Below are 144,179 nucleotides of genomic sequence, written 5' to 3'. Positions count from 1 at the left end.
TACATTCATTCAACATAATATTTGATGGAATCCCTATATCAGCCAATACTCCCCATAAGCGTTCTCGAGGCACCAGGTCGAAGGCAGTCTTTAGATCAATGAATGTGAGGTAAAGACTGCCTTTCCCCATGTGGACCGCTTTCCAGTAAATGAGTAACAACCTGAAAGCCTATTTTATAGTCTCAGTTCCATATCTGAAACCTGCTTGGTAATCCGAGAGAATTTTGTTTTCCTCTGCCCATTGCAGGATTCTCTCGAGTATCACCTTCCCAACAACCTTCTGGGTGGAATCAATGAGGCTTATTGGGCGATAATTGGCAGGGTCGCCCATATCTTCCTTTTTGAAGATCGGGACGACCTCTGCCCCCTTCCACGACTCAGGAATAGGAGCCCCATTATCGATAGCATTTAATAGAATAGAAGTAAGCTTTGCCCATTTATGAGAGTCAAAGCGAAGGAGGTCACCGGGAATACCATCGGGCCCTGCTGCTTTCTGTGGCACAATGCACTTGATCGCCTTTTCCACTTCTTTATCTATAAATGGGAAGCTATTCATATCCCCCGGAATTGACAAGAGGCTTTAGGGGATAGGCTCAATTTGACCACCCTGTGGTTAATAGAAGTAACTTTTGCAAAATGTTTGCTGGTGAATGGGAGCACACGTCTACTACACAGCCTTTCTTTAACCACATGCGTGCGGGGGTTATTTTTGAGCTACGCTGCTTTTTTCCAAAAGCCGCGTTACATGACGAGTTCAGCTCGTCATCAGCACACGACCACCGTGGCTGATGACAAGCTAAGCTCGTCTTCAGCATCGAAGGGGTTAATGAAGAATGCTACGTCCAACAGAACACATTACTGCTTTCAGTTGATACCAAAGGTAAATGTTACGAAATTAAAAATAGTTGCCCAATTCCAAAAGAACAAATGGTTGTTAGGGATGTTGGAAAAGTAATAGCTGAAGAAGTTCAAGGGATGCATACACAAGGTCCTGTACTTAAGTGGGATTGCAGCAGTATTTGCAGTATTCGACGGGAATCTATTGACATATTGCAAATTTTTTTTACCAGACTATGCAAAAAACAATCTTAAACAGAAGATTAGGTTATTACAAGGACTAGATCCATGTAAAGTAAGAGAATATACTAAGTTGCATGGAAATTTGCTGGCTTGTCTTTCAAGAAAAGTCCGTAAGAGTACTTTTTATCACTTCAGAATGTTAGCAATACACCACTCAGGAATGCGGAATTTAGTAAGGAAAGTGTACTATTTAAAAAGTCCTGCATTATGTTTAAGTGAAATGAACACAGCTCTTTTACACTGTTCTTTCTCAGAGGAACAAAAAGTTTGTGAGGATATACAGTTTCACTTTTTTGGTTCACAGCAGGATTGTGGAGAAAGTGAAAGCTTGGTGAGTGTAGATGTGGAAGAACGCAGGAAAGACATGAGTATTGGTAACTTTCAACAAGAAATAACAAGTTTAGGACAGTTTGCTATGAAAAACCAAACTATTGGGCCGATTAGGATTGCAGTGAATCCGCATCCTGGGGGCCGGCGAAAGCCACCGCCTGCCTGGAGGATGCGGATTCACTGCTGCGGTGATTCTAAAGACCCCCCCGCCAGATTAGGATGGCTGGGGGTTATCGGTGGACGGGTAGACGGTCTGCCGCTTTTCCGCCACAGTCGCCTTCCGAACGCCGCGGAAAAGCTCTAATATGGTGGCGGTGTCTATCAGACACCGCCTGCCATATTAGGATTTGCATTGGGACATGCCTTTCCGCAGCGGCAATGCCGCCACGAAAAGGCATACGGTCTTTTCTTTGGGGGCCGGTTGCGGGCCCCCAGGGTGAAGGGGGATGAGTGGTGCACATTGGGGGTACCTATGGTACCCCCATGCATTTACATGCATAAAGCGGCAGGCACCACGCTGTGCCTGTCGCTTTGTGCATGTAAATGTAAAACATGCTTTTGTAACCTTGCGGCGGGTGCTGCTTCAAGCAGCATCCGCCACAAGGTTAAAGATCCAGGATGTGACCGCCAGGGTGGCGTTCACATCCTAATTACACCGGAGGGACTTCCGCTGCCCCTGCGGACGGTCCCTCCACCTCGGGGCTGGCGGACGGACGCAGGTCCGTCCGCCATCCTAATGAGGCCCTATGTTTGTATTTGTTGTTGAAGTACTCATTATAGAAGTCAAACTAGTAATGTTAGTTTGTATTTAAAAAGTGAAGAGGAAAACAATGAAAAGAGGCAGCAATTTGGTGTTCAATTGTTGGTTTTAGGTAGGTTTGAGTTGGGTACTGATCAACGTATTTGTAGATGTTGTTACTATAAATTAGATGAGAATAAAATGCCAGCTAGAGCTGTACATAATAAGTTAGAGTTAGTAGCTATTTCAGAGGAACTGGGGGATTTGAATACATATGAGTCAATTATTTTTCAATCAGTGCATCCATTTCAAGCCATAATTCGTATGGAGCCTAAAACAGGTAAGCTGCCACCAACAGATTTACAAAGAGGTCTGAAAGAAGGAGTTGTGTATTTACCTGTAGATTTTAAGACAAATATTGAAATTGTCGGTGTAGAGAGACAGGAAAAGGAGCCAATAGTTATTCTAGTAAACGGCAGCCCAACTAAGAGTTGAAAAATATGTCAAGAATTTGTAGTCATTAATAAAGTTCAAAAGGCTACAATGTATCTGTTACAGAACAATATTTATTATAAAAGTATACATGTTGATGAAGAGGCACTTCTTTAGAAGATGAAATAGAAATTTCAAGTGGCCAAATAGAAAAAGTGAACAAGTCTAGGAGTGAAGAGTTTTATGAACATTACACAATACATCAACTACATTCAAAAGAAGTTATAGGGGACAGCATTGAATTATTTCAAATGAAGAAAGCAAAGGAAACTCCATTGAGTGTGTGGGAAAGAAACTTAGAAGCTCGTTGTTTTCCCCAGCTGTTCCCCACTGTAGAAGGTGGACGATTTGATGACTGGCCTGATCGGATTCCAGCTTCAGAATATCTCACAACAAGATTGTACTCTGAAGATCCTAGATTACGACGATGTATTCCATATATATTTCATCTACTGTTTGAAAGTGATTTGTCTTGTCTTTAATATGCAGTAAACCACATTTTAAAAACAGGAGTTTATCAATCAAATGTTTCTGCAAAAGAATGCATGGACGAAGTTCAAGAAAGAAATTAACATTTAGAATTCCAGTTAATAAATTTGATGGCATGTCAATGTGGTACCAATGAATATTGGTTTCATCGTCACGGTGAACTAAAATGTATGTTAAGAAACTTAGGTACACCAACATGGTTTGGAACACTAAGCTGTGCTGAATATGCCTGGGACGATGTACTTGAATTTCTACGAGAAGCAAATTCAAATATAAAAAATATTGAAATGAAGACACCTGGAGAACTGTGTTCTTTGGATCCTGTGAATGTATGCAGGCATTTTAACCATAGGTTTTAAACTAATATGTCATTTATCTGCAATAAGAGACTGATTTATTTTGGGTGAAAAGAATACCAAGCCAGAGGTGCTCCTCATATACACATGCTGTTATGGATAAAGAATGCTCCAAAATTTGGTACTGATTCTGATGAAACTGTATTGTCTTTCATCAAACAGTATGTTACCTGTGAGATTCCAGGAGAAGGAGAAGAAAAAGGCTTGAGACAAGAAGCTTTACGTTTTCAAAGTCAGGCTGTGGAAAGTACTGTCGACGACAATACAAGTCTAAAGAAAACTTTTATGCAAAGTGTCATTTTGGATTCCCACATCCAATAATTTCAAAAGGAAGAGTAAATCGTTTTTTGTCAGCAGTAAGGCATACAATCACTCGAAAATCTCCCAGAAGTACAACTTGAAAAGAACAGAAACAGTCAAAGTATATTAATGACTACAATCCTGTTATTTTGAAAATGTGGAATGCAAACATGGATATTCAATATGTTGCAGATAATTCAATTGCTGTTCCACAGTATGTTTCGTGATATATAACTAAATTGGAAAAGACTGAATGAAAGAAATGTGGGAAGAAATTGCGTGTATGAGCGACTGTATGGGTTAGTGAGTGGATGTGTGTGTAGACGTATGAATCACTGAGCGGGTATGTACTAACTGCTATTGGTCTGTCTATGGAATAGATATTGGTAGTCTATATTTTAGAGTGGGCGTATCAAAGGTTATATTACGGTGTGAATAGGTGCATCATATATTTTGTGGATGATATCATCAGTGATGTCTTCAGTGACTTCATTTAAGATGTCATCAGTGATGTAATATGAGCCGTCATCAGCAGTGCATTGCGGTTGCGCGAGTTATAATTACCTCAACTAACTATAACAGCCGAATTTCTCTGGTTTTGTACGAGTGAAATTTCCAACTAACTATAATGGCCCTGAAACCAGTGTTTTTTTCAGTGAATTTCTAAGGTTTGATAAATGCTAATTTCTAACTATAACGTCCCTGATACCTATGTTTTTTCAGTGAATTTCAAAGGTTATTTAAATGCTAATTTCTAACTATAATGTCCCTGAAACTTGTATTTTTTTCAATGAGAATATATATATATATATTTGGGGAGTTGCTCAGATTAAAGAGAATCTGTAGTACAGACACTGATTTGACTATTTGCACTAACGAAGCCTTGGATAGATTTAGGCGCAGGGGCTATAGAGAATCCATCTTAAAATCAGCAGTTCAAAAAACCAATGTTAGAACTTGTGAGTCATTGCTATCTTCTACTCACAGTAGTTACTCTGAAGCTGAACCTAATATAGATGACCAAGCGCCCAGGCTGATTACCAGCTACAGCAAACAGTCCAGGCAGATTAGATCGATCATAAATAAAAGATGGCCTGTATTAAAGACTGATCTAGTTCTGGCGCCCAGTCTTCCTGATAGTCCTACCATCACCTATCGGAGGGGACCCTCCCTTAGATCCCAAATCAGTCATGAATTTCCTGAGCTTGCGAAAAAGGAAGAATGGTTGAAATCCCTGCCGGGATTCAAGAGATGCTCTTCTTGTAGGGCTTGTAAATTTGGGAAAAACACCACCCAGTATTTAACACCATTCAGTCCAGTTATGACAAACATCAAGGGCTCATTTAACTGTAAGACTGACTTAGCTGTCTATGTCCTGACATGCATCTGTGGCCTCAGATATGTGGGCAGCACGAAGCTACAGGTGCATGCCAGGATTCTCCAGCATTTGCGTGCCATCGTTAACAACGATGGCACATACCCAGTGGCCAGGCGGTTCAAAGCCATCCATAACAACAACTTGCAGTGCCTTGAATATTATGTCATCGCCTCAGTTCCAAAACCACGCAGAGGCGGTGATAGGGATAAAATGCTGAGATGATTGGAATCACAGATGATCTTAGAATTAGACAGCAGGTTCCCTAATGGGTTGAATACTACTGAAGATTTACATGTATTTTTATAACCATTAGATCCTTTGCTTCCTTCGTGATTTACACCTTAGCGAGTATGCTCCGCCTTTCCTGCCTCTCTAACTCTTAATATTTTATGAATTTCCCCTTCATATCACACCTTTTATTTTACAGTTTTCCTATACACATGTTTTTTTTTATATTTCCTGGTATTAGGTTTCACTTTATTTGATCACATTGTTATAGGACATAGACACTCTGATTTGCATATTGGATTCTGTTTTCCAAGTTTGAGTATTACCCATTGTTTGGACCTTTAAGAGTTTATTTTCCACCATTGTTGAGTTTTGTATAATTGAAGAATCTCATTTTTGCTGCTAATATGTTTACGGCCGTTAATGCACTTATGCAGAAAAAACAGTTTTTACTGTCATGAGTCCTGTCATTGCTTTTATATTGCTTGATTTTATTTTGGTCAAGTTTTTATATATGGCTTTTATTATGACTCATATGAAGTGGATTTTATATTCCTGCAATTTTGCACAAATTCTATTGCGTGATTTGCACAAATATGCACTTGCACTTTTTTGCGTAATTTATATTATTACGCATAATGCGTGTTTTGCACATTCAATACCTGTGTTTACATGTACAGTATTCTGGCTGGCCATCGCATTTATGCTTTTATTGAAACATATTTATTATTTTTTCAGCAGCCTCATCAATGATTTACATTCTATGAATAACAATGTGGATTTATTATTTATTGTCTTGCTCCTTCAGTGAAGGCCTGGACTGCTGTGTGATGAGCCTCCTTGCTGGCCAGGAGCAGCTACGATATTGCACAGGTGAGGTGGGGCTGTTCCCTCCCATCGTATGGTCAGGAGGATGAATGTATATTGCACTCTTCAGGTGATATCTTTTTATTTCTAAAACATAGCAGTAGCACTAATGGTCCTGAGGAAGCAGCAGGAGACCGGGTGGCTCCAGTGACTGCAGACTGTCGACCTAACATTCTTGTTGGTAGTCATTTGTTACACTACTACTTGCACTGTTTATATTGATTTGGGAGTGAAGGGGTGCATATTAAAAGTTGTTTTCCCCCATCACTATCCAATTTTAGAGCAATTCTTCTTTTGTCTTTTCACTTTAACACTTTCACTTTTAGCACTGCTATCCAGTTCCCCACAAGACACACCCTGTCCACATCTGAGTTAGTGTGTCTGGTATACCCTATATTTGGTTAACAACATCTGCCGGTCTGTTGTGGTTTACCAGTTCTCCAAACGAGTAAGAGATCCCAGATGATGAAGGGCGGTCTCGATGGTGGACTGATGGGAACTCGCTCACACTGATTGGCTTCCCTTCACAATTTCCTTTCCTTGTTTGTCAACACTTTGGCTGTTTTTCTGTTAGATACATAATTTAGTTGGCCTTCTGACTCACTGCTATTCTTTGTTGGTTTCATTTGTTATCACCCTGGCGTCAAATGGATGCACACATTCAGAACCCAACCACAGGGGGCGACAGTGTTCCCAGATATATCACTGGGAGCATTTCCCCACCCCAGACGCCAGCATTACAGGTAACCTCATCAGTCAAAAGGCTAACATTTGTAGCATGAGCTACTCTCTCTCTTTGTGCCTGTCATTCCAATTTGTTGTGCATACTAAATGTCAGCAAAACTACCTCAAGAAAGCATTTAAATACTGATTTTTAAAATTAAATCTAGTCACCAATAAACATCTATGAATATATACTTAAAACCAAAGTAATCATTCTCTTTAAGCACATCACATGCTTTAATATTTCATCTTGTAGTGTGTACTGCTCTACCAAGTTTCCCCTTTTGAGTGCTCCTGACTAGTAATTTTCCTGTTTCTACATTCCAATCTTTTTGGACAATCCTACTGTGGGTGCCTGGGTCAACGATTCCCTAAGTCAATTTGAGGCAGCCACCTTTGGGCACCACAGCAAGAGGGCACTGCATTGTAACTACAAGGCTCAAATGTGACCCACTTATTTGTGGGGAAGGGAATGAGTGGGAACACACACTGCAAAATTTAAATTTGCCAAAGTCATCAACTTCTTGCAATATCAATGTTGACGCTCGATTCCATGCTTTTTCTCCTCCCTTCAGTGCACTCATTACCAACCCGGAAACAGCAGAAACCTGATTTTTTGTTAACATGCTGTATTTCCTCGAACTGCTGCCAGTATTCTGTCCTTCTCACCTTTCTTCTTCATCTTAAACATTGCAAGAACGTGCTCTTTTTTTCTACTTATGATGACGGACGGCCCTGATTAGTTGAAAAGAGGGATTATTTTCTGTTTGAGAGATTACGACAATTAATATTTGTTCGTCGGTTGAGCAGTCTTAGTGTGTTTACCTTACCTGAAAGAAACAGATTGAAAGAAAAGAGCAGAGTGAGAAAAGAGGGGACAAGGAAATGCTACTGCGTGCCAAACTGTTAAAAACCTGGAGATCCACAGCTCGCAGTCATTTTTCAAAGACAATCAAGCAAAAAATAGTTTATTTAAAGCACTGAGGGTGTCCAAAGTTTAAATGAAAGAAAACATAGTGCAAATCAGGACATTATATTTGACAACCAGCATTGGTAGGAAATCTGCATTTTCTTTGTGGTTGCCCCAGATTTTCCACCTTTTTCTGGACTCTTTATTTTGCTGGCTGTAGAACTTTGTGTACTTTACCCCTGATAACCAATAGTAAAGTGTCTGTGCTCCCCCTTCAGCAGGGTTGAATTGTCATGCTTGTAATTGGTATTTTTAACTTGCCTGTAAGTCTCTAGTATATGGTACAAAATGTAACCATGATCTGGGAGTTAAATGCCGCTAGTGATCTGCAGCACCTATTGTACCATCCACTACAGTGGCAGTGCAAACATGGCTTCTGGCCTTGTCTATATAGCATGACTGTAGCAATCTAAAAACTGCAACACGACTTGTCAAAATAAACCGTTTTCACAGGTAAAAAACTTACCTTTTATAAATCAACCATAAGTAGACATTGAAGCCCTCAAGGTAGGTTTCATGGTATTTAAAAGTAGGACAAATAGAAATGTAAATTCGTTGCTATGACTAACATCCAAATTCACTGTGGCAGGCCTAGCTGTTCTATGTAGAAAACCAAACCACAGATTAAAATGCTAATTCTGTATCTCATTAATAAGATTAGCTACAATAATATATTCCACAACTATTTTTATCAATTATGAATAATTCAATTCATTGGTGAAATTGGATTTTTATTAAATAGTATGGGAAAGAAACTTTTAGGCAGTCACCTTTTCCTTGCCTGAAGTTCCTGGAGGCTAATTTACATTTGCTATGCATGATTAATATTTAAATAGGTGTGAAGATGGTGGTAAATGCCAGGAGCAAACTATACGTTGACCTGATTGGGCAGAGATGACTCCTCGTAACCTTACAGAATATGTAGGCTGGGGGTTGTGGGCATTCTTTTTAACCCTAAAGTGTCAAATTCTGTTGTAGTGTCAAATCCTGCTTGACAGGTCTTGGGTTATAATATAGCATCTGGGGTGCACTAGATAGGTGGAGAACAAGATGGCCAGACAATTCATGTATATCCACTGGCTGGGTACTGGTGGGCCTTGCTTTTGTCCTGCCAGACATCTGTCTCTGGGCATTATATGTAACACATGGGGTACACTTGAAAGGAAGGGAACCGGATGCCAAGACAATTCTTGTGCATCCACTGTCTGGTTGTTGATGAACCCTTCTTTTGTCCTATCAGAGGTCTATCTCTGTGTTTATTGTGGGTGTAGTGGCTACTGCAAACCAAACTTTAATGTTAGATGTTGAAGGATACTAGGACTTGCATAGTATACTTCTCACACACACCCAGCCTTCAGTGCCCTACTTCAGTGTTGGCAAAGATTTTTGCTATTTTGTAAATGCCCAAAGGGACTAGGGCTGGCCATGGGACGTTTTACCCCATGGGTTAGGGCAATCCATCCATTAGCCTGCGACAAGCATACATTTGGCACCGCCAGACATCCACTTCAGAACACTACTGGACCTGAGAAACATCAGACCTGGACTGGACCTTCAGTCTGTGACCTTAGAGGAGACCTGAAGGACTGGACGTTTTCTCTTTTACCCGGGACAAAGACTTGGACTCAAAGGGACATAAGGCTAATCGCCAGTTCAACCTACAAGGGTATAACACGCTCAAAGTGGCCTTTCCTGTAACGGCCCAACTAAACACTTGCAACTGGACTTGGACTTGACCTTGCTGTTGGCCTCTGCCTGACACACTGTGAGTTTCTACGTGCCTTCTCCAAGGTCCTGAGATACCTTAGAAGTGTACTCCAGTGGTGGATTATGATTTAAAGGACTAGGGGCCTGATTTAAAGTTTTGTGGATGGGTTACTATCTGACGTATTGCAAGTGCCATTGGATGTAATGCACATGTAATATAGTGGACGGCATATCAGTCACATTTGTGATGGAGTAATGACCTCTAAAGCAGGCCCTAAGCCAGAAGGTAAAAATCACTGATGCTACCAGACTCTCTTTAGATGCCAAGACCACAGTGGCCAATGGGAAACAAGCAATCCAGGAGCAAGCTTGGAACAAATCTCCGGGCCTCGGCAGACTGCAAATAGAATATTACAACACCTTTTCAACTAGTCTGGCACTGTGCTTCGTGGAGATGTTCAATGAAGCACACCAAATAGGCAAGCTTCCCCAGGCTCTCTGGGAATCTCTATTAGTCTCAATACACAAGCCAGATAAGAACGCCAACCAATTTGTGTCATACAGGCCTATCACCATTCATCTACTGGATCCTGAGGAAAATACTCTCCTGTAGATATGCACAGGTGCTCCCGGAACTCCTACACCCCGATCAGAACGGCCTCGCCCCAGGGCGTTGCACATCACAGAACATCAGATGCATATTTCACATGCAGGATCAGGTACAACAGGTCCATGCCCTAGGGAGGTCGGGGACTGTTTACAGGCTTACATCAAGCTGCTTTACACCAAGCCCACCTCAGGGTGCAACTGGGCGGTCTTAGCTTTACATCCTTTACAGTAGGTGGAGGTACCAGGCAGGGTTGCTCACTTCACCCCCTGCTCTTCAAGATGGCCATGGAACCCCTGTCTATCCGGCTGGGGTGGGAAGGCCAGAATGGAGGTATGCCATTAGCATATAGGACACACTCGGCATCCCTGTATGCAGAATATTCACTTTTATATCTAGCGGACATAGCACTCGACCCTTCCTAGTTGCACATTTCCCTGATGACTCTGAGTAAACTGGGCAAACTCATCCATTTACCCACTTTGTCCTAGCCAACCATGACAGGAGATATGCCTTGGCAATGCATAACTCTGTTGGTGTGGGGAGGTGACTCTCTCTCTGGAAATCCACCTCTATCACATCCTGCTGGAGCTGTATGAAGGCAACCTTCGGGCCACCATGGCCGGCATCAAATCCCAGGTAAACCTTTCGAAGAATCTTCCCCCGGCCCCCATTTGCAATATAGCGCTAGCAAAAACGGTCATTTCCCCTGTCTCCTATACTATTTTGCGAACCCCTCTATAGTCCCGCCAAAGACCTTCTTTGGCGAGTTGGACTCTGCTTTGTGTCATGATACGAGTGGCAAACGCCACCGAATTTCATTGAAAAAATGCAAATCCTGGTAGGCCTAGGAGGGCTGAGAGCCCCCTCCTTAGACGCATATTTTCTAGTGGCACTACTACAGTAACTGTCACTTTGGACGGCCTGGCGCTACATAGAAGATATGAGCCATGGACCGGGCCCTCTATCTCTGTCCACAATACGAGACATCCTCCTCCCAAGGTCTTACCCCCATCCTCCTGGCCTTTGCAGGTGTTGTTACTCCACACCTGTACGGTCCATTTACATTGTCTCACACAGGCACTCCACCACTCACCCTTGTGGATCTTCCCCACCTTCCAGGGTTTTAGACATCCCTGGAAATATGCAGTTGGAGAGGTCAATCTTTGGTCACCATAAGAGACCTGTCTGCGTCATACGACTCTTCACCTTCGAACAACCGTAGACCTTGGCCTCCCACCAGGGCAATTCCTCACCCACAGACAACTTCCAAACACCTGCCAGATCCTTTGGATCACACTATATTCAGAGGCAGTTATCGTCCCAGTGCTGTAGGCTATCCTTACCCTGGGAGAGAAGCGCCACCTGGTTACATGGATATTCAAGGCCATTTGAGAATTTGCTGGAACTCCATCTAACGGTGTTACAGAACAAGTGGTAGAATGACCTTGGGAGAGAACTCAATGACAAAGATTGGGAACAGGTGTTAGAATTCTCCCAGCTTGTCTCTCAAAAAGGCTGCTTCAAAAACGTACAGTTCTTTATGCTCTACTGAGCCTACCTGACCCTTGTGCAATTAAATATTTTTTTTCCCTGAGGCATAACTCAACTGCCCACATTGCCACGTGCTGGAGGCAGATATCATTAGTGTTGTGGGACTAACTAGCCCCTAGTGAGATGCACAGCTTTGTGCCGCTTTTATTTAAGCGTGCACTTTTAATTCCAAAATGTTTTCCTTTGGTCCTTGGTAATCCAAATTATAAAACATCATTTTTCTCCTTCATTATTCACTTGTTATTCTTCTTCAATAATACCACAATCCAACATTCAGAGTTTTGTGCCAATTTTCAGATTTCTAATATTCAAGCAGGGCCCATTCGGTGCCTTTCAGAAAGAATATGAATGATGCAGCAAGTCCATCGCAAGCAGTGTTTTATTAATTCCATAAAAAAGAACCCAATGCATTTCGGGCCATCGTGTGCCCTTCGTCGGGGGTCACTACAAGTGAATCAAAAAATACATGCATAAGTGCCATTCATTTCATAACATTAACTACATTACAGTTTCAATGCGCAAAAGTTCTCCCTTCATAATTACTTTCATTAAAACCAACATGACTCCGGAGTACGTCATCCCACCCGGTTTTCCACTGAGTTAATTAGGTTGTTGATCACAATGTCATTTCCTCCAAAATGTGAGCCCAGCGTTGCCTGCTGTTAACTAATAGGAATACTCTCCTTTATTCTCCGTTATTTCACCCTTAAGAGATGTTTGCGATTTTGAAAGAGGATCCCTCTAGTTGTCAGGTACATAAATTACGTTAATTGCTCACTTTACATCGCGCTGCGTTTATTTTACAGAGAGACTTAGTGCACGGACATTCTTAAACTCCAAATCACAAATTTTCATATTCTACCAGTGTGTTTGTCTAAACTTTCCCTCCTGTCCACGTACCTGCTTTGCTAATCGAATGACATCTCCCTCTCTCCTCGTCGTAGCTCCAACCACATTAAAGGGAATCCCTTTCCGCCCGTTATTTTACATAACATCTCCCCAGTATTCTCCCTTCCCATTGGCCCTGGATTTACAACTTCCTGTTGCTGTTTGCCTAATCTAGTGAAGAAACTACTGTACCCAGAATGCATGTCTAATATTAATGAAGTGGTCCGTTAAAAATTATTATACACATGTCAGTGTCGTAGTTAAACATCATTGCATGTAATGATATCCATATGGTTTGTTGTGTTAAAACCAGTGCGATGAACTTGAGTTTGTTAGTCCGGATGTTGGTTCTATATTAATTCTTAATTCTTATCTTCTTTTTCGATATCCTTCTTGTTTGTGGGTGCAGACCCTGGGTAGGGCTTTAGTTACAAAGTTTCTTTGAAGTAGAGGGAATGCACACCTTACTTTTTCAACTTCAATTATTCATGTCCACGTGCGTGTTATCCATCCTTAGACTGGTTGCGTGCAGGTCGACTATTTCGGCATGCCCTACTGCCACATAGTTACAAGAACATTAGTGTTGTGGGACTAACTAGCCCCTAGTGAGATGCACAGCTTTGTGCCGCTTTTATTTAAGCGTGCACTTTTAATTCCAAAATTTTTTCCTTTGGTCCTTGGTAATCCAAATTATAAAACATCATTTTTCTCCTTCATTATTCACTTGTTATTCTTCTTCAATAATACCACAATCCAACATTCAGAGTTTTGTGCCAATTTTCAGATTTCTAATATTCAAGCAGGGCCCATTCGGTGCCTTTCAGAAAGAATATGAATGATGCAGCAAGTCCATCGCAAGCAGTGTTTTATTAATTCCATAAAAAAGAACCCAATGCATTTGCCCGAAATGCATTGGGTTCTTTTTTATGGAATTAATAAAACACTGCTTGCGATGGACTTGCTGCATCATTCATATTCTTTCTGAAAGGCACCGAATGGGCCCTGCTTGAATATTAGAAATCTGAAAATTGGCACAAAACTCTGAATGTTGGATTGTGGTATTATTGAAGAAGAATAACAAGTGAATAATGAAGGAGAAAAATGATGTTTTATAATTTGGATTACCAAGGACCAAAGGAAAAAATTTTGGAATTAAAAGTGCACGCTTAAATAAAAGCGGCACAAAGCTGTGCATCTCACTAGGGGCTAGTTAGTCCCACAACACTAATGTTCTTGTAACTATGTGGCAGTAGGGCATGCCGAAATAGTCGACCTGCAAGCAACCAGTCTAAGGATGGATAACACGCACGTGGACATGAATAATTGAAGTTGAAAAAGTAAGGTGTGCATTCCCTCTACTTCAAAGAAACTTTGTAACTAAAGCCCTACCCAGGGTCTGCACCCACAAACAAGAAGGATATCGAAAAAGAAGATAAGAATTAAGAATTAATATAGAACCAACATCCGGACTAACAAACTCAAGTTCATCGCACTGGTTTTAACACAACAAACCATATGGATATCATTACATGCAATGATGTTTAACTACGACACTGACATGTGTATAATAATTTTTAACGGACCACTTCATTAATATTAGACATGCATTCTGGGTACAGTAGTTTCTTCACTGGATTAGGCAAACAGCAACAGGAAGTTGTAAATCCAGGGCCAATGGGAAGGGAGAATACTGGGGAGATGTTATGTAAAATAACGGGCGGAAAGGGATTCCCTTTAATGTGGTTGGAGCTACGACGAGGAGAGAGGGAGATGTCATTCGATTAGCAAAGCAGGTACGTGGACAGGAGGGAAAGTTTAGACAAACACACTGGTAGAATATGAAAATTTGTGATTTGGAGTTTAAGAATGTCCGTGCACTAAGTCTCTCTGTAAAATAAACGCAGCGCGATGTAAAGTGAGCAATTAACGTAATTTATGTACCTGACAACTAGAGGGATCCTCTTTCAAAATCGCAAACATCTCTTAAGGGTGAAATAACGGAGAATAAAGGAGAGTATTCCTATTAGTTAACAGCAGGCAACGCTGGGCTCACATTTTGGAGGAAATGACATTGTGATCAACAACCTAATTAACTCAGTGGAAAACCGGGTGGGATGACGTACTCCGGAGTCATGTTGGTTTTAATGAAAGTAATTATGAAGGGAGAACTTTTGCGCATTGAAACTGTAATGTAGTTAATGTTATGAAATGAATGGCACTTATGCATGTATTTTTTGATTCACTTGTAGTGACCCCCGACGAAGGGCACACGATGGCCCGAAATGCATTGGGTTCTTTTTTATGGAATTAATAAAACACTGCTTGCGATGGACTTGCTGCATCATTCATATTCTTTCTGAAAGGCACCGAATGGGCCCTGCTTGAATATTAGAAATCTGAAAATTGGCACAAAACTCTGAATGTTGGATTGTGGTATTATTGAAGAAGAATAACAAGTGAATAATGAAGGAGAAAAATGATGTTTTATAATTTGGATTACCAAGGACCAAAGGAAAAAATTTTGGAATTAAAAGTGCACGCTTAAATAAAAGCGGCACAAAGCTGTGCATCTCACTAGGGGCTAGTTAGTCCCACAACACTAATGTTCTTGTAACTATGTGGCAGTAGGGCATGCCGAAATAGTCGACCTGCACGCAACCAGTCTAAGGATGGATAACACGCACGTGGACATGAATAATTGAAGTTGAAAAAGTAAGGTGTGCATTCCCTCTACTTCAAAGGAGGCAGATATCAACCATATGCTCTGGGTTTGCCCGGCCCTGCAGGGATACTGGCAATTGATACACACCACTTTACGGGAAGGCACAAAACCACATGACATTCATACATGGGAGGCATGCACTCTAGGCATTTTTAAAGGCAAGCAGCAGCATTGGGTTCGGACGCATTTCACAGCTCTAGCACTTTTCCTTGCCAAGCGAGCACTCACACTCCAGTGAAGATTCACAGTGGTGCCACCAATAGAGGCTTGGCAAGGAGTGATGTGAAATTGGGGGCAAGTGGAGGAGGAGGCTCTCCACTATGAGGAGGTTAACCAACAGTGGAAGCGCCCTATCTCTCCCGAGTGGGGTACCCTTCTCACCCACTTTATGCAGCACATTGGAAATGCGGATCATCCCCCGTGAATTGCACCGGTCAGCACTTCATGTTATGGTCAGTTTGCCCCAACTGCAATACACCATGTCCCGCACCTCAACCTGAACGTCCTAGCCCTCTGTGCACCTCCCTTTAAATTGTAGAGCCCTGGATGATTCTCGGCCTGTGCACGCTTTTGTCCCAGGAACAATACCAAGTACATCAATGTAGCCCCCTCTCAGATAATTTACTCTCCTACACTCAGTGCCCCTCGACAAGGCTCACCCTGCCGCCAACCCCCTAGTTCTGCCCTCTTTCCCGGTTCCACCCGCGCCACAGTTGGATACCTTGCAATTACACACCGGATGCACCTATCTATGTATAGCTGTTTGAGCATCGGACTGAGGAATATTCTCTGATCAGGCACCTTGAGTTAATGTCAAGTTTCTATCTTTCAAAAAGATATTCATGCATGTACTCAACCAATATTGTGTGTCAAATAGCATGACTCGTTGCCTGTATAACCCATGTTGTTAAACTCAACAAACACATTTTTTTTAAGTCAGACTGTAAAATCTTTGACCAGGAAAAACTTGATTGATGTATTTGACCCCTGCTTCATTGCAGTCAGCCTAAAATTGTGCTTCAGTCCTGGTCTACTGGGACCATTGATTTTCAGTGCCACATTGTGCTATTTGGTGCTATTTCTAGTTAAATGTTTTACATGCATTTCTCTGGGTCCACTTATTGGATTTTTGTAATTATGATGTTGTTTTGTTTGTTTTATTTTGTTCCATTTTTCTAATTCAGGTTGGGATTTTTATTGTTTTGCATTTGACTTTGCTATTGTATTGATGCAGGCTAAGTACTTTACATATGGCCCTACGTTAAGCCTGTCTGCTCTGTGCCATAGCTACCAGTGGTTGAGATCAGGTAAATTTAGTGACTTTGAGGGGCGATTATGATGCGGCCTGGAAAGGCTCTGATGCTTTCCGGGCCGTATCTCATTTAATTTCTGACCGCGGCATTACAATGCTGGCAGTCGTAAATTTAACAAGCCTGTCATTCTGGCTGGCTTCCGACAGGCTCAAGGAGCCCATCGGCCAGTTGGAGCCTGTTAGGTTTAAAATTCCTTTTCTTGCTGTGTATTCATACATGCTATGTTAGGTTAGCATTCTGTGGCTACCCACTGAGTTATCCTTACAACTTATAAGTTTTATTAGCCTGTGTGCCTCCATTTTGTATTTCACGACTATTAGAAGACTGTTTGGGCCGCATCCATACAAGGCCTCATTTTGCTTTCCGCTTGCTTCAGCACAAATGTAAAACTGTACACCGTTATTAGTTTCACTCTCCTGTTCAAGGTTGAAGCCTGACTTGCTAATGAATAGATTTTCTCTTCATACATTCCTTTCTTTATGTGTAGTTCTGCTCCCAATGTTAGGAGATTCAGAGACTCAGCACATTGGCCTTGTAGTACTAATAATGCACCACCCACCTGGCAGGTGTTATCTCATCTCTCTGTACCTCCTTTGTTCATGCCCGACTCAAGCCGATACTGAAGTCCCCAGAAGGGTTCATCATGTATTAGCATGTCTTGAAGAGAAAGTCCCGCTCGGCAACCATCTTAGGGTGAAGGCCTTACTGGACTCCTCTACAGAGCATATATTGAATAAAGTAAGTTTACATACTCTACTGTCTGACCGACTCTTCATTTGGGAAGGCATAGAAGGTGGTTGTGGAAATAACCTGCGGGGCCCTAGAGGGCCCCGTCCTTCAGTTGGCCCCAGAACAGGCACTTCATGAAGTGTGGCCCCCTCACCCATAATCGGGGCACAGGGGCCAGGGTGGTGTCTAGTCGGTCGGGCAGATCGGGCCCCACATCTATCAGACTGAGCTTGGTTTTTGCAGCTGCCCTGCCCTTCTAATTGGGGGGATCCTCGCCAAAGGTCACCGGCTAGGGCCCTGAGAAGGCAAACCTTGGAGTTGACCGTTTGGTCCAGAGAGTCGGCAGTGGAGAATAGCTTGACTTAAACCTGAGTGCACCAGGTGAGTGATTTGATTATTTGAAAATGGCGCCTTTCTTGCACGACACAAGCCTGTGGGTCGTGCCGGGTAGAGTCCGCGGACTATCTTGTCTTTGACTTGGTGGGTCTGTGGACCCTAGAGGGACACAGAGTGCTTGGGAACAGTATACTGGGCCAACTGGTAATTGGTCTCTTAGCGAAAAGGTCCGGGACTCTTTGCAGGTAATCAGCCAACACCAATTGGTAATTGGATTTGTTCTTGAAAAGGTCTGGCGCTGAGGCCTGTCCTCTTGTATTCATACAGTATTTGGATTGTCTTGGGTACAGTTTGCGAACTGCCTTGCTTGAACGACAAGAGTGGACGGGCTGTGTCTTGGTGCGGTTTAATACCGACTTGGCGGGTCAGCGACCCTTAAAAAAAAAAGAAGACAGAAGGAGTGTTTGTGAAGAGTCTCCCAGGCCAACTGGAAATTTGGCCCACTCTCGAAAAGGTCTGGGACTATTTTCAAACAACCTGCCAGGCCAATTGGTAATTCGGGCTATGTTTGAAAAGGTCTGGGGTTAAAACCTGTCTTCTTGAACTCTGTGCAGTCTTCGGGCTTCAGTGTGTGGATTGCGGACCATTTTGTTTTGGTTTTGGACTATTGTTCTTTTGTTTATTTTGCTTTCCTTGTTTGTTGGTTTTATATTTGTCCGTTAGGGACAGTGTAGGTGTCTTATATTAAGATGCTTTGTTTAAGAAAGTTTGGGTGTTTCGGATGTTGATGTTGTTCCACTGATGCTCGATTAGAAGAGAGCCAGCCTGCACCTCCAGAGGGTTCCCCAAATTTTTACATATACATGAAGCACGGTATTGGCCCTATTATGTTTAGCATGTTGTGGCATAAATGTACGAGGGACGATACTGAACTGCAATTGCCACTTGCTGGCTCGTTTGATGAACAGAAATTTAATTTCTTGCAGGACAAATGGTTTGCTAGAAAAAGTAGGCAGTCGATGTTTGATTCTTTAAGAGTGTGGCAGAAAGAAGCGAAGCAGGGGTGTATGAGAGCAGAGAAGGAGGCCAGGAAAAGACAGACCCAGACAATAACACAGAAAGCTGTGGCCTATGAGAGGGAAAAGGTAGAGAAATGCATAGAATGTGCAAACAGGAAGTTTCACTTACTGACTGATAATTGTTATGTTACGAGGGAAGAAGGTGAAGGTTATGTTGAAGAGCTATTGGATTCTCGCCCCCACCTCCTTATGCCTCTGAACAGATACCCGACAGTCCGACATCCCAGTCTCCGTCCCCTAGTGACTCTCTCCCGGATGTTTCCACATCCAGTTCTACTGCCTCCACCCGACCCCTCTTGCTTCGTCCACAAGTTGATGCTCGGTTTCAGGAACAGTGCATTTATACTCCTTGGAAGAGGAGTGAGGTCCTGTCCTTAAAGATCCAGTTGCCAGACCCTCAAATGAACCCAACAGCGTATTAAAAGTAATTGACAGAGGCGGCCTCCTCCACCGTCAAGACCTTAGCTGATATAGAATTATTTTTTTGCTTGCTTGTGCCAGTAGCTATATGGAGGCAGGCTCATACGCAGGACCATGCACTGGAGTTGGGGGGGGCACCTGGGATAATATTAAGGCATGGGATAGGGAGTGCAAGCCCGGTGGCAAGCAGAAATCGGATGTGTTAGCTTTAACAGGTCGTATTATAACTTACATGCACTCCCTTATTCCTCAAGGAAAGTGAATTGGGATAAGTTAACTGCGTATCGCCAGAAGAAAGATAAAAGTGTGTCTTATTTCTTTACCAGATTGGAGGGAGTGTTTTTGGATTGCAGTTGTCAGGACTTGTTGCAGGAGGGTGGTGTTCGCTTGTTCGTTAATAGATTTGTTAGTAACTTTCTTCCTGAGATTGCAGCTATATTGCAGGCTTCGGAGAGCACTTGAACTACGTCTTCCCCATCAGTGATTCTGAATATGGCCCAGTATTATGAGCATAGAGAGAATGAGGATCAAGAAAAGTTTGAGAAAAAGGCGAAGGATTTGAAGACAAGGGTATTGGTGAATTGAATTGAATTGAATACACATTTGTATTGCGCATGGCTACTCGGAGGCATCCCAGCGCATTCAGACCAACTTCGCGGTTCATCATTCAAGGGAAAAGAAAGGTCTTCAACAATTTCCTGAAGGTGCGATGATTCGATTCGAGCCGGATAGTATCGGGGAGCTGATTGCAAAATGTTGCTGCATGAAATGAAAAATGACGTCCACCCATACGTGTCCGTTTTACCCTAGGGACTGTCAACAGTTTTTTGAGGTTCAATCTTAAAGGCTGCGTGCTCTTGTACTGATGGAACATAGGACATAGCAGAGCAGGGCCATTATCAGTGATAGAATTGTGGGCCATACACATGGCCTTGAACCAAATCCTTTCCTGCACTGGAAGCCAGTGCAGCTGTCGCAGCGCCACTTTGGCAGCGTTGCGTCTAGGGACCTCCATGAAAAGTCGGGCTGCGCAGTTCTGAACGATTTGTAGGACTTTGATCGTACTCTGTGGTGCACCCAAGTAGACCGCATTCGAAAAGTCCAGACAAGAACAAGAGCCTGGACCAGCAGGCGTCTAGCCTCAAAAGGAAGAAGAGCCAGGACCTTCCTCAGGAGCCTAAACAGACCATAGCATGTTGCTGCAACCTTACGTGCTTGGACAAGAAAACCAAGATTAGGGTCTAGCCATACGCCCAGACTCTTAATCAGTTTTTTTTTTGGGGAGGTGAAGGACCGAGACACCCAGGCCACCAGGGATCTAGATTAATAGGGGCCTTATACCCTAACATCATGATTTCGGGTTTTGCGCCATTGAGTTTGAGGAAGGAGGAGTCCATTCATTCAAGAACCTTGCTGAGACAGGGGGTGAGATTGTTATCCCCTGTGTTGGCTGTATCAGCCTGAGAAAGAGAGACCACCAACTGCGTATCATCGGCGTAGGTGACCAGTTGGACTCCCCAGGGAAGCACCACATCAGCCAAAGGCCTCATGTAGATATTGAACATGGTAGGACTCAGGGATGATCCCTGGGGAACGCCATACAGCAGTGGGAGATGTTTAGATGTTACTTCATCTTCAAACACAGTAAAGGTTCTATCAGCGAGAAAGGACTGCAGCCATTCGAGGGCAGTTCCTGTGACTCCTACCTCCCTCAGGCGATGAATCATGAGCACGTGGTTCACCGTGTCGAAGGCTGCGCTGAGGTCCAGAAGGACAACGGCAGCGCAGCCTCCAGAATCAACAATTGTCCTTGCTTCCTCGACCACAGCAACCAGGGCGGTCTTTGTGCCCTGCTTACTTCTGAAACCTGTCTGGATGGGATGTAGGGCGTCATTGTTCTCTAAAAATGATGATAGTATGGAATTAGCATGCTTCTCGGCAAGTTTGCCTACCCCAGGCAGCAAGAGATGGGGCGATAGTTTGCCCAATCTCCGGGGTCTAGGCTAGGTTTTTTTAGGAGTGCCTTCACTCTGGCCTGTTTCCACAGAGACGGAACCAGCCCCACATTAAAAGACGACTTAATGACGTCCCTGATAACTGGGGACACGGTTGCCGAAACCAGCACAGCGGGCCGTGCGACGTCCGCAGGGGAGCCCGACTTGAGATTCCCGAGAAGTCTTTCTATGGTGGCTGAGTCGAGCGGAGGGAAATTCTCCAGCTCGACAGGCAAGATGGTGGCGAGGGGAGAGGGATGAAGCTCCAGTTGGCGAAACGTTGAGTAAATATTCGCCACCTTCGTAGCGAAATAGTTGGCCAACTCATCACAACGTTTCTGGGGGTCCAATGATTCATTAGTGGGACTAGGAGGTGTGACCAATGATTGAAATTTTTTAAATGTCCCTAGGGGAATTAGAGGCAGAGGCAATTTTATCTTGATAATAGGAAGATTGTACCGTTTTTATTTTATTTTTATAGCACCTTAGTAATGCTCTGTATTCACTCTTACTATCCTCAAAGAAACCCTTCCTCCATTTTCTTTCAGCCTGCTTGCAGACTTGTTTAAGCACTTTTAGTTCTTGAGAGTACCAGGCTTTTTTTTTAGGGCTAATGCGATGGCAAAATTCTGCTTTAGGCAGAGTTAAATCCAACGAGGACTCTAGCCAACTATTAAATGAGGTATTCGCCGTTATGGGGTTAGCACTGAAGGCTGGGAGGGACCTATTCAGGTTAGCTACCCAGTTATCCAAGGAGAGTTTGGACCAGATCCGACTCAATTTTTTCTTAATTCTTACAGGATGCGCTTGGTCGGACGGTGTCCAAATAAAGGATTAAAGAGCATGATCCGACCACGGGACAATAACAGACTCTTCCCAACGGATGTTATCATTATTGGTGAAGAAGTGGTCTAGCATATAGCCTGCTTTATGAGTGGGACCAACCACAATTTGGTTGAGATGCAGCATCTCAAGACTTCCCATGAGGTCTTGTGAGGGGGAGCATCAGGTTCGTCAAGATGAATATTAAAATCACCCAAGATAGAAAAATTGGGAGCAGTATTAATGAAGTTGGTAATGATATCTTGTAGATCTGTGCAAAAATTAGAGTGTGGTCCTGGGGGACGGTACAGAAGGATCCCCGAGAAGGTGCAAGTGGGGGAGATAGAGATAGCGAAGGCAACACTCTCATATTCAACCAGTGGACAGCTAGTAATTCCACAGCTGAACGTGGCTTTGTGAATGATTGCAATCCCTCCCCCCCGCCCACTCGCATGATCGTGCCTACTAATAGCGTAGTTTAGGGGTATGGCCCAGAATACCTCGGGGTCCGAGGCCTCATTCATCCATGTTTCCGTCAAATGTCAGGGTCTCTATCTTCCAAGTGCTTACATATTTCGTTCCCATGTTTGGGAAGGGAGCGACAGTTAAGAAGCGCAAGGAAGTACGACTTTGTTTCTCCGGGTTCTGGAGAGAGCGTTTCTGCTGCCCAGATGTTAAAATGCGGGCAACCGGTCTGTTGTACTCCTGGAGCAAATGAGTGTTCACATATAGACATTGTGTCTCCTCTCAGATTCCTCAACTGCTCCCTACTACTATATCTGATCTTACTAGACATACTGTTTCCCAGAGTACTGGCCCCTGGCCCTGTCCTGGCGCGGACGGGCGCAGAAGGGCTTTCCTTTGGCGCTCCTTCGGCGCATTGGAGGTGCGTCCGCTGCTCGCGTCCGCTGCGCGGAGACATGACAGTCTTGCTTTATACTCCCTTAGAGCGCGTCCCAGAGACTAGTCCGTCACCCTGTGTGCCTCCCCAAGATGGCCGCTCGCTCTCACCGGCAGCCTCCGTAGTATAAACTCTCAGCGCCTACTCTTCTGAATGCAGGCAGTGGTTGCGGCTAAAATAACACAGGTAGCGAGTTGCTGAATAATTTTACTGTTTTAAAAAACGTGCAGAGAATATTTTTAAAAAGCGTGCAGAGAATTACACAGCTCCCGGCTTCCACCTCAGGAGTAATGCAGCAAGTTGCGAGGGGCAGAGGCAGGGGTTCGGGATCGGCCCAGCAGTTACCTCGGTCTAATAGGGGTGGTGCTTCAAGTGGGCCCCTCGGGCTTAACTAATATGCGTATGGTAAAAAGGAGGGGAATTGGTGAAATGAGTGTCCGGAGTTGTTGCAAAAAGGCGAGGCTCCGAGAGGTTGAGGATTTAGAGGACGTTGGAGAGGAGGAGCAGAACGAGAGGGGATGCAGTCGGAGGATGAATCATTCAATAGACAGAGTGGGAATTGTTAGACCTGGCACCATTGGCGTGAGTCCCCCTTCCATTTTTGCTGTTGTCTTCCTGTTTTTTCTGGTATTAGATACTCTGGGCGCTGTGCCACTGCCATTCAGTGCCACAGCGCAAATGCTCCCTTTGTAAATATGCTTGTGAATTTGGTATATTCCTGATTGGCTTATTTGGTTTACCTGTTAGTCCCTAGTAGCGTGGCCTGTGTGCCCAGGGCTGGTAACCCAAATGCTGCTGGTGGGCCTGCAGCGCTGGTTTGCGCCACCCACAGAAGTAGCTTGTAAAGTGTACCTCCGGCCTGCCACTGCAGTGTTTGCGTGCAGTCCAAAACTGCCATCTTGGCTGTGAAGTGCCCCCACTTCCCAGCCCCTGACCCTTCCCTTAGCCTCATGTCAGTCACCCCTATGGTAGGTGCATTGTGTGCATAAGGTAGGACATGGCTTGATGTGTGTAGCATGTCCTGGTAGTGAATCCCCCTCCAATGTTTTCACTGCTGCAAGGTTACCTGTTCTCCAGAGCCTAGAATGGGCAAACTGGCTATTACATCCTATAGTCCTATCTGACTCAGGGAACATGGTGGAAAATCGAATTTAGTATGCCTGAGCTCAGAATAATAAAATGCATCTTTTAGTGAAGTTGGTTTTAATATTCTGTGTTTGAAAATACCACTTTAAGAAAGTAGATATTTTCTTGCCTAACCCTCCAGTGTGATCTGCTGTTATGTGTATTGGCTGTCTGGGCTTAGAGGGGCAAGGCAGGCTGAGTCATACCTGGGTTGAATAGAGAGATCTGCATTGTGCACTGGGGAGGGGTAGCTCCTTGTCCTGAATAGGGCTGTGCCTAGCAAGTTGAATGCTGACTCCATCTCCTACTGTGTGTCTGATGGCAGACCCCCTCTTTCTGAAAGGAAGACTGCAGCCTAGTAAACAAAGTGCTCCAGGCCTGAGCAGAACTGGTTCTGGCTGGGTTCAGTGACTAGAGTCTTCTGAGAACAAAGACTTTTGGGGTATAAATATCTGTGCCCAAACCCCTACAATTGGTATTGCTCCTGGATGTCAAGAGGGACCTCGGTCCGTGTTACTGAAGGAATCCGCAGGAGAGGACTGTCCTTGTGCTTGTGTGATGTTTCTTGGATTGGCCTGCAGTAATTCCCCTTGGATTTGGAAGAAAAGGTAAAAGGACTTTTGAGAGACTTTTATTTTTGCTAAAGCAATCACCCGAGGGCTAGAAGAGAGCTAGCCTCCTGCTGGAGTCACAGGTACATCTGACTCCCCCACCAGCCTCCTGATATCTGCCAGCGAGGATTTCTATCTGCAGGTGAGGCCCCTGTGAGTTCCAGGGCCTCTAGTTCTACTACAGAGAAGAGAGAGCTGAAAATCGTTGCTAACCCAATTTGTGAGCCGCTGCAGCCGAAAAGCATAAGAAAAATCCTCGCACCGCTAACCGCTGAGCGCTCGCAAACACAAGCACGTCTGCGGGCCCCAAAGTGCTCGCTAACCTCAGAGATCATCGCATCGCAACGAGATGGCACACGCAACAGGATCAGTGCATCATCCTCCCTCGCGGCAAGGATTCAATGCATCGCTGGCCTAGTGTGATGAAACCTGTGGCTTTGTCCCGTATGCACCCGCAGCCCGGCGCATCATCTTCAATTGCAGCCAGGATTCAACACATCGCCGGCCTAGCGTTGGGAAAATCATCGCTACAGCTCCTTTGCGACCTTTACTTGTTTTGCTACGAAATTCAGGTACTTTGTGAGTAAAGGGGTCGCAGAGACTCCTGCTTTGAACTGAACCCCTATTTTAACACTTTGAACTATTTTTCCATCCTTTCAAGAGTAAACCCTTTTCCAGTATTCTGGCTTTTTACCGTTATTGGCCTTGTGTTAAGTCTATATATAAAGATACTTATTTTTTTATAACTACTTGTGTGGTGTCCTTTTGTAGTGTCCTTCACTGTTTTACTGTGTACAATTATAAATGCTTTACACACTGCCTCAGAGATAAGCCTAACTGCTCGTGCTACGTTACCACAGGGTTGAGCAGGGGTTATCAAAGAGTGTAGCCCCCTTACTCTGACTTAGGGAGAAGGGTCGCTACGTGGACTGTGGCCAGCCACTGCCAACTAGAGACCCCCATTTCTAACAGGAATTATTTGATGACCACAGGAGTCAGCAATATCATCACGAGGGCTATGATATGGATGAGGTGATTGGGTTGTTCCACAGCTAGCAAAATCAGATACAGGGCGAGGGACCGGTTGGGATCCCTATAGATCAGCGCGGACCTTACGTCACTGCAGATTTACAAGGCTCCACTAAAAAATATCTAGTTGATACAAGGGCTATAAATATCTCTCTTTCCTGTGCACTGGTCCCGGGGGCAACTCTGTCTAGCCAAAACAATGTTTTGGTTGGTTTCTCAGGTATGCCGGTTGTTAACCCCATTTCCAAACTTCTTGAATTGACTTTTGGTCCCATCACGGTTGATTCGCCATTTCTATTGCTGTCCAATTGTGGGGAAAATTTGCTGGGATTCGATTTGTTAAAAAGACTTACTGTTCCTCTGATGGTGTATATATGACAATTGGCCCGAAGGTGGCCCATGCCAAACAATGTTTTGCCAAGGAAGCTCCACTTCCCGCAGACTTTAGAGCAGTACCCAGCACATTGTGGGCTGCAGGGGACACGGATGTGGGTTTGCTTCAGATCTCACCGGTGTCCATTCAGATCAAAGATAACACCAAATTGCCATGTATCCCTCTGTACAAGATTTCACAGGCAGGAGAAAAGGCTCTCCTACAGATAATTCAGGATTTGATTAAGTCTGGTGTGGTTGAAGAGACAGCGGCGAATGTGTGTAACAGCACTATTCTTCCTATCCTTAAAAAGATGCCTTTAGATTCTTCGGACGCTTGGCCAGATGTCTACAGTTTCGTTATTGACCTGCAAGAGCTCATTAAGATTGTGGTTCCCCAGTACCCTGTGGTGCCTGACATTACTACGATTTTGACAATGATTCCCTATCTGCAAAATTATTTTCTGTAATAGATTTGAAAAATGTCTTCTTTCGCATACCGATCCACACAGATAGCCAATATCTGTTCGGTTTTGCAATAGCCAGTCAGAGTTTTAGATTCTGTTGTGCTTCTCAAGGCTATACATAGAGTCCTAGTATATACCTAGTATATACAGCCAAGCATTAAAAACACAATTGGATTCTCTGGAGCTTCCCAATGGTAATGTGCTGTTACAGTATGTTGATGATCTTCTTGTGGCCTCGGATACAGAGGATGGCTGCAAGGAAGCCACAGTTAAATTACTCTTGCATTTGGCACACCATGGCCACAAGGTGTCACTTTATAAATTTCAATATTGTCGACAGGAGGTCACCTGCTTAGGTCACCCACTGTCGAAGGAGGGATACAGACTAACCCCTAAACACATAGCCGCTATTACTAATATGCCTGTTCCCAAGACCCAACGCTAGGTATGCACGTTTATTGGGATAACATCGTATTGTCACCATTTGATCCCTATTTATTCCCTACTAACAAAACCCCTTCTTTACCTGACTACCAAAGATGTGCATGAACCCCTGCCTTGGACACCTGCATGCTAGCAAGCTTTTGAACAGTTAAAGGTTGCACTTTGCTCAGCTCCTGTGCTTGGTACTCTTGATTACCAGAAGCCTTATGTGCTCTATGTGCATGAGGCGGATGGTTGCACACTTTCTGTTCTAACACAGGGTTTCAGTGGTAAGAAGAGACCTTTCACCTACTTCTCTGCCATGCTTGATAATGTCACCAGAGCTCTCCTGAGCTGTCTGAGAGCTGCCGTAGCTGTGGCAGTTTCAATCAGGCAACAGGCAGGGTTCATCCTTGATACTGATCTCACAGTAATGGTACCTCTGCTGTGGACACGCTTTTGAATAACAAAAAGACACAGGACTTTACTATTGTACGTCTGACAGGATATGAACAGACCTTGTTTGCTCCGCACATTACCATCAAACGATGAGCCACTCTGAATACAGCCAAGTTACTACCCCTCCCTTGGGCAGAAAAAGACAATGATGTCCATGATTGTTTATTTCAGTCTGAGGAAGAGACGAAGGGACAAGTAGACATGACTAATGTTCCCTTATCTGACCCCCAGCAGGAAATATATGTCGATGGCTCTTGTTTCAAATTGCCAGATGGCACTACCACTGCAGGCTATGCAATAACCACATTACATACTGTAGCTGAGACGTCTTCCATTCCATACCTACCAGTCGGCCCAAGCAGAGCTAGTCACCCTTTTAAGGGACTGTGAATTGAGTGAGGGACTGATTGTCAATATTTACACTGACAGTCAGTATGCGTTCAGGAAGGCCCATCATTTTGGGCACCTCTGTGTGGAGAGAGGGTTCCTGACATCGCACGGCCAGAGAATACAACATGGCCCACTAATACTTAGACTGCTATCAGCCCTGACCCTTCCTGATAAATTGGCTATAATAAAATGCAGTGCCCGTAAGTTTATTACGGATGATGTTGGGAGATGGGCAATGCGTTTGCAGATAGAACAGCCAAGGAGACGGCCAGATCAAAGATGAACAAGATGTTTCTGGCAGTTTCTGCTACATGGGTCCCAGATAATGGGGGAAATAGATGAACAAAGGTTGAACAAAGGTTATTTTTGGACCCATCCTTGGTGGACATATACACCAGTCACTCGGTACAAGGGCAATTGCTGGACAAATTTAGTGGCAGGAGGAGGGAGCTTGACTCTATTAAATCCACGGTAGTTGCTCACTCGCTAGTCTCGAATCAAAGTGGCATGGAACCTTACCTCTTTTTATTGCATAGTCAGCATGAGAGGTTTTTAATGACTCGTTTTAGGCTCAATTTGTTGCACCATAATTTAGCTCAGCCATCAGGGTTTACTCCAACAATTGAGCAGAAGGGTGCCTGCGGCTGCGACAATAGGTCTCCGCAGGACACCCTTCATTTTGTATTATTGTGTCCTTTTTTTAATACACCTCGTCAAAGATTTTTAGTAGGGGTTTTAAAAGACTCAAAAATCATCCATGCCAAATCTGCCTTACTGTTTCTGCAAAGAGCCACTGAAATGCGAACCCTATGTGCTATTATAACCTTTCTTAAAATTGCTTTTAAATTGAGAAATACTAGGGTCTGTTGAAATTGGTAGACAAGGGAGGTATCTATTATGTGACTCTGGGCTTTTCTATTTCATCTGCACTTTGTTCCTATTACTCACAAAAACTCTTTTTTTTTTTTTAAATGTGATGCCCCTTTTTCTTTCCTTTTAAATAATGATATGTTGTTGAGAAAGTTTGTGATCATGTTTTTTACTGTGATGTATTTTCATGATGGTTTTTAACCTTCGAAATAAATAAACAAACTGAGTGAGGGACTGATTGTCAATATTTACACTGACAGTCAGTATGCGTTCAGGAAGGCCCATCATTTTGGGCACCTCTGTGTGGAGAGAGGGTTCCTGACATCGCACGGCCAGAGAATACAACATGGCCCACTAATACTTAGACTGCTATCAGCCCTGACCCTTCCTGATAAATTGGCTATAATAAAATGCAGTGCCCGTAAGTTTATTACGGATGATGTTGGGAGATGGGCAATGCGTTTGCAGATAGAACAGCCAAGGAGACGGCCAGATCAAAGATGAACAAGATGTTTCTGGCAGTTTCTGCTACATGGGTCCCAGATAATGGGATGTTCAAAAATACAGTGGAAAGTGAGAAAAAAATACAGAGTGAGGCAACTGTAGATGAACTGAACATGTGGGAGGAGAGGACAGGACGTTTGGACAAGGATGGGTGTTGGACTGACTTGTCAGGAAAGCAGAGATTGTTGTAACCTAATGCTTTCGTTCTCCCTGTGGTCAAAATGGCCCACGATCTGGTGCACATTAGTGTGAAGGGCATATGCAGGTTATGAGACCCAGTATGGCAGAATGATAACATCCCTAAGGTTGCTGCACATTTGGTGAAACATTGTATTATCTGTCTGAAGCACAACCCTGGGAGAGGCACCCGTACACCTGCTGGTAACTTTGCACCACCTTCCTTCCCTTTCAAGGTTCTCCAGATGGATTTCATCGAAATGGAACAAGTCAATAATTTAAAATATGTTTTAGTATTGATTTGTACGTTCAGTAAGTGGATAGAGGCCTACGCTGTCAAAGAGAATACAGTAATAGCCACGTCAAAGCACTTTTAAAGGAGTTCTTCCCATGCTACGGATTGACATGCGTGATCTGGAGTGACTGGGAGCCAGTTCAATGCCAAACTCATTGACTTGGTGTGTAAGGGCTTGCAGATTATGCAGAAATTTCATGCAGCAAACCACCCCCAATCGGCAGGCCTTGTCAAGAATTATAACGGCACTCTCAAACTGAAGCTTGCAAAAATACATGAAAGCAAAGGATTAAAATGGCCAATGTCTGGGGCGAACCTAGACCCAAACGCTTCTCTGAGATAGAGTATGCTCTTTTGATTGACTATCTGCTTCAATTGTCTAAAGATCTTTATTTTGTTCATCAACAGATACATACCACTCTACAACCACTATCAGAGGGGCATGGGCACTGACTACAGCCCGGAGATTATGTCTTGGTTTGACATTTTGAACAAAAAACCTGTCTGGAGACGAGTTGGAGAGGCCCCACCCAAGTGCTGTTGGCCACACGCACGCCGTGAAGGTGGAAGACCGAAAGCACAGGGTGCATGCTTCGTATATGAAGAGAGTACCCCTACCACTACCATACGACGCCTAGGTCTGGGACGGGATCGCGGATCAGGAAAGTGAGCTGGTGCCGCGCTTGGTTCCCTTCTCGGATGCCCAACTGAGAGGTGCCCAAATGTACGAGGAGAGTGACAAGGTTCTGTTTGAGGCAATCCCCTCAGAGATAAGAGCTGCTCTGGATGCTTCAGCTCTTAGTGCATCTACACCGAGTCCCCAGGCCACCCTGAATGCAAATCTCTTCCTCTGTTTATTGATGAGGAAGTGCCTGGGCATACCAGGTATAATCTGCGGCCCGGGGGAAGGACAGTGCACCAGCAGGACAAGACAGGAGTTAGGGAAGGACTTGAGCTTAGGGTATAGGTGCTGAGTCCCAGAGTCTCTGGTGCCAATGTTAGACTAGAGTGAAGAACACGGGTGCACTACCCTGAACACTGGACAGGATCGTTGAGGGTATTTGCCCAGGAGGGTGGTTGCCCTATTCTGAAAGTAGACAAACTAGCTTTTAGTAAAGGTCACAGATCACTTTTTAGTAAGGGCTGTGATCGCGCGTATCCTCCGCAGGAGTATTTGATGAACAATAGGAGTCTGCCTGTGAGGCTCAGAACGGTCACAGGAAAGAAGAATACCCCCCTAGTTAGTTGTATTTGTGGTCTCATTTTTTAAAGTACTTTCTATGTACCTGTTTGGTCATGTAACAATGAGATAGGAGCACCCTTTAATGGCTCCCCCTATACAGCAGAATGGGCCTGGATGGTCTAATTGGTCCACTGGAAATAGGGTGGTGGTGGTGGTGTTTATTATCATACTGATGATACCATTATTTGGAATAGTCTGGTATTTGGAGGACCAACACCATGTACATCTTCTGATAGGGACTACCCAGTTCCAGTTGAGCATTCATTTATTATCTTGGCCCCAAATAAAGAAAGACATAGACAAACTTACACTCAGAATGCATTCATTCACATACTTCATCAGCTACATAGCACTACTGATGTCATGAAGTGCTGGGTATGTGGAGTACTCTCCTCAGTTATGCCTAAAAGTGACTTATTGATTTTCATGCCCTTGTCTTACATAGATAGCTGCGAAGCTTTGTTTCAAATATTATCTATGGTTTATATGCAATGAAAATGACACAGGCTGATTATAAATCAGTTCTAGAATATATAGTGGTGCATCAAGGATATACACCTGGGGAAGACGGAAAGGAGGGTACGTTACACCCTGATGCTTGCATGAATGTTTTCACAGTCCACAAAAATGTCACCTGGTTGAAAAATGAAGTACTAGACTTCCAAGGATTCAATGTCACTGAATACTTTAAATATTTCCAAGAAAGCAATATCACTGAAGATAAAGCTTTGCCCGTTCCTGTGATAAATGTTACTGCTAGTTTCTGTGTTCACGGGTCAGGGAATGTTTCTGTGGGACAGGGTCATTGTAACTATACCTACCAACTGAATACGACTTGTTGTCCACCTTTACTGACACCTCCGAATGTGTATTGCATATGTGGGGATTAAGCGTATACATGGCTCCCTAGGGGGATGTCTGGCCAGTGCAATCTCTCCTTCCTTTTGCCTCCTGTTTACATTGTGCCATCCACATACCACAAAGATCAAAGGTTGCATCGAAGGGATACCTCCATGCACTGAGCCAAAAGAGTGGTCAATGTAGATGATATTGATCAAACGGATACTTCCCTACAGCAATTCACTGATATAATGAAGAGAATTGTGCCATTCTGGGGTCCCATGTTTAATAGTCGCAACATACGCCGTCTTGCCAGAGTAGTTGAGGGAGTCATTAAGACGACTGCTGCGGCGCCTCTGACCGGAGGTATTCGCTGTTTGTCCTCCCTTTAAATCTGTGGTCATTTGTTTATGCTTGACATGTAAATAGAATGCATTGTACTTTGGGGTATTTTAATTCACGCTTGCACTGATTTTATTAGCGCCGCATTCTTAACCTTTTACCTGTTCTTCCTGCCATCGACCCTTATGGCAGGAAGTCGGATGTTGGTTGGGTGCGGTGCCGTCCGCACCCAACCAACGCCAGACGCTAGGACCCCTGTTTGTTTTCGGTAATACCTTTCTGTCAGTTGACTGTATTCCATATTTAGGCCTCAGTATTTGTTTTCTGATAGTATGCCTATTTTAAAATATTCCAGTGAAAAAATTAGGGCGTTTAATTCTTCTCCGATCATAATTACTGAGTCACTCGCAGAAGAATTGGCCAGACATCCTGAAATTCTCAGGATAACCCCTCCAGTTGATAAGATAGAAACTTCCAGTCCCAGTTTCTCTAAAATCGACAAACCTGTCGTACAACTTAAGGCTTTATATTTTAACGCCCGTTCAGTTCTGAAGCATGGTTTAGAAGGCTCACGATATTTGTTTCGTCACTGAAACTTGGCTGCATGAAAATGCTATACCAGATGTAAACTCTGCTTTCTCATCAGAGTGTAGAATAATTCAGCTGCATAGGAAGGAAACCAGAGTGGGTGGACTTCTAATAGCAACCACCAAAAATGTAAAAGTTGTCAGCTTGGATAATTTAATTTCCAATCATTTAGAAATGATCGTATTTAAAATTGAGGGATTTGCCAATAACGTCTGGAAAGGAGCTCTGATATATCGTCCTCTTGGTGTTAAAGGAGATTTTGCAAATAAACTTCTGGAGTTTATTGCACCACATGTCTTGGATTCTGACAAATTTCTCTTGATAGGTGACTTCAACCATCATGCAGATATACAATCCAATTCAGACACCGAAAAGTTAATGGCTAATATGAACACCCTGGGACTCGCTCAGAAGGTTATCGGCCCCACTCATCGGGCCGGTCATACGCTAGACCTCCTATTCTCAAATTCCCCATATGTCCTAGTGGATGTTCCAATCCCACTACTCTGGACGGACCACTATCTATTGAAATGTTCTCTTCCTATGACCCCGGCCAAGTTGGCACTGGTTAATGAACAGATATTACGTAGACCATTGAAAAAAATTACAGTACCTGCATTTTAAAAATAATTTCAATTTGATGAATTAACTCCAGCCATAAGTGCAAGTACAGCAGCACTACAATTTGAAAAGGCCATAGAAACAGCACTGGATAAAATTGCCCCAGTAAGTAAAGTCAAACATAAGAATAGAACGGCCCCTTGGTTTACGGATCAATTAAAAACCACGAAATCTCGATGTAGAACCGCTGAGAAAATATGGCGGAAGAGTAAAGAGCAAGCAAACCGGAAAAAAATAATTATTGAATTCTAGCTACATGCATGACATCAAGGTGGCAAAGAGAGCATTCCTTACTGAAAGGATAAACAAAGCGGAAAATTCATCTAAAGAACTCTTTCAAATTCTAAAAGAATTCACTACCTCCAGAAGTATGTCAAAAATTCCCCACCGTTACGAGTGGACCAATGCTCTCTCAAAATTCTTTGAGGACAAGATAATGGTCATCCACCACTCATTTCCTCTTAATCAAAATATAGAGCAGACTGAAGTTTCGGTAAATCTGACACCGGACCCACCTCATGTAATGAATGAATTTTTAAAATTTGATTGTAACGCGGTCATTTCAATTGGTCTGAAAAAAAAGTCTGAATCACCTTCTGATCAGATCTCACCTAAAAAAAATTCTATACTTGCCCCTGTGTTAGCAGAACATCTGACAAACCTCTTTAATAAATCATTTATACACGCAGATTTCCCTGAAATATGGAAAGCAGCAAAAATTAGACCAATTCTAAAAAAGTCCACAGCCGATCATAACATCTTGCTAAATTATCGACCTATTTCACTGCTTCCGTACTTTGAAAAAATGCTGGAATCCTTTGTCAACACACAGCTCGTGAGTCATCTCGAGAAAAATTGACTCCTGGACCCATCACAGTCTGGTTTTAGGGCACTCCATAGTACGGAGACAGCGTTGGTCAAGGTTGTTGATAACATCAGATTGGCGTTGGACGACCATCGATCGGCTATCTTTGCTCTGCTCGACCTGTCAGCGGCCTTTGACACCATCTCCCATCGCATTCTAATACAACGGCTGCGGGAGATTTGTGTCACAGGAAATGCGCTAAAATGGTTTTCCAGCTATTTGTCTGATAGGTCAACTGCCGTTCAGATTGATAAAAACGTGGCAGGAAAAGACCTATTAGAATTTGCCTGCCACAGGGCTCAATCTTGAGCCCTACACTTTTTAACGTCTATATGACACCTTTGGCTAGAGTGATTAGGGCCTACGGATTTGACGTGCAGTCTTATGCCGATGATACCCAGGTCTTAATCACACTGGGCCCGGATGTAAATGAAACAAAACAACGATTTAAAAACTGTCTGAACCATGTTGTGTCATGGATGAATGTCAATTATTTACAGTTAAATGGTGGTAAATCAGAAGTTCTACTTTTTGGCAAGTTAGCTGAATATTGGACTCATGATTGGTGGCCAATCAAATTAGGCAGCTGTCCAACGCTGAAGGAGTCTGTCCAAAACTTGGGCTTTCACATGGATAATAAACTATCCATGGAAAGCCAAGTCAACCGGATCCTGGGCACCTGTTTTGGGTTAATGCGCAGTTTGAGGAGATTTTTAAGTGGATTCCCGCTAAGGCTAGGAAACCCCTAGTACAGGGTCTAATTATTAATAGAATGGACTACAGGAATGCACTTCTTATTTCTATAAACGAGCATTACCTGAACAGACTTCAGGTTCTTCAGAATACAGCGGTGCGGTTGGTATTAGGCCTCCCGCGACGATCCTCAGCTACCGTCTGTCTGAAAATCCTTCATTGGCTCCCGGTAAAGAAGCAAATTCTCTTTTAAATGTTATGCTTGGTGCACAAACATATGCATAAAAGTGGCCCCAGGTATTGGTCCAAGAAACTGAGATGTTATAAGCCCCAAAGAGAACTTAGATCCTGCAATGAGTTCCGGCTGACACCTCTGAGAATACAAACCTCAGAAATGGCGGTCGTGCTTTTTCCTTTCTTGCACCCGCCTCCTGGAATAAAATGCCCCTCCATCTTTGCGTCATTTTTTAACACAGCCTCTTTTGAAAAAGGTTAAAGACCTGGCTTTTTGCTAACTAAGATGCCTACCTTTTTCTATCTTCCATGTCAGAGCCAACTGCTAGCGCCATGAGACTCTTCGGATTTGATTTGTGCGCAATACAAATGTCCCTGAATTGAATTGCTGGTATACTCACTAATATCACAGTCGAGCTCCGAGTTACGAGACTCATTTCACTTCAAAATCGGATGGTTTTAGATGTCATACTAGTCAATAGGGGTAGAGGATGTTGGGTCATCGGCAGTAGCTGCTCTTGTGTACATACCTGACAGTGCTCCGACTGTATATTCTGCATACAAAAGTTACACAGATTGGCCGCAGAGATCCACCAGGACAATGGTTCATGGTCTCTCACAGGGTAGCTCTGGGGCCTGTTGACTTCATAGGGTTTGAAGACATTTCTGGTTCTGATAGTCATTGCAGGGGTTATCTTCACCTGCTGCTTATGCATAAATTGCCTCCAGGCCTGTTGCACGTATTGTGCAAACAAACTCACCCCCAGCATTGTACTGTCCACACAGGAAAATAAATATTCCCCTATGATGGTGCAAGAAATTCAGTCAATTATGTTAATAGATGAGGGAATATTTGATTACTGAAAACCAACAATTCTTATACGTTTCTTTTGTATGCCTTGAATGCGTTTTGCCATATGGACAATTATGCAATAGCCCCCCCCCTTTAGAATTGTAAAAACCCTGCTGGATAGCACTAAAGCTTTTAGCCACGTATGCTAAAAGGAGGGTCTGTTAGCTTTGAAATTCCCTTTCTTGCTGTGCATTTATACATACTATGTTAGGTTAGCATTATGTGGCTAAATAGATGCCATTTGTATTTATATTATGCAACCCACTGAGTTACCCTTGCAATGTATACGTTTCATTAGCCTGTGCGCCTTCATTTTGTATTTCATGACTATTAGAAGACTGTTTGGGCCGCATCTACACTAGGCCTCATTTTGGTTTCCGCTTGTTTCAACAGAATTGTAAAACTGTACACCATTATTATTTTCTCTCTCATGTTCAAGGTTAAAGCCTGACTTGCTAATGACTCGGCACATTGGCCTTGGAGTACTGATAATGCACCCATCTGGCAGGTGTTAGCTCATCTCTCTGTACCTCCTTTGTTCATGCCTGGCTCAAGCCGGTACTTTTCCACAAGAAGCGTGGCTGAAGTCTCCAGAAGGTTTATCAGGTATTAGCATGCCTTGGTGAATCAGTCCCGCTCTGCCACCATTTTAGAGTGAAGGCCTGACTGGGCTCCTCTGCTGAGCATATATTGAATAAAGTTAGTTTGAGTTAGTTTGCATTCTCTACTGTCTGACGACTCTTCATTTGGGAAGGCATAGCAGGTGGTTGTGGAAATAACCTGCGGGCCCTAAAGGGCCCCGTCCTTCAGGCCAGGCCCATAATCCCAAAGGGTGGCCCTTATGCCCTTGAGATTACGATACTCGGTCTGTGGCAGGCTTTCCATGTCGGGCTATCCGACATGGAAAGCCTGTCAGAGAGCAAGTATGGGAGCCACTAGCAGGGCCCCCTTGCTTCTGTGGGCTCTGGTTGGGAGCCTAGAGGGCACCTACGGTGCCCCCCTGTTTATCCCTGTACCGTGTGGCAGGCACCCTGGAGTGCAGAGATGAACACAGACTCCCATTCCTCTATGGCAGATTGTTTTAACACAAGCTTCCATTGAGGAATGAGAGTATCTTAATGAGGAGGTCGGGCTATGATCGAAGGTCAGACGGTCCCGGTTCCGAGACATCCACCCGACATCGTAATAGGCCCCATAGTGTTTACCCTGACTAAGGTTGTTATTTTTCTTTAGGTGAGTGATCACCCATCCCAATTATTAATGCAATTTATTTGCAGTGGGCATTCCCCAACAGGTATTTTGGGAATGGGTACCCCGTATTTAACCTTGTGGTCTATTAGGCTTTAGCAGCACCTGTCCTTGCTTACAAATGGTATGAAAACACACCATTTTTAAACAAATCTCTTTTTTTGGTGGTACTGATGGTAATTCTGAGAAGAACCACACAACTGTATCTCATTGACAAATGGTTTTTTCATTTTTTTCTTTTACTTATAATCAAATGTTGACACCCATGAAGTTAGAAGATATTGTAAGTACCTTTGTAAGATGCTGCACACTGGATAATTGGCCTGTGTTTATTTATTGTAAGGACAGAAATTCTCAGCATACAGTGCAACTGTACCATCCCTCAGCCTGCAGCTCCCTTTGCATTTTAGGCACTTGTTAGTAGGCATTCTAAACCCTAGGGACCCCTAAAACTGCAGATTGAAGCTCCTTGGGGAGCCTCCTTTGATGGATCGTGAAGATAAAGAAACATCTATTGATCTCACCTCCAAGTTATATCAAAGGAGAAGCCCTCCCCCCTATCATTGGCTGTTGGCAGCACAAGGTATAAATCTGTGGTACTAGGTACCACTCAGGCAAAATGACGAATGGCTTCTTTTTGGCTTTAAATTAAATCCATAACATCCAGGCTAATGGACAGCCCTTCTTCTTTTTTTTTTTTTAATGTAATGTTTGCCAATATCATGCACCTTATGCATGGACATAAGAAGGAGTGAGTGGAAGTAATAAAATGCTTGACCAATTTTACCAGTGCACCAACCCCTAAGGTTACCACTAATTGTTTGATAATGGTTTGATACAGTGCCTGTGGGTGTGGTCATCAAACCTGTTAGTATTTTCACCACAATGTATTCACAACATCCTCCAAGTTTGATTGATTTTATGCTCTCTCGCCATTGATGATTTGCTAACTTTAATGGTCTGTTGCCTGCCCAGTAATACCATGCTAAGAAATTTAGACTGCTTACAGCTTGGCTTTGTCAGACCCTTCTTTCACCAAGATACCCTCATGGGTAATGGCGTTTTTTAAAAATACATATCACATAATATAACTACAGTGAGTGGATATTTACAACAACTGAACTGAAGATAATTATTAAAATTGACACAGGATGCATTAAACAGGGTGATACCAGAAAAACCCAGCTTGCTTCTTTGTAAAAAAAGGTCGCAGACATCTAGCGAACACTAAGTTAAGGAAAGAAAGATTTTTCTTCACCAAAGAATCAAAACCGTAGAAGCTTGTGAGTAAAGATCAGAGGACCCAAGTTCTAATAAGAAAAGGAGGCAAACTGAGGTCATGGAATACATTGGACCTGACAGAAATTGTGCAGAAGCGGTCGCTCCCCACGCTCCCTGCTGTCCTGGTATCGTAACGCTTTGCTGCTCATTGCTGGCAATACCTGATTTACTCCACTCTGACTGCTTATAATTATAATAGTGCCGATTAATAGCGTAGCGCTATATTTGCATAGCCCACATAGCGTGTATTTCCATTTGTGCCTGCTTGAACTCGTAGCGCTTTAGTGCAAAGTTCGCATTGCCTGTTAATTGAATTTGTGCTTGATTGGGCCGGTGCCTCTGCCCACATCATAGCGACATTGCTGCTTGTGCCCCAATCTCGTCCTGTTTCGCTTTTGTTTTTCTGCCATTTTGTCGTTTTGCCTCCCAGCCCGTCTCTCCACCCCGCTCCCGCCTCCCAGCTGCCCCTCCCTTCCACTGAAAGATTAGGACTGACCCGTATGTCCCAGCGCTGTGACCGTCCTGACTCGTGCAGAAGCGGTCGCTCCCCACGCTCCCTGCTGTCCTGGTATCGTAGCGCTTTGCTGCTCATTGCTGGCAATACCTGATTTGCTCTGCTCTCACTGCTTATAATTATAATAGTGCCGATTAATAGCGTTGCGCTATATTTGCATAGCCCACATAGCGTGTATTTCCATTTGTGCCTGCTTGAACTCGTAGCGCTTTAGTGCAAAGTTCGCATTGCCAGTTAATTGAATTTTTGCCTGATTGTGCCGGTGCCTCTGCCCACATCATAGCGACATTGCTGCTTGTGCCCCAATCTCGTCCTGTTTCGCTTTTGTTTTGCTGCCATTTTGTTGTTGTGCCTCCCAGCCCAACTCTCCACCCCGCTCCCACCTCCCAGCTGACCCTCCCTCTCTCCGCCCCCCCACTATCCACTTATGTCAGATGCACTTGCGCGCAGCTTTCACGCGCAGCGGACGCGCCCCATGCGTGCCGAAGGTGCGCCAAAGGTAAGCCCGTCTACGCCCGTCCGCGCCTGGACCGCGCCCAGCACCAAACCCCCTGGCCCCCGCAAAATCCACTCCACCCGCATAACGTACGACGCCGCAACCCTCTCAGCACTCAACTCCGGCTGTCTCCCAGAATGCTACCAAGCTGCCCCAGGACACACCCATGGACCCTTCACCTGCCACTCCTGCAAGTTCGACTTCATCAGAACCCACACCAAATCCACAAACGCCAAACAGAGCTCCGTAACTAACCACCTGAAGTGCATCCTGCTCAATACCCGCTCGGTTCACAAACACGCAACTGAACTATGGAACCTACTAGACACCACATCGCCGGATGTCGCCTTTCTTACGGAAACCTGGATGAACACCTCATCTGCGCCCGACATCGCCATAGCCATCCCGGACGGCTACAAGATCATCCGAAAGGACTGCATCAACCAAACAGGAGGAGGCATCGCCATCGTCCATAAGAACACCATCCGCATCACGACCAGTTCCGACGATAACCTCGCAGCCGCCAAACACCTTCACTTCCAGATCCACACCGACCCCAAGACCACACGCAGAGGCACCCTCATCTACAGGCCACCAGGACCCCGCACTCAATTCAGCGAAGACATAACTGACTTCATCAGCCCACACGCCCTCCCCTCCGAGGACTACATTCTACTGGGAGACCTCAACTTCCACCTGGAAAAGAACAACAACAGCAACACCACCACCCTTCTGGACAACCTCGCCAATCTCGGACTCAAACAACTTGTAGACACCCCCACCCACTATGCCGGACACACGCTCGACCCAATATTCTCCTCCAGCAAGCACATCTCCTTCAATCACGCCACAGGACTCCATTGGACGGACCACAGCTGCGTTCACTTCAACTACAAAAAGACCACGACCCACAACCACCCACAACCAATTCCCCGCAGAAACTGGAACAAAATTACCACCGACCAGCTCTTCTCATCCCTTCACCAAAACCCTCCTGCCAAATCATTGGACCCAAACCAAGCAGCCATCAACTCTCTAGCCTCGTTCATCCACAACAAAATCACTGACATACATAACAGCTTTGGCGACCAGCCCACCCCACCCACCTCCGAACCAAAACCCCCCTCCAACAACTTTTGCGCCTGGAACCCAATCACCACTGAAGACACCATCCGCTTGATGAACTCCATTCACTCAGGATCGCCAACCGACCCATGTCCCCACCACATTTTCAACAAAGCAGACTCCATTATCGCACCCCTTCTCCGAGATGTCATCAACTGCTCCCTCAACTCCGCTACCTTCCCGGAAAGCTGGAAACATGCCGAACTCAGCGCCCTCCTGAAGAAACCCACAGCAGACCCCACTGAACTTAAGAACTACCGCCCCATTTCTCTCCTCCCATTCCCTGCCAAAGTCACTGAGAAAACCGTCAACAGTCAGCTCGCCGCCTTCCTCGAATCCAACGGCTCCCTCGACCCATCACAGTCCGGCTTCCGAGCCAAACACAGCACCGAGACCGCCCTCATCGCAGCAACAGACGACATTCGAACTCTCCTGGACAACGGAGAAACAGCAGCCCTCATCCTACTAGACCTCTCCGCAGCCTTCGACACAGTCTGTCATAGCACCCTTATACAACGTCTCAGCAACGTCGGAATACAAAGAAAAGCATTGAACTGGATCATCTCATTCCTCGCCGGAAGAACCCAGAGAGTCCGCCTCCCCCCTTTCAAATTGGAAGCCACTGAAGTCATCTGCGGCATTCCACAAGGATCATCACTCAGTCCCACCCTCTTCAACGTATACATGAGCCCCCTTGCATCCATCGCGCGCCAACACAACCTCAACATCATCTCCTACGCAGACGACACCCAGCTGATCCTATCCCTCACCAAAGACCCAAACACCACCAAAACCAACCTACACGATGGGATGAAAGAAGTGGCCGAGTGGATGAAGAACAGCCATTTAAAACTGAACTCGGACAAAACGGAAGTCCTCATCTTAGGATCATCCCCCTCCGCTTGGGACGACTCATGGTGGACACCGGCCCTGGGAAACGCACCCAATCCAACGGACCACGCACGTAACCTGGGCTTCATCCTGGACTCCTCCCTCTCGATGACCAGACAAGTCAACGCCGTCTCATCATCATGCTTCAACATCTTACGTATGCTCAAAAAAATCTTCAGCTGGATCCCCACCGAAACAAGAAACGCAAACACCCATGCACTGGTCACAAGCCGACTGGACTACGGAAACACCCTTTATGCCGGAACCACAGCCAAACTACAGAAAAAACTCCAACACATCCAGAACGCCTCAGCCAGACTCATCCTAGACATCCCCCGCCAAGCTCACATTTCCGGTCACCTGAAAGACCGCCACTGGCTCCCCGTCAACAAGACAATAACGTTCCGTCTCCTCACCCACGCACACAAAGCCCTTTACGACCTAGGACCCGAATACCTCAACATGCGCCTGACCTTTTACACCCCCACCCGCCAACTACGATCGTCCAATCAAGCCCTCGCCGCGATTCCACGCATCCAAAGATCCACCATGGGGGGAAGATCCTTCTACTACTTAGCGGCCAAGACCTGGAATTCTCTCCCCACCCACCTCCACCTTACACAGAACCACCTCTCCTTCAGAAAACAACTAAAAACTTGGATTTTCGATAAGTAACGTACCCCCCCTCCCTCAAGCGCCTTGAGACCCTCTGGGTGAGTAGTGCGCTATACAAATCTTAACTTGACTTGACTTGATCTCCCAAAGATGAAGATCTAAGATGTGGATACTTACAACCATTAGTAGAACTCATCAACTCTTCACTAAAACACGGAACAATTCCAAAAGCATCGAAAGTGTTATGGTCTGACCCCTCATAAGGGAACACCGAAAACTGGGCAAATTATAAACCAGTATTTCTGTCAATGGGCAACTATGGAGCTTCTTGGAGACACAAGAGGGCATTCATCCATCCTAGTCAGGACTCAGGAGAGAACACACTATGGAGTCAGCCCGTCTAGAAATTACTGACTTTCTGAGCGGGCTCCTAGATAGAGACGAGACTGTTGCGCTATTACTTGATCTCAGCTCTGCTGTCAACAATGAGTCACATATTTTTCTCCTTAAAAGACTTCCAGAACTAGGATTAGAGGATATGGCCCTCGTCTGAATTACTTTTTTCTGCAAAACTGGTTATTTAAGGTGTTCTCAGTAATGGCCTCCTCTGAGTGACACTCCTTGGTCTTAGGAGTTTCTCAAAGGTCATCACTGAGTCCGGTACTGTTCAATATATATCTGCACCCACTAGTGGACCTAGTGGAACATTGGGGTCTGCATTTATTCTCATATTCAGATGATACCCACGTCATCTTCTCATTGTCATCTGCACAGAGACACAACTCGGAGACCTTGAACTCCAGACTGAGGTTGGTCGCGGAATGGGTGGACAATCAATTCCTTCAAACTCATTGGAGAAAAGACAGAGGTTCTTGTATTAGGCAAGAACCCATTTTTGTGGAGTCCCCAACATTGGCCAGAAAGTCTGAGACCTCTCCTGATGCCGGTTTCAAAAGCAAATATTTCTGGTGATTATGGAGGACGATAAGTGGTCCATGAAACCACAGGTAACAAAACTAGCTGCTATGTGCTTTGCCTCTCAAAAATGGCTCTGAAAAATCATCTGGCAGCTAACAACTCATGCTAAGGGAAGTGCTAAGGAATATACGAGGATTGGTTAAAATTTACCAACCATCTCGTACTTTAGGTCCCAGTGATCTCTCTCTATGTGCGGTCCCCTTGATTAACCATACATGCATGGGAGGACAATCCTTTGCATTTCAAGGAGCAGAACTGTTCAATGGATGCCCAGAATTTCACAGAAACTGCCCATCACTAATGACATTTCGCAAACAGCTTAAAACATGGTTGTTCTAAATGTAGCTGAACTGGAAGACTCCCACCAGGTTGGTGGATCACTGCTCTAATAGAGCAGAACTGGAAGACACCCACCTAGTTGATGCATCGTGAGGAAACCCCTGTGGGTTAACCGAGCACTTAACAAATGGCTATATAAAAACAAATGGCTATATAATAACATTAGACGTGCCACCACAGTATGTATTGTAATCACTGTTCCCTCCAGAGTGCTTGCCAGGGCAGGCACACACCTTGTCATTTATTGCTGCCAAAGGGAGTCTACAGAGCATGCATTACAAAGGGTCCTTCTGCTGATCAGCAGGAGAGATGATTTTTTCAGACATCTGAAGATCAAAAGGCCTCTGAAATCCAACAAAGGCACTGGAACCAGCAATAAAAAGAACAACACAGATCAGGGGTAACAGGCTCTCTTTACTTAAAAAACAGCAGAATGGACCATATTTGCCTATGGAGGCAGTTTATTGTGGGTTGGGCCATACTGTTGTGGCATTTGTTGTGCTCAGATAAGACTAGAATCTATTAAGCAGAGCACTGTAAATCGAAAGTATAAACACATTACAAAGAGTGTTTTTTTTTCTTTTTCAGCATAGACTGTATTCTGTGTCTACAGTTTATAGACATTCCTTTAATTTTAGCTGTAGACCCGTGTTGACTTCATTGTCACTTAAATTTCATTGTATCTTATTGGTCAGCTGCGAAAGGGTTCCTACCTCTTCGTGTGTTTGTCCCTCCCCTGGAGTATTGATGAATTACTTATGTCCTTCTTCTGCTCATTTTGGGGCATATTATCAAGGGTCAATTTGCCGCTTTTTTGGCTTTAAAAGCCAAAGAAACGCCGATAATGTAATCTCCCTATTTACAATGCGGCGCTAACATGCATTAACGCATGTTAGCAGCCTTTTTTGTAATGCATCTCATTCTAACGATGAACATCGCTAATGAGATGCAGAGTAGGCGTGCCGTCAAAGTTACAATATGTAAGAGAAAGCTAATACAACAGCGCTGTATTAACAAGATTTGCGAGGCGATATTGAAACTCCAGCTAACCGCAGGTATCGCCGGATCCTTACGTCTCCTCAAAACCTGACGTAAGCATGTAGTGTATGGGAGGTGGATTGACAGGTTAAATCCACACTCCCATATTTACAAGCTCATCATTAGTGCTCACAAGTTATCGCTGTTTTTCACAAGATATTGGCGCTTTTCGCCGCTATCGCAGGATTTCTTTATCAACTTTGGGAAACGCGTTGGTAATACTGCGCTAACTCGGTGAAGAAATCCAGCGATAGCCCACAATAGGAAAAACAACGATTCACGCATTTTCCGATCATTATCACAATTTGTTGCTTTTCTTTAGGTGTAAGCGATCCGCCAGTGTGACTTTTTCATCTGGCTCCCTCCTGTATCTCTCACCCCTCCTGCTGTCTGTGTTGTTTCTTGCCCCCTCTTGGCCATTGTCCGTGGTGTAGCTTGCTCTCTCCCACCTTCCTCCTGATGTGTTGTTGCATGCTCCCTCCCACTCCTCGCCTGGTGTTTGCTCCTCCAACCCTCTTTCTGCTGTCTCTGTTGTTGCTTGCCACCACACGCAGTACGCATTGTTGCTTGCCCCTCTAGCCATCCATGTTGTTGTTTGCCCCCAACTGCTGAACGTGTATTTTCTTGCCCCAACCGTTGTCTGTGTTTTTTCTTGCTCCCTCTCTCTTAAGAGAGACCAAGCTCAGCCTTAATGGCCTTTCCCACAAGCCCACACCTTTGGTCTATAGTCATTGGTTGCTTGTAACTGCTGAGCATCATATCAACACATATTTTTTTATAAACCCCAATTTTCTACTCTTAATAGATTCATGCATGTGTTTACTCTTTATGTGCATTTTTATATGAAAATAAAGCGTCGATTTATTTTGAAGACTTTTTTATTTTTATTTTTCAATAAATACATAATTTCATCTACATTTAACATAAATATATCTTTATAATTTCATAAGGAATTAAGTCAATGAATACACACATTTTTTAAAGAAATACAATATAGAGCTACCTTTTTAAAGTGCATAACGAGTTGCACCGTCCAATATTGGAAGGTTGAAGTGAAGATATTGGACATTGAAATACTCGGTGAATACAGCATTGCAAAGTGAAACATACGCCAGATTTTTAGTTATATCCTTCATCTTTCAAACATTGTACAAGAGGCCCACGAAGTACGAATTTATATATGCAAAACATAATGCATCTTGCATTCATTTCAAATTGCATACAATCATCAGCAAATGAATTTAAAAAGTGTTTTTTATTTTACTTAGTGAAAAACCTGATCACCCTACCCCGATTTTCTCATGTTGGTAGGACTTTCTCCAAACACTACGGGGCAGATTTACAAGAAAGTGACGCATCTGTAGAGATGCGTCACTTTCCCTGCGCCATAATGCAAAACACTTGCGTCACCATGGATGCACCGTATTTACAATACGGTGCACCATGGCGAAAGGATTGACAGATGCATCAGAAATTCGGACGCATCTGTTGACGAAAAATCCAGCAATGCGTGTAGCGGCCTATTTCCAATACACTGAGTCACTCCTTACACCTGCTTCAAGCAGGCGTAAGGTTTTGTCACAGTGGCGTCCTAAAAGTCACGCAGTGAAATCTTGTAGATTTCACTGCGTCACTTTTACAAGGCTTTCCTGCGTGCAAATGCCCACGTTGCATACATTATACCTGCCGCAGGTTTAATGTCACGCAGGGCTTTACAACGTGACGCATCTCCCTAGATGCTTCACATTTTAAATGGGACGCAACTTTTACGCCACTGCTGCATCACAAAAGTGACGCAAGGGGCTTGTAAATCTGCCCCTACATATCTTACGTAAGGCGCATGTTCGTTTTTGGTTTCCCCATTTAAGCTTTACCACCCGCCCCTACAATCCTTGGTCTCTCAATGCGCACAACCTGAGTAAAGAGATTGTGGGTGGGTGGCAGAGCTTCCCCATTGAAGCTGCCTGGCGCTGAAACTTATATGTAGGCAATCAGACATATTGAAATCCAGGAAAACTGTTCAAATGACTTATTAATTCTTAACTCTCCGGGACTGAGGATTGTTATTATTAGAGCCAAGGAGCTCCGAAGCTAAAATGATGCTGTACAAAGCCAATAAAAATACTAAAACAGAAACACATGCATTCCTCTCAAGTCCTAAAGATATACTAGAGAACTTAAGCCATGTACTGAGAAATGTAATATGCTCCTGACACTTCAACGTGATTCCATAAATAATTTTTTGAGTTACTGAGGTATAGTTTAATTTAAAGTGCATTCTAGGCAATATTCAGTCATCAGAAGCAGCACATATATGTGTTCATTTGTTTGCATTTTAATAAAACCAGCTCTGTTAATGAGGTGTTTGCTCACTGCACAGCAAGAGAGAATAGTTTTTTTCAATTAAAGACAGGTATAATGGTTGCAGTCAATAGCCATCATTTAAAGCGATTGTAAACAGGCAGATGATCACCATTTTGACAACGTCGTGCTCCGACATTTTCAAAACGCAGGGATGCACTGTATTTTCAAAAATACAGTGCAGCCCTGCATTTCCCCTACTGCTGGTGCAAAAAACTGCCTAGCGCCAGCGCAGGCACCCAGCCGCCATGTTACAAGGGTTCCTGCATGCAGGGGCGGACACCTTCCTGCACATAAACAATCAATAATGGGGATTTGCTCTTTCTATGTGTGCTGCAGAATGCAATACACATAGAAAGAGCAAAAAACAAGGAGAAATTAATAATTTTGCTTTGTATCGCCATCCTAAGACAAGGCGTTACCTGGTCTTAATCGTTAGTGCTGCCCCACCCTTGTAAATCTGGGGCAATGTTAAAAAGCATTGGGTGTTGCGTTGGTACATACCAAGGGTCTTTTCTGATTGTGTTAGTGATTGGAACCTATTAGTGTCCCAGACCACATATACCAAGAGGTTTATTAAGAAATTTACACAGGAGAAGGGAGGGAAATAAAGTGCAGTTTAGAAAAGGAAAAATGTACCCATCAGCCCACACAACAGTGGAACTTCGTCATCTGGGTTTTTTGTTAACAGCTGGTGTCCAGTGAGCTCTTCCACAGGAGAAATCCTGAGGCTAGCTGAACTTAGACCCACCGGTTGTACCATCAACCGAAACCGATGAGAGTTTGAAGGCTGAAAGGGCAAGTTGCAGTGCTCAAAATAGTGAAGAATGAAAGAAAAGAGAAATCTTAGTGATTAAAAATACCTGTCTTCATGTCTTAAGAAACTTTATTGTGTGCGCCCATCAAGACGGTATGATTAAAAGCAGAGTGAAAATAGTATGGAAGGAATTACTATTCACCATGAATGATAATTGGTCAACATGTGTCTGTCACATAATAAGGATTTGGCATATAAGTCCAAATAACAAGATAAACAATCTGATATCATTTTGAAAATTTCAGCGCGTGGCCTCCTTTGTCCTGAGCGAGCGCCAGGTGAGGTGAGGCAATTCCTCCCTACAAAATTGGGTGAGTTGGAAGGTGAAAACAAAACGGACACACATAATATCAATACATTTAATATGTTTAATTTTGACTAGATTTATGTATTGTGTTTTTTCCGTGTGTCTCTCAATTTACTATGTTCACAGGAGAAGGTTGATAAACATAGACATACAACTTCAATAGTGGATATGTCTACACTATGAAAATTATCTATCACAGCACGTGGTAAGTGTCGCAGTAGTGTACATCATAGGTCCTGTCGAAAGCCCTGAAGGGCTGAAACATGTTGACCAATTATCATTCATGGTGAATAGTAATAGAATAGTAACTTTACTCTGCTTTTAATCATACCGTCTTGATGGGCGCACCCAATAAAGTTTCTTAAGACATGAAGACAGGTATTTTTAATCACTAAGATTTCTCTTTTCTTTCATTCTTCACTATTTTGAGCACTGCAACTTGCCCTTTCAGCCTTCAAACTCTCATCGGTTTCGGTTGATGGTACAACCGGTGGGTCTAAGTTCAGCTAGCCTCAGGATTTCTCCTGTGGAAGAGCTCATTGGACACCAGCTGTTAACAAAAAACCCAGATGACGAAGTTCCACTATTGTGTGGGCTGATGGGTACATTTTTCCTTTTCTAAACTGCACTTTCTTTCCCTCCCTTCTCCTGTGTAAATTTCTTAATAAACCTCTTGGTATATGTGGTCTGGGACACTAATAGGTTCCAATCACTAACACAATCAGAAAAGACCCTTGGTATCTCTCGTGTGGTTTATTGTTTAGTTGGGGGACAAGATACAAGTAGGTCTATAAATACACTTTCCCCTAGGACCCTCCCCCACCCTCTGTTTTCCTGTTGCGTTGGTACGCCAACAGCAACATCCATTTCCTGCCCCTTTTCCTCAGCAGACTGCTGCCAAATGGGGCATATTTACAAGGTGGTGTAAAGCCACATTAAGCGGCTTAGCACCACCTTGTTCATATGAGGAATGGCGCAACCCCACCAGACCTTCAGAAAAAGTGATGCTCCGTGGCGTTAGGGGCTTGTGAATATGCCCCATGGAGTAGTCACCCTGGTAATGCACCTTTTTGACTTATCCAAACAGAAATTTTAACTAATATTAAATTTATCACTTTGCCTCAAGTGAATGAAATATGGTTTCCTGGGAGATAGACCTCTAACTCCTTCAAAAGCTTTCAAATAGTTCTAAAACGCGATTGTTTCTAAAATCCCCACACGCTTTTCTGCAGAATTGATTTGAAGTTGAATTTAATTCTAAGGGAAAGGGGAGAACGTCTCTAAAAGAGGATCAGGGTAAACAAGTACACTAAGACATGAATAAAGAGTGCTCTGACATTCAACAATGCCAGAATACTATTTTTTGTAACCAATCTAAAAAGACTACAAAATACCACTAAATACAGGATTAAAACCCGCTAAAATGTGATATCGTCATACAAGGCTTAATATGAGCAGGCGGCTGCATGTGGGGCCCACTGGCACTTATTTTTCCAGATCAGAATTTGACCGAGAGCATAAGAGAATAACACAAAAGTGGGACAGATAGAAGAAGAGACAAATGGAAAAACAGAGACAAAGTATGATAACAGGGACTAAAAAGAACCTGCAAGACTGAGATAAAGGTTTAGGGGGTGTCTGACGGTGGATTAAAAAAAGGAAGTGGAATTAAGCCTAGCCAGCCTTGTTATTAGGCACCACCGACATTCGACAGGACCAGCCAAGGTTCCTGAGCACAATTTGGGCCCTGGTGTTTTAGTCTTTTACAAATTAAGCACTGGTTGTGGACAAATGTATCCATGCACTGGTGTGAAGTGAACATGTCTTTTCGTAAGTGAAAGGTTTTCAATAGCTTATCTCCCAAGTTACGTACTACCCTCCATTTCCAGCTCCTTACACCAAATAAAAGTGCCAGGCGTAAACAATTATGCAAAACGTGGTTAATACCAACAGAATGTCAAAGTGGAGCCGCTTCAACAGAAAGAGTGATATAATCACAGAAACAAAAAAGGCTCAGATTTGCTAGTTGATACTCTTGACTTGCTCCAATGTCAAGAGAGCTTCCTTCTGGTGAATGGCATATCTTCTGGTAGGATTATGACTCTGGTAGTGCTTTTCAAACGTAGTGATTGCCCAGCTAGCTTCTCCAGGTCTTCTGCCCACTAATATTACTGGGCTGTGTTGAAGAACCTTTCTGATAAAACGTTGTTGAAAAGATAGCAATCATAAACAAGAAACAGATCTTCTCACCTTGTATAGGGCTTTACAAAAAAACACCAATACCAGCGGTGTAGGTTTCAGCCTACTTTGAGGCATATAGATCCGGACCATTTATGTATGCGTCCAGGGAATTGCTTCTCCTTTAGAAAGCGTGTGCAAAAATTTGAGTAACTTGGTGTCGGGGTTCTAGGGTTCTAGCGTTCTTTCACCTTTTCACAACACTTAACTGAAAGTTGAATGAGCGTCCATGTACCCGACTAGACTCATTTGCCCATTTTGCATTCATATGACGCAAGATTGGCATCCAGGAAGTCCTCGCCATCAGGGCAATTAAGCAGAATGTTGCCCTAAATGTGTCCCACACAGTGCACTCGAAATTAAAATAATTTCTCCCCTAATATTCTCCTTTCATGAGTCCATAATGGGGCCAGTTCATAAAGGCATTTATGGGTATGTGATGTATTACTACAGGAGTATTACTTCGAGTGTTCATTATTGCCTTTATGAATTGGCCCGCAAATATCTATCATAGAGGCCCTATAGTGTTATTGATGTGCAGTTCGGGAGATGAAGGTAGTAGGCTTGTGCTGAAGTAAGCTCTTAGAATTCATGAATGGAAGCCCTTAGCTTAAAGTCCTTAGCCACATAGCCTGCTCTCAGGATGCCCTGGAGAATAAAGGTTCATCATTGAGTGCTTTTAACAAATCTTTTAGTTGAAAACACTATAATATTTTTCTATATTGACAGGAATCGTAAATATTTAATAGATTGATGCAGTTATTACAGCCTACTGCAAAATACATGCTCATCCAAGTTTAGCTTAGAGTCCATGAAATGTATTTATTTAACGTTTTGTCAAAAGACAGACAGGAGGATGATGGCCCTGGTTCTGTCCCTTGAAGGCAGATACATTGCAGCTGCTAAGACCACCCGTCTGAACACTGGCTTCACACTAACCCTGGGAGTAGTTTGCGTAGTAGCGCTACGTGTAGCTATGCGAAGTGCACTTCACACTATGCACGCTACATGTAGCTACGCGAACTGTGTAGTGCAGTAGGGAAAATGCTGTTCGCACTGATTGCACAGTGCCAGATGCTTGTCCGCACTGTGCATTCATTGCAAATGATATCTTGCACAGTGCAAGCGGTCGTTTTCTGCTGCTCAAGTAGATTTGTACTCGAGCAGCAGCTTTCTCAAAGCGGACTGGTAGCTTCTCGTGAGTGGTCACGAGCATACGCGACCATTCGCAATGAGAAACCTGACCTCCCCGCATTGAGAATCTCGCCAGGAGGATTATTTTCCACGCTTGTGATCGGCAACTTGATGTTGCTGATTGTGAATGAGGAAAAAGTCTTGCAGGGATGTTGATTTTGCTCGGTCACGGTCGCCAACTTGACGTTGAGGACCGTGAGCAAGCAAAAAATGCCCGCTACAGGTTTTTGCACTCTACGACGGGCAATTTGCGTAGTGCATAGTAGCGCATACTATGCACGCTCCATGTGCGTAGCATAGTACCACGCCCAGGCCTACTTCACACACACCCCCACCATTCACCACCCGCCCAGCATCCACTGAGTTTAACTTGGTGATGTGTGGGTGACCAGTAGAGGCTGGCTGAAAACTCATCTCTGGTTTCTCCTCTACTAGTTGATAGGGCAAACAGCCTCCAAATGTATCGGCTGGGCAGCTATGCATTTGTGCTGACAGCTCTCCAGAAGAGAACACAGACATTTTCCTTCTACGGCTTTTTTGAGGCAATATTTCCCCCTCACCTGGTGTGGATCTCATGTCTTGTGCATGCCTCTTGGACTTTAGCAGAGTTGTTAACACTTGTTTCCTTCTTCACATGTAGTTTTTTTGTTCATTTTGTTTTACAGTACTGTGTTTTTTACTTCTCGTCTGTGCTTTGCAGTTCAAGAACATATATTACCTGTGACTCACTTTCTTCCTTCAAATACCTTAAATAGTAGCTGATAACTGTGCTACATAAATTAACATAAAATTAATTATACTTTACATATTCACAGTTTATCTATTGTATTTTTCCGACCTGCAAGGAAGCAGATATCTCCTATTTAAATTGTTGTCATATTGATCTCACATTAGGAGCACATTCATGCTACTCTATGGATTGTAAGAAAACTTCTGTGCCCAAGTAAGCAAGGGCTACAACAATCTATAGTGACATATTTTCGCACCTTCGTGTTAGCTGCTTCCTGATTGGACAGATAAGAAAAGGATCATCAACAGAGGGGTAAATGTAATGCAACCGTGGGCATTTTGTTTCCTTAACTGTCAAGTGCCAATAGGAAACATATATATGATAGACACACAAGCAGCCCACACAAAACAGTTGACAACATGCATTGGAGAGAAGACAGCCGGTGGATACCCATTCCTAAAAGTAAAAACAAACACTGGTTAGTTACTAGCATTGCAAGAGCATGTTCGCAGTTATTATTTATATTTGTGCATCTTCCAAGTTAGTCTGCAGCACCTTTCACATAACACAACACTTGTATTCCTTTACTTTCTGTGCTGGAATTTGTATGGACAATAGTATTGTTGATTGAAACTGATTAGGGTAAATATTATTCCTCTCTATTAAAAATGTTTAATTCCCAAGGACACATAGTGACTGGTGTTTTCGAATTTCTGATGTCAGTAGAGCTGGAATGGTTTTCAGAGTGGCGGTGCTGCCTTCAATGTTGCATCACTGAAGTCACCAGGATTGTGAGAAATCCAAGTGTCACACAAAGAGTAGTTATAGCAAATGAGAGAATCCCATTCAGCCGGGAGTGTTATGGCTGTAGTATGTAGCTGGTGGTACATTTTGTAACACACAGTCACAAATATATTACTAAAGCAAGGCGTAGAAGCACACTGCCATTTATAGACGGCACATATTCAATTAAAATGGCCACAAAATCTGCACTTACTTGCAGTTTTACTGATAAGACTATGTAGTACAAAAGCGATAATGTGTGGAAATTGGGTTTAAGCCAATATTTATCATTTGCACATCACCAACTAAAATGTTTTGATTTGTTACAATACTATTAAAATCTTTATTTCCATCACATTTCAGAATTATGAAAAAAAATATTGAGCTTTGTGTGTGCTTTCCTAACTTCTGATATACTTTGAAATATCTGCACAGTTTATTTACACGTCTTTAAATCTTGTGTGGCAGACAAAAACCGACATCCTACATACAGCCTTTCCTTTTATACTATCTATATGCCAGCAAGAATGTCAGTTAGTTCACTTGGCAAACTTCTTTAAATCTGCAGTCAGAGAGAGAAACCAATCTCCATGTTCAAAGAATAAGCAGCTCTTTGTCAAAAGGCATAGCCTGACATTTGACATGTGTTTGAAGCATAGATGATGTGACAAGATAAACATACAATTTACAAGCTTCTTTATTGCTCATTCACCTTCTAAACTGTGGCGGCATCCTTATTTTGGGGATGCTGCACCCCCTGCGTCCTTCTTTCCAGTGCCTGTATATGTCTGAGGTAAGTGTTTATTTTGAGGAGCTGGGTTTTATAAATTCTAGTCATAGCTAGCCTGGCGATAGGGTGTAGTGTGTGCAACCCGCAGCTTTTCCTCCTCAATGACAAAACCAGAGAAGAGGATGTATTTTGTGGGCCCTCACCCAAACCAGTCTGTTGACATGCTTGTTGCACATAGCAGGGTCACTTTTTAGACATTCCCTTATGCAAAGCAACACAAAGTTGATGGCTGGGTTTTTAGAAATGTGAGTGATTAATCTCCTACACTTTGATTCTTCTATATAAGAAAAATGGTAGCTAGCTCTCTCATAGACCATTGCACTCCATCCCATTCTGCCTCTCCATGCAAAGGAGATACCCCTCGCCATAAACACGCTGAGCATTTAGTTTCGGTGTCAATGAGTAGGCGATTGAGTTCAATACTCAACTGCTGAAGACATGTTTCAAAAATGAAATTCTTCAGGTCTCTTCATAACTGCCAATTCCAAAACCGAACCTACTCACATTTGGCCTGGCAAAGCCATTGTTAATTTGAGGTGGTCAACCTTCGCCTTGCTAAGCTTGGTTCTAATCTAAGTTCTATCATTTGTTTAATCAATCTCATAGCATTAAATTGAAACATTAAAGGTATAGCTGTCTTATTTTCCAATCCAAACTTGAGTCAGGGGGTTTACATATTGCATAGTAGCATTGGAGGCAAAGGACATAATTGTGGTATCTGTCATATCTCACACTGTGAGTCCTTGTCCGCTCAAGCATAACCAGGATTGGCCGAGCTTACCCACAGTCACTGCAAAGCCTCTAAAGGTATTCACTGTCACAAGAGGAGTAAATACAAAGTATTCCCATCCTTCTTTATATGCCTGCACAGCTTCTCCTGGAGGCAGGGTTGGAATGGCTGTGTCATAGTGTCACTGGATGCACGTAACAATCCAAGTAACGGATAACCAAAGAACATAACGTGACCGTTGTCCAAGTTATATTGTCAAACCTCACTTCATTATTGGCACACAACAGGAAAGAGAAGCCTAGAATCCCTTCGGTTGACATCTCATTACATGCACGTTCTTCAGATCATGCTGGTCTTTACCCGGTATGTTAGCATTTGATAAAGGTTTGTCTCAACTTCTCCTCAAATATACCCAAAGATAGTTTATTGTGGGCTAGAGTATACTACACCTTCTAAATGACAGCAAACTATGTTAAAAGTTTCATGCCTTTTTGGGTGGGAGTACTTTTGGAAAAGTTCTTAACTGAGGGTAGAGTAAGGTAGAGGTTGTTTATGGATCTGCCATGTGATTTTCTTCAGTAGAACCCAGATAAACCAAGTAGAGAGCCATATATAGGGACTCATTACGATGTCGGTCAGGAAGCATTCCGACTGACACCTTTTTGGAATGCTTTTCGACCGCATCAGTTTCGGGGAGTCTGAGCGACCGATTATGATGGTTCCAAACACTTTTCGATCGGTCTCCCATTGACTTCAATGGGAGCCTGTGTTCCGACCGACAACACAGGCTCCCATTGCAAAAAGGGGTTGTTGCGTAAAACCCTGCACCATGTGGCGGACAACCCAAGGTTCCTGCCACACTGTGTATGGTTTGAAAGAGTGGTCCCATGGGGACCCCCACAGGCCGCAACCAGAGACCTCCGGGTGAAGGGGGGCCTGCTATGGGCCCCCAAAGTTGGTTTTCGACAGCCTTTTTGTGTCAGACAGACTGAGTCGGAACTGCTGTCGGAATGGGACAGTGTAATTGGTCCAGGCACTCTATTAGAGTCTCAGCTTTTATCAGGCACACTGGTGCAGTTCAATTTGATATCTGTCAATTGCCATTCCTATGCTTTATCAAAAATCTGCCTCCTGGTAACAATCAAGCACCACAAATTATTGATACAGGTTGTACTGATCTTAATACCACAATATTTTAAAACAAGATTCAGAACTTCCAATTGACTAAAGAGAGAGTCCCACACATACTATTTGGGAGGCTGTAATATGAGATCTATCTGTCATGAGATCTGAACTGAACTGGCTGACCATCGATGAACAGGTCCACCAGCTTGTTTTGGAAAATGATTATTGGGAAATCCCCAATATACTTCTCAGACCTCTTTCATTTCCACCAAACGCCCAAACTCCCGCTCTGTCGGAAAATTATTCATCCATAAATGTGCCTGCTCAAATCAGCAGATAGATCATTAAAAGAAGAAGGGGTGACACTCTGGAACAATTACCTTTCTTGTTTGCTATCATTTTAACTTGAACATCATTCTTCCTACATTAATGTTTTGTGTATTATTGAAACATCTCAGACAGATGTATTGTCTTAGTCGATATATATGTCTTATTGGTTGATGTATGTAGCAGCTGGGCCCTAAGAACTTGCTTGGCCATTAAAAATAATAAACTAATTATTAAAACAACTTGTCGATTCTTGTTTTTAAAAATATTGCTTCATATTATATTTGATCATTTGAAGCCGAACTTTAAAAGATAATGTCCCATATCATTCCATGACATGGTGTCAGACTACTGAAACATGACAGAGCGACACACCTACTGGAAAGTCACTTACTTGAGAGATCTGTTTGTGTCATGCGGTCTCTTGGATTCTGTGGCATGTGGTCCCTTGCTTTCGTTAGTAACTGTGATCACAAGGTCCATTTTATTGTTAAATGAAGGTACATCGTCTGCATTGCGACTAAAACAAAATGCAACTGCTGGTTAGTGCCCCTTGCATATGTTGATGAAGAGAAGAAATTATGCAACTTGAAATTAAAAGTGTGAATCATTGTTTATTAACACATTAACCTGCAATCATATAGATGGAGTGTAGCAGTGTCATAACATTAGCCCCCGCAGCCCCTGCAATGCGGGGGGGACCCTCAGCTACAGGGGGCAACTCCTGAATGGGTCTGGGGGGGGAGGGGCCTCTGTATACTTAGCTGGGGGGCGCTCAAGTTTCTTACACCACTGAAGTGTAGCTATCATGGGCTCAGGTAGTGACTTTACATAACATTACACACCCGTACATATAATGCCAGACATAGTCATTATATCCAACTGGTATCCGTGTACCTGAGTAACTGTGAGCACAGCTATATGTACATCAACAATTTCAAGATGACATTTTACATTTTGTCAAAACAAATCACAAACAAATATTCACCGACTTATTTGTTTTCATTCCTATTGTATTACACATGTATTTTTGTATACCATATCTCATGTAATTCTTCAATTTAAGCACTTATTCAATGTGTACAACAAAACAACCATGAAGCAAAATATTATTGGAAATCAATGCTGCTTTGACGTCACTCCATCTTCATCCATATGTTGCCCTATGCATTTTGGGACGCAATGGTCCCTTCTTCAGGGAAATCTAGAAAAAATGTAAGCTTCTATAACTATCAATATCTTCCTACCTCACCGTCGGGCAACTTCATGCACTCGCCACAGTCTCAAAAATATGGATGATAAATGAATAGTGATAGGTGTCCACATTACATGCCACTATTCAACAGAGCTGATGTGCAAGTATCCCTTAGAACACCAAAAGCCTGAAATCCCATGGTTCACAGAGGCCACAAGCCTATTAGGACTCTTTCATTTTAAAGTATAAACCCCCAGTGGTTGAAGCATGCTTAAACGAAACCGTGTATTAAAATAAGAGGTTACTCACTTTCAAGATGGAGTCTAATGGTTGCTATCATCTAGACAGCAGTCTCATGAGTGCACATCGGTTAAATGTGTGAGCCTTATCAGTACAAATTCGCTCTTTCTATGCTCACACACCTCACCAAACGTGTAATGCAAGATTTTCTGAATGATTGAGATGTGATAAGCCCATGAGCCATAGTTAGGCTAATGCCCGTGTTACATCTTGCTTATTTCTTGCATTTCACTTGCATAGATTTTCCCCTTGTTTAGCCACTGCATCTGGTAGAATGTATGATGATACCTTGGAATGTTTGGTACCTGACTGCTCTGAGTAGAGGCAGTTGATGGCAGGCTGAGCGAGAGAAGATCTGCTCCTGGTGGAGTTTTTATTATTACATCTATGGATCAATTTATTGTCAACTTAACTTGGATTAACCTACAATAAATCATATCTAATTATACTTACTGGATTCAAGAACTTTAATTGCTACAGCCTGGATACAAACATGTTATGAAGGGACAGCAGTAAAATGATTAGTAATAGGTAGTGTACCAAGGCACTGACCAGATACACCCAGAGACATTCATCAAATGGCAAACCCAACACTTCGAAGCCTTCATCTGGCCTTTTTGTAGCTGTGTATAACTATGATATATGCCGAGGATAAGCAACCATAGATCCAGGTGCGCCCCTCAGATGCTTAAATATATCAAACGTGCCATGGAACGAGCTGCCCTTATGTGCCAGGTACAACCATCATATACCGACATACCAGTGACAAAATTAAATGTTGCTAATTAACCTAATTGCAAATAACTGTATTGTGTCTGTAACTCATGCACCTGGTACTCACTCCAAATCAAGGACAATTATTGATCACTTTAGAAGAATAATATCTGTTATTTGCCACTATATTACGATTTACTTTAGTGTAAAGAGGAATAGTACATTCATTATTGATGTGAATGGCCTACTGAATTCATTAACAGTATTATGTGGACACTCCCACTGTAGAAAAGAGAGATCTTTTTTTCTAAGACTGTATTCTTCATTGCTGATGATGAAACTCTTCTAATGACCAGAACTCTTCTATTCATGTTTGTGTAATGCTCATGAGTGTAATAATAGACCGCACACCAAAACATAGCTTAATATATGGGTATGCAATGTGGCTTTGATAGATCATATTCTATTGTTGATGAAGAAAACCAGAAATGCTTTTGATATAAGCCAAAAATGACTAGTTCCTCCTACCTGCAGGCGTGTTAGACTGTGTTATTCTGTATACAGAAGACATAGTTCGCTGGAATGTTAAATCTATCAACTCCTTTTAAGCAAACTTCATAATTTTGCTAACCATAAGTTGTCTTTGTGGGTTTCTGAGTCCCCATATTAGTATCCAAATAATTGGACCGCATTGATGGAATCACAAACCTGACACAATCCATCAGGAACTGTATACTTTCCATTTAGGTGAAGGTGAGAGAAAGGGGTTTATAATAATACCTACAGCCACGACAGCTCAGTCGACTCTGCTATACTCATTCTTGGACAAATCTGATACACAATGTAAGCTGACCCAACATTTTACTCACTTTGTGGAGCAGTCACTGATTGAGGATTGTTGTTCACTCCCTGATTGCTAAACAATTCTTCCTAGCTGTACAAATGTACATCTGAAAACTCTATCTAAATAGTGTATGCATAATGTCCACTATACTTGAACATCCTAACCATTAGAGTATTTACTGTGTTTAACACGTGCGGTCCTTGCAGGTAAGTGCGTCGGACGGGGTGTGGGGGGGATTCGACAGACGACGATGAGGGAAAATTAAATAAATAATTACTTTTTTTCTCGTCTTCGTCGGTTGAAACGCCCCAACCCCGCCCCACTGCCCTCCGCTCTTAACCTACGCTTGTCGCTGCTGGTGTTTAATATGCACTATGCCTGATCTCCTCCTTCTTCAATAATAAGACCATATAAAGATACATATTCACTATACTTGGCACACTATAATGTTTATCATGTATGTGCTTTTGAATTAACACATTCACAATAATGCACAATCATATAAAAAATGACAATACCTAGCTACATTCTGCACTGACTATCCATGATTACAAATTAAACATGTAATCACAATATATTACTTCCAGCATGGTGCGTATGTCTGTACATCTGACTTTCTCCAGTGGTCAGCCCTTCAAATGGGTCTCAACCTCTTATCAAAGACATGTCTTCATCAAAAAATTAACCCAAGATACATTACAAGCGATAACACCTTTACAGACAAATTAATTTATTTTAAGCGCTAGAGCAATAAACTTAGAAACTGCTATTACTACTTTTGCAATATATGACATTCTACACATTATTGTTGTGGTACTCAAATATGAAACCAACACTGACTTTAGAAAAGCTTAAGCCTTGGTCTTATTGTAGACTATTAGAAGTCACATAGAAATAAAGATCCCTGGAGTACCCGCCTTGGCGATCTAGGATTTCATTTCTGCAATACGGGGTAGGGCTGCCTCTACTGGGGTTGTAAATCATGCTTGCCTTTGCAGTTCCATGTGTGTGTACTCCATATACTATCCTTTAGGGAGTGTTTTGTACTAGTACTGGGTTTATTTATACGGACCATTTTCTTTCAGAAACCTGTTGCCTTTGTTTATTCTCCATTGGTCGATTTCTGCTTCCTGACCCACGTTGAGGGAACATCTCTTGGAGGTCAGGAGTCCAGTGACCTCAAGTAAGGGTTGTGCAGTGTAGATATTCCTTGCTTGGAGTTGTATGTGCCACGGATAGCCCCTCTTAGATCCAAGTTGTGAAAAGTAACATAATGGATTTGATCCTTCATTAGATCAGAGCAAGGACAGGGAGTAAAATTTCTTAATTATGATAATTTAAGGGCCTGGTAGTCAATCTAGATACACAACTCACTCTTCTTTTTGATGGAGAAATGCTGTAGGCAAGTAAGCATAATGAATGAATCTTTTACGTTATTTCCCCAAATAGGTATTTGGGCACTGTTTTCTTTTTTGTTTAAAGCTCATATGCACCCTGCATCATGTTCTAAATTAATTCAGACCCAATGGCTTCCCTGTGATGGGCTCTAGTGCTCTGTTTTGGCCAAATCTTGGAAGGTCTTTTCACATCTTTGTGGGAAGTCAACATGCATTTGTCCTACAGTTATCACCCCAAAACAAATGGGCAAAGCAAAAAGGTCAACCAGGATTTGGAAAATATGTCTGCATAGATTTGCTTCAGAGCAGGAAACTGGGTTGAAACCCCTGTAGCTAGCACATTTCTGTTAAGTTAAAAAAAACTCATACATTTATGGGTTATTCACATTTTACTCTTCCTAGGGGTGCCATCAACAATTCCTTCCTAAGCTGGTCCTGAATCAATCGACAAAGGAATGTCTGAACACAATGTTCAATCCACTCTGTTACATTCAAAAGTATCTTATAAATAGTATGCTGATCAAAAAATGTTATCAACTACTGCTATCATCCAAGCGGAAAGGTTTGGCTGTTCATTAGGCAACCACAATTCAGACAACTCAGGTGCATCCGGTAGTCCATGTCTCTCTTCTAGGGCTCATGCTAAGAGGTGCCAGGCTGCACTTGTCAATACCACAAGCAATCCTAAGGTCAGAGGCGATTCAGATGTAAAAGCCATTTTGAATTGCCTATGCCATAGAGGGATCTGACAGCAATAGGTAAGCTGGAAGGGGTAAAGGTTGGAAGTAAGAACCAGAAAGAACATACAAACCCTAGACTGATTCACAGAGTACACCAAGAACACCTAGATATACCAGCCTTAGGACAAAGCTTAGATGGCAGGCCTATCAGGAATACCCCATGAGAATCATAACATATACAGTGAGAGTCTTGTTCCTTTACTCATCTCCCTGCAGTGCACAAACCAGAGGATAACCAAGGTAAGGTAAGGTAAGGACACACCCAGGCACAGCATGTACAATCCACAGTTGAATGACCCAAGGCTTAGATTGCACAGTCCAAGGTCCCTTTCATATGTTGTGACTATATTCCTTGAAAAGTTGTGGTGGGAATCCAGCAACATGCATGATTTTTCATTCGCTGTGGACTAAGAATATGTACAATGATGTAAAATTGAAATAACTAAACTCTCCTATTTCTGCAGTTCTCGAAGACTGGTTTGTATGTACTGCATGTGAGTGTGCACGACACACTAATAAATAAATAGATACCAGTAAACCTAGGGCAATAGACAGATCTTATTTGGTCCTGAAGAAAGCCACATGGGCCATATGGGGCGAAAAGTGCTAGATCTCGTCTGATGCTGGAGTTACGGGGCGTCTCCTTATGATTCACTTCTGCTTTTAATCATACCAGGGAAGCACTGAGTAATGGGAATCAATAGAGGTACTCACTAGGCATTTCTAACCCTGAGAACTTGTCCCTTACAATAAAGAGCTCCCTTGTTGTCAAGGTTGAATCTTGTCCAGATACAGAAAGTATCTAGATGCCGACTCAATGATGAACAATGCCTCCAAAGTATACAGTGGGTGAGAGTCATTAAAAAAACAAAGTCTCCCTGGGCCAGTTCTAGGAAGCATCATTGACAGACAGGAGGTTGTTTCTTCTTCTTTGCTATATCGTGTGATTGGAAGTGGAGACTGTCTTTTTGGAACACTTCTTCCCCCTTTTTTCATTGTAGTATACAACCAAATACATATACAATTATACACACAAATATTTGCAGAGAGAAACATTGGAGAAACTTTAACACACACTTGATTTGAGATAATGTTCACCTATGGCCATTCAATATAGCTCATAAATGTGCAACAGTTCACTTTCCTCTTTTATCAGATTGTATTGTATTTTATATTGGATTTATATAGCGCTTATCACCCAGGGGTCTCTAAGAGCTTGCCTTGGGAACCCGTCCTGGCTTTTCCCTGTGAGATAACCCCTACAGGGCATCCCCAAGGTGAAAGCCAGGCATCCCGCCGCGGGGGGGCGTTGTGGAGATTAAGCAAGCTTAATGCCCAGAGTTGCAGAGTGTGAACCCATGATTAGGTCAGGCACCGAAGCGAGAATTATCGAGTTCATGGACATTTGAGCTCAAGGCCCTGCCGCGTCGGGAATTGAACCCTGGTCCCGGGTCTGACCTCTGCTTCAGGGTCTGCCTGCTCTAACCAGTGAGCCACACTTCTCTTGTGCTGGGTATTTGGGTTGTGCTGTAGTGCATGTAACCATTAAGTTAGGCATTTGAGATACAGAACATCAAAGTATGTAACTGGTTTGTTCATATGTTATGTTGATTTGTATAGCACACTAATCATCTTAGAGGGTATCCGGACACTTGGACAAGGTGCGTAGGTGTGAGGTCCCAAGGTGCTTATATGAAGAGCAAGATCTTCAGCTTCTTGTGGTACTCAAGAAGTGAGCTGACATGAAGTGAGGCTTTTATGTGTTGAGGGATGTTGTTCTATGTCTTGGGTATGATGTAGGAAAATGAGCGAACTCCGGTTGTTATTTTGAGGATGTGAGGAGTGTGTGCGAGCGAGAGTGAGGCAGAGCATAGGAGTTTGGTGGGTTGGTGAAAGTTTATGTGGCTGTTCAGGTATTCTGGTCCTTTATTGTGAAGGACTTTGTATGTGTGTGTGAGAAGTTTGTGTGCTTATGAAGGGGGAGCAGCTGAAGCTTCCTGAGGTGCACTGTGACGTAGGTGTGGCATGACATGTTTAGCTTGTCGTTTAGGATGAGCCCTAGATTGTTTTGTGGTCTATGGGTGTTGGTCCTAGCTCCGATGACCACACTGTGAAATCCTATGTGGAGGTCTTGTTGCTGAAGGCCAGTACTCCGTTTTGTCGGAGTTGCGCTTCAGGCAATTAGTTCACATCCTGTCTGCTACCATGGTCATGCAGTTGGTGAAGTTGGTTCTGGTGGTGTTTGTTTTTTTCATCAGGGAGAGGATGAGTTGGGTGTCATCGGCGTAGGAGATGACGATGATAACTTGGGATTGGATGATGGTGGCGAGTGGTGTCATTTATATGTTGAAAAGGGTGGGGGTGAGAGACGATTCATGTGGGACACCGTATATTGGTTTCTTGATCTCTGATGTGAAGGGTGACAGCCTGACCCTTTGGGTTCTTCATGTGAGGAAGGAAACATATCCATTTGAGAGCGTATCCTTGTATGCCAATCTCGTGGAGCTAGCGCTTTCTGATGAGGGTGTTGTGGGAGATAGTGTTGAAGGCCATGAAGAGGTTGATCAGGATGAGGGTCGCTGCTTCCCCTCGCTCAAGTGAATGTTTGGATTGCTGTCAGTGACCGTGATAAGTGCTGTTTTGATTATGTGATTTTATCAGAATCCTGACTGTGTGTTATCTAGACGATGGTGAAGTTTGACATAGGTTTGGAGTTGGCTGCTGGAGAACTGGCGGTGGATACAGGGGAAAGCTCCTACTGTGTTGTGAGGCTCAGTGAGGCATCAGTTGGGGGAACAGCGTCCGGGGTCCAGTAACCTAAGTAGTGCTGCAGACTATCGCTAAGCAGTGATACGGCAACTGCACACCACATTGCAGCTGTCATTAAGTAGATCCTGGGGGTTGGAGAGAAGTTTAGGGAGCCATGTCATTTCCTTGTCTGAAGGGAGATGGAAAATATAGTCCTCTTGCTTGACTTATTGTTTTAAAGATATTTTTGCAGGAAAATCAGAAATGTCACTTCCGGTCCATATGGATGATGGAAAATCAGTGATGTCACTTCCTGTGCAGGTGAATGATGGGAATGATGGGAGATCCAGTGATGTCACTTCCTGTGTTGATGGCTTTATGGGAAAAGAAGTCATTGTGCTTGGCTGCTTTTCTTAAAGATGTTTTTGGCAGGAAAACTAGTAATGTCACTTCTTGGCCAGATGGATGATGGGGAAAATTCAGTGATGTCACTTTCTGTGCAGTTGGAAGATGGCACATGCAATGATGTAAATTCCTTGCTGATGGGTCCATGCATGATGATAGGTCCATGGCCTTAGATGTACGGAGGCTTTTGCTGTATTGTTAATGTCTTATTTCAGATGGTGCAGATACTCCACTGGAACATATCACAGCGCAGTGGGTTATGAAAGATATAACACTATTTTGTCAGGTGTATATTTGTCAGCTCAAGAGTTTCAAAGTTGTAAGATTAGTTGCTAAACATTTCAGGGTAGGTGTTGTTATACCAGTCCCCTATAATTCTGAGACTTAAAACCATAATATGTGTCGATTCAAATATGGTGTTTACATGTGAATTCCAGCTTGACCTTTAAATGTAGGAGCCACAAAACTCACAAAACTCACAAAACCTTTGCATGTTTCTCCTAGTCGTTGCCAACCATTGAGACAAGATCGCTAACTATAACTCTGCGCACTAAGGGGTAGATGTATCAAGCCTTTTGCAACTCGCAAAGGCCGAAATTGGCAGAATTTCGGCCTTCCGAATCGCAAAAGGTCTTTTTGCATGTTTTGGCATGCATCAAAAATTCACAAAACAAGAAATAGCAAACATTTGCGATTCCTTATTTTGCCATAGCATTTAAGGAATCGCAATTTTGCGATTCCTTAAATGCTATGTATGTAGCATTTTTGAATTGCGATTTTTGTTTAAGAATTCGCAAATTACCACCAAGTTGTAGTTGATGGTAATTTGCGAAGTCTTTAAAAAATGCACAATTTAGCATTTTTGATGGTGGCATGTGACGCACACACATGCCCATAGGGCATGTATGTGCGCCATATGCACACACATGTACATTTCAGGGGTGCAGCAGGGTGTCTTTGAGACACCCCTGCACCCTTGAAATAATTCTCAAATTGCGATTAGCAAATTGTGAATTCGCAATTTGAGAATTACTTCACAATCATTCCTATGGGCCTTCTGGCCATAGGAATGCATGGGAAATTATTCCTTATTTGCGAATTCGCAAAATGCAAATTCGCAAATAAGGAAGATTAAGGAATCGCAAAAAAATAGCGATTTTTTTCATACATTCCATTTTGCGAATTCTAAATAGCGATTCCTTAAAAATCGCTATTTAGGAATCGCAAAATGGAATCTTGATACATCTGCCCCTTACTATCCAGCTGTCTCTTTTTAATGTACTCAAATAAATCCATATCTCTAATTTATCCTGATGAACATATACCCCTTTTGCCACCTAACGTAACCTCCTCTTGCAGCAGTACGCAGCATCAGCCACTCCAGTCAATAATGCACCGTACTGGCCTGCTACTCTCAACACTGAACATAGCACATTTGCCAGGCATGTTGTCCCACGTGTACAGATAAAAGCCCGGTGTGATATGCTGTATGTAACTTGCGCCTTTTTATAAATATTGACAAAATACTGACTTTGCCAGACGTGATCTCAGCTTGATAAATATACCACTTTAAATATCCCACTGCTGGGTGCTGAAAAGACCCTATTAAACAAAGGTATGTACTGGGGTCTGCCAAAACCCTGTGCAGGGGTGTGTATTGAAAGCGAACTCTGATTGGTCAACTACATTTTTTCTGACTGAGTACCACCCCCTTTAAAAGTTATAATCTGCAGCCCATTCATTTGGTTTATTCGGAAAGCTGTAGCACTCTGCTCTTTAGAAGGCGCTCTTTGAGTCAACAGGTCTTGGATGTGAGGAGCCTATGACGCCTATCTGCACAATGTAATGGCTCAAGGTTTCTAAGACTGAGCAGGGCACTTACCCCAGCACACATACCTTATGGGATGAATTACTCAATTTTAGGGAGGGTAGTAACTAGTTGGGGAACCCTACAGACTTGTGAGGGAAAGACAAAGAGCCTCTATGGTGTACGGCCCTAGTACCTCAATACTGAAGAGTAAAATGCTGAATTTGGTTGAAGGCCCACTTTGGGCATATGCACCTCAAAACACTAGGAGCATAGTGACTTCATTAACACCTTAAGTGCTGCGCCTATTCCAACGGCCGACGGCACCACTACCTCGGGAGTGCTGCCGTCGGCCGTTGGACGTTCCAACTGCACCTGCGCAATGGAACGTTCAGCACTGGAGCTGGACGTTCCATAGCTGCTAAGGTGTTAAACAGCTACAAATGCCAGGTGCAATGGGATGCGTCACTCAATTACGCAATTGTACCTTCCATGCATTAAGTGGAGGAGGGAGCATTGGTGGGTAGGGCATGCCCTTCCATAGCAATGCATAATAGGAACAGAAGATGGATGCAGAGTCCCAGAAATTGCATTGTCGTTCAAGGCAGGGCATTCTCAAGAAGGCATGAGGACAAGGGAATGGGACACATGCCACAGGGATGAACTTTGCCAGAAGGAATATGGACACTTATCAAGATATCAGGATTACAGCTGATCTGGATTTTATGCAATAGTAAATGAGAAACAGGATCCCCAACTGTAAAGACTATTACAACAACAGAGGGCAGTCTAACATATAATATATAAATAAAGTTATGTTCAAAATGTTTCACTATCACCACAACCACAAATAGTTACCTGTTTATCATTCTGTCAATTATTCGATTCACCCATTCTGCTTCAGGGTCCAGGCAGGTCTGCATTCCCTGCTTTAGCGTAGCGCTAGAAATAAAACATCCTTTAGTAAATGGTTCATCCTTGCATGTCATACAACTGGTAAATATACAGCTGATTTGGCAACTTATCAACTCAATTGATAAGATTATTCATGTTTCCTCGACCCATATTTTGCCCTCAGTTAATACCATGTCATGGGCAGTATCAGGAGTATCCCAGCGTTGGATGACGTCACCTTCTGAACCTGAGCGTTCCAAAAAATGGAGCTAGTCAGTTCTTACACTCACCCAAACTAAACCTGAACTGATCTTCCATTACGTGTTGTTCAAAACAGTGCCTTCTTGGAAGTAAATCAGTCCCATGACTGAGGTGTCATTTTAAACAATCTCACATCCATAACCCTCAGGAACCATTAGCCTGCACATGCTGGTTCCCAATATTGAGTTAACAGGCGAAATAGACCATTTCTTATTATTTCATCACATTTCCAGGGTTGATCACTAGACTCGTACTTGTAGGTCACTTTTACATATTTCCTCCAATCTGAAACATTTTAACCCATCTTCTTCAGGTGCGGCTCCTTCGCAATGGCATAGGAGCGCCGCCCCACTGGCTCAGAGACAGCAGGTTAAAAATAAGATGATATACTATATCGTTTTCTTTTTCATTTGCCAGGTCTGAGCCAACGTATGCAGGTAGGAGCGGGCCGGAGCCATGTGAGGTGGGAGGAGGACTGGTTTGTGTACTTTCAAGAGCGCAGGTGTGTTTGACCGACTGTCTCAGGCTGACCAAACACACATGAACACTTAGGTTTCTCCAACAGGGCTGCAGGCTTGAGAAACAGCACAGACTCTCTGTCCAGAGCGGAGCGTCAAACCAGCCCACTCAGGCCAATCCCTGTGCTGCTCTCGAGCAGTGCGGGAATTGCACAAGGCGTCTCTGCTTGCGTTGCAGTGTCAGGAAGCAGCAGAACCCCCGCGCTCCTCCTCCTGCGCTCTCTGACACTACCTCCACCCAGGCCCGGTTCTAGGGGGTGGGCCGGGTGGGCCGGGCGCACCCAAACTTTGGCCTGGCCCACCCAAACATAAACCTTGGCCTGGCAGTGACGTCAGCAAGGCCAGCAGAATATGGCCACTGCAAGTTAAAACGTTCTTCGAACGTTATCTTTCTTTTTGCCGTTTCGTTTTCCTGACCTTCCTGACCCCTTGAGCTGTTTGTTTATCCGATCCGGCTGTGACAGAGTTCGTAAGGAGCAGGTAAGAGAATGTGTGGCTATTGTGTGTTTTAAATCTGTGAGAAAGACATACTTAGAACGCCGTGTTTATTTCATTTACATCGTATGTTTAAATCGTTGGTATCATTCATGAGTGGTTCTGCAAGGATGCAGTTCTTTTTTTTGGTTTGTAGAATTTAAATGCAATAGAACTGTATTTAACGTGGATAGCTCAGTGGGTTACTTGCTTTGTCATAGAGATCCTTTGATTCAGAAGATACAATCCTAACATAGGACAGTGTGATCAAAGACGTGTATACAAACCAGAATGGTACAATTAGATTTTGTTTTTTTTGTATTGCTAGTTAGTTCGAATTTTCCCAGTATTTCATTATTCTAATGTTGCAATACAGAGTTTGGGCAGATATAATTTCTAATCAGTACAGCCAACCACTGGGGTATGCTTTAAATCCTGTGTTTGTGATTCTCCAGACCCAATCCTGTTAATACATATTGCCCAGCAGCATGGATGAGATGTGACTCCTACACCTGGTAATCCACATTAGCTTATGTGACATTCCCTATAGGCTGATTTGGATACTTTTATGAATCATTGTGTCTGCATAATGTGTGTGTGATGTACAGTACTGTGATACCCTACACTACGAGTAGCGCTATACAAGAAATAAAATGCATATGAGAGAGGGGCTATGGAGTGATGATGGGCTCTGTTGGAGGGTGGCAATGAGGGAATCCGAGGGGAACATCATGAGGGGTGGAGATACGGAGTGATGAGGGGCACTGGTGGAAGGGTAGGAAGGGAGTCTGAGGAGGAGATCATGAGGGGGAGTTGCTTGGAGTGATGATGGGCACTGGTGGAGGGTGCTAGGGAGGGACTCTGAGGAGGCGGTCATGAGGGGGGTTGCTTTTGAGGAATGGGCACTGGTGGAGGGTGGTAGGGAGGGAGTCTGAGGAGGCGGTCATGAGGGGGGTTGCTTTGGAGTGATGGGCACTGGTGGAGGGTGGTGGGAAGGGAGTCTGAGGAGGAGGTCATGAGGCAGAGGGGCTTTGGAGGGATGAGGGGCACTGGTGAAGGGTGGTAGGGAGGGAGTCTGAAGAGGAGGTAATGGGGAGGGGCTATGGAGCGCTGAGGGGCACTGGTGGAGGGTGGTAGGGAGGGAGTCTGAGGAGGAGGTCATGAGGGGAAGAGGCTACGAAGAGATGAAAGCCAGTGTTGGAGGATGGCAATGAGGGAATCCGAGGAGGGGGAGGTCATGGGGAGGAGCTAAGGAGAGATGAGGGGCACTGGTGGAGGGTGGTAGTGGGGGAGTCTGGGAGGAGGGTGGCAATGAGGGAATCTGATGAGGTCATGGGGGAGGTGCTTTGGAATGATGAGGGACACTGGTGGAGGGTGGCAGTGAGGGACTCAGGAGGAGGTCAATGGGGGGAGGGGTTATGGAGCGATGAGGGGCACTGGTGGAGGGTATTTGTGTGGGAGTCTGAGGAGGTGGTCATGGGGAGGGGCTTTGGAGTGATGAGGGACACTGGTGGAGGGTGGTAGGGAAGGAGTCTGATGAGGAGGTCATGACTGAAAGGGGCTCAGGAGAGATGAAGTGCACTGTTGGAGGGTGGTAGTAAAGGTGTCTACCGAGTAAGAGGTCAGTGGTGGGACACCAATAAATACTTTCGTACCAGCGCTATAATAGACCCTGTAATGTTTTTGCTTATTTAATTAGCAGTTGTGTCATTAGGGCCACTGTGTAACATATTTTAAAGTGTGTGCTAATTATATTTACTCTTATATTCAGGGTTTTCAGTTGGAAGGTGATTTTACAAATCTTTTTAGTGGGATTATGGAGAATGAAACCAGGTGGTGCCTGATATGGGGCTGGGGACCAAGGTTAGCTGTGAGTTAAGGTGCACGGTAGAGAGATTGTAGAAAATTGACGATCAGGCCTGGAAGGGAGTGTACTGCAGAGTCTGGGGTCAGATGGAGGTATTATTGAAGAGAGATTCTCTCTGAAGGCTGGCAACGAGGCAGGCTGAGTAGTGTTACTTGCTTGATACTCCCACCTCAGAAACCTCCTCTGCCCATCAAAGGGACCTTACATGGGCAGAGGAGTAATCCCCTTCCTCTTTCAAGTGGATTACTACATATTTATAGTATGAGGTAAATTGCAAGTGTTTTGTAACTATAATTGTGGTCGCCAAACAATGATGCATGCAATTGCGGCTCGCTATTAGGAAGGGACGACCCTTGTTAATACCGTCTTGCACAATAGCGTTTGTACATGCGAGCAGGGCAGGGCCACATAGGACCCTGGCTGGGTGGCATACTGACCAATCACAGCGCTGCTTAGAGCATTGTGATTGGCTTAGGGGAGGAAGCCTGGCTGCCTGCTTCCTGTTTTTTTTAATGAATATTATTAAATTGAACCCCTCCCCACTAGACCTCTGCTCGCGACCCCTATTCCTCTCCCCCCACTCCCTCCCGCGAGTCGCGACTGCCGCAGTGGCCCACCCGAATGCACTCTTGGCCCACCCAAATAAAAATTCCTGGAGCCGGGCCTGCCTCCACCCGCCCAACCACATTTTCCTCCACTGCTCTTCGCTGATGATCATAGGCATGGGGAAGATAACTCATAAAGAAGAAACTGAAGCCTCGCATGGGTTTCCTGGGCTGGAAAATGGTGTATAAATATGGATCTCTGAACCATGCCTCTTGCCTGTGGCTACAAGCTCATCAGTTTAATGAGTGAATCTAAGTAATATAAAAAAACAATTGTTCAGTCTTGTTGTAGAGTCTTTATGAGTTCACACGTTCTTGGAATTTGAGATTGTTTTTGTCTCCTGTCCTTTTTTCACACCAAAGGAGGTGTCATTCGGTGTTTTGGGTTTTTGCTTTAGAATTCAGCTACTTACGCAGAGTAACTACTTGTATGAAATGTGAACCCTTTGATAGTCTTGATCATTTATGAAAATGTCCTGCGCAGAGAATGTTGTGTGCATCATCAGGAGCACAATCCATGAAGCAAAATATAACACCTCTACAATTTCGGGGCACCTTAAGAATTCATTCTTACCTACTCCAAGATCTTTCTTAGCCTAGGCTCAATGATCAAGCACTCTACAATTTGTGGCTCAAACTATGCTACATGCCAGGCGTGGCATTTCGCCTAGCATATAGAACAACGTTCCTGGCATACAGGAAGAAAACTCCCTACATGCCCAGGGCACAGATTTTTTTATTTCTCAGATACAACCCTCTGCTTTTGTGGTTTCTAAAAAAGAAAACAAAATGCCAAATGAACAGCAACATGGCGGGACCCTTTCACTCAGGTTTGCCAAAAGTGCATCTGTGGCAAGGGGGATGCAGTTTTGTCTCAAAGATCTTCACCAAAACAGGTGGAGTTCTCCAAGTACTTTAGGGAGTCCTCCTCTGTGGGGGGTGGTGTGGGAGGCGAGGGGGTAGAACTGAAAGTTGTAGGAAGACCTGGAGAGCTAGCAGGCTGCATAACAAGCTAACCTAGAGGTGAAGATACAAATAAAGGTGTATGTGGACCACCAATGTGAACTCACATATTTGGCACCAAGAAACTGAAGTTGGTGCTGGTAACAGCCTCAAACACAAACAATCAGATACAAAGCTATTGACATAGGTGGGGTTCGCCTTCCTACTCTTTGCCAAGGACAGCACCCGGATGTATGGTTCTTTGGGATCTAATACCCTGATGTGATCTCTGTAGATCCTTCTCATGCCAACCCCACTGTCTTTGTCTCTTCCTGTGCCTGCATTTGTGCATTTTTATGTTCGCTTTTGCTGATAAATGCCTGATGCCTGGGTTACTATCGAACAGTGAGCATCTGGATACAGAGACACAAAGACGTGGAACTGTGGAATGGGGAGCTGAAACCCAATAAGATGCTGATTTGCTGACCAGAGGGGAGGCAGAGCTAAATCGAACTGAACCAAACTGTGCGTCTTGCTGAACTGTGGGAGGATTTAAATGTGCTGTGTACTGGGGGGAGGCTAATATGCGTACGCTTTGTTGCCTGTGTGCTGTTCCTAACTATAGTGCCCTCTTTGGCCAATTCACTGTCTTGGGTGCCGGCATGCTGATCCAAATTCTAAATGTCTTTCAATCTAATATTTAGGTATAGTGATTCATGTTTATATTTTGTAACATAGGAGCAGGCTCACTGCCATTTCTCATATGTGAGGTCCTGTTTTGATCTAAAAGGAACTTTTTTTATGAATGATGCATGGAGTTGAAACATTTTGCAGAGAAATTGTATGTTAATGGTAGTTTTTTTCTCAGCATCTGTTAGGGATTTATATCATCTGAATTTTGATCCTCTTCTTCGAAGAATTCAGACATTGTTTTCACGTTGGAACTCTCTACCGTTATCTATTTTAGGCCTGGTGGCTTTAATTAAAATGTCTATTCTTCCCCTGTTTAACACTTTCCGTTCTCATGACGAGCTCAGCTCGTCATGAGGCACGGTTGCGCTGTGCTCATGGCGAGCTGAGCTTGTCATGAACGTTGGAACGTTCGCATGCGGGGATAATTTCCCCGCTGTGCTAAACGTTCGAAAACGGGGGAGGTCATGACGAGCACAGCGCCGCCGTGAAGCGTGACGAGCCAAGCTCGTCACAAGCACGGCGCCGCCGCCTGCGGCCCAGCCCCCCCCCCCGCACAACAGGCGAAAAAGCCCAGCAGCGAAGGAGTTAATTTTTTGTTTTCAACTATTTCATGTTTTTTGCCAGGCTCTTTCTTTACTTGAGTAGAAAATGTAGAATCTATGTTTACTGCCTTTATTTGGGCAGAGAAAACACCTCGTATTGCACTTAGCACTTTAGCGGAGGATCTAGACCAGGGAGGGCTCGCCCTGCCAAATCTCAGGGATTATTATAATACATATAGTGCACAGTATTTATCTAGATTTAAATTTCAACTTCAAACAAAAATATCATTCATAAATACTTTTATTGTTTGAATGTGCAAAGAAAATCTGATTCATGCTCCTCTGCAGATTTTTAAATCTCCCAAATTAGTTCACTATAATTCTCTACAGTAGTTTTAAAAAAAACATCAGGCTCTGTTCAAAAGATATTCTATCCTCGTGAATAATTCAACAACCTTATTATCAAGCATTCTCCCACTGGCTAGTATTACACAATGTGTGGATCTTGCTGTTAATTGGGCTGCGGTAGGGTTTTTGAAAGTTACAGATTTCCTGAGAAATGGGAAATGGATTAGCCTGGGGAAATGTCTCAGTTAATTACTAGAAATTTAATTCTATTAGGGTCATACAACATAGTGTAAAAATTCCTTGTTCAATTGGATATTTCTCATTTAGACCAACAAAACCAATTAATAAATGAATTGTTAGTTGTAGTACCTGATAGAAAACCGGGGGTATGGAAGCGTCATCTTGCCCAAAGTAGGAAATTGGATCTTAGGCAAAAGGCGATTAAAAAATGGCTGCATCAGGAAAATCAGGTTATGCTCTTTAATGTTTGGTCAATGGTCAATAAATTTAATTTTAGCACATTACGAGGGTGAATTGGCGCAGAATGTTATTTTTTAGTAAGTGGTTACTCTACAGAACACCTTTTTCTATTTTTAAAATGTATCCTAATCACTCTCCGCATTGCTTTAGATGTATTTATCATTCTCCAGCTAATTGGTCACATGTCATGTTTCACTGTGCCAAGATTTCTAAATTTTGGGAAGAGATTTTTAGCTATCTTCAGATTGAATGTGGTATTAGGATCGCAGTGAATGAGAAATTAATTGTGTACAGTGTTGATCCTGATCTTTCTTTCCCTGACCAGATGGCTAAATTGTTATATATCGCTATGGCAGTGGCTAGATCTTTTCTGTTACAACAATGGCGTACAGAGCAGATTCCACATATATATGAATGGTTACATAAGATGAAAAGGGTTACAAGTAGTGAGCAGACTTTCTCTCTATGAATGGGGGGTATTAAAAAATTTGATAAGATCTGGGGGCATTTTGTGACTAAATTAGAGAGTCATTTTTGTTATATGTACACATTACAGGCTTATATTGTGATGCTAATTAATTCCCTGTTTTTGGATTACTTGAGGTATGGTATATGGTCTATCTATTAGGCTTGTGTAAATGTTTTTTATGCTAAAAGAGTTTAGAAATGTCAATAGGCTGTATATTATTTATAATTTTGTATTGCTATGAAGGGCTTCAATAAGAAATTTAAATTAATTTTTTTTAAAAATCCTCTGCGAAATGCCTGTAATAGACTCCCTATATGTATTAAAATATAAAGGACATGGTATTTAAAACAATCTATGTTTAAAAAATCATTCAAAGTTATCGGGACAGAACTGTGTGGAGAATAGAGCCGGATCTATCAGCCTTCTGAAAGGCTGGGGCCCTGGCCGAGCACCCAGTTTGACCATGCCTTAAAACGTCTCTGTTCCAGTCAAATTCGCGCTATATAAAACTCGAGAAAAAAAAGTAGGGTCTGATTCATGAAGGTAAACTTACGCTTTTGTGTATGTATATAATTGTTTGTTGTTCATAAAGGGATTTATTAGTAGTATCTTTATGAGTGTGGAGTCTCTACAGATAAAAAGGCAGTTCTCGTAAATCCCCGTTTGAATATCAAACAATTGGTTACTCACACGAAATTGTAAGTCTACCTTTGTGAATCCCTGAGTGTTTTTTGCTACCTACCTACCTACTATGCTCCATTCACAAATTTGTTTAAGTATTCACTGCAAATACTGTGTTCATCGTTTTGTATATTTGATAATAAAAGGTAAAACATTGAACACAACACAGAGCATTCTCCCAATTTCCCATTTGTGACAAACGTTGGCGAAGGGATAGAAGTCGCAGAGAAACACGCTGATCTCACAATAAACTGGAAGATATCACACTTCAGGAGATTTTCTTCATCAGATGTTAAGCAAGAACCACTACTTGTCAGCAGTCAGAAACTGGCTGGTGGTCCAGGAGTCAGCACAAGGGCAGCTCAGGGTGCAGGAATCTGCAAAGGTGACCACACAGCCCAAACTCTACTTGATCACTTGTGAACTGACTATATGGAAAGTGGGGGCAGGTTATTAGGGCAATGCTGGATTTGTAAAGAAAAAGAAAAAAAGTGTCAGGGCTCTATTCAGCAGGCAACGTCCGCAAATACTGCCCATTGCCAATGTCAATTACAGCAACAGCATAACTAATAAGTCAAACTCCTACAAGTGTGACAATTCTGGCATTTCCAGGATTACCAAAGTTAAAGAAATGGCTTTGGCAACAGGTATTAGTTATTCTTGATATATATTAAATTATTATACTACAATTGTGCTAATCTCTGAAGTCAAAAAACAGCACCACCATGTGGCAGACTGTCATCAGTACTGGTGCCAAGCACCGGAAACTACCGGCTCAAATTAAGCACTGGGTTGTGGGAAGGTTGAGAAGGTGAGAGAACCTGAGAGGCAGATGCCTAGAATGCAGACAGGAATGATGGGGCAAGTAGTGGTCTTAACCAAATTGATTCCCCTTCTAGGAGGGTGAACTGACAAGAATTGATGAGTCAGTGGCCGAGAACACGCCACACACTGCTGGGAAAAATCTAACCGGAGGTAATAGCTGTAAGCAAATAGGCATCTATCCAGGACCTTGCTTGGAAGTTAATGTGTCCATGTGGAAATGACAAAATGACATCCATTATCTTTAGTACCAGCAATCAGCCATCGTAATTACACACCTGTTCTGCAAGATAGCCTCACGAACTAATTAAGTGTAGATAAGGCTAAGATTCAGAAATGAACGTTGAACCGACCCAGAGCTATGGTCCTTACTGCATAGTAAATGAACAATGCTTTGTGAGTAGTGCTGTGAGCATTCCTAGCAATGACGTCAGCAATAAATTAAGATAGGTGAGCAATACGGTAGTGGAAGAACCTGTGCTACTACGTCAAACACCAACTATTTCCCAGTTCCTTAGAACCTTTTTGTGTGCCACATTCTTCGAGAAATTTGAATAAAAATTATCCTGTTTCCTTTCAGTTCCTCCATCCTTCCTTTTTCTCAAGAAACAGAATACTGTGATCAAAGTATCGAAAAATCCCACATCTAGCCATTTAAGGAAGGCATCTATAGTTTTGAAAGTGGTGTATGACGCGCACAGTTATTTCTCTGGAAGAAGCAGCTGCTTGGAATGCATGTCTGCCTTTGATCCCCTGAGCCTCAGGTGTGTCAGGGCTGGGAGTATGTCTCTTGTAATGTATTACCTCTTCCACACATTTCATTCAGTACTTTCTACTTGAAGGTGCAAGCTGTATATAAAGATTTTTTTAATAATGCCCCAATAAAACTACATACGTTATAAAAAACATTAGGAACTACCAAAAAGCAAGAGCTAAAGATACTCTTCAAAAAAGGTGGTTTGTGTTTCATCTCTAAGCCCTTGCCTATTGTCACGCCTGTCACTAAATGGCTAACACTCAAAATGCTATTAAATGTTTTGATATTTAGAAACATGCTGCTTGCTGTGGATGCTTGTCAGTAGTATTGGTTTCTAGCTGACCTAAATTTAGGGCCATATGTATGAAGCCAATTTGTGATCGCAAATGCTGAAATTCACAGAATTTTAGCGTTTGCGATCGCAAATTAGCAGTGTGCAATGTAGCACACAAAAACCCCCTCGCAAAATAAGGAATTGCTAATTTTACGAATCCCTATTTTGCGATTGCATTTAATGAATCACAAATTGCGATTCCTTAAATGCAATGTAAGAAGCACATAAGAAAGTGCGATTTGGCCTTAAGGAATCGCAAATTACCACCAACTTCAAGTTGGTGGTAATTTGCCATTTCACTTAAAAGTGCACTATTTTGCATTTTTTAAAGTGTTGCACTTTTTAAAGTGCCATGTGGCGCACATACATGCCCTTAGGTCATGTATGTGTGCCACATGTGCACACATGCACATTTCAGGGGTGCAACAGGGTGTCCTTTTGACACCCTGGCACCCTTGAAATTGCATTCTCAATTTGCAAATCTTTATTTGCTTATCGCAAATTGAGAATGCCTCCCCATTTATTCCTATGGGCCAAGGGAAGGTATTCCTTATTTGCAAATTTCAATTTGAGATTCGCAAATAAAAAATATGTGGGGTTCGCAAACTTATTAGAAAATCCCACATACATTGCATTTTGCGATTCTCATACTGCGATTAGCTGAAAATCGCAATTCGAGAATCGCAAAACTCTATTTCCATACATATGGCCCCTAATGATGTAAATTCACCTGCTCTACACTGAAAATGGGAACAATTAAGGTTAACTTGAATAGCAAAACTCATATTAGCAGTGCTTAATTTGTGATGGTGTTTGCCAGTAGGGGCCTCAGGAACTCATTTTTTAGGGTCAGCACTCATTTTTCGGCATCAGACAGTTAAGAGAGGAACAGAAGGAAAAACAAACAAAAAGGAAAGGCAGAGGACGGGAAAGACAGAACAACCGTCTATTTTTTCTTATCTTTCTCTGACTTTGTTTCGCTGTGTTTCTGTCTCTGTGTCTGTCTCCCTGCAACGGGCCTTTCAAACTGCAAATGTTTCTTTTGCTGTGTGCTCTTAGCAACTAAGTTTCCCACGTACATGATTTTTGTGCTGTTCCAGTGCTTTTTTTCTTTGAGTCCTGGTTGTACATTGAAATAAATAAGACTAGACGTACACACAATTCGAAGAAAAACACCCGGATGGGAGCAGCACTTCACACATAGATTTGACCTAGGAAAACTGGCTGTGGTGATTGCTATATTTTTTTCTTACATAATCTTTAGTAATGGTACATCAAATATTTGAACTTTCATCGATTTATGTGTTTTTTTTTACATTCAAACGAAAATGTTTGCTTTGAAAAACATTTGCGGGTCCAAATGATTCCTTGTTCAGCCGAAAGCATATTCTCTGTGGCTGCCTTTCTCACATCTGCAGGAACCAGGGCACAAGACCTATAAAAAGAAGTGGGGGGACTGACCAAGTTGCAGGCAGTATGTAAGTAACAACATGACGCGTGCCAACACAGCACATGACTTCACGACACGTGAGATCTCACATGGCATCACAGGAAGTGGCATCACCGGAAGACTGCCTTAGGGTGAGTAGCGCCATAAAATAAATAAAATAGCACTATGTATATTATTATTTGTGTAAAACTGGGACAGACCTTCCCATCTGGCATTCTTACAGTATGAGCACTTATATACAGGGACTGAAAAAAGTAAAAAGCATGCATCTCTTAAGTGGCTGTGAAGAGATAACAAGCTGTCTGCTTTTGTTTCCTCTCCTGCGCATTTGCTTTTAAGTGAGAGGTTCCGGGCCTCCTCCCGTCTGATAATCGATCAACAGGAGGCCTGATGGCCCCTTAACTTCTTCCTTAATCTCTGGCACAGCTGAAGGTGTTAAAAAAGCCCCTAACTGTAAAAAAACAAAAAGCCCCCTAACTACCTGCAGGTTGCTGCTGCGAATGAAAAGCAGACAAAGTGCTGCAGCTGCTCCTGTGTCTGAAAATGACACTGGGACAAGATCAACTTATTTCTCTGGGGCCCAACTTCTTGGCGGGGGTAGGCGGCCACCCTATGAAAAGAGTGGGTGGACGCCGTGTACCCGCGTGTACCACCGACTCTTGCCCTGCCAGGGACTATACATTAAGAACTTTATAACATGGTTCTGTATAAAGTGAATCAATGAAATACAAGGTTGTGACTCACACTTATCCTCTTTTCATTTGGTACGATGCACAGACGGTCCTTTCTTCTTTTCAGGACTAAACTGGGGTGGGGCACTCAGTACTAGCCAGGGAGCACTCATCTGAGACAAGGAAGGCAGTCAGTGCGTGCTGACAAAACTCAGGTGGCTGAGCACTGTAAATTCCCCCGCTCACCCCCTCCAGTCGTCAGCCTCAGCAGCTGTTTCCATTCTTCATCATAGGCCTGTGTGATAATGCCCACGGCGCAGTAATTACTGCGCGCCACGGTGCCTGAATAAAGACACAATGCTCTAATTGCTTTCATAGCATGGTCCCAACTGCAGGAGCCGGGCCACGTCCCTTTATTTCATATTTGCGTCTTGCGTCTGGCGTCATCCGCCAGCGCTCTTCGTCACCTCTGGGCGTGGATAGACTGGAACGCTACCCTGCTGGAGGATATTACATTCCTTCTAACCTTTAATAAACAATAAACAGAACATCAACATGTAGATCTGTTACCAATTCCAGGTGGGCCATCAGTCCTCAGTTCCTGCACAGACACAGGACATAGTCCACTGCGAAACTTCTGTCCCTCACACCATGAATCCCGCCAACTGGGAAGATGGAGCCGGATTGCTCGACGAGTATCTGCAGCTTGTCATCACTGCAGTTCGGGCGAGCGACTGGTGCCCCTTTTAGACCACGATGACCCGTCGGATCCTCCAGGCGAAGGCCACATTCGAGTCGATCATGCGGATCAAGGACGAACTCTCAGTCGACGGCAGTGGCTGCTTGCTCAGAGGTCTGTGACTGGTGATCCGGTCAAGCCTTACTCAACAAGCAGTGGACCTCACGCACAGGGGGCACCAGGGTGTGGTGAAGACAAAGAATCACCTAAGAGCAAAGGTGTGGTTCCCGGGGATGGACCCGATGGTCGAGCAGACAGTCAGAACGTGTCAATGGTACCAGGTGTAAGGTCAATCGGATCGTCCTCACCCCATCATCACCGAAGACTACCCCCGACGACCGTGGGAGTGCATCAGTATTGACTTTGGGCATCTGCTGGATGGGCACTACGCCCTCGTGGTCATCGATGATTATACAAAGTACCCCGAGATAGAAATCGTTGGAGGTCAAACAGCCATGGAAGTAATTACGAAAGTAGAAAAGATCATTGCAACTCACGGGACCTTTGTGGAGGTGAAGACGGATAATGGCCCGCCCTTTCAGGGGCAAGAGTTTGCTGATTATCTCAAGTTCTGGGGCATTAAACATCAGAAGGTGACACTGCGCTGGCCCCAAGCGATCGGGGAAGAAGAGAGATTCATGTGCACTTTCAATAAGGTAATTCGTATTGCAAATGCTGAAGATGCACCCCTTGAAAGAGCTATCTACAGCTTCCTGAGAAAATACAGATTGACGCCTCATCTCACGACGGAGAGAGAACCGGGACCAGCAAGCATGGGCCGAGTGGTGCGTGACACTATCCCCCAACACCTGAATCTTCTCTTCGCGCAAAGGTGGGCGTGAACTCAACTGGTTGAACACGTTGGTAGCCATCAATTCAATTGAGACTCCAGTGTCTATGGTGGCCCTTAATTCTTGGTGGTGAATCTTGACTCTGCACTTTGGAAGTCGCCGTCTCTTTCGTCATGGCTGATCCACTGCGAACACATAATGGTTAACGTAGTCCCCCGTGTCATCATCCATATCTTCGCTCTCTTGCATTTTGGCTACCGTCTGTGCCATCTCTTTCTGGGGCTTTGACGACCTGCAGACTTCTGCGAAATGGTTCATCCACCCGCAGGCTGTGCACCGCTTCCCTCTCACTGGGTAGTCTTGAATGCAGGGGGCGTGCCTCCACAGTAGCCACAGCCTTTCCTTTTGTCTTGCGGCTGTTTCCCCTGGGATTGGCGTGACTTGGCCTTCACTACGTTCACCGTCTCTGCCATGTTCACCTGTTCCGTCTTGATGTGGCGGTGAAGGGCGGCCTCCATATGGGACGCTCTGGCTTGCAACAGTTCCTTTGACCGTCCCAGGGTGAGAATATCAGCCAGAGATTTGCCGGACTCTTGGAGGATGCTCACCCTGAGTTTGGAGGAGTAGCACCCTTGTATTTTCTGGCCTCTGATCTCCTCTTGTTCACCCTGGAAGCCGCAGGTGCTGGCCAATTCCTTCAAACGCCCATGGAATGAATCCAAGGACTCTTCTACTTCCTGTTTGGTCTGACGAAAAATGAACCTTTCAGAGTCTCTGTTCGCCATTGGCTCAAAGTGCGCGTTAAGAGCATTGAGCAGCATCATATATGTTTTGGGGGTGGCCTCCACTAGTGTCTTGTAGATGCGGTGTATGTCCTTGCCCCCTATGTGGAGGAGAAGCGCTCTGCGTCTATCCCAGGCTATACCTGCCCCTTCAAAATAGATTTGGAGACGATCAGTCAGTCTCTCCATCGAGGGGCGAGAGAGGACGGGGCACCATCCATGGCAAAAGGCTCTATGGCCGGGATTGACGCCATGGGTACACCTCACAGCACGTGCACTGTCCCTCTACTGGATGGGGTGGCAGCCATCTGGCCGAGATTGATAGTGGTGCAGTCCAGTTTATGTCCTGCATAGTATGGGTACTTAGCTTGACTTCCACTCTGCTCTCCTCCAGGGCGCTGTGGTCATCCACGTGGGTGTACTCCAGATGATGAGGGGCTGAAGGTGGGTCACTTGCTCGACACAGGTGTCTCCAATGGCTGCAGGGGCGTCATAGGTGGCAGCAGGCTAGACTTGTCGGTGGATGTGGGCCTGCAAACAGTGACAGCAGGCCTGCAGAATGTAGCTGGCTCTCCACGTGGCTGCAGGGCTTCTATGGCAGGCGGCAGGCAGCACACATTGTGGCCGCTGGGCCTTCCCATACAGCACCAGCCACTCAAAACTAGCAGCTGCACACAGACCTCGGTGTGAGCTCGTCACCGCCTCTTCGCCAGTGTGATAATGCCCGCGGTGCGGTAATTACTGCGCTACGGGGGCCTAAATAAAGACCCAACGCTCTAATTGCTTTCATAGCGTGGTCCCTACTGCCGGAGTCGGGCCACGCCCCTTTATTTTATATTTGCATCTGGCATCATGCGCCAGCGCTCTTCATCACCTCCGGGTGTGGGTAGACTGGAATGCTACCCCGCCGGAGAATATTACAGCCTGTCCACTGCTCTTCATGCTTATTAAAGCGATTCTAGCTGCTGCTGTTAAATTATTGAGTCAAAGGAATTGTCACTCACTTTAGGCTTAATCCCATTGCGGCTCTCCTGATACGAAGTCCAACCCTTCCTGGACACGTCACAGGGTGAGATGAGAATCAGTCAAACTTGCTGATCCCACTTCACGCTGTGATTAGTAAAGGGAAGCTGGCGGATTGGGGAAACATCACTTACAACGCAACTTTTACAACGACATACCATTACAACGCAACTTTTACATCGCAAAAACTTTTACAACGCATGTATTTACAACGCATGTTTTTACAACGCAGGTACCTTTACAACGCATACCATTACAACGTAAGTATTGGTAAGTATATAATTATATTTTAAATGTTATATGTTTGGGGTAAAGGGGTATTTTTAGGGTTCAGGGTCAATTTTGGGTTTTTGGGTAAAGGGGTATTTTGGGGGTTCAGGGTCAGTTTTTAGTTTTTGGGTAAAGGGGTATTTTTGGGGTTCAGGGTCAGTTTTGGGTTTTTGGGTAAAGGGGTATTTTTGGGGTTTAGGGTCAGTTTTGGGTTTTTGGGGTACAGGGTAAAAATAAATTAAAATTAAATTAAAATTAAATTACATTAAATTATATTTTTTTAAATTAATTTACGATTATAAAATTAATATAAATTTACCAATACTTACGTTGTAATGGTATGCGTTGTAAAGGTACCTGCGTTGTAAAAACATTTGTTGTAAATACATGCGTTGTAAAAGTTTTTGCGTTGTAAAAAATGCGATGTAAAAGCATGCGTTGTAATAACATGCGTTGTATCATCATAGATCCGGCTGATTGACATGCAGTTTCAGGCAGCACAGGCCAAAGCTTAAAGTACGCAGGCTGCATTCAACAGTGCCCCTGGCCTTTGTCATGGGGTGGGTGTGGCCCAACAATGTCTAAGGCCAGGCAGGGTCAGGGCTGAAATAAAATAAGCCCAGTAAATGCTGCATCATGAGGCACATGCGTACAACTTCATGTGCTTTAAAAAATGTCTTCATTGCCTGACCTTCGGTCACAAGGAGCGTCTAGGGCATGATGAAGCATGACAATTGCCTTGCACCAAAAATGACAAAAGGAGGCAAAAATTGGGAGGGCATGGCCCTTTCGCTCCTATCAAGAAACCGCCACTGATCACTGAACTATATATGTTTTAGGTAATCAAAATGTAAAATTATTTCAGCAACCTCAGAGCCAACATTCAACAATGGATATTTTGATTGTAGAAAAACATATTTATAAAAGACTTTTAGAGGCCTTTAGCTAGCTCTCTTCATTCACTAGCCTGTTAAGTTGTCATTCTTTTTGCTACTGCCCACCACAGTATATATCCTAGGACAATGGGTCAGCCCACATCAGCCACGTTCCGTTGCCTGTTAGTCATTGCATTCTGCCAAAGCACAATGTTGTCAATCAGAGAGAAAGTTGCACCTTTCAGTACCTTGGACTCGGGGCCATCTAAGTGCTTTCTTTCTATAAAATATCGTTCATTTTTTTAATTTTAAATTATATTAAACTTTTCTAGGGTCCGACAGTTCCCCAGACACTGCTACCAGGTCCTCATGACTGTTTTTAGTGCCTCGCGTCCCGTGTGCAGACTTTTTGTGACCACCATATTTTGTGCCTGAACTTTCAACCCATTTCAAGATGGTTTCCCTTGTGGGTGCCTTGACCTGTATGCCCACACATGGCGGCTTTCTTCAAATGGGGTTCCAATCCATTACAAACAACACAGAACACCAGCCACCTTTTTATTTTCTGTAAAAAGATTGACAAAAAGATGAACACATTTGTTTGTAACTGCAAAAATTCCAATGTACATCATGACCTACCACGTGCATGATGTAGAAAGAAGGAATCTTGCCCCTCAGTTGGGGTGGAGTACCCACACTTGTTAACTTACTATTGAAATGCAGTTTTGTGAATACTGAAAAAGCGTTATCTTACGCAAACCTGTAAGTGTACCTTTGTGAATCTGGCCCAAGTTGTTCCAGAGCTGGGCTCCCTGATTAACAATGGACCTGCCTCCCCGGTTCTTGCAATTGAGTCTAGGTTGTGTCAGCAGGTTTACATTGCAGGGCAACAGGTTGTTGGTGGGACTGCAGTTAAGGATTGAAGCTCTATAGGGCCATGACCTGTCCGTGCCCAATCTATTATCATCTTCTCTCATAGGTGCAGAGCTTGGCATTGCCACAAAAACATTTAGTATTGCTAAACAAAATCTCAGCTAAAGGTAGGAGGAAAAAACCAAGTCTGAAAAGATTTATATCTCATGGTTTAAGCTTGACTGAGGGGTTTGAGAGCATTGGCTTTACGAGTGAGCATCTGGGGTTCATGCATAGTAGCGACAATGACAATGGTGTAGAAGGACAGGTAGTATTTACTCAGGGATCACAGCCCCAAGGTCAGTCAGGGAGTGCAGTGGATACAGAAAACACTGATACCTCTGTTTTCCAAGGGAACTAGGGACTGAAATTAGACTTTGATGGGAAGGTATGACTAACAGAAAAGACATGCTGAGTGGTGTGGCTTTGCAAAGGACCACAATAGGTATCCCTGGCAGCTTTTGAGATTAATGTCTCAGATATACAGAGTCCTGAGTGGCACAGTAAGCCAACACTTTTGCCTCAATTACCTACTAGAGACACAGTGGAAGCTGGTATCTTTGCACGCGTAATAGAGTGATTTTGAGAACAAAATCCGGGAGATGCAGGAGGCAGTGTCTGTTGACTGACAAACAATGGCATGGATGTTGACAATTAAGAGAGTAGTCCTGTTATGTTGAAGGAAATGTTTAATGTTCTGTGCCAAGAAAACATTTGTAGCAGACAACACAGGAAAAGGTGGGTATCAACTGATCTTATCGTCTGCGGGAAAGTCCACTGGAGATTCATATAGAGCACGCAGCAAGGGTCTATTTTCTGGTATCGGTGTCCTTTCCCCTTTATGCTAGTATTGTTGAGAACCTCTGGAGCTTTGCATGATTACAAGACGAAAGCTACTGTGCATGCCTCACCTGCAAACACAAAACATATTTTTTTTCCTGAAATCACACAAAACGTCTTAAAAATACACAACCTATGGGTAAATTGCGCAAAGTGCACTTGGGGTGTCTTGAGGGAAAATTAAATGCAATGGTTTGCCATCCGTTTAAAATTCAAGCAAGACAGCAGCAAGCTTAGTAGTTTGCAGAGAAACTATCTCTTGCAACATACTTTCTACTTGAACATGTCTCCATCAAGGCAAACTTTGCTTAAACCAATGCTCTGCATCAAAACAATGTGTGACATTTCGCATTGGCATAATGGTTGGCATTTTGTGTAATTTTCATTACGCAAAATTAGTAAAACCACTCAAATAGTGTGAGCCTAATAGAAGATTATGCATGACCCTAACTGTATGTGCTCTTCCTCCTTTCCTGCTATGTTGCCGACAGCAGTGGGTGAGTCTAACAAGAATAGCTGTGGAATCAAGGACCTGTGCGAAGGTGCACAGTCATTCATGGTTACACATCTTATAACAGCATCCCAGAGATGTAGTAACAAAAGGTGATCAGCCAAACGCTTGCAAAAATCTCACCCACTGACATATGCCAGTGTGCCATGGTCTTGCTCCAGTAGGAACAGTCCAGGCCAACCTGCCAGGCTATATCCACTCTGTATGGGAACACAAGACACCTGGGGGGATATGTACAAGGAAGTGGAGGAGAGAGGCGTTAGCGTCCCTGTCTTAAAGCCTCTCTCCTCCCCTTCTGAAATGCAGGGCTGCACCATATTTACAAGAATGTGGTGCAGTCTTGCGTTTCCCCCTGTGATGGCGCTATGTTTAGCAACTTAGTGCCAATGCAGGCACCCTTGCACCAGAGTGCAGGGTGTCTGCATGCAAGGGAGGATTGCTTATGTCTAGGAAGGTGTCCCTTCCTGCACATATACAATCCTAGAAATGCCATTCTGTCACGTTCATGCATGCTGCTTCATGCAGCACACATGAAAGTGACAATATTGCCTTTTTAAAAATGTTTGTTTATGTGCAGGAAGGGACACCTTCCTACACAACAAACAATGGCATTTTGCTTTTTCCATGTGTGCTGCACAGCACACACGGAAAAAACAAGGAGACATAATGCATTTCTCCTTGTTTCGCCATCTTAAGACCAGTTTTTACCTGGTCTTAATTTTAGCGCTGCCTCCTATGTACGCCACCCTTGTACATAGGGGGCAGTGTCAAAATGAATGTGTGTTGCGGTGGAACGCCCACCGTAACACCCACTGCCCACCTGCTAACAATAGCGTGAAAGGGGGCCTTATGTGAAATGCAGCGTTAAGCCACGTTAAGTGGCTTAACACTGCCTTGTACATAAGGCGCAGCCCTGATCACCACCACAACGTCAATATAGGTGATGTTGTTGTGGCAATAGGGGCTTGTATATATGCCCACTAGATTCCTGTGTTATTGTTATATGTGTGTTACGGTCAGTTGTACATTCTCCAAAGATAGCTGGCACCATCTTGTTCTCAGAATCTGTTTCAGAGTGTTACTAGTGCTCTGGCTGCCTGGTAATTTTTTGTGCCGTATTAATCTTTGTCTTGGCCCAAATGGAAGTTCTGAACTGAGGTGTTCTCTACCACATGTCCATGAGGTAATTCAGCACCGGGCCCCTGCCCTCAGGGTTGGTCTTGGCTTCCAAGTACTCACTGATGGAGGCATATTATTAATGGAGCATTCCAGTGACCGGCTCAGTGATGCATCATGTTATGTTATGTTATGTTATGTTATGTTATGTTAATTTGCTTTCTAAAGCACTTGATTCCGCTTGGGTGTCTTGGCGCTGGCTATATGCACAGTAAAGAGTACCCTATAAATAACGGAGACCCTAAACAGTGCTACACAGCAAAGTCTTCAGGGCTTTTCTGACAGCCAATAAATTGGGCTTGGCTTTGATATGCATGGGAAGCGTTTCCATGCGTTTGTTGTTCCCAACACAAAGCTTCGGCCTCCCTAAGTCATGGGTTTAAATCCAGGCACTAGGGCAGATTTGGCTGATGCAGACCTTAAGGTCCATCCTCATGTGTACCAATTCAAACAGTTTTTTAGGAAAACAAGACCTAAATCGTGTAAGGCTTTATAAGCAATACAAAGTGCTTTAAAGATAACTCTTTGTCTAATAGGCAGTGAAGTTTACTGATAGGTTTGGACACATAATGATGTTTTGGAATTTTCAGCAGGAGAAAGGCTGCTGCATTTTGCAAGGTTTGAAGTGTATTGAGTACATATTGGTGTGCATTGAGATAAAGACCAATAAAATAGCCTAAATTAGACAGCACAAGGGATGTTACCACCGTTTTCTGGAGATTAGATTAAATAAAAGGTTGTATCGTCTCTATCATCCTGATATGCGTGGCGTCATCAACACCCCACAGGTCCCTGAATGCTCATACAAATGCCTTGTACTTTATAAACTGGCCTTGGGGGAATCCCTCTGTGAAGTCATCTCTCCCAGACCCCAGAAGGATGCCCGTATGGAAGCAGTCACCCACCGTGGTCTGTCGTAGTTCGTTCAAATCACTCAATTGTGCTTATGGGAAGCATGAGAGAGGCTCACCATGTGGAAGACCCACCAGAGGCATGGCTGGGGCATATAAAGTCTGAACCCCCATATGATAGATACAGCGGTGACAGCAGTATAGAGCCACCAACAGAAGGGGGCCAGCCCTTGGGAGCCTTAGGGCCGGCCTAAACAACTTAGCTAGCAAGAGTCCTGGAAGAGGCTCTCTGATGAAAAGCCAGATCTCCTCTCACTAAGCATCCCCCTAGCCAATGAGACACCTAATGGAACTGGGCCACCAGAAAGTACAACTTGAAGTCAGAGGATCCCAGCCCCTCCTCCGATGGTGGCCTCCAAAGTGTAGCCAGGGACACCTTGTGATGGCCCCCATTCCAAATTACCTCTCTAAGGAGGGAGTCTAGTTCCAGTAATCATGTGTCTGTACATCAACCAGTACTTTTCCAGATCAATAAAGCAGCCTCAGGAGCATCACCATCTTGGATATAATTATATGTGTCATAAGGGGCAATTTCACCAATCTCCAAAATGGCATGCATGCCCTAAGTGAGTGCAGTGCCATCCCAGGTTGCTCTCCAGCAAATTCTCTAATGAATGATACAGTTGAATCTACAGGTATTTAAATGTGGTGGGGGCCAAGCCAAGACCAGCGGGTGTCCAGGGGCAAGAAAACCCACCACAAATGGGAATAATCAAGTCTTAGCAAAATTAACCTGAAGGCCTGATAGTGCCCAAAAGTAATCTAAGAGATTCATCTGTCTGTGGAAGATTGACCCTTCAATCTGTAATTTAGTACCCTTGGTGGGAAGGGATGTGGTTAGGTTTTGGCACTCCTGAAGATGTATTTAAGTATGCTTTTTGTTGTAACTTGCCCTTTAATGGTTAGTTCCTCTTAGGAATGTTGGGCATGTCAGCTGCGGAACGCATAGACCTCAGATGATGAGTGTCAGCTGTAGTGTCCTCTGCTTTTCTGGACTGTCTGGTAGGTGTGCAATGAACTCATCCTGAAGTTACAAGAATGTTTCCTTACTTCATTACTGGCGACGACTAGTGAGCGAATGCACACCCACCGAAGAACCTAGCATGTGTTTCTCTGACAAGCGGTGTTTTGTTTTCCATTAACTAGGTTGGTCTTCCCATTTTATTTTTGGAGTGTTGGGGACTTGCTTATGCCACTTAGAACCACTTGCGGAGTCTTGGTGGCACGGTTTCACGCTAAGCGATATTTAAAGTTGGCAACTATATTTATGGACTACACTGATGTCCCACCTACCGTTAAGCTCTCGAGCGGCAACATTTAAAAAATAACTCACCACGAGGCTGCAGGTATTGATACGAGGTGAAGACAAGAATGCGAGTGCACCCGAGCCGGGGCTGTGATGTACCTAGTCTGCGTGTTCCCTAACATCAAGCGCACACGGTTGACGTGCCAACGTCAGCTGAAGACTAGTGCAGCAACCCTTGAATGTACCGTTTCCATAGTGATATTAACTGTAATATACATTTTTTCCGCATTTTTGTGGGTCGAAGAGACAGCGCGTTAACCGTATGGCATTTCTACCTGCGGAACCAAGACTAGAATGATCTTATACTGATGACCACAAGTACTCTTAACACAGATAGGTTATTTATTTTAATGTGTTGTTTGAATTATTGTTATTTTGCCAATCAACACCATCAGCTATTTTTCGTAACTCGTTTTACCTCCTGGATACATGTTTAAAAAAGAAAGGGAGTGAAGCATTTCAGTTAGTTATTTTACCTTATTGTATTAGATTATTACTTTAAATTATTAAATTAGTTTATTTTGTTAGTTTGTTAAGTTACCTTCTTTCAGAATATCAACGTCCAGTGGCATGAGCCAAACACCTCAGTTCTTATCTGAACGTGGCAAGCCGATTCTACCCTGGAAGAAATGAAAACCACTCATTAAATTGTTCCCTCATAGCCATTAGTGGGGAAAGATTCTCGGCAGCTCTGCAGCTAGAAAACAGGCAGTTTTGCTCCACAATCTCAGCATTGAAAGTAGAAACATCTACGATAGCTTGGACCTCATACCGATTGGCAGAGAAGCAGGTGAACCTAACGATGGTTATGAAATGAGTGTATTATTATTACAAAGTCACTTTGGGCCTCGACTAAATGTTGTAATGGAGCGGCACAAATTTTTTATGTGTACTCAGGCTAAGTTGGTAACTATGTGGCGGCTTTGAAATCCTTGGCTAAAACCTGCGATTTTGAACAATTGACAGATTCCCTTATCCGTGACCAATCAGTGCGATGCACTAATGACCCCATGATCCAGGAGAAACTACTATCCAAGAAGTTCGAACCCTAATCTCAAAGAGGCAATTGCCATTTTGGAGAGTATTGAACACACTCCTCACTGGGTAAAGGAAATGCGCAATACTAATGTTGCCACTGATGCTAGTACCAACTTAATAAGAAGTGATCTTGATAATTCATCTTTTGAGACTACAATTGCCACAGTTTCTAGGTCGAATGTAAAATTGGAGCAAGGACTTACCAAGGTTACCAAACCGAAATTCAATCCCAATTGGAATAGAGATGGGAAGACGAGATGCACGAAGTGTGGAAGTTTGAAACATGGACCCAATTTTCCCAATTGTCCTAATAGTGAATTACAGCCATTTTGGTTTTACACTATTGTAAGGCTACCTGTTCTCCATAGGCTAGAATGGGCAGTTAGATTATTACATTCTTATAATCCTAACTGACTTAGGGAACATGGTAGAAATTCGAATTTAGTATGCCTGAACTCAGAATGATAAAATACATCTTTTAGTAAAGTTGGTTTTGATATTCTGTGTTTGAAAATACCACTTTAAGAAAGTAGATATTTTCTTGCTTAACTGTCCAGGTCTGCCTCTGCGAGGTTGTGTATTCCTTGTCTGGGTTTGTGAGTGACAGGGCTGGGGAATTCCAGGAGACAGGCTGGGTCAGCCCGGTGGTGAATAGAGAGATCTTCATCTAGATGGGAGGGAGGAGTTGCACCTTGGACCTGAATAGGGCTGGGCCTTCTCTTTACAATGCTGGCTCCACCTCCTGGGGCTTGTCTGATGTCTCTGCCCTGCACTGTGACAGGAAGGAGAGAGTCATGTAAACAAAGTGCTCAGGAACTGGTTTGGACTAGGCAGAGGCCTCTCTGCCTTCAGAGAACAAAGGGTTTTGGGGTATAAATATTGGGAACCAGTCCCAAGAACTAGAGATCACTTCTGGAACAAGAAACCTTTTGCCAAGGAGAAAAACCAAGGATGCTGCAGGACTTTGACTGCCCCTCTGCCAGTGTGCTGCTTGCTGGGTTGGCCTGCAGTGGTTGCTTCATTGCCAAGGAAAGGAGAAGGAACTTTTTAAGGACTTTCATTATCTACAGAATATTCTCCAAAAGCTTGAACTGTGCTTGCCTCCTGCTGAAGTCTCAGGGACAAAAGACTTCATCTCCAGCTCCCTTCATCTCCAGCTCCCCTCTAAATTTCCTTGCTGGGAATTCCACCTCCAGACATTTATGTGTCGCTGGGAGCTGGAAGCGCGACACATCGAGAAGAAGAGTGTCGCCGCCGCAGCTGAAATCGTCGCATCGCCGGATGACTGAGCCTTTGCCGCATCTCCCTGGATGCGTGTGTTTCATCAAAGCTGACTGCTGTCGCATCACCGGAGGAGCGTGTCCCAGGGCCTGTCATGGCTTCAAAGTACAGAGTCGTCGCAAGGCTGCCTGGCGCATACAGATCATCATCGCTGCATCATCGCATCGTAGCATCAAGGGCGCCATCTTCTTGCATCACAACCGGATCATCGCATCGCGGTGCCATCTTGCGCACTGCAACGGGCCCGCAGGTCGAGAATCCACACATCAACCCGCACCGGTAAGGATCTCAACGTATCCCCTACTCTGCGCAAGCATTGAGGTAGGACGCATCATTTACGCTGGATCACGGAATCAATGCATCTCCCCTTTTGTGAGCCTTTTGTTTACTTTGCGATACGCATCCAGCTACTTTGTTGAGAACTTTGTCGCATTTATCATCAACTTAAACTAAGCAACATTTATCATCTTTAAAGTAATCTTAAGTGTAGTATTGAAGATTTTTGTTGTTTGTGGTCTTGTGTTAAGTCTATATAAAGAATACTTATTTTTATAAAACCTGTGTTGTGTCCATCTGTGGTGTTTTCACTGTATTACTGTGTATATACACAAATGCTTAACACAATGCCTCTGAGATAAGCCTGTCTGCTCGTGCCAATCTACCAAGGGGGTGAGCAGGGGTTATTAAGGAGTGTAATCCACTTATCCTGACTTACAAGTAAGGGTCCCTATTTGGACAAAGGTGAATACAATTGCCAACTAGAGACCCCCAGATCTAACAGTTCTGTATCATATCTTGGACACTCTATCTCAAGGGAAGGTATTAGCCCAGAAATTGACCTTGTGGAAGCAAGTTTACAAGCTCCAGCTCCTTTAAACAAAGTCCAAGTAAAGTCCTTCCTTGATTTATCAGAGTATTACTCAAAGTTTATCTACAATTTTGCCAGTGTTGTGCAGCCCTTACGGCTGCTACTAAAAAAAGGGGTTGATTTCAAATGCTCGGAAGACTGTGAAAATGCTTTGAAAAAGGTCAAATGCAAAATTGTGCGCATGCCTACCCATGGCCATTTTGATGTACTTAAGAAGACTATCCTCACCACTGATGAAAGTGTACGTGGTGTGGGTGCTGTTCTCTCCCAAATGGTTGATGGGATCCAAAAGGTAATTGGTTTTGCCTCTAGCTTACTGAAGGGAGCAGAGGAGCACTACTCAGTAATTGAGCGAGAGGCGTTGGCCTTTTCATAGGCCATCAACCATTTCAGGTTCTACTTGTGGGGTTTACCATTTTTGGTCCGAACTGATCACAAGCCGCTTGTACACATGTTTGCCTGCAGGAATGGTGAGAGCACTACTCCCAGAAGCAAAAGATGGGTTGAGGGACTTTTGGAATATAAATTTACAGTTATCGGCTCGTCCGCAGCGTGTCCAGAATGTATCAGCCCGAGTCCTGCTGAAGCTTCCCAGAACCTGCTCTGCGACGGGGGCAATTTGTCACCTACATTGGCTGCCGATGACCAAAAGGATCAAATTTAAAACCCTGTGCCTGACTTTTAAAATCTTAACATTTTCTTCCCCCCGAGATCCTGTCCAGTTTTCTGGTACCCTACGTACCCATGCACAAGCTACGATTAGCTGGGCAATATCTGGCTATGGTCCCTTGAGTCAAGCGTCTACATGCTGGAGGAAGATTTTTTCGCTGTTTGGCAGCTAAGTTGTGGAATTCCCTGCCTACGCAGATTCGCTGTCTGGGTAGCCTGATGGCCTTTTGTAAGACTGCCAAATCTTTTTCCCTTGGCTTAGTTCTGTGTTTCCTTATTGACACTGCTACTAGCGTTGGGACGCCTCTTCGCTGAGGCAGCTGTGCGCTATATAAAAAGAATTAACACAACATAACAGTTGAGTAACTGCCTGGCCTTATAAATGTTACTGCTGATTTCCTTTCTAGGATGCCATTAGGGAAACATGGTTTGAACTTCCCTGACTGTGCTGTATCTTGGGTCAGAGAATGTGCACTTAATAAGGAAGAGTGGAGAGCTTGTGCTGAATGTGATGAATCAAGGGGGCCATAGATGGAGTTTGTTGTGAATGGCTGGTCTGCTCCTTCTGATGTCCCTAGTACTGCTAAGACATTCTGGAATGTCCGTGACGAATTGAACATTGTGAGGGGGAGCTTTTCCGGGGCAACAGATTGGTTCCTCCTTGTTCTTTGAGGGATCAAATTATCAATTTAGCTCATGAAGGTCATCTGGAACATAGCTTGCCCATAGCAAGGGTCAGGGTATCCTACTGGTGGGCAGAGATTGACAGACATGTTGAGGAGGTTGTCAGGGATTGTACTATTTGCGCTGGTAATGACAAGTCCAGGAAAATCAACACAACACCGCTCTCTCCCGTAGCTCTACCTGAACGCCCTTGGTCCAAGCTTCCCATCAACATTGTTGGACCATTTGATGTTCTAGCTCCCACAGAAAGGTTCATAGTCGTCCTGGTTGACTATACTTCCAAATGAATCTCTGCATGCTGCATGAGCTCAGTTGCTACAAAAAACATAATTGAATTTCTAAAAGATACGTTCACTTGTGAGGGAGTACCTGACATTTTAGTTTCTGACAACAGAGTGCAGGAGATGACAGATTTCCTGAAAGATCTTTTCATCACCCATCATCGTACGACTCTTTACTCTCCACAAGCCAATGGCATAGTGGAGAGCATGAACAAGCTTGTAAGAACCTGTGCCCAAACTGCTGTTGAAACAAGGTCCCCTCTTAGGTGTGTCCTTAGAGAAAAATGAAGGCACAACTCCAACACTCCCAACAGTGTTAAAGGTTGCTTTCTGTTAAAAAAACTTAGGGACAGGGCAGCTGGTTCTAAACTCAACCCTGTGTGGTTGAGTGTTAAGGACAGTAACAATTCCGTGAACGATTAGAGAGTCAGAAGTTATCAAGAGGGTTACAAACAAACGTTTGATACCAAAATGAGAGCACGTAAGTGTGATTGGAAGGTGGGTGATTTTGTTTTCGTGAAGGAGGTGTGGTCTCCCAAAGGTGAGACCAAATTCTTTGGTCCCAAGCGCATCATTAAAGTCATGAAAAATGTTGTCATGCTCTCTGGTGGTGATGTTTGGAGCATGGCCCGCCTTTCTAAATGTGGGAATGTGGATTGTAGTATGGGTTCTCTGTCTCAGACTGGAAACTGTCAGTGTTGTGCTGGATATTTTCAGAGTCATGATGCTAAAGCTCAAGTTGACTTTCCTAGTCGTACCATCAGAGCTAGGAGGCCACCTTCGCATCTCCAAGATTATGTTCTTGAGTTATGATGTTACCTTTCGCTGTGTTCCTTCCTATGTTTTCCATTTTACTTCTTTTGTTCTCAAACTCCTTAATATTTATCTGCCTTCGCCTTTTCCTTTTTCCCATTTCATTCTTTCTCTATTGTTTTACATTGTAAAGGGAAGTGTTGTAACTTGCCCTTTAATGGTTAGTTCCTTTTGGGAATGTTGGGCATGTCAGCTGCGGAACTCATAGACCTCAGTTGATGAGTGTCAGCTGTAGCGTCCACTGCTGGTGTGAACTGTCTGGTGGGTGTGCAATAAACTCATCCTGAAGTTAAAAGAAGGTTTCCTCGCTTCATTACTTTCATGACTTTTTAAAAGGTTTTGGCTGAGTTAAGCAAAATACATTTTTAAGTGCTTTTGTATTCACTGAGATGCTTGTAAGCATATTTTAACCATAGGCCAGGAGGATTTTAAAGTAAAATACATTACAATGGTTTCTTATATCAGATTTTATTGTTTTAAATTTATGGTCTTATTTTAAATGTTTTTAATTGTCTGCGTTGATGGTTTTCCAATAACCGAATAAAGCATTCCTTTATTTGATTTGACTCATCATGGGATTGGTGGCTGAAGCACCCTCTGCAATTTATAGCAGAAAGTCATCTGCATACAGGGACACATTATATTCCTACCCCCTGCAACTATGCCCCTGCCTCTGCCCTCCATTCTCAGCAGTTTCTCCAATGGCTCTATTGTGATGGCAAATAGAAGAGTGGAAAGCGAGCATCCCTGGTGTGCCCCTTGGTGTATGGAAGAGCTCTTTGAGATCATGGCACCCATTTTATCTCTAGCAGTTGGGAGATAATACAACAGCCACACTCACCGGATCCAGGAGTGCCCAAGTTCCATGTGGTGCATGACTTCATTAAGTAAGTCCCATTGGATTCTATCAAATGCCTTTTCAACATCAACTGATCATGGCTTTTTTGGAGAGCTTGAACTTCGGGGCCTTAGAGGATACTACAAAGCTGCATCAAATTATGGGAGGTGTTCCGTGACAGAATAAAGTCATTTTGATCTGAAAGGATCATTGTCTGCATATGTGGCAGGAGTTTGACCATCCGGTACCTTGCTAAGGACTTTAAAGTCCATGTTCACTTAGAGAGCGGGTGAAATATCATCACCGGGGCATCTGAAATTCTAGCTGTGGGGAAGGGTACTACCATGGCCTCACTCATCGTAGCCGACAGAGACCCCTCCGTAAATGCCTCAGTGTAAAGCGATACCAGTCTGGAGGCTAACATATCCATTTATGTAATGTACAACTGTGTGGGCAAGCCATATGGCCTGGAGTCTTACACGTGGCCATGTCTTTAATGGGCACCTCAACTACCTGTGATGTTACCGGAACCCCCAGTTCCTCCATCAGTCCTCGTGGCCGACATCTAAGTGCGACCTGGTCCCAGAATGCCTGGAAATCCCCCTGTGGGAACTGGGCCGTGTGTGAATAGAGGTGAGTATAGTAATCATGGAACGTGTTTTTTTATGGCCCTGGGAGAGTATAGTATCTTGTTATCCTCTGTATGTAGTTGTGTGATGGGTGTGCCATATGTGTCTGGCCTGACGAGCCAGGCCAGGAGCCTCCAAGGTCTGCCTTCCACTGTGTGGGCCCTAGCGATCTATTCCTCATAGTTGAGGTGCTACAGGCACTCCAACAAGATGCAGTATCTTCTTTGCAGCCAGGATTTGGCATGTGACTCTGGGTTGATACCCAGGGCATTATCGCAAGCACAAAGTACCCCATCGCGATAGCGCAGCTCCCACTCTAATTTCCTCTGTACACCCACTGAGTGGTTAAAGCAGTGTCCATGGATCACCAGCTTGAGGACCTCCGCGATCGTTGCTGTACCCTGATTTGTCTCAAAGTACACCCATTGCCTCCTGTAACTCTTCCTTACACTGTGTGTCCACCAACGTGGTCAGTCGTAACTGCCACGTGGAGACCTCAGGGCAAACATCCTCAAGACGAAGGCCTAAGAGCAGCAGACTGTGGTCCTAGAGAGTGCGACCCAAATACTCTGACCCTGTTACACACTGGGTCAAACAAAATCAGAGCAGACAAGTCTGTAAAGTTGAGCATGGAGTTGGTATATGTGAGAATAGTAGGATTATTCTCTGGCTGCATTGTGCTGGACCACCATACATCCACCAGGCTTCAGTCTCGGTAACCTGCTTCCATTCTCAGTGTTGGCACTCCAGGGAGGTGAGGGGAGGGGTGGTAATCTTCAGGCGTGTCAATCACACAATTGAAGTCCCCCCCAACAGTGCCTCACTGAACAGGGTGCCCATGGGTGCAGATAGGTTATGTAGGAACGCATATTTATAACAAACGAGGGAGGGAGAGAAAAGTGGATTCAGTCCCCCCAGGTATATTTCATAAACAAAGTGGAATCCACTCAGATAGTGATCCCTACTGTGGTGGGGAGCACTCAGTGTTGTTTAAATACCCCTCACACACCAACAGGCCCCTTGGTGTCATGCTTCATCATCGGGGTCTTCGCACCCCTCTACGGGATGCGGCGTGCTACGACCGACGACTACGTGGGAGCACTGATTTTGGACCAATACTTAGCAGCCCCCCCTATCAATGCACATGTCGCCTCAATGGGGACTCCAGCCCTCACCCAGAGCAGAGCCCCTTAGGCTTGAACATACCCTGAATGTTCAAGGAAAATAGTACTGTATCACTGCGCGCATCAGTCATGCAAAGGCATTTTTAAAGGGACCCCCAGACATTCCCTCCCCACCAGTTCGATACCCGTTGGTTCCCAAGACACGTAAAAATCAAGACAAACCAAACTCCCCAACTCAAGAGCAGTCCCCCGTTAGCCGACCACCCAAACTATGTCACAAAGCATGAGTCATCCATGGTTCTGCTCAGCCACTAAACAGTAAGCCAACGGGATGCGGGGTGAGATAATGCATGTCAAACAGCCATGCATCAGACCGGGACCAGTAATTTAATACAGTCTTTATCAATCAATGCTGTACAATATGCAAGCATCCTTTATTTCCACTAGCCAATTTGGGCATTTTTGCTTCTGGTTGGAAAATATATATTTAAATTTCCGGACATAAAAATGCAATACAGTCCGTATCAATCAATGCTGTACAATATGCAAGCTTTCTTTATTTCCACTGGGCAATCTGGGCCATTTTGCGTCATAAAAATGCCCAAATCGCCAATTGTAAGTAAAGGATGCTTGCATATTGTACAGCCTCCTTTATTTACACCGGGTGATTTGGGCATTTTTATGCCCGGTTGAAAGATACATATTTGTGTTTCTGACAAGAGATGTCTGGGTTGGCTGAAAAAAGTGAAGGGCCTGTTCACACGATGGAATCAGCTCCCTTTACTAATACTAAGTCAAGTCACACTAATTCGTATGTCTATTCTTCCACTATTTTACTTTCTTTTTAGTGCTGTTCCATGTACACTACAAGCAGCTTTTTTAAAGAGGTAGATAGTATGTTCTCCTAATTTTTATCGTCACATAAGGTACCGATAATGGCATTTAGCACTTTAAATCACCCTGTTGCAGAAGGAGGGTTGTCGCTCCCAAATATTAGGAATTATTACTACGCAACTTATGCACATCATAGTTTTAGATTTTTCTTTTTGGACCCTCAAAGAGCAGACAATTTCTTTATGGGAAAGATCTTAAAGGAATACAATATTCCTGATTCTACAAGAATAACTAAGTACCCTAAGAAAGTACAAAATAAGACTCTTCAATGGCTACTCAGGCAAAAATCCCAGTTTTTAAACAATTTCAGTATTCCAAGAATTACTAGCTCAACCATGCAGTCCCATTTTTTAATGGGGGAAAGATTTTTATAGAGACTAGTATTCTGAAAAAAATGGGAAGATAACGGGTATGTACAAATCTGGGATTTTATTATAGGTAGCTCTTGGAAGCAATGGCCAGAGATCGAATTACGGCTTCTGCATTCTAAAACAATATTAAAATGGTCATTTATCAGACTAAAACCCTTGTTGGAAAAATTTGGTAAAAAAAATACTACAGTTAGAGTAAATATTAGTGAAGCCTTTGACTCCCCGATTGAACGGAGGATCAGTGCCTGGGTGAAAATGTTTGAGGAAGATAAAACTTTCTTGCCATATGATAAAATCCGTGAAAGATGGTGGAAAAGGGAAGGGATGCAGCTCTCAATATCAAAATGGAACAGAATTAACACCTTCAATGCATCAACACTTAGAGGCGCAAATTTTAAGCGCATGGAATTCTACTCAAAATGGCTGATCTATAGGACTCCTTCTTCCCTTCATAAGTTATATCCGCAAAGAAAGGATAGCTGTTTCTACTGCTCAGAAGAAGGAGAGGGCACATGGTCGCAAAATATTTGTGTATGTCTAAAAATCAATGGTCTATGGGAGGGAATTGAACTCTATCTTAGATCCATCTTAGACCCTTCCACATCCATTGATGCATCAATTGCAGTTTTGGGCTCTTCCCCTGATAGCACTTTAAAGGATGAAAGCCTATACATCGCAGAATTAGTGGCAAGATCCTTAATTTTACAATGCTGGCGATCTGATATAGTTCCCTCTTTTCAGACATGGAGAGCGAAACTAAATAAAATCAAAGCTTTGGAAAAAAATATGCACTAGATCGGGCTCAATAAAAAAGTTTGAGATACGCTGGAGTCTATTTGGGTTCTAAGCAAGTGATGGGGGAAAAATGGTTACAACTGTTAGGTTATAGTTATACCTAAATTCTCAGCACTTGCACTTTAAATGACATTTATTCTCTGCAACAGAAAACTGTGAGCACTGTGCACTTTACCCGATAATTTTACATTTTTGAAAAAGATGGATGAGATTTGTTTGTTTTTAAAGACCTAGCACCTGCACTTTATATGGTATTTATCCCTGATGTGCAATGTCACAGTTTTTCTTTATTCTTTACACATCATTCATTGACAATGTAATTGAATGTTTTTTGACCTGCTTACCATATGCACTCTATTTGACAATTCTGTGGATTTGTAACTTGTATGAATTCTCAATGAAAAAAATGTGTAATTGTTCATGGTAGACAAACATCCCATGATCTTGTTTAATGCTGCTTTAGCCATCATCATAACATTCATCAGTAGAATCTATCTTCACGTTTTTAAATTCAACAATTCAATTTCCTCCTTCAGCTCCTAACCAGCCCCCTTTTGCCCCTGAGAGCAATCAGCCTAGTTCAATAACTGCCACTGAGGATGTTATCAGAACATGTGTGCTTCCACTTTGCATAAATCCATTTATATTTTATGGGATTGCTTTCGAGACTCTACAGTTTTATTCAACTGTTTTCCATTCAAAATATCCAATTTGCCTTCAGCTTGGGTCATCAATTATATTGATGATATTTCATTAAAAACATAAAAGTCATTCTCCTGCTCTTAGGAAGCGAATGTAAGTTTCTCTTAAACGACAAAGCAGTTACTTACATGACTTCTACCCTGGGACAGTGGGCTCCTGCAAGTATAAGTTCAATCTTGCTGATCTGTGTGGTAGGGATGAAGGCGGCCATCTTCTTGATGCACTGGCATCGCAATTCTAGACTTGCCGTAATTCCTGCTGGTGCAAAATGATGACAGTGTTTTAATACTATTTTTAAAATTCGTCTTAGAATGTTACCGATGCATGTTAGAGTTTCAGTCAATCTTGGGTGTGTGTTATCTTTGGGAACGCACATTTTTTCAACATGCAATTTGTTAAGTGTATAATTGTTCTCTGTTGCTGAGAAGCATACATACCTCAACTTCCAAAATAAATATTTTTAACCAATAATTTACAAAATTATCACAATAAAAAGAAATCACTCGCTTTACAACATTTGAACAAATTTGTGTATTGTGCATATTTTCACAGATATATATATATATATATATATATATATATATATATATATATATATATATATATATATATATATACATAATTAAACAGTTAAGCAATAGAGTGTTATACCTTGTTTGTGTGTGGGGCAGACTGGCCATACAGGGGCGACTGGGAGCCAAATGTGGTGGTTGGGGTCATTTGTCACTGGTGTTGGGGGGTCCATACTACTGAAGCTCCGCAAACTGGATCAAATATAACCCTTTCTGCATGAAACTCTTGTGGTAGTGAGGACGAACAGTCACAGGCTTCTCAGAGAGGTAGTGTGGGGGAAGTGAGCTCAGAACTAACTCAAACAACCAAGTCAACAGACAATAATATCAATGTCAGGCCTGAGCTTGTGTATATAGAGCCGTCATCTTGATTACAATTGTGCATTGTGGTGAAACCTGCTGATCCCCCTTGTGCTATCTTCACTTTGGGGACCATTGAAAAACATGTCTCTAAATTAATAATGAAAGAAGTATACATGAGTCTCTCTGGTGTCCCACTAGTGAAATGCGCAATCAGCTTGCTGTGAATCACATGTTGTTACCCCTGGTTAGTAGGATGTTAGTCTCTAAGGGCCTCATGTATGGCATTTTGGCATAGGGAAGCGCAGCAAGGCACCTACAATAAGTGTTCCATTAGCCTTTTTTCAGTTCCTGCTCTAACCTACTGAAAGATCGGTTGACCTTCTGCAGCACGCTTTCTCCTGGCTTAATTCTCAGACTGTCAACTTTTTCTGGGTGTCCCTCCATCCAGGGATATTCTGGCCATAAACATTTGGACTGTGTTGCCTCCTGTATGGTCAGGCAAACATTTTCCCTCTCTCAGAAGACAGGCAAACAGGTTTCTGGGTACTTGGCAGACCATCCGCTCATCCAGCTGAAGGTACAGATTTCAGGTGATGTTAGTTCACCTATGGGAGGGAGGCTGTCTGTAAGACACCCACCAGCCCTGGACACACAGCAGCCCCGCAGGGGCTCTGTAGATCAATTCCTTCCCCAGTAGTGACAGGTTTGGAAGTGGAATAAAGTGGGGTGGCTTGGCTCCTAAATTTATAAACATTGTCTACGCAGGAGATGTGCATCTACTGTTTCAACCTTCAGAACAAGTTTGGCGGTTATCTTTTCAAGTTTCCTTCTCAGGCTGCTCTCAAGACTCAGCCTCTGTGTAGAATGCTGCTTCTCACAACAGGGGCCCCAGGACTGTCTGTAAACTAGAGCACCCAAGACATGGGTACAATGAAGTGTGAAGATTCTGCATCTGACTGTCTTCAGCTTCTCTGGAGAAATAATCAGGGATAGACAAGAAGGCATGCCTCACCTAGAAATGTCCTTACCTTGCACAACAAAAAGTGAGGTCCATTGATAACACAGTCTTCACAGAATTTCTAATGGTATCCGTGTGTCTTACCTCCTCACTTCGGTGTCTGAATCTTCACTCTCCAGCCACAGGAATGTCGCTAATACACTTCCCTGCCTGAAGGAACTGTCCTCCTCCTCTATCTTATTCCATGGCAAACCAGGGGCAGTCATTATTGTGGAAAGAATATAGTGAAACACACATATTAAATACTATGATGTCAAAAATATTGTGCGTCGTAATTTTGAAAGAGAGATTATCGTTTTTTGAATACTTTGTAATTTTGTTGTTGAAAATATCATGTGTGTTATATCGTTGCAATTTATATTGTTTTTACATGTATTTTATGCATTTGTTTGTTTAAATATATTGAATTTGTTTTAAAATAATTTGAATTTTTTGGTATCATATTTTTAGGAGTGGGATGTTGGGTTTAGAGGGGAATAGGATGGGAAGCAATTTAAAATTTCTATTAAGTGTGTTATGTTTAGATTAGTTGTATTCATTTTTCTTTGATATTTCTAAATATTTTAATCATAAATTATACATGTACTTTTTTGTGTTGTAATTTTTCTTTAAAATTGTTAATAATTTTATGTTTGGTTTATAATTTGATAAAAGTTTTTTGTTCCTTGATAATTTATGCTATTTTTTATTTTATATTGTTTTTATTGTAGTACATTATTTTGTCTTCCAATAAGTAAATTATAAAATTGAAGCATTAGTTCCTTATAAAGTATAAAAGTACAGCATTTTCTTCCTTGATGTCGTTATGTCCGAAATGAGAATAGTAAATATGAATGTGATATCATGATACTGTTAGTATTTGTTCAGGGATTCAACTAATGTTTAGCAGATTCCCTTAGAGAGACATATGGTAAAGCAACTAGCTTTTTATTTCATGTGCAAATATTAGGTTAGTTTCACATTCTATGCTCATGGTGGATTTTTGGAAGTACCTCTACATGCTTTGGTATAAGTGATAGTAGCAATCTTGAATTGTAGTGTGTGGATAGATTTGAAGTATGGTCGAAACCATTGGCTGTTCAAAATCTATGATGATGTTAGTCGGGTAAAGTTGTTAGTTTGTTGTTTTATATGTGTTAGCTTTTTATGGTAAGTTGAACTTTGTTTGTTAGGTAAAAGTGTATACACTACTGGGATGTTTGTTTTCTGATATTGACCATGTAATGTGTACAGTTGACTAAATCTGGAGAGCACGACTTAAAAGTGTCAGCAATTTAATTTTTAGCGGTAGCTCTGCTTCAGCATGTGTTTAAATGTTATTTCGTGCAATTCAGGTATGTTTTGTAACTGGTGTTGCTCTCCTTACTAAATGTGGATTCCCATAACTTAATAATAGCTGCTCTTTTTGGGATTTTATGTATTTTGCTGTTTCCAACATTTTTCAGTACATAAAATATATATATCTTTTTCATGTGTTATTTATAGTAATTGTACATTTTTTACATGGAGGTGCACATTTTAACTTACATTCTGAATGTGGTCTTTATTTAATTTTAGTGCTGGAATTTTCTTTTTGCGGGTCTGTTTGGTATTTTGATTTCCACAGTTTTCTTTTGTTGCAGTTTGTTGAGAGGAAAATGTGTAAGTTGTGTTGGTTTATTTTTTTATCCAAAATGTTGTTAGGGGTTTGTTTGTTTTACTTTTTGTAATTTGCTAAACCATTATTTTTAGTAAAATTTTAGTTTTGTACTTTGGTTACAGTACTTACTTTTGAGGTAGTCATTTGTTAATTTTGTTTAATTCGTTGTCTGTGAGTTTATTTTCTGTTCCTGTCTAGCATTCTTTCCTCCTTGTAGAGATACAACTGTAATTTGAAAAAAGAAAAATGTAGCATAGTTTTACCTTAAAATGTGTAACGTTTTTTTTAATTGTGTTAGCTGTCGTTGATGTCAAACACACTTTTTTTGTAGTAGACAGGAGAGTGGTTCTTTGGAGTTGCAGTCTTCTTTTGTATGTTTGCAATCCAGCAGATTGATGTTGCCCTGATGCAATTCTTTTTTTAGGAAGCATTTTGCTGTGCATTTTCATAACCTTTTTTTATACGGTTTGCTAATTGGAAAGGTGTTTCTATTTGTTAACTGTATTTAAGTTTAATTTAATTTCATGTTTGGAGATTAGTTTCATTATTTCTTGCACCATTCCTAGTAAACGCTAATTAGTGTTTCCGTTAATGATTTGTAAACCCTTATATGAGTCTATACATTTAGAGGCTGATCACGATGTTGTCGGAAAGCCTCTGAGTGCTAGTCGGAAGCTTTCCAACAGTGGTCGGAGGCTTTCCGACTTACACAGTCGGATTGCGGTCTGACCTACTGATTACCCTGACAGGGACGCAATGTAAACGAACCGGTCATTCTGACTCGGTTCCGACCACCTCTTGGAGGCTTCCAACAAATTGGAACTGCACCGTAATCCCCATATGGACACAGTTTCCATATTAAATGAATGGTTTGTGTTTTTTTTATTTCTTCTTTAGTTTTAATGTGTAGAGAATATTTAATATATCTTGTTGGACTTGGGCCTTTTTAGCAGGTTCACCCCTAGACTTTTTGCCTTTAGCCTCTGGCATGGTGGTAGTGATTTTAGGCCTCTGCGCACTTTAGCACTGTGGCCCAGTGTAAAGTGCGTTCACACTCTCGGTACATGTGGTGAGATGGCCTGCCCTCCAATAGGAATGCATGGGGGATATGCTTGTCCATGGTAATTCCTGATATGTGGGGAGTGCAGGGTCGAGTTTGGTATGTGTGAACTCATGAGGGTAAATGCTGCGCAATGGTGTGCGCAGATTTATTGTGTCTAGTGGAGAAGTGCCACTTTTAGAAGTTGGCATTTCTGTGTGCTGTGAAATGTGAATCGCCTGTCTGGATTGTGAGTGACAGGGGCTGGCTGGTGTGGTTGGCTCCATGAGCCAGGTTGAGTCTGCCTGGTGGTGAATAGGGAGATCTGCATGTAGATGGGAGGGAGGAGTTGCATCTGGGACCTGAATAGGGCTGTGCCTTCCCTCCACAATGCTGGCTCCACCCCCTTTGGTGTATCTGATGTCCCTGGCCAGTCTTGTGAATGGAGAGGGGAGCTGAGAAAAACAAAGTGTTCCAGAACCAGTTGTATCTGGTTCTCCCCTTGCCTGCTGCTAGGGCTCAGGGGAAGGCTTGCCTCCCTCGGCCCTGCCCTGCCCCTGGACACCTGGAGGACTCCTTGGGGCCCTTCTTCCTGGCCCTGAATGTGGATCCCAGCTGGTAGACCAGTTGATGGAGAGAGGTCCTGATCTGGTGTGAGAGTTGTGTTCTGGTGGGTGCTTCCCCTGGGAGGGTCCTGAACCGCAGAAGTAGAAGTGGGGTGAGGATATGCTTTGCCCGTGACCTCTGGTCAGATGGAGGGTGCGGACCCCAGGTTGAAGGATCAGTGGTAGGTAGCAACTACACAGAGAGGGAGGGTGGAGAATTGCTATTGGATGCCAGGGGTTACTGCCCCCCACTCTAGGGTGTGCCAAGGACCCATGGTATCTGGGGGGCCTAGGGCCTAGTCCTGGCTGTGAACAGCTATGGAATACCAGTGGGGTAGCCTAGTTGGGCCAGAAATTATTTTTTTTTCCAATTTTATTAATTTATTTATGTATTTTTTTTTTTTAAGGAACAGAGTGAAGTCAGAGTGGCATAGAGCCGGAGGGTGTCCCTGCAGTGCAGGCCCGTGGCTGTGTTCTATCGCCCCAAGCAGGGAAGCCCATCACGGTGGTGATTGGTCTACCCTGCATTTTGGCTGGAAGAGGGTTGTGTTGGACTTGGGCCTTTTTGGCAGGTTCACCCCTCGACTTTTTGCCTTTAGCCTCTGGCATGATGGTACTGATTTTAGGCCTCTGCGCACTTTAGCACTGTGGCCCAGTGTAAAGTGCATGGGCACTCTGAGTGCATGTGGTGAGATGGCCTGCCCTTCCATAGGAATACATGGGGGATATGTGTGTCCATGGTAGTTCCTGATATGTGGGAAGTGCAGGGTCGAGTTTGGTATGTGCGAACTCGAGAGGGTAAATGCTGCGCAATGGTGTGGCCAGATTTATTGTGTCTAATGGAGAAGTGCCACTTTTAGAAGTTGGGAAATCTGCATGTAGATGGGAGGGAGGAGTTGCACCTGGGACCTGAATAGGGTTGTGCCTTCCCTCCACAATGCTGGCTCCTCCCCCTGTGGTGTGCCTGATGTCCCTGGCCTGTCTTGTAAATAGAGAGGGGAGCTGAGCAAAAAAAGGTGCTCCAGAAGCAGTTGTATCTGGTTCTCCCCTTGCCTGCACCTTTGGTCCCATGAAGATGTTCATGCTTGTGGACTCGAATCTACCAGGGGTGTGCTGCTGCTGGGGCTCAGGGGAAGGCTTGCCACCCTTGCCTCCCTGGGCCCTGCCCTGCCCCTGGACAGCTGGAGGACTCCTTGGGACCCTTCTTCCTGGCCCAGCTATGCCCTTGGACCCTTTTACTCTATTTTGCTCCTTTTGGTTCTTTCAAACTGGGTGCTATCTACCCTTAGCGCCTGGGAGTGCTTTGATCTAATTCCCCCCGGAGGAGGAGAACCTGGGGGCTGCACAGTGCTGCGCTGCAGCTGCTGGCGAGGAAGCCCCTCTCATGGGGATTACCCCGTGTATCCTGCCTTGCGGGTGCCCACCCTGCGTCATGGCCGCCTATTTTAGTTATTTTCATTGCACGTGCCCACACTGCATTATGGTGCCATACTTGTCCTTTATTTAATTTACGGGTGCCCACCCCGTGGTTGTGCTCGAATTTAATTGCACAGGTGCCCACCCCGCGATTTTGCTTTGTGATTCCTCAGCGGGTGCCCACCCCGCATGCCAGTTTCCTTTTTCGGTGCCCACCCCGCGACTTTGCTTTGTGATTTCTTAGCGGGTGCCCACCCCGCATGCCAGATTAATTTTTCGTTTTGAGGGAGCCCACCCTTCATTTTCCAAAGAGGAATTCACCAACGCAGCAAGCAGCAACTCCGGAAGCCAGGCAGACCTGCCCGTGATGGGGGCGGGACCTGCAGTCAAGCTGGTAGAGTCCAGCGCGAGTCCACAACGCAGGGCTTGTTTCCGGTCCAGGGAAGACATGGCTTGGCAGTTTGGGCTGGACTGTTCCCTTGAGGCACAGGGTCAGACTGATTTGCATATAGCCATGTCTGAACTGGGGTGACAGAGTGGGCTAAAAAACGGTGATGGATTAAACCCAGATCTTTTGACTGGGTGTGAGTGTTTGATTGATTCAGATGCTCCGTCCATAACCACCCACTTTTGTACCGCTTTTGGCCGCCATAAGTGTGGCAGGGTATGCTCAGACGTGAGTCCCTTGCTCACTTTGCCACTGGATTAAAGCAAGCCGGGCTGAAGACGGCTGGAATGCCAGAAACCGGTCCTCGGAAGCTTGTTTCCGGTCCAGGGAAGACATGGCTTGGCAGTTCGGGCGGGACTGTTCCCATGAGGCACAGGGTCAGACTGATTTGCATATAGCCATGTCTGAACTGGGGTGGCAGAGTGGGCTAAAGAACGGTGATGGATTAAACCCAGATCTTTTGACTGGGTGTGAGTGTTTGATTGATTCAGATGCTCCGTCCATCTCCACCCCCTTTTGTACCTCTTGTAGTCACAGACATCTTCAGGCCCTGCCCTATCCATATCATCATTACTCCTGCATGTTTTATCCTGCTGCGGCAGGACCCACTCCCTGGGGTGTTGTTCATAAGTTATCATGGGCGATACTGTATTTTACTAATGTCTCACACAATCATCTCCCATGTGATGGATTAAACCCAGATCTTTTGACTGGGTGTGAGTGTTTGATTGATTCAGATGCTCCGTCCATCACCACCCCCTTTTGTACCGCTTTTGGCCGCCATAAGTGTGGCAGGGTATGCTCAGACGTGAGTCCCTTTCTCACTTTGCCACTGGATTAAAGCAAGCCGGGCTGAAGACGGCTGGAATGCCAGAAACCGGTCCTCGGAAGCTTGTTTCCGGTCCAGGGAAGACATGGCTTGGCAGTTCGGGCGGGACTGTTCCCATGAGGCACAGGGTCAGACTGATTTGCATATAGCCATGTCTGAACTGGGGTGGCAGAGTGGGCTAAAGAACGGTGATGGATTAAACCCAGATCTTTTGACTGGGTGTGAGTGTTTGATTGATTCAGATGCTCCGTCCATCTCCACCCCCTTTTGTACCTCTTGTAGTCACAGACAACTTCAGGCCCTGCCCTATCCATATCATCATTACTCCTGCATGTTTTATCCTGCTGCGGCAGGACCCGCTCCCTGGGGTGTTGTTCATAAGTTATCATGGGCGATACTGTATTTTACTAATGTCTCACACAATCATCTCCCATGTGTGTGATCTCTATGACGGTGGATACGAATGTCACTTTGCACCTTCAAACCTTCAAGTGAAGTTAATGAAAGCCATCTCAAACAAAGCACATGTGAGAATCAATGTCTCACACAAAGCTAGGCAGAACGGAAGGCTCACTCCTTTGTATTAACACAAGGGAAGGAGTACAATATGATAGTAAAATGTTGCTCTTTGATGTAGCTTTTGTCAGCATCTCCCATCGAACAGCATTGATGCTGCTAACACCTCTTTTTCCTATACCTCATTCCCTTATGACCTGTGTTGTCTTTCCAACGTTTATTTAGACTGCATTGTATGGCATCTGATGTTTTACAGCAAGGGAAGGGTTGCTTTAAAAAAATAGTCTGTTTCACTTTTATGATGCTGTTACAATCTTTTCTTCTTATTTCTCCTTCTTGTGGTTTTTTGTTAAAAAGAATGCACCAATTTAATTTGAAACGATACATGATTACATGAAATGGTTTGTGTGCAGGATTGTTAGTTAGCAAGCACTGATAAGCCAAATTCTTTGGTGGAATGAGTATGAAAATTGTGCATCACCCTTGAAGGGGATGCATATATGTATGGTACTTTTGCTTATTGGCAGTTTCAATAACAGGTACATGGGACAGAATAACAAGTGTTGGGATGAATTTCCCCCACATGATGTACAATTGTGTTCCCCTGCCACGAGTGCTCAACTGAGAGTGTCTGGTATCCTGTTTTTTTAAATTTTGGCCCCAGTCACACTAATCTAGGGTGCGGGCAGAGGCCTAGGCCTGCCCCTTGACATGAGTGAGTTTCTTGACCTGCCCTGTGACCTAAAGGGGTGCACCAAGCATGCACTCACATGTGGAACTGTGGTGGTAGCATGCTGTGTTTTGTGAATCTATAGCTGTGACTAGACATTTTGATCTGTGTCACTATAGTGGAGTTATACTGGCATACTTATGTAAACCTTTAATTCTTTGTGCTATCCCAGATTCTAGCACTAACATCCTCAAGTGTCTGTTTATGTATTTGATCTATCTGTGAAGTACGGTCCATGAATCATGCGTTTGAGTGAGCCTCAAATTTAAAGATATCTCAAAACACCTCCTCCAACTATAAGCCAAAAACTCTGCATGAAAAATTGACCTGCACCTGAAACCTTGGAGTATTGCCTCCTTTTTTTCTCTTGAATGACCCCCTCCTTAACTTCCATCTTCTGAATGTCTCCTCTCTTTCAGCCTATTCTAAGTTGAATAGGTATCTACCCTAAGCTGTATCTTTTAAATTCTCCAACTTACCCACACCACATTTTAGAGAGCACCGCTCATGCAACTTAACAATACCCAATGTCTTCTAACTATTTATCCTGCCAGACATTTGCATGAACTCACAAACCCCCACTAACTAATTCGTGTTAATTTAATCTATAACAGAGCAACTTTAGTATATGCAAGGAATGGTTTCTTTGAGAGCACAAGACTTATCCCAATAATGAATAATGATTGTATCAGCCCCTAACCTTGGATTCCAGAGTAATGTGCTACTTGCCGTATGCACTTCAGCACCTCATCAAGTGTAGTAAGTGCTACATAAATACAATAACAATACACAGAGAAATTAGCAATGTGGCCTTTGGTTTTCATTTTGGAAGCCCATGCCCTGTTCTTGTGCACAAGAGAGAAGTGAGGTTATTTTCCCAGACAGTGGAAGTGTAATGCTGGGATTCCTAAAGCTGACTGGAGGAGACCTAGAAACTGTCAAATGAAATGGGGACAGAGGAGACAAGGTGTTATATCCTGCCTATGTATTAATGAATCTCCTATGTTACCTGGCTCCTAGTGTGATTGTATTCTGTGTGAAATGTTGGTGGGATGGAGATGCTTGGAATGTTTGGGTGCTTGTCTGGTGAGGAGTGACAGTTGAAGATGGGCTGAGTAGCAGGCAGGAAGGCTGCTCCTGGTGTGGCTGCTTTACATGGATGCTAACCTGTAACCAAGATCTAATAAAGAAACTACCAAGATACAACTTGGATACGTCTGGTACATCACAACATCATTTTGCCGACGAGGTTTGGATACAGACTCATGCATGACAAGTGGTCTTACTGAAGAGGATATAACATATCCTCCCCCATTTAAACAGAGACTGAAATAAAAAAATACTAAATACTTTCAATGTATTAATGTTTCTCCTATGTAACCTGGCTTCTAGCTGTTCAGCCAGTGTAAATGTTCTGGGTGGCATGTTGGTGGCATGCAGATGATTGGAATGTTTGGATGCCCGTGTGGTGAGGAGTTACAGTTGAAGATGGGCTGAGCATCAGACAGGCTGCTCCTGGTGGGGCTACTTTACATGGATGCTAACCTGTACCCAAGATCTAATAAAGAAACTTCCAAGATGCAACTGGGCTATGTCTGGTAGATCACAACACAAGGCTTCTTTAGAAATTAAAACATATCTTTTGCTGAGAGGAGCTGCTGATTATTCTTCCTGTAGCTTTGCCATGTGGTAAATATTGGAGGTCAATGGTGGCAATGCAGTCTCTGTTGTTAAGAGTGAGAGGGATCCTTTAACTGAGGCCTACCTCTTTCCTATTCACTGTCAGTGTGACATTAATTAAGAAAGATCACACTTCTTGTGCCTCTGTTGAAAGTATTTCAGACTAGAGACTCCTCTGCTGTGAGAAGCATCACTGTACACAAATGCCATGTCTGGAAATAGCCTGGAGAAGACACTTTAATGAAGAACCACCTGCAAACCAATTCTGAAAGTATAGATAGAGAATCAGCACAGCCTGTCTATTTGGCCTGTGTAACAACAGGAGTCACTGGTCCATTTGTTCATCAAGGTCTAAGCTAGTTTCAACCAAGAAAGGAAGTGCACCACTGAGTATTCTGAGTACGGTGATGCAGCCAGAGCTTGCGCCTACAATACAGACAGGTTCCCAGAGATGAGGGTGCATCACCTGGAGTGCCGACTTAATGAAGAGATGTACCTCTGACCTGAACTGCCTGGAAGCCTGTTCAGATAGGGAAGAGGTCGACCACCCCAGGAGGATGTTTGTCTGGCCCCGGTGTGCCAGGAACAGCCAGATCCCAGTGCTGTGATTCTATGAGGCCGAGAAAGATTTTAGAGAGTGATGTGGGAGCTTAGAAGCAGTGTTACCTGAAGAGCAGTTCTGAGCGGGAACCGCAGATCCATCGCTGACCCTGCCTTTATGCAAAAAAACTGATTGCTGCTATTCTCTGCGCTAATATCAAGAGTTGCCTGCATGGTGAATACTGCCACCGAAGACCAAAGCTATACCCATTAAAGACATTTCCACTGAGGACCAAGAGTTATGCCCATGGTGGGCATCACTGTATGGAATGAAGAACTGTGTCCATGGTGGTCGTCGCCACAAAACCGAGAGTGTGCTTGTGGCATTACTGCTACTGCCTATGAGAAGTGTGCTCTGTGCCTGAGCATTGCGGCCTGTTGTCCATCGCCAAGTGACCTGAAGCAAAGGCCACATCTGCTGCTAGCATGCCTTCTACCAGATGTGGGAGGGATCTGACATGCATGTTGCCAGTTTCCTGCTAGCAGCAGAAATGAATATGGGATGAGCATGTCATGAGACATTTTAAAAGGTAACTGCATTGAACTGAGCACATTTGCAAACGAAGTGGTGTATGTTGATTTATTTCACATGGTGACTTTAAGTGCTAATAGGGGACCTCCGAGAGATATAAAAGGAGGCACGCCTGGGAAGAAGAGAGAAAGCGAGGGCTTTCGACAAGGCATAGTATACCAAGAGCCAGTACAATTTTGTAGGTGCGTGGTATTCCATTTCCAGTTTGTGTGTATTAAAGTACTTTTTGTTATTTAACTAAAGCACCGAGTTGGCCATTCAGTTATTGGACTGCTAGATAGGTCTAGATTCCTGAGAAGCCTATTACTGCTCGCCATCACTACCACTGATATTCAAGTGCTGAAGGGGTTGTATTTATCACAGTTTTCCAGAGCTATAGTAGGACAAACCTCTGGACATCAGAGGCAAACAAGTCCAGCCTCCACATCTAAAGCCCAGTAGCTCTTTCTTGCCCCATTGCTCTCCGAATGGGGCCCAAGTACAAGAATTGGTAAAAATACATCTGACTTTAAGGTGATAACAAATGCAAACAAAGTTATGATAAAATGCTGTTTGCACCGTTTACTAAATTAAAGTGGGGCCTATTGGCTTTGCCAGTGCTTGTTTTTAAACAAAGTAGTAAAGGACAGATTGGTGAAAACTGATGTTAAATGAAGCCATTACTTAAAGTCCCATGTAAATTTGAACTGTAAAAATCCCGCAATGAAGAATGATAGAGTTGATTCTTGCATAGGCCTTCCTAAATTGCATCCTTTACGATGGCCAAATCTCAAGCAGGTCATACCTCTAAGGTGACCCACATATAATCTAAATTACATTTTTTTTCAAAAAAGGTTAAAGTATGGGAAAATTATTTTTAACATTGGTAAATACCAGAAAAAGCAGTTTTTTTCCAGTGCATTCTGCATGTTAATTGTTACATCAATGACTTGAATAAGGAAGAGACATTATACAGCAAAAGTAAATAAAAAAAGATGAGTGTTTTGAAGGAAACGGTAATTGCTGGGCTGCTCAGTGGCTGTAAAGTAATGGTAATGACTGCAGTCATCTATAATGACCAACCGTACTAACACCGACATGTCACTTTCAAAGGCATGAAATACTCATCAATTTTGCCACTGAAACATTGTGTTACAGAAATACCCCATGACTGATTCCTTGCTACGTACAATTTTTGTAATATAAATGAATAAATCGTTATTTAAATTTTCTAGAAGAATCATCAATCAACCAACACATCACTAAATCCTATTAATTTAATGTTTCTTTCAGATCAGCACCAAAGAGACCATTTACACTGCTAAAACATCCTAAATGTATACAGTAACATCACAATGTATTGCCATCTATCTGTATAATACTTTTATTTCTCACACTTGCATTAAATGTTAACCAAGCCATTAAAGATCATAAGGCCCCATACAAAAGCTGTAAACTTTTAATTTCCTGCACATTTGAGTGCTGAACCGCAGACTATTAACTTCTTTGAGTGTTTATTAAAAATGTTGAGAATGTATACACCAGGTTTTTTCTTTTAAGAATCTAGTCCAGCTTGGGCTTTAGCTCTCAAAGAAGAGTAGATTAAAGACAAAACAGTTTTAAATACATAGGGGGCCTGAACAGAGAGTATAATTTAGTGTGTCTAGTGTTGCTCCAGGACAAATGCAGACCATTTCTGGTACGCCTGCTATAGGCCTCCATTATCACTCTGTGTGCGTTTTGCCCCAATGTAAATTTGAGGTACTCCCATCAAACAATGGGGCCTGAGATCTCTTCTGGATACCACCCATTAAAATATTGGCCTTATTTAGAGGGAAAAGCAAATAGGTAATTCACCCTCTGACCCTCTCTTTACCTAATTGCAAGCTTACTAGATACATTTTGAATTTAAGGGGTTTTTGTTTACAATTTTGTAATTGCTATGCTTTCCAAAAATATCAACAATCATATTTCGTTTGTAATTGTGGAAATAATTTCACTCAGAAATTTTCGATTTATAACATCCGCACAAATTGATAAAAAAATTCAGTAACTCAAATAGTGGGAGGAGGGTAGGTGGGTTGTAAGTCCCAGTAATGACCCTACAGCTGGTGCCCAGACGTGGGTACCTTGCTCACTGTGCCACTGGATTCAAGCTAGCCTGGCTGAAGAAGGGTGACAAACCCTGAACTGGTTCCAGGATGCTTGTTTCCGGTCCAGGGAGGATCTGGCCTGGCAGTTCGGTATGGACTGTTCCCATGAGGCAATAGGTCAAGACTGATTTGCATATGGCTGGGTCCAAACTGGGGTGGTGTAGTGAGCAAAAGAACAATAGATTTAACCCAGATCTTTTGACTGGGGGAGAATGCTTGCATTGTCAGTATTCCGTCCATCATTTGTTTGCTGTAACACTTTTCACCCTAAGTGAGATGGGTATGCCTAGTCGTGGGTCCCTTGCTCACTGTGTCACTGGATTCAAGCTAGCCTAGCTGAAGAAGGGTGACATACCCTGAAACCGGTCCCAGAATCCTTGTTTCTGGTCCAGGGAGGGCCTGGCTTGGCAGTTCGGTCTGGACTGTTCCCCTGAGGGACAGGGTCAAGACTGATTTGCATATGGCTGGGTCCAAACTGGGGCGGCGTAGTGGGCAAAGGAACAATGGATTTAACCCAGATCTTTAGACTGGGAGAGAATGTTTGCATTGTCAGCATTCCGTCCATCATTTGTTTGCTGTAACACTTTACACCCTAAGTGGGATGGGTATGCCAAGATGTGGGTCCCTTGCCTACTGTGCCACTGGATTCGAGCTAGCCTGCCTGAAGAAGGGTGACATACCCTGACACCGGTCCCAGGGTGATTGTTTCCGGTCCAGGGAGGACCTGGCCTGGCAGTTCGGTCTGGACTGTTCCCATGAGGCACAGGGTTAAGGCTGATTTGCATATGGCTGGATCGAAATTGGGGTGGCATAGTGGGCAAAGGAACAATGGATTTAACCCAGATCTTTTGACTGTGGGAGAATGTTTGCATTGTCAGCATTCCGTCCATCATTTGTTTGCTGTAAGTCATTATACCTAAGGCACATAAAGCACATTGTAGGAATACCAGGGTATGGTGGAAGTAAGACTAGCGCTGCTGTTCTGGCCTTTTTCTACATTGACAGCACGAATCTTGCCATCTCCCTTTTTTTAAATAAATCCTCTATTGTTTCATGAGCTATTAAAAAATGCAAGATATATGTGGCACACCGAACTCTGGTAAGTTTTGGAAAAATCCAGTAGGACCGATAAAAAGATAAATCATTATTCGCATCAGCTTAGTCTTTGCAGTTTTATAGTGTTTGTTCTACCTCCCAATTTTGAAAAATCTTACTGGCATGTAAGTATTTTGGGAGGCCTCTGCTAATACAGAATCCTAAATCAGGAGAACCGTTTATTTGAAATTTAATATGCCACTTTAGTGTTATCTGAAGTCACGCTTTTTTGTTGCTTTTCACTACCAGCACCAGTCCCACCAGTTTGTCTTGCATTCTTATTGGCAATCTGGATTTCACTGGCACCAAATTCAGGGCCTCAATTATGAGGTCCCTATGGCAACTTTGCACCACCAGAACGTCACTTTTTTGACGTTCCAGTTCTGCTGAAAATTTACAAGGCCATGTGAAACCACCTTACTTGACTTTTTCAATGACCTAGTAAATATGTGCCCTTTTCACACAGAACACTGCGTGAAAGGGGCGTTCCATGGGCGTTGCTCAGGGTGTTCCCTTGTAAATATGCCGTGGCATCGGAATGTCTAAAAAATTATATTCCGGTGGCACAAAAGTACCCAAAGGGTCTCATAAATGAGGCCCTGGAATAGGAAGCATTTCAAGATTTATGAGCATTCTTAAACCTGGGAATGCCTCTGAATCTAACGCCACCCCAGGGGTGGCATTAAGGTGGCGCAAAGAGGAGGCTTGTTTTCATTTTTCCTTGTTCTATGTGAATGCAGCACACATGGAACGAGGAGATCACCTGAATTGATTTATTTTGTGCCCCTTCCTGCACAAAATCAATCAGCCCCGTGACGCAGGTATCCTTGCACCTTGGTGCAAGGGTGCCTGCGTTGGCGCATGGCAGCCCGTTGTGTGTCGGAGCAGGGGTAAAGGACAGGAATTCGCCCTATCTCCTAGATACAGTGCATTCCTACCCTTTTTGCTTGACATAGGGCAGCGTAGCAAGGTTCCCTGTGGCGCAGCCCTGCTCCAAAACCTCATAAATGGGGCCCTCATTCTATTGCCCAACAATGCTATTGCCCAACAATGTTAATCTAGTAGCACAGCCCTCCCCGTGTCTTTTCTGTGGACTCCCAGTCCTTATGCTAATTGTTCACTAGGACCTGGGTAGCGTGATGATGCAATGTCATCAGCTGTCACCTGCTCATCTCCCAATAACCCCAGACAAGGAGGACACTGAACACCCCTTCCCTAGGACCCTGCTAATCCTTACAATCAACTTTTTACACAACGGTAAAGAATGTCGGGGCACGTAAAAAATTAAAAATAGCACGTCTACCTCCTATAGGGCTTTCAGATAAGTTGTCTGCCTGCCGTTTCCGGTACTGAATACTAGTGACTTAATAAGAAAGTCACCTGCTACAGCTGCTTGACTGCGTGATGCAGAGAAGCCCTTCGCACACTATCTATTCTTTCTCACGCAAAAAAGAATTAACTCTATTAGTTATTTAGGGAAATTCAACTTTGTAATTCAACATCTCCTTATTAGTTACGTCCTAAAAAACAATCATGCCACTGTTAAATCACATTAAACTCTTCCAGTGCACTGTTTTCACGACTGCAGTGCGTTTTACATTTCCATATGGTGAACCAAATAAGATACAAAGTGTAAATAAACAAATATAATAGTGGGCTAACATATCATTTAATCAAAATAGTCCCGGCGTCGGCTCAACATCCTGTGATTCTGGGCAGAGCATTTAGTCCCTCTGTGCCTAAAATAAAGATCTGACTTTGTGTAGTTTCATCTGGTGTTCGTGCAGAGCGCTCTCATGCCTTTGAGCCAACTTGGCGCTATATCAAACTGTAAAAAAAAAAGGTTCCATCAAAACAAACCGTCAAGTGAATTAGAGATAGAATGTAATAGATAATGCGCCGGTTCACAGGTGGTATCAGTTTGGTGCTGAACATGGAGACATCTGAACGAATCGGTACTTGCCCAGAGAGAACTTGTAACACTGGAGGGATTTAGCTCCAAATAAAAAGGTGGCTGAATCCAGACAGCCGAGCAACAAAACAAAAGAGAAAGTTGGAAAGGGCCGTCTTCTTACCCATGGACAGGAGTGCACAGATCACCAGTAAGTGGAGAAGGGTGAGGTTCATGTTGTAGTTCGTTCTGGGACAGGTTGCAGTGTACTAGTTTCAAACATGCAAATCCTTGGGTTCTTGGCGACGTGATTTGTTGCTGCTCGGTCGCCCTCTCTCGTCACAGCGCTTCTGGTGCGGTAGCAAGAGGCACCCTTTTTCTCAAACATTTCCTCCTACAGCTCCTTCATAGATGCAATATACCTGATCCTTTCTGCTTTTTTAAAGGGCACAGATAGCACAGTCAGTCACAAGGGAAGACCAGTGAACACTGTCATTTCTGGGTGGGACAAGAAGGCATTTATCCAAAACAAGCGTGGATGAAGTGAAGTGATCCAAGGGACCCGTCATCTAAAACGTGACTCATGAACAATGCCCAATAGATCTGTTGCTCAATCTCCGCCCAAGGTAAACCGCAGTATTGATTTTCCCCAGGAGACTGTGGTTAGCCTATTGTCGTTGTATACAATGCGGTGCTAATGCGTCACGAGAGCGCTACTCTTGAATATGTTACCTAAACAACCAGGGACGTTGAGCACGTGGAGAGAGGAAGGGCGAGGGCGGCTGCAGGTGAGATCGCAGGAAGATAACCAGAATGGTATTCATGTATCCACTGAAAGTGGAAGACACTCTCTTTGATAGTAGTAACCAATTAGAAGTGTTAGTTTGTGGGCAAACATGAGGGAAATAACATTGGCACAGGCAATAGGTCGGGCATGGGCTGCCAGCGTTATGGCTTTGTCTATGTTTATTTTGTGTTGTACTCGTTTTTGTAATATTTTCTTGTTGAGGCAGCTGCCAGGCCCTCATCAATTTATACAAATTTTGCTGAAAGCAAAAACTTGTTGGGGGTCTCAAAAACAGAACTACTTTTTATGCGGAAGTACTATTTGTAAAAGAACAGAATCCCGTTACTCATACTCACAGCGAAGCTATCCAATGACTACAGTGAGTTGCCTACTGCCTCAAGCTCGCTGCCGTAGCGAGTGGAAGAAATATAGGAATGATACAACAACAGACCACTGGACAGAGAGGACTGGCATAAACCACCCTATTTATAGCCTCTCTCTCTCTCTCAGTCGCCAGTAGGTTGTTACAGTTAGAACCAAAGTTTCAATAGGAAAAGCATTTTTTGTATTGCCAATTAATTTTTGCACCGCTTGACGAATCCAAAAAATGTCCCCTTTTTGGTTCAGCTGTTGAGCTGAAACCTTCAGGGGGATCCGTCAACTGGGGGCCGAGAAAAAAGAGGGTCCCATGTTTATGTCTATGGGGATTTTTCATTTTCTGAATACGACTACAGCCCGAGCCGCTGAATAGAATTACAACCAAATTTGGCAGAAAGCTAGATGTTGGTCCCGAAAGTTTGCTTTTTATGATTTGGTGTAAATCTGTACAGTAGTTTTAGAGGTATTTTAGATATTGATAGTGCGCTTACAGCACTCTAAATTGTATGGGTCCATTATATTCATGGCTCAAATGCACTGACATATATTTTGTCGTTTACAGTGTTACATGATTAATACAATGCATTTATTCGAATCACAGGGGTATTTGTAATGTAGTATGAATATTTACGTAGGACTTTGTATGTATTAGAGAAGTTTATTATTCCAGTATGTATAATGTGCAGGATGAAATTATATTCATACATTGTAACTGTGTGTAGTTGTAACGATCTACCAGACAACTCCAAGATCGATGTGGGCTAAGGACAATGAAAACACTTGTTTTAAAACTAACAGGAAGAGACAACATAAGAAAAACAAATGAAAGGTTACCAAACTCTTTTTAAAACGTTGTATTTTAACCATCCAAACATCGAACATGGCAGCCGCTGATGCCCGTTGTGATTGGAATCAGCAGTCTAGACCTTTTGGTCTCACGCCTGGCCAGATGCTTAATGCGCCCGGTCCGAATAGGAACTGCGCACTTCAACCATCTGCATGACGAAGCAAGATGTCTTCGTGAGCTCGCATTCCGGTTGTTTGGTGTAAATGTCTTTTTGGGTTTGATTACTTAGTATTTGTAGAGAAGACGCAAGTTGCATCTTCTTTTCAGGTTGCTACATTGTATTTCGTTAGTAATTTCCTGAACGCATGCGCAACGTGGGATCTTACGCGACTCTGGCTGACAAGAAGACAGAAGCTCTGAGAACGCATTCAAACTGGACCACATCTTGTAAATTAGCTCCAGAAGTTGCGGTGCTGAGAGGTGACTTACACCAACAAACTGCCCGACATTGTTTTTTCCTTTCCCCCTTTAATATCCTCTAAAAGTCTTCTGAGGTAGAGAGTTAAAAAGATATTAAGGTCAGAGCAGGAACTAAGAGTTATTAGTCTCCTAATTTAGTACCAATAGAAGATAACTGGATATAGGTTTCCTGAGCGGTTATAAGTAGAAGAGCTAAATTCCAAAGAAGAAAAAATAATAATAACTGAATAAGAAACGATACAGAAACAGGTTCTAAGCATTGTCTCATCTTTCAGTTGCAAAAATTCAACTACTTAACACACCACATAGATAGATGCAATAGTCTTGATATTTGGGTACAAAGTGTGTAATAAACAAAATTAGTGTAATGTAAAATTGTATATGCATGCATGTTTATGAGGCTTATATCTCCACTGCAGGCACAGCGTCCTATCAGTACTACTCAGCTGGAACAAGCGTGTGCGCAACATCTTCAATCCACTCCAGGCTGTCTCTCTTGTTTCTACACTTCCCCTTTCCCCCCTGCTGGTGCACTGCCTTGAAGAGTTAAGTTCTTTGGGTGGTGGACTAGTGGGCGGGCTTTGGGTTCATCATCGACTCGGATGGTCTTGTCTTGGGTCCTGACAGTAGCTTAGTTTAAGTTGTCTGCATTGTAGGCCTAACCTGAGGGTTGTTTTGAGTTTCGTTTCTCCTTGGTTGTTCAAGAAATGATTAAAACAATCCTTTTTCTATTAGAAGACATTACGTTCTCATCCTATTGCAGGTGCAGGAATTCAACGTCGTTATTCTTAGATTAAGGAGATACCCAGATGTCTTTGCAGAAGACTGGAAGTCGAAAAGCGAGGACGCCTTTCATGTCTGACCTATCTGAGAACCAAGGTCACTTGAGAGGAGCTGAACAAACTAAAGCTTCTGTGGAAATTTACAAATGTTGCAATGCAGAAGTTCATTCTGTGACGTATTGTGGAATGAACTTTGTCTTTTTGTATGATGCGCAGGGACAGATTCGGGAGACTTCTGGTTTTTCGGAGAAGAAGGAGCATCTTGGAGCAAGCTCCATAGCCTTAAGCTATCAGACCCATTTTGACGTGAGAACTTCTTAGGAAGTCAACATGTGCTGACGCCTTTGGGGTATGAGGTAAGGGAAATAGGCAGGAACCTCATTTAGAACAGTGTAGGGAAAGATATCTTTTGTTTTCTTCTCAATGAAAAGAGAAGTGGACCCTGCTTCTATTCTGGGTTGCATTGTGATTCTGGAGTTCATCACATTATGCCGTTTGTGCCGAATGAATTATATTCGTAAACTCGGCTCTGTATTGATTTTTATGTACTTATATAATCTGATAATAAGGTGTGTTTATATTCAATTATTTTTGGCTTTATCATAAATCTATCAAATGAAGTCCAGAGTCTGTGGTCCTTTAAAGCATGTTCCATTTGTAAGTATAATCTTAAAGTGTTTTGCTCCCCTCTACCACTTTTAGCAGGCAAATAAAAGACCATCAGTATTAGATTTAGTAGGGAACAGCCAGCAGGTAAGAGCGGCGGGGCTAGGTAAGGGGGGATTTGATGGGCGACGATGAGGAAAAATTAATTATTTATTCAATTTTCCTTGGTCAACGTCTGTCGAAATTCCCCGAACCTGCCCCACTGACCCACAGCTCTAACCTGCATGGGCCGCAACTGGTAGGAAAGGCACAGATAAAAGTTAGTGTAATCAAATGGTAGCAGAGGATGGTTTACCTCTAAAAGAAAGGGAAGAAAGAGGAAACAAAGAAGCATCAGAAGACAATTGGGGTCTGGACATGGAGTAGACGATGGCAAAGGTGAAGACTGATGGAGGTGGGTGGATGCTGATGGTGTGGCCGAAACGGTGCTTGTGTGAGTATGACATTGTGTGGTGTGTTAGATTGCGGTGATTAATTAATGGTGTGATGTCTTGCAAAGTTGGTATGTGAGTTGAGTGACTGTGGGTTACTCGGTTTACTGGTCTGGACAGTTGCGGATCAGGAACTTTGGTGAGCGGACTCCATAGAAGTCAAAGATCCCGGGATAGTTGTATTTGTAATTGTCTGATCAATACTGTGGGTGTCGTGAAGCGCTATTGACGATTCATTTGTGATAGGGAACGTTGTGTGAATGTGGGATTACGTCGCGGTAGAAAGCTTCAGGCTCCAGGGGTGGACTATGGTGATTGTGTGACCAACAGGGGTCAGGGGTCACAGGGAACGAATGTTCTTGTAAGAGTGCTCTATCGATCTTTTAGTGGATGGACAATTACTTGTTTTATGTAACTGTAAGTTATTGTGACTGTGTTAGGAAGCAGTTTCTTGGTTTCATAGCTTTTGGATATACAGTTACTTTTAGTACGAATGTGTGAGCGAGTGTACGAGGCGAATTGTAAAGGAGGGTGAGCCGCTGCAAAGAGGGAGCAGTGATGTCAGTGTGCACCATGCTGGGATTTGTCGGTTGGTGTAACGCCACACTGGGATTGGTGGAAGTTCGTCCGAAGTCAAAAATTGATCCTTGGTTTGCAAATTATTGATTTTTCATGATGAGATGTTTTAAGGTGTAGCAAGATTTGTGTAGAGGCGGCACAGGGATGGTGACTCAGGTAAGAGAAGAAGCTCCATCAGAGGATACTCCGGCACATTATATGGCAACGAATGTGGGACTCCATACTATAGTGTGGCTGCAAAATTAGCATAAAATTACAGAGAAAGAGGGAGAACTGGCTTTCCCTCATTATGGGTCATTTCAAACGAAGGTGCTGTACCAGCTGAGGGAAGTAATGGCTTCTCTGAAACCTCTGCCTAGACCAAGACAATTTGAGGCATTAGATGAATGGATGAGAGCAGCAATGGTGAAGAGAAGCGTCATAGGGAAGAATGAAAAAGGCAATGAAGGCATATCAGGATGCCAGGTGGGATGCACAACTGAAAAGATGGAGAGTAGACACTATAGAGATAGAATGATTATATCCATTCAGGTTGCTAGAAGAAGGGTCTGGAGGAAAGATTAAGACAGAATAGGACAGTGATACAGATGATAGTTTTCTTGGAAGACTGCTAGCGGAACATCCTCCACCTTGTGACTCCAGGTTGGAGCCCGAGAAAACGCAGCAACCAGAAGAAGCTTCAGGAGTGGGACGAATGGGTTCAGAGGAGCAAACAACAGGAGTAAGAGGCAGAATGTCAGTGGGAATATGAAATCCAGGAGGATCTGGAGGGGCAGGGTACACAGCTCTTGAGCCAGACAAAACAGCATGTACTATGTGATTGCCAGAAGCTCTTATGGTACCAGTTACTAGTGGGCCTGTAGTTTCAATATATAACCTTAGAGAGAGGACAGGTGGAAATCAACCACAAACAAGAGATGGGGAAGAGACTGTATCTGGAGGGAGTTTTACAATGAGAGGAGCAGGGATGGTTCAGATGCCAGAGGAAGCTAGTACTCCACTGCCAGCTACAGCTGATCCATCAAGCATGGACAGTGGGTCGGAATGAAGACGAACCAGAGCTTTGGCAAATTCTAGATCAGATATCAGAATGTGGGTTCCACCGGTGAGGGAGTCAATGATACAGAGAGAGGAATTGGATATGAGACGAAAAGCACCTAGCGTACTGTTCGAACAACAGAATTTGTGTGAGGGTAACCATTGAAGAAGTCAAAGTTGTGAAAGAGAAAGTCGTCCAGTGCTGAGAATGGAAGAGAGTGTATGTCCAAGGAGGGCACAAAGTTGTGGCAGGGAAGAATCAGGAAGTGAAAGACATCGGAGAATTATAGAAGTTGCAATGAAGGCACCATTGATAGATGTGGTAAGATTAAAAGCAGAAATAGATGAAGTGATTGGAGGGATCCTGCCAATGGAAAGAATTGAAACATATGACCCAAGCAAGTTGTTATTTGCAGCTAAGGATGTTACTAAAAAGGCAAAGCTAGCTCATGAAGCATTGGTACAGTTAGCACGAAGGTTTGAGGTGGATTTGACCAAGACGAAATTGATGCAGGGAAGCTGCAGAGTGAATTATACTGACCAAAACTTAGAAGAAAAGCAAATGACAGGACTAAAGGCACAAATGCAAGGGGTTGGAGGAGCGATGAGTCGAGAAAGAGGAAGTGGTAGGGGAATGAATCAACAGACGGTACCTCAACCTGGACAGTTAAGAGGAAGAGATATGGATGCAGGTAGGGGAGGTGATTGGGTGACAAATCAAAAGAAGGCCATGGCTTGTCATTATTGTTACACAATCGGGCATTGGAAGCACAAGTGTTGATTGAATCCAGCAAATCAAATGCAATATGAGGGAGAGCGACAGATTTCTGAGGGTTTGAACACCGTTACAAGACCTAGATCCATGTATGGGGAGGTTGTGAGTCACAAATGCAGATACCTCAGTGTAGTAATAAACTCAGACGAAGGAAGGAAAGCTGTGGTGAGTTTATTTTAGTACAGCTACACAGCGGCAAAGACAGCAATGCGATGACCAGCGGAGTTGAATCCCAACTACTTCTGCCACATTCAAAATATAGAATCTTATGACTCTGCAACTAAGCAACTATTGACACTCCATATGACAAAGCTTGGAATGCAGATGACATAGCTTAGAATACAGATAACGTCAATACAGTAAGTAGAGAATATAACATATCCTCTCTTCTCCATGAACAAAAACAAAAAAAATATAAAAAATAACAAAATAACATTAGAAGTTCATGAAATATATCTTTTGGGAACTATTTTAGGTCTCCTCCTCCTCCTAAGATGAACCTGGAAATTGACAGTTTTGGATGATAAAGATACATCAGAAGAATTAACATTCTTAACCTTAACAACTTATCCTACATTCCACCAGTTTCCCCCTTCAACCTGAACAGCATTTTTTCCCAACCGGGTAACCGAAATGGGAGGACCAAACTTACTATCGCCCTTCCTAACATAAAAAGGAGATTTGACACACACAAAATCTCCCACATGTACATGCACAATTTTATCAGATTTTTTTATCAAACCAGTTTTTCTGTTTAGATTGAGCACATTAACATTTTCCTTTACAATACCCATGAGACTGTTGACATCAGAAACAGAGTTCAACCACTTGTTCATCCACGCTGGTTTAAAGCTAGTGTTAGCTTTTCTTCCCCCCAACAAGTCAAACAGAGAAATTTTAGTCGTGGAGTGAGGAGTGGTTCTGTAAAACCAGATCATGCTATTTACAGCAGTTACAATGTCAGAGTTAGAAGATCTAGCCCACCTAATGCTGTCTCCCACAACCCTATTCATTATCTCTACGAGACCATTGGATTGTGGATGGTAAAGTGAACTTTTTATGTGCTCAATGTTGCAAGACTGTAAGAAAGACTCAAACACTGTACTGGTAAATTGTGTGCCATTATCTGTTACCAAACTTTCAGGAAAACCTTCCCGCATAAAAACTTCTTTTAAAAACACAATCACATTTGCAGAGGAAATTTCTTTTACAAATTTTAACTCAGGCCATTTAGTTGAATAATAATAAAGTTGATGAAGAGAAACCCACCAGGTAGAATTTCCATAATGTTCAAACTTAACTTGGACCATGGTGCAGAAGGACATTCAATTGGATGAAGAGGGGGAGTAGAAACCTTCAACCCTTTGTCGGCAGACCTGCAGATTGAGCATGTATAAACTACATCACACACATCACCATCCATGGAGGGCCACCAAAAACAATCTCAAACTCTACGCTTAGTAAGAGTTAAGCCCAAATGTCCCTCATGAGCTTTTACAATGATGCTTCTTCTCAAATTTTGCGGAGGTATAAGTTTGTCTGCCCGTACTAGAACACCCCCTTCCAGAGAAATTTCAGATTCTACCTTCCAGAAAGTTTGCAGGTAATGAGGAAGAGAACGTTCTCTAGGCCCACCAACCCTCACATACTCACACACTTGTTGCAAAACTTCATCATTAGTAAGAGTTTTCACCCAACTTTCTTCTGAGGTAATGCTATTGTCAGGCAAATCAATAGCAGCAATGAAACAATCATCGAAATCTTCATCAACTCTTTCCACAACACCTGATTCATTTTCGCAGCCATTAATCGGGAATCTAGATAAAAAGTCTGCTCTTATGTTTTTACCTTCCCTGACACATGAACAACATCAAATCGGTAAACGTGAAACCATCCTGATAATCCTTGGAGTACAGCATTTACTGGTTCCAGCACTCAGTATGTTAACCAGTGGCTTATGGTCAGTTCTTAACAAAAAACGTCTTCCCCAAACATAGGAGTGAAACTTTTCAATTGCCCATAGACAGGATAATAATTCCCTTTCAATAACAGAGTATTGAAGTTCGCCACTTCTCAACACTCTAGACGCAAAAGCAACTGGGTTTTCAACACCAGCTGAATCTTGCGTCGTGACACCCCCAAACCTACTTGACTCACGTCAACTGTAATACAGACAGGTAAGGAAAGATCATAGGGTTTGAGGGCATCATGTTTGACAAGGCAATTTTTAACCAAATTCAAAGCTGCAGCACAATCTTACGACCATACAAAAGACATGCCCTTCCTGAGTAATGCACTAATGGGATGCACTATAGACCATAGTTATGGATAAACTTAGAATAATATTCTAGTAGTCCCAGCAAAGACTTTACACCGGTTTTATCTACTGGAGCTAGAGCAGTGATAAAAGCATCTAGAAGACCTTGCCTAGGTCTAAATCCCTTTTCAGAAATATGGTGTCCTAAATATTCGAACTCATCACAAAGAAATTAGCATTTTTCTGGTTTCACAACCACACCATGGTCTTTGAAAATTCCTAAAACTTTCTTCAAAAGCACATTGTGGGAAGAAATATCTTTACTGTGGAGAAGCACATCGTCTTGAAAAACAAGAACTCCTTCAATATTTCCCAACATGCTCTGCATTACTCATTGATAAACAGAAGCTGCCGAAGCAAGCCCGAACGGCATCCGTTTGTATTGAAAAGTTCCCAAAGGAGAAATGAATGCAGTGACATGACGGGATTATGGTTCTATTTCAATCTGATGATATGCGCTCGCTAAATCTAGTTTAGAAAAATAACGAGAACCTCTGACACTAGTGAACAAGTCACAAATCTTAGGAAGTGGGTGAGAATCTATCCAGATATCTTTGTTTAGAGACCTTAAGTCCACACAGACACGCAACTTTATAATAATAATGATAATAATCCACATTTGTAAAGCGCGAACATTCATCAGTAAGAGTCACCAGGCGCTGGGGGCCGCCGGGAAGATTAAGTAAGCTATTGCCCAGAGTCACATGGTGCTGGGCTAATCTGCCGCCGGCGCCGGGATCGAACCGTGATCCACAGATTCCAGCGTCAGTCACCCTGGCCGCGGCGCACACCTCTCCCCTTTCTGCATGCAATGACTAAAGGCGAAAGCCACAAAGAGGAATCTGTAGGCTCAATCATACCTTGATCACATAAGGATTTCAATTCTCTTTCAAGGTTCTCACGAACACTGAAAGAGACACCCCTTAATTTGTGCTTAACTGGAGAACACCCTTCTTTTACAATAATTCTATGCTTAAACACATGGATGGTCCTAGGTTACTTGAAAAAACTGACGGAAAAAGATTCTTCCAATTGGTTTGATCTTCACCATCAGCGACAACAATTATTTGTTCTGCACAACCTGGTTTGAGGATCATACGAAACAGACCTTGATGATACCACCCCAAGATATTTAAACCTTTCTCGGAACATAGATTTTCCCAGATATTTTCCTAGCTTTAAAAATGAGCTCATCTTCGAAAAATCCTAGAAGATCTGTTTTGCGACCTTCATAGGAGACAGGCGAGCGGTCAGGAGGTTGTAAAGCCCTATTATTCCATGTCTCAAGAAACAACTCCTTGTCCAGAATAGTAATTCTTGCCCCGGAATCTACATTTAGTTTGAGAGGTTTTCCTCCAATAAAAATTTCTGCAATGGGGTCAACACATTCGATGGGGTCTTTGATATTTGAAACATGTTCAGTAAACTCAGTATCAACAGATACTATTTCCGAATCAGATTCACAATCTGACTCTAGAACACATGCAACTGACCTCTTTTGCTCATTGAATTTTCTTTTGAAACAAACTTTTGCAAAATGCCCTACTTTCTTACAGTAGCTAAAAAAACATTTGCACCAGGACACCTTGCACCCTTTTGATGAGGAAGATTGCCACATCTATCGCAAATTTGTTTCTTAGCAGAATTGTCAGTTGATTTCCCATAGGCAGGATTTTTAGACATTGAATTCTTGTTCACTCTGCTTTGGCTTGGTAGACGATGAGACAACACCCTCAGATTCTGTATTTTTCTCTTCTAACTCCTTTAATGATACTTGTGAAGTCTCAATGCTTTTAGCAATTTTTATGGTTTCGTCTAGATCAGAATTTGCTAGAGATAAAAGTTTCTGACGTATTTGTTTGTCTCTACAGTGATAAACGAACTGGTCCCTTATCAATTGATCATTAAATGTTTCAAATTGACAGTCAGATGCTAATTTGCGGAGAGTAGAGATATAAGTATCTACATCTTCATTTTCGTTTTGCAGTCTCTTGAAAAATTTGTGTCATCAAACTGGGCTGTTTGTGAAACCTTGGGACATATTATCAAGGGGGTTTATCTCCGCTTTTTTGGCTTTAAAAGCCAAGAAAGCGGAGATAAAATTATCTCCCTATTACCTGGCTGTCGCTAACACCAGCTAATAGGAGATAGCGACCATCTTGGTCCCCACTTTGCATGTCAGTGATATTTATCACTAATGATATGCAAAGTGGGCGTGCCAAGATGTTAGCGACTGAAAACAGTCGCTAACATCGCTATCTCCTATTACCAACTTTTGGAGATATTCGCGCTAAGCGCGAATATCTCCAAAAGCTAACACCTGCCCCGAGCAGTTCTTAGCCATGTTATCCAATGGGTGGTGGATAACATGGCTAAGAGCATTAGCTCGGTAATGCATGAATATCGCTGACTTTTCAGCGATATTCATGCATTGCAGTGATTTTTATCGCATTTGCGATAAACCTTGGTAATACCAAGGTTTATTTGTGGTAAAAATCGCCGCAGAGCAGCGGTAAATATTTGTCTCTAACCAAGCAATAGCGATAATTATCGCTATTGCTTGGTAATATGCCCCCTTGTTCTCAATTAAGCAATAGTGTCTTCAAAAACATCAATGTCATCACCAGGAAGATGAATAATTTCGGGGAGATGCTTGTAGATAGACCTCCCTTCGAACCCTAATGAATGAAGAAGCAAAAATGTTTTACGTTCACTACTTAATCTAGAAGCACCTTTAGCACCTAGATAGGTTTGAAATGCATCAAACCATATCTCCCATCTCACAGGAGGTTCACAAGTAGATTCAAGAAAAGAAGGAGGCAGAGTTATAGACTTCATTTTAAAACTTTAAGTTGTGACAATTGCCTTTTAAAACCTAAATGAGTGAAGAAAGATAACATTTTAAAACAAGATAGAATACACACTGTGAATTTAAATATTCGATAAATAACTTTATATATTTTTTATGTCTGCGAATCACAGATGTGCTCCGCTTAAGCTTGAATATATTTTTGTGTGCGAATCACAGATGTGCTCCGCTTAAAGCATAGTTAAAATAAAAACAAAAATCAGCCTTCAAGACAGATTTCAAATCCTTTTAGTTTGGGAATCACTGATGTGCTCCGCGTTAACGTCAATAAAAAATGAAAGGTTGCTGAAGAATGTATGCTTCCGAGTAAACTTCAAGTTTTTGTAGTGTTTAAAAGTTGTATTAGTTTATCTGATAAAGCGGGACTCTTTTTAAAAAAAATAACACTTTCTCTCTCTTAATTTCCGAGCTCCAGCCGCCCTTCGCAACACGCCTTGTGTCCTTGGTTGTGTGAGCATGAAAAACAGAACGTGAGTAATCCAAAGGCACGGTGAGGTTCCTAGGCGCATTTGGCAATGCGTCTCTTGAGCTTCAAAGGACTAACGTCACAAAGAGGATGACGCTGCTGCTAGGCAACACAACATTCTCCTCGCTGGTTGGACAATGATGATGACGCTATAGACAGGCAACAGGCAGGTGCGCACGCAGAAATCGGAGGCTAGGCCATGGCAGAACTGAAGGTCTCACTCTGATCTGCACAGGAAATAGGCACCACCGTAGCCGGAGATCAGCTCGGAAGAGCAAATCAGACTGCCAGATCAGCTCGGTAGAGAAAACATCGAGGAAGAGGTGCCGGTAACCTTAAAAAATCTTGTTCCGTTCAAGTACTTTAAGTAATCTCTATTTGTCGAGAAATGGGAAGATGAAGTCACTCTTGTACTTTATAATAAAGTCTTACTGGTTGTGCTGCGTCTTACCGGCTGAAGAGAAAAAATGTAGAACAGGATACAAATGTTGATATCAGGATCACTTAGTATAGGCGTTGGTGAGCACGCTGCGCTCTTCGTAGAGCTGTGCAGCAGGAAACATCACCAATAAATTTGTAGCAATAAACTCAGACGAAGGAAGGAAATCTGTGGTGAGTTTATTGTAATACAGCTACACAGTGGCAAAGACAGCAAAGCGATGACCAGCAGAGTTGAATCCCAACCACTTCTGCCACATTCAAAATATAGAATCTTATGGCTCTGCAACTAAGCAACTATTGACACTCCATATGACATAGCTTACAATGCAGATGACATATCTTAGAATACAGATAACGTCAATACAGTAAGTAGAGAATATAACATATCTAAGCATGAGCGGAAAATTCGTTCCGCTCACGGATTTTGCGGATTTTCGGTAAATTCGCGATCCGCGAACGCTCGCAAATTTACCGAAAACTTGCAAATTCGCACGCAGCGGATTTTTTTTTCTTGGTGATACAATTTTGCGGCATGCGGCGTAAGTTCGCAATTGCGAACATGTAGGTGCGGCGGGCAGCAACAATCTCGCACTTGCGAAATTACAAAATTTGCAATTCTGCACAAGAAATCCACTAGCAAGCAGCATAGACCTTCTGAAAATGATGGTTTTATCAGAATAACTCCTCAGGTTGACATTTGCCTGCCCTTTTTTGGATTTGAGGCCTTTTGACTTTCTTTGGATCACTTTTGGTTTAGAAATCAACTTTCACAAGTAAGTTTGTTTGGGGCATTACATTTGCTGTTCTGCAGAAAAACGAGTTTTGCTAAACTAAAAGCACTCAGCAGGTGCAAAAGTTCAAATTCATCATTAGTAACCATTCCCTGTAGTGCTTCCTGACTGGGGCCCCTCGAGAGTTCAGTTGCTAGTTGCAACAATTGTATGACCCTGCTCTGACCCTCAAAGCCGGATCATTGAATAGCTACAAGTAGGCCACAAAGGTCCTGGAAAAAAAAATTGCACTGCAACAGAAAGCAAATGACAGAAAAGGAAGCAGGTGCCAGACTGGAATTTTAAAACAGTGACACATTAATAAATCAACCCCAAATTAATTCATGTCAGTTGAAGCAGAGCAGGTGTGCTTGCTTTCCCCCCCATAATCTACAGTGATGATGTTGAACCAGAGGGTTGCAAACAAAACAGGTGATGGACAGAATGTGGATCAATGTCACACATTCAACCCAATCCAAAGATCTGGGCCCAAATCCATCGTTTTTTTGCACTCCACACCCCCCTGGGTTAGACAATGGCGATATGCAAATCAGCTCTGACCCTGTGCCCCATGGGAACAGTCCAGTCCGAACTACAAAAGCCATGTCCTTCCCAGAACGGAATCAAGCATCCGAGGACCGGACCGGTTTCGAGGTAACACCTCTCATCAGCCCGGCTAGCTTGACTCCAGTGGTGTGGAGTGCCTGGGACCCACGTCTGAGCATCCCCAGCGCACTTATGGCGGCTATTGCAAACAAAACAGGTGATGGACAGAATGTGGATCAATGTCACACATTCAACCCAGTCCAAAGATCTGGGCCCAAATCCATTGTTTTTTTGCACTCCACACCACCCTGGGTTAGACAATGGTGATATGCAAATCAGCTCTGACCCTGTGCCCCATGGGAACAGTCCAGTCCAAACTACAAAAGCCATGTCCTTCCCAGAGCGGAATCAAGCATCCGAGGACCGGACCGGTTTCGAGGTAACACCTCTCATCAGCCCGGCTAGCTTGACTCCAGTGGTGTGGAGTGCCTGGGACCCACGTCTGAGCATCCCCAGCGCACTTATGGCGGCAATTGCAAACAAAACAGGTGATGGACAGAATGTGGATCAATGTCACACATTCAACCCAGTCCAAAGATCTGGGCCGAAATCCATCGTTTTTTTGCACTCCACACCACCCTGGGTTAGACAATGGCGATATGCAAATCAGCTCTGACCCTGCGCCCCATAGGAACAGTCCAGTCCGAACTACAAAAGCCATGTCCTTCCCAGAACGGAATCAAGCATCCGAGGACCGGACCGGTTTCGAGGTAACACCTCTCATCAGCCCGGCTAGCTTGACTCCAGTGGTGTGGAGTGCCTGGGACCCACGTCTGAGCATCCCAAGCACACTTATGGCGGCAATTGCAAACAAAACAGGTGATGGACAGAATGTGGATCAATGTCACACATTCAACCCAGTCCAAAGATCTGGGCCCAAATCCATCGTTTTTTTGCACTCCACACCACCCTGGGTTAGACAATGGCGATATGCAAATCAGCTCTGACCCTGTGCCCCATGGGAACAGTCCAGTCCGAACTACAAAAGCCATGTCCTTCCCAGAACGGAATCAAGCATCCGAGGACCGGACCGGTTTCGAGGTAACACCTCTCATCAGCCCGGCTAGCTTGACTCCAGTGGTGTGGAGTGCCTGAGACCCACGTCTGAGCATCCCCAGCGCACTTATGGCGGCAATTGCAAACAAAACAGGTGATGGACAGAATGTGGATCAATGTCACACATTCAACCCAGTCCAAAGATCTTGGGCCCAAATCCATCATTTTTTTGCACTCCACACCACCCTGGGTTAGACAATGGCGATATGCAAATCAGCTCTGACCCTGTGCCGCATGGGAACAGTTCAGTCCGAACTACAAAAGCCATGTCCTTCCCAGAACGGAATCAAGCATCCGAGGACCGGACCGGTTTCGAGGTAACACCTCTCATCAGCCCGGCTAGCTTGACTCCAGTGGTGTGGAGTGCCTGGGACCCACGTCTGAGCATCCCCAGCGCACTTATGGCGGCAATTGCAAACAAAACAGGTGATGGACAGAATGTGGATCAATGTCACACATTCAACCCAGTCCAAAGATCTGGGCCCAAATCCATCGTTTTTTTGCACTCCACACCACCCTGGGTTAGACAATGGCGATATGCAAATCAGCTCTGACCCTGTGCCCCATGGGAACAGTCCAGTCCGAACTACAAAAGCCATGTCCTTCCCAGAACGGAATCAAGCATCCGAGGACCGGACCGGTTTCGAGGTAACACCTCTCATCAGCCCGGCTAGCTTGACTCCAGTGGTGTGGAGTGCCTGGGACCCACGTCTGAGCATCCCCAGCGCACTTATGGCGGCAATTGCAAACAAAACAGGTGATGGACAGAATGTGGATCAATGTCACGCATTCAACCCAGTCCAAAGATCTGGGCCCAAATCCATCGTTTTTTTGCACTCCACACCACCCTGGGTTAGACAATGGCGATATGCAAATCAGCTCTGACCCTGTGCCCCATGGGAACAGTCCAGTCTGAACTACAAAAGCCATGTCCTTCCCAGAACGGAATCAAGCATCCGAGGACCGGACCGGTTTCGAGGTAACACCTCTCATCAGCCCGGCTAGCTTGACTCCAGTGGTGTGGAGTGCCTGGGACTCACGTCTGAGCATCCCCAGCGCACTTATGGCAGCAATTGCAAACAAAACAGGTGATGGACAGAATGTGGATCAATGTCACACATTCAACCCAGTCCAAAGATCTGGGCCCAAATCCATCGTTTTTTTGCACTCCACACCACCCTGGGTTAGACAATGGCGATATGCAAATCAGCTCTGACCCTGTGCCCCATGGGAACAGTCCAGTCCGAACTACAAAAGCCATGTCCTTCCCAGAACGGAATCAAGCGTCCGAGGACCGGACCGGTTTCGAGGTAACACCTCTCATCAGCCCGGCTAGCTTGACTCCAGTGGTGTGGAGTGCCTGGGACCCACGTCTGAGCATCCCCAGTGCACTTATGGCAGCAATTGCAAACAAAACAGGTGATGGACAGAATGTGGATCAATGTCACACATTCAACCCAGTCCAAAGATCTGGGCCCAAATCCATCATTTGTTTGCACTCCACACCACCCTGGGTTAGACAATGGCGATATGCAAATCCGGTCTGACCCTGTGCCCCATGGGAACAGTCCAGTCCGAACTACAAAAGCCATGTCCTTCCCAGAACGGAATCAAGCATCTGAGGACCGGACCGGTTTCGAGGTAACACCTCTCATCAGCCCGGCTAGCTTGACTCCAGTGGTGTGGAGTGCCTGGGACCCACGTCTGAGCATCCCCAGCGCACTTATGGCGGCAATTGCAAACAAAACAGGTGATGGACAGAATGTGGATCAATGTCACACATTCAACCCAGTCCAAAGATTTGGGCCCAAATCCATCGTTTTTTTGCACTCCACACCACCCTGGGTAAGACAATGGCGATATGCAAATCAGCTCTGACCCTGTGCCCCATGGGAACAGTCCAGTCCGAACTACAAAAGCCATGTCCTTCCCAGAACGGAATCAAGCATCCGAGGACCGGACCGGTTTCGAGGTAACACCTCTCATCAGCCCGGCTAGCTTGACTCCAGTGGTGTGGAGTGCCTGGGACCCAAAGCTGAGCATCCCCAGCGCACTTATGGCGGCAATTGCAAACAAAACAGGTGATGGACAGAATGTGGATCAATGTCACACATTCAACCCAGTCCAAAGATCTGGGCCCAAATCCATTGTTTTTTTGCACTCCACACCACCCTGGGTTAGACAATGGCGATATGCAAATCAGCTCTGACCCTGTGCCCCATGGGAACAGTCCAGTCCGAACTACAAAAGCCATGTCCTTCCCAGAACGGAATCAAGCATCCGAGGACCGGACCGGTTTCGAGGTAACACCTCTAATCAGCCCGGCTAGCTTGACTCCAGTGGTGTGGAGTGCCTGGGACCCACGTCTGAGCACCCCCAGCTCACTTTTGGCAGCAATTGCAAACAAAACAGGTGATGGACAGAATGTGGATCAATGTCACACATTCAACCCAGTCCAAAGATCTGGGCCCAAATCCATCGTTTTTTTGCACTCCACACCACCCTGGGTTAGACAATGGCGATATGCAAATCAGCTCTGACCCTGTGCCCCATGGGAACAGTCCAGTCCGAACTACAAAAGCCATGTCCTTCCCAGAACGGAATCAAGCATCCGAGGACCGGACCGGTTTCGAGGTAACACCTCTCATCAGCCCGGCTAGCTTGACTCCAGTGGTGTGGAGTGCCTGGGACCCAAAGCTGAGCATCCCCAGCGCACTTATGGCGGCAATTGCAAACAAAACAGGTGATGGACAGAATGTGGATCAATGTCACACATTCAACCCAGTCCAAAGATCTGGGCCCAAATCCATCGTTTTTTTGCACTCCACACCACCCTGGGTTAGACAATGGCGATATGCAAATCAGCTCTGACCCTGTGCCCCATGGGAACAGTCTAGTCCGAACTACAAAAGCCATGTCCTTCCCAGAACGGAATCAAGCATCCGAGGACCGGACCGGTTTCGAGGTAACACCTCTCATCAGCCCGGCTAGCTTGACTCCAGTGGTGTGGAGTGCCTGGGACCCACGTCTGAGCATCCCCAGCGCACTTATGGCAGCAATTGCAAACAAAACAGGTGATGGACAGAATGTGGATCAATGTCACACATTCAACCCAGTCCAAAGATCTGGGCCCAAATCCATCGTTTTTTTGCACCCCACACCACCCTGGGTTAGACAATGGCGATATGCAAATCAGCTCTGACCCTGTGCCCCATGGGAACAGTCCAGTCCCAGAGCCTCCACACCACTGGAGTCAAGCTAGCCGGGCTGATGAGAGGTGTTACCTCGAAACAGGTCCGGTCCTCGGATGCTTGATTCCGGTCTGGGAAAGATATGGCTGTTGTAGTTCGGACTGGACTGTTCCCATGGGGCACAGGGTCAGAGCTGATTTGCATAAAGCCATTATCTGACCCAGGGTGGTGAGGAGTGCAAAAAACGATGGATTTAGGCCCAGATCCTTGTACTGGGGTGAATGTAAGACATTGATCTACATTCTGTCCATCAAATTGTTTTTGTAATTTTCTCCCTGAGTGTACTGGGGTAGCTCAGACGTGGGTCCCAGAGCCTCCACACCACTGGAGTCAAGCTAGCCGAGCTGATGAGAGGTGTTACCTCGAAACCGGTCCGGTCCTCGGATGCTTGATTCCGGTCTGGGAAAGATATGGCTGTTGTAGTTCGGACTGGACTGTTCCCATGGGGCACAGGGTCAGAGCTGATTTGCATAAAGCCATTATCTGACCCAAGGTGGTGTGGAGTGCAAAAAACGATGGATTAAGGCCCAGATCCTTGTACTGGGGTGAATGTAAGACATTGATCTACATTCTGTCCTTCAAATTGTTGTTTGTTGAACCAGAGGGTGCCATTGATGTACCAGAGGGTGGCATGGGTGAAACAGAGGGTGGCAGTGTTGAAACAGAGGGTGTTGTGAACCTGTGATGATGAACCAGACGTAGAAACAACATAGTCGCGACCGTTGCATGCCGACAAGTAAGTTCGCAATTGCGAACTGGTACAAAATCCTCGCGAACTGGCAGAAACCCTTGCGAACACTATAAAAACAAAAAAATCCGCAAATTCGCGGATTTTGCGGATTGCAAGTTCGCAAATACGCAAATTCGCGAACGCCAGATTCACAAAATTCGCCCATGCTTAAACATATCCTCTCATCTCCATAAACAAAAACAAAAATAATATAAAAAATAACAAATTAACATTAGAAGTTCATGAAAGATATCTTTTGGGAACTATTCTAGGTCTCCTGCTCCTCCTAAGAGGAACCTGAAAATTGACAGTTTTGGATGATAAATATACATCAGAAGAAGTAACATTCTTAACCTTAACAACTTTTCCTACATTCCACCAGTTTTCCCCTTCAACCTGAACAGCATTTTTTCCCAACCGGGTTACCAAAATGGAAGGACCAAACTTACTATCGCCCTTCCTAACATAAAAAGGAGATTTGACACACACAAAATCTCCCACATGTACATGCTAAATTTTAGCAGATTTTTTTTATCAAACCAGTTTTTCTGTTTAGATTGAGACACATTAACATTTTCCTTTACAATACCCATGAGACTGTTGACATCAGAAACAGACTTCAACCACCCTAGTGTTAGCTTTTCTTCCCCTCAACAAGTCAAACGGAGAAATTTTAGTCGTGGAGTGAGGAGTGGTTCTGTAAAACCAGATCATGCTATTTACAGCATTTACAATGTCAGAGTTAGAAGATCTAGCCCACCTAATGCAGTCTCCCACAACCCTATTCATTCTCTCTACGAGACCATTGGGTTGTGGATGGTAAGTAGAGAATATAACACTCAGCGTCCAAGAATACCCATAAATAATCAGGTATATCATCAGATGACTTATTTTGAGATACATGACAGATTTGACCAAACTTGAGGTCCTCATGAGTGTCAGAGGGGGGTGCAGGGAGAGTGCACTTTGGGTGCTGCTCTGAAAGCAGATCAGAGTGGACCTTTTATAGATGCAGAGGTGACTGGACATCCTGTTACTTTTTTGTTAGACACCGGAGCTGTGCACTCTAAAGTAAGGATAGAAGTAGTCCCAAATTTATCCCTTTAAGGACAATTAATTCCAGTGGTGGGAGTTACCAATTTGAAAATTACTAACCCGTTGACAAACGAGTTACCTGTGAGGATAGGACCATTCCAAGACAGACATCAATTTGTGGTGTGCAATTCAAACCCAGTCTGTCTATTAGGGCGAGATTTTTTGTGAAAGCTAAATTGCACCATATCTTGCACTCCGAGGGGTGTAGAGTTGCAAACCTATGGCGATGATGCAGATTTTAAAATGGCCAATATGAGCTTCTGTGTAGAACTGTTTGTGGTTCTTATGATAGAGGGCCTACCACATGATTTGAGAGATTCGGTCTCTCTGAAAATGTGGGATTTCACAGGTGAGGAGATAGGTTTGATTTGAAGGGTTGAACCTGTTAAGATACAGGTCAAACCAAATGCTGAATTCCCACGGACTCCGCAGTATAAATTAACTCCAGAAACTGTGGCTGGAATAAGACCAGTAATCGAGTCTATGTTTGCGCAATGCATTCTGAAGGAGATAAGAGGAAGTCCCTGTAACTCACCTATTATGGGACTGCAAAAACCTAGTGGCAAGTACAGAATAGAGCAGGATTTATGCAGGGTTAATGAAATAGTGTTTCCATGTTGTCCTGTGGTACCGAATCCAGCTGTTATATTATTTCAGATACCATGTGAGGCAGAAGAATGGTGTACAGTCATTGATTTATGTCAGGCATTTTTCTCCATACCACTCCACGAAGATAGTCAATATTTATTTTCATTTAGGATGCATGACCATGTGTTAACATGGTGATGTATCCCTCAAGGGGTATACAGAAAGCCTCTTTATCTTTAGTCAATGTTTGAAAAAGAATCTTGAAGGACTGGTGATGCCCCAAAGCTCAGTCCTGGTCCAATGTATTGATGACCTTTTGGTCGCATCAGTGACTGAGGAGGCTTGCAGGATCGACACAGTGGTTTTGCTGAATCATTTGGCAGAGAATGGACACAAAGGGGCAGATCTACAAGAAAGTGCTGCAGCGCGGCACAGCAAGCCCTTTGGCTATATGCAAATCAGCCTTGACCCTGTGCCTCATGGGAACAGTCCAGCCCGAACTACCAAGCCATGTCTTTCCTAGACCGGAATCAAGCATCCAAGGACCGGTTTCTGGCTATCAGCCTTCTTCAGCCTGGATAGCTTCACTCCAGTGATGTGGAGAGCCTGGGACTCACGTCTGAGCATACCCAGCACACTCGGGGTGAAAATTGCAAAAAACACAGTTGATGGACAGAATTCAGAACAATGTCTTACATTCACCCCAGTACAAAGATCTGGGCCTAAATCCATCGTTTTTTTGCACTCCACACCACCCTAGGTCAGACAATGGCTATATGCAAATCAGCCTTGACCCTGTGCCTCGTGGGAACAGGCCAGCCCGAACTACCAAGCCATGTCTTTCCTAGACCGGAATCAAGCATCCAAGGACCGGTTTCTGGCTATAAGCCTTTTTCAGCCTGTGTAGCTTGACTCCAGTGATGTGGAGAGCCTGGGACTCACGTCTGAGCATACCCAGCACACTCAGGGTGAAAATTGTAACAAACACAGTTGATGGACAGAATGCAGAACAATGTCTTACATTCACCCCAGTACAAAGATCTGGGCCTAAATCCATCGTTTTTTTTGCACTCCACACCACCCTAGGTCAGACAATGGCTATATGCAAATCAGCCTTGACCCTGTGCCTCATGGGAACAGTCCAGCCCGAACTACCAAGCCATGTCTTTCCTAGACCGGAATCAAGCATCCATGGACCGGTTTTTGGCTATCAGCCTTCTTCAGCAAGGATAGCTTGACTCCAGTGATGTGGAGAGCCTGGGACTCACGTCTGTGCATACCCAGCACACTCGGGGTGAAAATTGCAAAAAACACAGTTGATGGACAGAATGCAGAACAATGTCTTACATTCACCCCAGTACAAAGATCTGGGCCTAAATCCATCGTTTTTTTGCACTCCACACCACCCTAGGTCAGACAATGGCTATATGCAAATCAGCCTTGACCATGTGCGTCATGGGAACAGTCCTGCGCCACGCTGCAGCACTTTCAGGGCACAGGAATGCAACATATCTACAATGATATGTCGCATTCCTGTGCTCTCCCCAGCGCTGGTGCAGAAAAGCCTGTCCTGCGCCAGCGCAGGTACCCTTGCACCCTTGTCTCATTTCTCAGCGCACGCACAATAAAGCTCTCTGTTTCTTTTTTTTATTTTATTTTTGTCGAAAACTTCTCTTAATCCCCTGCATTCCTGGTTGCAGGGGGGCTTTTCGCCCCTTTCGTGCTACAAAAGTGGCTCCGCTCTATGTTCCAGCCAGGAACGTGGGACCCAGCGTACTGGTTGCACTGTGCTTATCTAAATAAATACTTAATCACAATATTAAAGCGTCAACTTTACAAAAATACCTTTGCACTCTGCTTGGTTAAGGCTTCTTGAGTTTGGCTGAAATTATAATTTTGACAAGCTCAAGTGAGCCAGTTTAAATTGCTCTAGTCTCTCCCCTACACCTTTACACTTCGCAATACCCAGCTATGTTGGCTTTATAATGCCATTTTTGTCACATATTTGTGCTCAGAGTGGAGATACCAACATGGCAGGAGTAAATGCACTCAAAGTGCAAAAAGAAAACATAAAAGCAATGATTTTACAGGTACACACCTTAAAGACTTTACAGTAATTGGAAAATGGTTTAAAGACTATTACATTTCTCCAAATGTCTTTTAATGTGTGGTTATAACAATATAGTGTTTGTTTCATGTCAAGACTTATGATGCTATAAAGTTTTGTTTTTTCTGGTGCTACATGAAGGTGCCGCATCCCTACACTTTTAGAAACCTGGCTACCTGTGGCTAGCCACAGTTCCAGATCATGCCCTTCCCACCTCCTCAGCGTTATCAGTATACCTTTATGGCTGTGTACCTTCACTTTCTCCATAGCCAGTTGCCTAGTGGCCGAAATCTTCATTTCCAAGAACGTAAGAGGGCAATCACACAGGCAATCGGCTTCTATTACAGGCAGGTGTCTCAAATGATTTTTTCTTTCCTAAATCTGGTAACTGTGACATCTAATCCTGTTATGTAGTTGTATTTAGTTGAAATTGGAAGAAACTTTGCATATACGATAAAACCATTCAGAAGGCATTGATTGGTGGGGTGGTTACATATACTTAAATTAGATGATGTCGGATAGTGGTAGCTAGTGAGACACAGACACACACATCACATGCAGTACATAGAGCAAGACTATTGCAAAATACATGAAAGAGTAAAGGTGTAGGTTGGCAAGATTGCATCACAGTGTAGACACAGGTAGGATGCAAGGAGGGATGCTGGTTCAGGGGTACCCATATTCAAAGCTTTTGAATCTGAAGAGATGGACTTTAAGGACTCTTTCAGAGGAAATTCTTATTAAACTTATTAAATATGATAGGTGTACTCCATGGTGGAGCTTTCTATCCTTTCAACCAAAAGGGCCAGGGTGGCTTCTTAGAGCTCAGTTATTATTTGGGTATCAATAACACCTGTCAACTATGAGTGTTTGCTTTTTTCCAGTATGTTGTTACTTTTTTCCAGGCAGCATATTACTGTAGTCTAGTGCATAATTTGAATTGAATTGCTTTCAGGTGTTTATAGTGGGGCACAATTGGGTTGCAGCTGAAGGCAGTGTGAGCTTCTCTCAGTGGGGCAGTAAGGTGTTCAGTGGGGGAGAGGATGTGGAAATCTGCCGATGGCAGAAACTGCAAGGCTCTGAGACAAATGGCTTCTGATAGCACTTTTAAGCATTTTTGGGACATTCTGCAAATGGCAACGTTTTCAGATGAATGTATAGTGTTGACCAATAACAACCGAGTACATGTGTGCATTCACAATTTAAATAAATGTGGAAAAATACTAGATGTAGGGCCAGATGTAGGTCGCCAATTACCGGCCGGTAACAGCCGATTTCGGCCGGTACCGACCGGTATTTGGGATTTGGCATGTAGGGGGCATTTTATTTACAGAATCGGTATATTTACCGATTCGGTAAATTTACAGAATCGGTAAAATACAGAATCGGTAAATTTACCGATTCTGTAAATCAAGATGTAGGTGGCAGTGTAATCAGTGCCACAGGCCCTTACCGAATCGTTATGTACCATGGAATACTATTCCATGGTAAATAACAAATTCCAGTGTACATGCACATCTGTGCATGAACACCTGTGCCATGTGGCACACAGACATGCCCTAAGGGCATGTCTGTGTGTCACATGGCACACAAGCCAGAAACAGGGGTGCAACAGGGTGTCAAAGTGACACCCTGTCACCCTTGCAAATTCTGTAATTTTACCGATTCTGTAATTACAGAATCGGTATTTGCCATTGATTCCTATGGGCTTCAAGGCCCATAGGAATGAATGGCAAATACCGATTCTGTAATTACAGTATCGGTAATTACCGACTCTTACAGATTCGGTAATTCTAAAATAAGAATTACCTACATCTGCCCCCTTCCTATTTACCTACTCTTAAATACCGAATCGGTAAAATTCAGTATTTAGGATTAGGTAAATAGGAATTACCTACATCTAGCCCGCAGTGTCTTCTTTTGCTTGTGACAAAAATAAATCTGGATAAATACAGAAAAAATGCCCCAAAAATAAATATGGATAAATACAGACGGAAATGGCAAAAAAATAAATACCATAAAACCGGGAGCCCTAGTTATTAGCAAAAGCCGGAGGAGACTGTAAATTATTGAAAGTTCAACAATGCTGTATGTATATTCATGACAGTAGTCGGGATATACAAAAATACATTAGCAACATCTTAGAGATACATCAGGTTTTATGTGATTTGGCTGCAGACGGTCTTTGGGAAAAAATTGGCAAGGGATTTGGGAAAATTGGGAGTTGGTTTGAAAGTCTGGGACAAAGAATAATGGGATACATCTTGAAACCTATAATAATAGCTGTCATTTGTATAATTGTACTATTGGGAGCCATCAAGGCTCACAAATGGCAAAAGGCACGTCATAACGAAAAGCGAGAGCAGCAGTTAGAATGACTGCAGGACAGTCATTATCTGCACCTTAAATGGTTAGAAAGATTTATGCAGGGACGGCAAGCTACAACTTCTGTTTAGGTCGGTCTTTTCTACAAGGAGAAAACTGTGAGAGGGTATATTGGTGTTATGACACTAGTCAGAAGAGAGGAAACTGATAGAGTGCTTCCAGCACTCTAAATTGTATGGGTGCATTATACTCATGGTTCAAAGGCACTTACATATATTTTTGCCACTTGCAGTGTTACATGATTAATACAATGTATTTATTCAAGTCACAGGGGCATTTGTAATGTAGTATGCACATTTACGTAGGACTTTGTATGTATTAGAGAAGTTTATTATTCCTGTATGTATAATGTGCAGGATAAAATTATATTCGTACAATGTAACTGTGTGTAGTGCAGTTTATGTTGCCTGCATTGTAGGCTCAAACTGAGGGTTGTTTTGAGTTTTGTTTCTCCTTGGTTGCTCAAGAAATATTCCAATTAACCCTTTTTGTATTAGAAGACAGTATGTTCTCATCCTACTGCCGGTGCAGGAATTCAACCTCGTTATTCTTTGATTAAGGAGATACCTGGAATGTCTGAGAACCAAGGCCACTGGAGAGGAGCTGAAGAAACTAAGTCTTCTGTGGAAATTTACAAATGTTGCAATTCAGAAGTTCATTATGTGACGTATTGTGGGATGAACTTTGTCTTTTTGTATGATGCACAGGGACAGATTCGGGAGACATGCAGTCCCCCTCCTGGAGACCTAGATGGGCCTGGGGACAGCCTCCTCCCAGGACTGACTCCAGCAATGTCCCCGGGCGCCCACACCTAGGGCATTGTAGCCTATGGCTTGGCTCCCGCCCAGCCATAGCAAACTCTGCTTTGCCTTGTGCAAGTGAGAGCATGTAAAATGTTCTTGCTTGCATGAAGAGGAGCAGAATTGCTTTTGGACACAGGGAGCTGCATGTTTAGCAGCTCCCTCTGTCCAAAATCAATGCCAGAAATCACCAGAATCTCTGATGTACCCATTCACACCCCATGTAACCTTTCATACACCCACTCCAACCTTCCACACTACCATTCTCAAACGTATTCACACACCCATACCAGTACTTACACAGCCACTCACTGATTCATAGATCAACACACACAACAACTCACCCACCCATACAACCACTCATATACCCACTCACTCACTAATACAGTGCTCAACATATACAATCATACACCCATACAGCCAGTCACCTATATAGCTACTCACACACCTACTCACTCCCCATACAGTCAATCACACAGCCACTTACTTACCCATACAGTTACACATACAGTCACTCGCTTACGCATATAGATACTAACATGTACTCACTCACCTATACAGTCACTAACACAAGCACACACTCACCCATACAGCTACTCTCACATTTACTCACTCACCCATACAGTCACTCACATACCCTATCAATCACCTATATTGTTTTTCACAGACCCAGTTACCCATATACCACTGACACATGCACTCACTCATCGACACAGCCATACACTCACTCACTCACCCATACAGCCCCTCACATATGTACTCGCTAACCCATACAGCCACTGACTCACTCATCCACACATGCAGTCACACATCCCCTCACCCAGCCACACAGCTACTTAGACACCCATAGACGTACTCTGACCACCAATCATTCACCTATAGAGAAACTCACATACCCACTCACACACCCACACAGC

At 43.6% G+C, this 144,179-nt stretch overlaps 1 protein-coding gene across 2 annotated transcripts; it reads right to left on the bottom strand.

Annotated features, from left to right (window-relative positions):
• Positions 1–49,531: 49,531 nt before the first annotated feature.
• On the bottom strand, positions 49,532–117,572 carry LOC147727453 (growth-regulated alpha protein-like). 2 transcript variants are annotated; one of them, XM_086961527.1, is made up of 5 exons: positions 117,263–117,572; positions 100,162–100,288; positions 66,961–67,044; positions 56,347–56,472; positions 49,532–52,653 (listed from the first exon to the last, which is right to left on the bottom strand). In XM_086961527.1, the coding sequence occupies exons 1-5, from the start codon at positions 117,312–117,314 to the stop codon at positions 52,551–52,553; spliced, it is 492 nt and encodes a 163-aa protein (XP_086817653.1). In that variant the 5' UTR covers positions 117,315–117,572; the 3' UTR covers positions 49,532–52,550. The 2 variants fall into 2 exon arrangements, with proteins under 2 accessions (XP_086817653.1, XP_086817652.1); XM_086961526.1 differs by having other exon boundaries at positions 100,162–100,291; positions 117,263–117,503.
• Between the last annotated feature and the right edge of the window lie 26,607 nt (positions 117,573–144,179).

This window comes from Lissotriton vulgaris, chromosome 3_1 (genome assembly GCF_964263255.1).
Source record: "Lissotriton vulgaris chromosome 3_1, aLisVul1.2, whole genome shotgun sequence".
Taxonomy (NCBI): domain Eukaryota; kingdom Metazoa; phylum Chordata; class Amphibia; order Caudata; family Salamandridae; genus Lissotriton; species Lissotriton vulgaris.
Note: the sequence above shows the minus strand (reverse complement) of the source record. Positions and strands in the feature narration are given on the sequence as shown.

What these genes read in the sequence shown, in the direction of transcription:
- LOC147727453 (XM_086961526.1), bottom strand. Translation starts at nt 117,314, where the DNA reads ATGAACCTCACCCTTCTCCACTTACTGGTGATCTGTGCACTCCTGTCC. An exon ending in CTGTGCACTCCTGTCCATGG is followed by an intron (nt 100,292 to 117,262) that starts GTAAGAAGACGG and finishes ATTTTGCACCAG; the next exon opens with CAGGAATTACGGCAAGTCTA. An exon ending in TGTCCCAGGGTAGAAGTCAT is followed by an intron (nt 67,045 to 100,161) that starts GTAAGTAACTGC and finishes TTTTATTTCTAG; the next exon opens with CGCTACGCTAAAGCAGGGAA.